The sequence below is a fragment of the Sus scrofa genome, chromosome 3, assembly GCF_054392235.1.
Source record: "Sus scrofa isolate SSC_HxYL_T2T_F1_AM1 chromosome 3, Sscrofa_HxYL_maternal_Yorkshire_Landrace_v2.0, whole genome shotgun sequence".
Taxonomy (NCBI): domain Eukaryota; kingdom Metazoa; phylum Chordata; class Mammalia; order Artiodactyla; family Suidae; genus Sus; species Sus scrofa.
The window spans coordinates 47,632,484-47,763,826 of NC_139385.1; the positions used below are offsets into that span (position 1 = coordinate 47,632,484).

The 131,343-nt window shown below is 59.3% G+C and overlaps 6 protein-coding genes and 2 long non-coding RNA genes across 36 annotated transcripts; 3 read left to right on the forward strand and 5 right to left on the reverse strand.

The window, feature by feature from the left end:
* Nucleotides 1-206: 206 nt before the first annotated feature.
* On the reverse strand, nucleotides 207-73,497 carry RAB11FIP3 (RAB11 family interacting protein 3). Of its 9 annotated transcripts, none has more exons than XM_085018198.1 (15): nucleotides 72,440-73,497; nucleotides 33,337-33,430; nucleotides 25,631-25,728; nucleotides 20,760-20,923; nucleotides 18,307-18,456; nucleotides 16,476-16,610; nucleotides 13,517-13,552; nucleotides 8,661-8,754; nucleotides 7,683-7,786; nucleotides 5,180-5,320; nucleotides 2,797-2,878; nucleotides 2,146-2,283; nucleotides 1,867-2,022; nucleotides 1,630-1,770; nucleotides 207-1,524 (listed from the first exon to the last, which is right to left on the reverse strand). In XM_085018198.1, exons 1-15 carry the CDS (start codon nucleotides 73,049-73,051, stop codon nucleotides 1,411-1,413), a joined length of 2,259 nt encoding a protein of 752 aa, XP_084874324.1. In that variant the 5' UTR covers nucleotides 73,052-73,497; the 3' UTR covers nucleotides 207-1,410. The 9 variants fall into 9 exon arrangements, with proteins under 9 accessions (XP_084874324.1, XP_084874323.1, XP_084874326.1 ...); XM_085018197.1 differs by having other exon boundaries at nucleotides 16,476-16,628; XM_085018199.1 differs by having other exon boundaries at nucleotides 1,269-1,524; nucleotides 1,867-1,998; nucleotides 16,476-16,628.
* Nucleotides 5,668-9,397, forward strand: LOC146404617 (uncharacterized). The gene is made up of 3 exons (XR_014841124.1): nucleotides 5,668-7,443; nucleotides 7,969-8,069; nucleotides 9,262-9,397. It is a non-coding gene; the product is annotated as an uncharacterized LOC146404617 (long non-coding RNA).
* On the reverse strand, nucleotides 42,910-48,867 carry LOC110259955 (uncharacterized). The gene is made up of 2 exons (XM_021086922.2): nucleotides 48,688-48,867; nucleotides 42,910-48,319 (listed from the first exon to the last, which is right to left on the reverse strand). Exon 2 carries the CDS (start codon nucleotides 46,234-46,236, stop codon nucleotides 45,133-45,135), a length of 1,104 nt encoding a protein of 367 aa, XP_020942581.1. The 5' UTR covers nucleotides 46,237-48,319; nucleotides 48,688-48,867; the 3' UTR covers nucleotides 42,910-45,132.
* Nucleotides 66,841-69,844, reverse strand: LOC146404618 (uncharacterized). Its single transcript, XR_014841125.1, has 2 exons — nucleotides 68,929-69,844; nucleotides 66,841-68,724 (listed from the first exon to the last, which is right to left on the reverse strand). It is a non-coding gene; the product is annotated as an uncharacterized LOC146404618 (long non-coding RNA).
* A 6,090-nt stretch (nucleotides 73,498-79,587) lies between the features above and the next one.
* On the reverse strand, nucleotides 79,588-92,530 carry DECR2 (2,4-dienoyl-CoA reductase 2). Of its 4 annotated transcripts, none has more exons than XM_003124697.5 (9): nucleotides 92,363-92,530; nucleotides 88,257-88,325; nucleotides 87,016-87,067; nucleotides 86,013-86,148; nucleotides 85,227-85,351; nucleotides 85,065-85,158; nucleotides 84,770-84,874; nucleotides 84,189-84,379; nucleotides 79,588-80,101 (listed from the first exon to the last, which is right to left on the reverse strand). In XM_003124697.5, exons 1-8 carry the CDS (start codon nucleotides 92,524-92,526, stop codon nucleotides 84,189-84,191), a joined length of 936 nt encoding a protein of 311 aa, XP_003124745.1. In that variant the 5' UTR covers nucleotides 92,527-92,530; the 3' UTR covers nucleotides 79,588-80,101. The 4 variants fall into 4 exon arrangements, with proteins under 4 accessions (XP_003124745.1, XP_003354699.1, XP_084874346.1 ...); XM_003354651.5 differs by having other exon boundaries at nucleotides 84,189-84,406; XM_085018220.1 differs by lacking the exon at nucleotides 92,363-92,530 and adding an exon at nucleotides 88,463-88,679 and having other exon boundaries at nucleotides 84,189-84,406.
* Nucleotides 92,531-94,707: 2,177 nt separating this feature from the next.
* Nucleotides 94,708-98,896, reverse strand: NME4 (NME/NM23 nucleoside diphosphate kinase 4). 3 transcript variants are annotated; one of them, XM_021085597.2, is made up of 6 exons: nucleotides 98,446-98,896; nucleotides 96,626-98,149; nucleotides 96,394-96,527; nucleotides 95,953-96,054; nucleotides 95,744-95,856; nucleotides 94,708-95,034 (listed from the first exon to the last, which is right to left on the reverse strand). In XM_021085597.2, exons 2-6 carry the CDS (start codon nucleotides 96,804-96,806, stop codon nucleotides 94,911-94,913), a joined length of 654 nt encoding a protein of 217 aa, XP_020941256.1. In that variant the 5' UTR covers nucleotides 96,807-98,149; nucleotides 98,446-98,896; the 3' UTR covers nucleotides 94,708-94,910.
* Nucleotides 98,897-100,316: 1,420 nt separating this feature from the next.
* On the forward strand, nucleotides 100,317-118,977 carry PGAP6 (post-GPI attachment to proteins 6). 14 transcript variants are annotated; one of them, XR_014841129.1, is made up of 16 exons: nucleotides 100,317-101,076; nucleotides 106,083-106,232; nucleotides 107,383-107,805; nucleotides 112,111-112,288; nucleotides 112,372-112,564; nucleotides 112,675-112,802; nucleotides 112,994-113,262; nucleotides 113,344-113,663; nucleotides 114,198-114,288; nucleotides 114,361-114,484; nucleotides 114,831-114,967; nucleotides 115,773-115,951; nucleotides 116,027-116,173; nucleotides 116,448-116,888; nucleotides 117,104-117,220; nucleotides 117,517-118,977. XR_014841129.1 is itself a non-coding variant. In XM_085018219.1 (14 exons), exons 1-14 carry the CDS (start codon nucleotides 108,551-108,553, stop codon nucleotides 117,811-117,813), a joined length of 2,424 nt encoding a protein of 807 aa, XP_084874345.1. In that variant the 5' UTR covers nucleotides 108,417-108,550; the 3' UTR covers nucleotides 117,814-118,977. The 14 variants fall into 14 exon arrangements, 12 of the variants coding, with proteins under 12 accessions (XP_084874338.1, XP_084874340.1, XP_084874343.1 ...); XR_014841128.1 differs by lacking the exons at nucleotides 100,317-101,076; nucleotides 106,083-106,232; nucleotides 107,383-107,805 and adding an exon at nucleotides 108,417-108,689; XM_085018219.1 differs by lacking the exons at nucleotides 100,317-101,076; nucleotides 106,083-106,232; nucleotides 107,383-107,805; nucleotides 116,448-116,888 and adding exons at nucleotides 108,417-108,689; nucleotides 108,941-109,045.
* A 240-nt stretch (nucleotides 118,978-119,217) lies between these two features.
* Nucleotides 119,218-122,061, forward strand: MRPL28 (mitochondrial ribosomal protein L28). 3 transcript variants are annotated; one of them, XM_085018221.1, is made up of 6 exons: nucleotides 119,218-119,245; nucleotides 119,366-119,663; nucleotides 120,253-120,405; nucleotides 120,654-120,788; nucleotides 120,875-120,961; nucleotides 121,695-122,061. In XM_085018221.1, the coding sequence occupies exons 2-6, from the start codon at nucleotides 119,376-119,378 to the stop codon at nucleotides 121,800-121,802; spliced, it is 771 nt and encodes a 256-aa protein (XP_084874347.1). In that variant the 5' UTR covers nucleotides 119,218-119,245; nucleotides 119,366-119,375; the 3' UTR covers nucleotides 121,803-122,061. The 3 variants fall into 3 exon arrangements, with proteins under 3 accessions (XP_084874347.1, XP_005655184.1, XP_003124744.1); XM_005655127.4 differs by having other exon boundaries at nucleotides 119,218-119,663; nucleotides 121,644-122,061; XM_003124696.5 differs by having other exon boundaries at nucleotides 119,218-119,663.
* Nucleotides 122,062-131,343: the final 9,282 nt, after the last annotated feature.

Sequence of the window (131,343 nt, forward strand, 5' to 3'; positions counted from 1 at the left end):
CTGCCCCTCAGCCCCCACGGGTGTAGCACCCCCTTCCATCTGTGCTGCGGCCCTGGCCTCGCTCGCACGTCATCCAGCCCATGACCGCCCTGCCTGGAAGTCTTTCTCAAGGGGGTGAAGACAAGGCTGGGGAACGAGTCAGTGCCTGGCGTTTGGGTGACGGTCTCAGGGCAGCTCGCGCTCACAGACAGACCCGGGGGCGGGGCGGGAGGCAGAATCCCAGTGTTTATTATGGTACATATATATACTTCATGTGTACACACAGATAGTTTTCTCTCTCGGAAGTATTAAAAAATTGATCAACCTTCAATCTATAAAAAATACCTACTCTACATGATAGAAAAATCTCTCCTCCAAGTTTACACTGATATACAGCCAGGCCTTCCCCCCACATGTGCAACACGTGGCTGCATCTTAAATCCTAGGGCAGAAGGTGGGCCACGCAGAGGGGGGAGGGGCACAAGGCCACGCACACGCTCACACGCGGGTGCATGCACACAGCCGTGACCCACCTGGCAGCACCGGGCGGCTACTGGCCAGTGCTCGGCCCAGGGCCAGGCCCTGCAGCCCGCGGGGAGACGCGGCTGCTCCTGGCGGTGCAGGCGCCGGGCAGAGGCCTCCTGGACGGAACGCTCGTCCCAGGGAGGCCTTGATCTGAGCACCTGGAGAGCCCGCCCGGACCCGCCTCCTGCCAGGTGCACCTCGGGGAGGCGCCACCTCACCTCCTAAAGACGTCACACTCCCCAAGGAAACGTGGTTCCAGCAGCCTGCACCTGCGGGGCGGCAGAGACCCGCACAGGGAGGGAGGGCACGCCCTGGCGGCAGCACCTGCCACAGCCCTGCCTGCACCCCCCAGGGTCAGAGGGGCAGCTGCTGCCACCGCCGCCAGGCGGACTCTGGAGTCACGGGAGAGTTGGCGCCCCAGGGTCACTACGGCAGGTCCGGCGGTGGGCACAGCCCGTGGCCTGGGGGGCACGGGGCCCGAAGCTGGACCAGGGGGTCCCTTCTGGCTGGGTGGTAGCCTGAGGAGCCCAAGGAGCTGGGAGGGGCCTGCAGCTCAGACCTGGCCTGCACTGGCCTTGCCCACTTGTCTTCCCAACCCCACCTCGGGCGCCAGGGTCCCGGGGCCTCGACGCCGTCTGGGGCAGCGGAGGCCTGGATGGCACCGTCAGGGTGCCTGGTGGGGTGCAGGGAGCAGCACCCTGGTGGGGACCCGTTTCCTTCCGTTCTGCCCTGACCGGCGGGAAGCGGCGGCAGTCATAGAGGGGCTTTCCCCAACTCCGGGCACACAGAGGCGGCGGGGCGGGAGGTCAGAGCCGCCGGGGGCCCCCTCCGCGCCGCCCAGGGGCGTGCCGGGGCCGCCGGGGGCCCTGCGTCCGGGCCCGGGGGCGCGCGGGGGCCGTGCTGCCTCTACTTGACCTCCAGGATGGACGGGTTGGTCTCCATGATGGCCACGATGATCCTGTCGATGTAGTCCTGCAGGCGGAAGTTGATCTCCTCCTGCTTCTGGATGGCCTCCATGAGCTGGGGAGGGCAAGGGCTCGGTGCCGGGGCCGGGCACCGCCGGGCACGCAGATCGGAAGCCCGAGGGGCCAAGCCGAGGGCAGGGGGGGGTGGCGGGGGAGATACCTCGTCGCGGGAGACGGAGCTGATCTCTGCGGCCAGGGACTCGGAGAAGGCCGTGGAGAAGAGGTTCTTGGCGCCCTGGATGCTCAGGTTGATGATCTGCCCGTTGAGCTCGTCGTTCTGCTCCTTCAGGCTGCGGTTGTCCTGGGGGACATGGTGGTGTCACCCCGGGGGCCGCGGCAGAACCTCCCCGTGCCCCACGCCAGCCCCGGAAGCGGCAGCACGTGCCCAGCGCCGCACCTGCTTCAGCCGTCGGACCTCCTGCTCCAGCTCGCTCTCCCGCGTGCGGCTGTTGTACTCCTGCAGGCCTGCGCTGCTGCTGCGGCCCCTCCTCTGCTCCGCCTCCAGCTTGAAGAGCTGCAGGTGCTCCAGCTGCTTGCGCAGGTCCTCGATCAGCTGGGGCAGGGGGGTGGCCCAGCCTTGGCTTCAGGACCTCTGGGTGGGTCTGCGCGCCAACCCCAGAGGAGCGGCCCCTCCACCCGGGAGTTGGCCCACGTGTGCCTGGGGCGCCGCCCTCACCTCCTGGGTTGCCTCCTTGTCCCTCTGGAACTGGTGCCTCTCGTGGCTCAGCCTGTCACCTAGCTTCCTCCTGTTCTCCTGCTCATCACTGAGCCGCAGCGATAGCTCCTCGATCTCATCAAGCAACTTCTGCTTCTCCTGCAAAAATGAAACAGCAGCCGTGGAGCTGCTGCCTGTGTGGTTCACAGGTCGCCTGCACTGTCTGAGCCTGGGCGCCACATCGAGGCCTCCTATCGTGGCTGAAACACAGACCCCAACCTGCACACGTGGCGGATGAGCCGGGGGGCCCAGGGACAGTCTCTGGGGAGCGGGGGCTGACTGGCGGCCACTAGGTGAGGGCTGGCGCCCAAGTGTTCCCAGGGTGCTGGGCTGCCCAGGGGACAGTGGGTGAGGAGGGGACGATGGGCCCCCGGGGTCCCGCTGGGCAATTCTTCAAGGACATGATGCCTGGATGCGAACGAGGGGTTAAGCTAAGTGTCACTCTCCGGGACCGAGGATCCTGAGAAACCAGATGTCTCCCAGCAAAGGGACAGCCAGGCCCTGACTATCCCTGCTCTCCACACCCGGCCCGCAGCACAGCTCCGCGCCTGCAGCCGCACCCCTGCAGAGCCCTGCTTTGGAGCACTTGTCTGGGCACAGCCAGCACCTCACCTCCTCTAGGCGCTCGATGCTGGCCTTCAGGCAGGGCGTGCAGGACCTCAGCTCGCTGTTCTCTTCGTCCAGCTGCTGCAGCCTGAAGCACAAGAACTCGGAATGATCCCCCAGCCGCCACATGTACCCACCAAGGGCCCTGGGCTGAGGCGTCTCATGAGCCAGGCTGGCACGCACATCCACCTCAGGCGTGGGGAGCTTAGGTTTACAGAAAAGCTGCACAGGTGAGTCCCTGTGGACCTGCGCCCCGCCTGGCTTCTCGGAGTGTCTGCTCAGCCCCGTGGGGTCCACGCCCAGATTGGACACAGCCGTCAGCAAACCACAGACATACCCGAGCCTTCCCACCGAGCGCCCCCTTCCAGGCCAGGGTCCCCACACTGCACCAGCCGTCAGGGCTCCTTGGCCCCCGCTGGTCTGCAGCAGTCTCTGGACGTGCCTGGTTCTTCACGGCCTTGACGGTTTGAGCAGGTGCAGTCATGTGGTTGGTAGAATGGCCCTCACCCTGAGCGTGTCTGGTCGCTGGACAGGTTGTGGGTTTGGGGAGACTCCCACAGAGGAGAGGGGCCCTGCTCCTTGTGGCTCTCCGTCCTCTGGGAGCCAAGTGGGGTCCAGTCCGCGCTCCAGGGCCCGGGGGTGGGGTGGGGGCATCCCCGTGTTGTCTGGACAGGCGTCCCGTGTTGGATTATGTGCTGGGGGTGGTCCAGCGGTGTCATCGGCGTGTTACTCGGTGTCCCGGTGCTGACCACCGTGGGCCCTGGGTGCCATCATCTGTGTGTGTGCTTTTTTAAAAATTATTTTTTCCTTTTTTAGGGCCACACTGCAGCATATGGAGGTTCCCGGGCTAAGGGTCAAATCAGAGCTGCAGCTGCCAGCCTACACCACAGCTGTAGCCACCACCAGTTCCAAGCCTAGTCTGCAACCTACACACAGCTCAGGGCAACCCCATATCCCTAACCCACTGAGCGGAGCCGGGGATTGAACCTGTATCCTTATTGCTATCAGTCAGGTTTGTTTCCACGGAGCCACAACGGGAACTCCCGTGTGTGTGCTGTGGCACCACCAGATCCTCCAGCCACAGACCTGGCCCTTCTCCAAGGAGCTTGGTTCCCTCTGTAGCCCCATGTCCTTAGCATCCTGCTGCCCTGCCACATACAAGGTGCTGCCAAGGCCATGCCAGGAGGTGCTGGCCCTCCAGGGCCCGAGCAGCCGCCCAAAGACCCCAGGAAGCCGGAGGAGGCCGAGAGGCCCAGGCGCACAGAGCCGCTGCCCGGGGGGCACAGGAAGCAGGCTGCGCAGGCGCTGGTGAGGGTGGACGTGGGCGGCGGGCGCACGCTGAATGAGACCGTCCCCCAGAGTCGCTGCCTGGTTGCTCTTGAATGGCCGTCCAGGTCGGGTGGTGGCGCCACGGGATCTGCCCGCTGGGAGGCCTCCTGGTCCAAGGAGACCCCAGCACAGCCCTGCTTCCATTTCCCAGTTTTAAACACGTGTTGAAATATATTTTCTGGGAGTTCCCGTCCTGGTGCAGTGGTTAACGCATCCGACTAGGAACCATGAGGTTGCGGATTCGATCCCTGCCCTTGCTCAGTGGGTTATGGATCCGGCATTGCCCTGAGCTGTGGCGTAGGTCACAGACATGGCTCGGACCCCGTGTTGCTATGGCTCTGGTGTAGGCCGGCGGCTACAGCTTCGATTGGACCCCTAGCCTGGGAATGTCCGTATGCTGCGGGAGCAGCCTGAGAAGTGGCAAAAATGACAAAAGACAAAAACAAATATATATATATATTTTTTCCAGAGCTGAAGACACACACACCCTGAAGGGCCCGGAGCCACTGCTGACCAGCGTGTAAATCTCCCAAGTGCCGATGTCTAAGGGCAGTGCTGGCTCAACCGCAGCAACCCCGGGTGCCGCCCCGGCCGGACTCCCCACCCAGCAGCGGAGTCTGGGACCCCGGGGGCGAGCCTGAATTGTGGAGGTTTAGGTTCCCTCCTCTGACCCCCAGCCTGGCTCCTGGCTCACGTCTGGGCCTCCGTGAGTCCGTGGGGGCCGCCCCACCTCTCTCTGTCTCCCCGTGTCCTCAGCTGTCCAGGGCCTGTGCCTTCAGGGGAGCGCATGGCCAACGTCCTCGAGTCGCCTGAGCGAGAGACCATGACGTGGGCCTGGACCACGCGACGTGCCCGGGAGAAAGAGGGGAGGGAGCGACGTGCGCGCTGGGTCTGTCCTCGCTCTCGGAGGGTGTGTGCCCTTCAGTCGAGGGGCCCGCTCTTCCTCCCAGTGTCCCACGGGTCTGAGATCACCGTGCCTGGGCACCGTGCCTCTCTGGCTGGAGGGCGGTGCAGGGCGAGCCCGGCTGGTTCTGCCCATGCCCCCCCACCCTCTGCCCACCTGGCCTGCAGGTTCTCGATCTCGATGGTCTTCTCTCGCTCCATCTTGCACAGCAGCTCCTTCTGCCTGCGCGTCTCCTCCAGAACCATCTCGCAGGCTCGCAGCTCCTGCTCCTTGAGCTGCTCCTCCAGGGCGTTGGCTCTGTGAGGCAGAGGAGAGGGCGGGACCAGCCTGAGACGCTGCGCCCAGACCAGGAGAGCGGCCGCCCCTAGGAGGGCCCACAGCTCTGGTCCCCGCAGTTCACAGCCCGGGCACCCACCCCTCAGCAGCCTGAGGGTGCCCGGGCTTCAGAGCAGGCACTGTCCTGACGGCAGGGACGGCCCCGTCCCTCTAGGGGTGGGGGATCCGCCCACCCAGGTCAGCCGCGGCAGATGCGAAGGCAGGTTTAGCAAGAACCCAGGGCCAGAGGAATCTTCACGCAGGGTCCAGACCCCCAGGCCCACCTGCAGGAGCCAGACTGCCCGTCCTGCAAAGCAGGGCTCTAGGCCCTGCCCGTGCACGGTGCCCCCGAGCTGCCTCTGCACAAGGGGCTTCTCACCTGCTTTCTGGGGCCTCACGCCGGAGAGTGAACACTTGGCTAAAGACCACCAGACGGCGCACAAAAGCTCTTAGCACAAAATGGACAAAGCAAACAGATGACAACAACCTGACGGAAACAGGCATCACACGGGAAACCGCCTGCAATGAACCCTCAGGGACCCGAGGAGCCACAGCCGGGAAACAGGAGCAGGCATCACAGAAAGAACGGCTGACTCGGCAGTTGAAACCATGACAAAAACAGTTTAAATAGAGGAGCTGAATGAGAAAACCAAGGCTAACACACAGAAAAAGAGAAAAACGAGGGAGCTCCCGCTGTGGCTCAGCGGCAACAAACGCGACTGGCGTCCGTGAGGATGTGGCTTCAGTCCCTGGCCGTGTTGGGTGAGTTAAGGATCTCAAGCTGCGGTGTTGGTGGCAGATGCAGCTTGGATCTGGCGTGGCTGTGGCTCTGGTGTAGGATGGCAGCTGCAGCTCTGATTCGCCCCCTCGCCTGGGAACCTCCAGGTGCTGCAGGTGCAGCCCTAAAGACCAAAAAAAGAAAGAGAAATGAGAACGTTGGAATAAAGAAAACGAGAGAGAAGGTGCAAAAAGACTATTATCTGATTAACACACGTTCAGACAGACAAGGAAACGGAAGAAACAGTATAGAGGTAATTCTGGGAATCCTGAAGCTGAGGGGTACACTTCCAGACCTAAAGGCTGGCACCCAGCGGCCCAGCAGGGAAGTGACACGCCACCCTCAGCGTCCATGAAGCGAACGAGACCTCACAGAGCAACAGAGCAGCGTGAGCAGCGGTGCCAGGCCCCTGGTCACGTCAGGCGGTGGGGGCGGGCGCGCAGAACAAAAGCCAGCTTCAGACGCTGTGGGCTGAAGGGACCTGGCGCCCACACAGCCTGCCCAGCGGCGAGCAGGCTAGCAAGTGCGGGGCCTGGAGAACAAGAAGCCAGACATGGAGGTGCGCCTGTCATCCCCAGGACAGCGGGAAGAGGAGGCGGGCGGGCGCGGCGGCACAGAAGCCTTCCGGGCAACTTGGGTGAAGCCAGAGGGGCCGGCGGGGGAGCCGCGGGCCGGGTGCGGCGCGGCCTGTGGACTTTCCACCGCTGACGTGGGCGGCCGATAAACGCCCGGCAGATTAGGCGAGGCTCAGCGGTCAGCTGCGCAAGGGAGGCTGGGGGCCCGGCCCGACCTCCCTGGACCCTGGACAAGGACGGGGAGGGAGGAGCCGACCCGCCTCGTCCTTGGCGCAGCTCTGGAGTTGCAGCTGCCTGCCAGCAGGGCCCCCTCCACCCCGGCTCTGGCTCAGGTCCGCGGGGGCACTGCAGAGCGGACAGCTGCCAAGCCCCGGATTCCACCGCGCAGGAGACCCTGCTCTGCCCCATTGGCGTGCAAGCGACCCCCCACAGCCCGGTTCTCAGCCTCCTGATGCTGCAGCTCGGGATGCGAGAGCCAGTCTTGCTACAGCCGTCTGGTGTGGAACCAGACCTTGTCCAGGCCGCCTAGCTGGCAGACCACACACTGTGCTTCCAGCCTGGGGCCTCCATGGCCTTGCCCAACCGGGGCTGTGTCCCCAAGCCCTGGTGGCACGGGGGCCCGGCCCCTGGTCCTCTGCAGGAGAACTGCGGCAAACGGGTGTGCGGGCCCCAGCCTCCAACACCGAACACCACACGGACGCCCTGGAAAGCCCGCAAAATGGGATGGCAGCGCCCTCCCCTTGGGCCTCCAGGTACGGCTATTTCCCGCGCGGCCGGCCGGGAGCTCCAGGGACTGGCCGCCGCTTGCCCCTCTGTGTCAGGACAGGCGCCCAGCGGCGGGGCCCCCGTCTGCAGCCCCGACCAGCAGCCCGCGCTCTGCTCCGGGGGGTCCTCCCCTGCTCCTTCCCCTGGACGGGCCCCGGGTGGGAGCCTGGCATTGGGTGGTGACTCTCCACGGGCCCGAGGTTCTTCCGCTGGCGCTGGCGTTCACCTGTGCACGAGCTGGAGGTTCTCCTGCCGCAGCCGGCTGTGCTGCTCCCCGTTGGCAGCCGTGTCCTTTTCCAGCTCCGACACCCGCTTCTCCAGGAAGATGACCTCGGGAGGGAGACAGGAAGGGGGCGGGAGAGTCGTCACTCCACACCCGCTCTCCTGGAGCACGCTGCTCTCGGCCCTGAGAGGCAGGCGTCGCTGGGGGCCTGAGGTCCTGGGCCACCACTCTGCCAGACCCAGCCCAGGGGCTAGGACTCGAGTGACAAAAAGGCCCTGTGTCTCCTCAGCGAGGTCACTAGCTGGGAGCCAGACACACACGATGGGGTGGAAGGTGTCGCAGCCGGCGCAAGGAGCCAGGGGAGGCTCTGCAGAGTGGCAGATGCTGAAGGTGCCGTACAGAGGATGGGGGAGGACATGGCGGGGGAGGACATGGGGAGGTGAGAGGAGGAGGAGGAGGGGAGGGGGAGGGGAGGGGAGGAGGGGGGAGGAGGAGGGGGAGGAGGGGGGGAGGAGGAGGGGGGAAGGAGGTGAGGGGGAGGAGGAGGTGAGAGAGGAGGGGGAGGAGGAGGTGAGAGAGGGGGAGGAGGTGAGAGGAGGGAGGAGGTGAGAGGAGGGGAGGAGGGGGAGGGGAGGGGAGGAGGGGGAGGGGGGAGGAGGGGAGGGGTCTGCAGCCACCCTGCCCTGCACTTTCCTGAAGCTGGTCCTGGAGGCTGAGGGCCGCCCTGCCTCCCTGCGGACCCGAGCGCCCCCAGGGCCTGGTGCACCCCAGACTGGCCCACCAGCTCCCAAGGTGCCCAGCCCCAGCGTGCCCTGACCATGGACGACCCCTGGGCCACATCCCCGAGGAGAGCTGCGGAAACCAGCGGCCCTGAAGGCGCCATGCTGCCCCCCCAGGGACGCCCCCCACTGAGCTCCGAGCTCCGAGCCGTCCGCACACAACCCTGCACACAGCTCTCCGTGGCCACCAGCCAGGGCCTACCTTGTCAGCGATGTCCTCGTCCATGCCCTCCACGGGGTCCGGGTGAGGGTCCTGCAGGGCCTCCATGGTCAGGGCCCCGGACTGGTGCAGGTGCCTGGGAAGAAAAGCCAGTCCCGAGCAGATGAGGTCCTTCAGCAGAACAAGGAGCACCGAGAACGGGGGCGACCGAACGGCCAGGTCCGGGAACATGAGCGCCAGGCAGGTCAGAAAACCAGAAGCCAGCAGCGGGCGGGCTGGCGACGGGGCTGGATGGAGCCCAGTCCCGAGAGCTGGGCGAGGAAGCTGCCGTCTGTGGGGCCCGACAGGCCCGGCCTCCTGCCCTGCCAGCTGCCAGGCGAGGGTACTTTGTACTCAGGTCATAAAGTGGGACTCAGTCCCCGGAGACACGAAACAATGTCATCTTCCCCGAGCCCAGTGGAGCACTGGTTCAGGGTCACCTCTTCCCGACACAATGTCATCTTCCCCGAGCCCCGTGGAGCACTGGTTCAGGGTCACCTCTTCCCGACACAATGTCATCTTCCCCGAGCCCCGTGGAGCACTGGTTCAGGGTCACCCCTTCCCGACACACTGTCGCCCATGCGCCCTGCCATCTGACTTTCAGGCACCGCTCCCGTGGCAGCGACACCAGGACAGGCTCGGAGTGCCGAGGGCTGAGCACGGGCTCCGCGGCAGCAGAACCAGCAGACACGGTCTCCAGTCCCACACAGCCCTGGGCACTGTGTCCCAGGCCACCGGGAACCGCTGGCCCTCGGCAGGTATTCCGCAGACAGCGGTATGACTCTGACGCACAGGGACACCTCAGGGCGGTGGCACCTTCCCTGAGGAAGCCACGCACCCTCACTCTGGTGCGGAATGGGGATCCACAGGCTGTCGCGAGCAGTCAGCCTTGCTAAGGGGGTGGCAGAGGTGACGGGGATGGCGTGGGCACAGCTAGTTGTAGAAGTCCCCATAGGGGACCAGAGGGGATGCTGGGAGATCACCGTAGGTTAATAATTGCTCAAGAAAGCCACTGGAACGATGGAGGTGCGAGAACTGCCTCCTGCCGTCGGGTGGGGACAGGGTGAGGCCTGCGCTCAGATTCGGACCCAGGACAGGAGTTCGAGGATTTGAGTACACATCTTACCAGATGCCAGGAGGCGCTACGACTCCCAGAAAGGAAGAGGCGGGCTTTTCCGCCCCCACCCCCTAGACAACAGAACTGTCGCCACTGGGTCCTCGGCGCAGGGCTTCCGGGCATGTCCTCTTGCATCTCTCACAATCAGTCTCCCCCCCCCCCCTTTTTTTTTTTTGCTTCTTAGAGCCGAACCCGCAGCATATGTAAGTTCCCTAGGGGTCCAACTGGAGCTACAGCTGCCGGGCTACACCGCAGCCACAGCAACACGGGACCCTTGACCCACTGAGCGAGGCCAGGGAGCAAAACCTGCAACCTCATGGTTCCTAGTGGGAGTCTTTCCACTGCGCCATGACGGGAGCGCCAAGAAATCTGCTTCTTGCCTGTCACTTTGTCTCTCACTGACTTCCTTCCGTGAGGCACAAAGAACCTGAACCTCAGAGAGTCCAGACATCAGGGGAGTGATTTTAATTGAAAACGTGGGTTCACGTCCCAATCTGTACCCTGATTAGGTTCTGGCCATCAGTGCTGTCAGTTTCCGAAGCAGCAGTCAATAAAAAGCTAATATCTTCGCCACGCTACGAAGTGCACTTCTCTGAGGACTGACTGAGCTCGTACAGTCCTTTAATTTGTTCCCAGAAATGTTCAAAGGGGACCAAAAAGAAGGGCATCTTTCGTTCCGGGGGCCACCGGCCCCGCTGTGCTGGGTGGGTCACATCACGACGTTTCCGAGGGTTTCACGGGACACCCCGCGGGGCACTGGCCCCGAAGGGCAGGAGCAGGACGGGGCCACCGTGCTCTCATCTAACTGCTCCTCTTCAACACCCATGACCTTGACCCAAACATGAGCTCCTGATGCCACTCCTGGGGCAGGAAGCTGCCCGCCCCAGACCTGGAGACCACCCTGAGGAGGGGCCAGGGCCTGGGGGCTGACGTCCAACCTAGACCTCCTACCAGGGCTGAGGGGGCTTCCTAAGGGCCGAATCCAGGGGCGGGAACCACAGCTGGCTACCAGGGTTCGGCCAAGCTTCCTCGAGATTGCTCACCGAAACCAGAGCCACTCAGGAGCCCTGTCAGGAGAAGGGGGGCAGAATGCCAGATCCACCCTAAAGGGGGGCAGGGCAGGTCTGGCAGGTGGACACGGCAGCCTAAATGTCCCCTGACCCCAGCCGCCGTCACCCTGTGGCGTCTCCAGGCATGCCGATCCCAGGGCCATCTGCATTCAGGGAAGGTACACAGTCTGGTCAGAGGCCGGGGCTGATGGCTCCCACAGCCACAACCACGCCAGCCTGGCCACACGCAACGACTGAACTGTCAGGAGTGAAATTACAGCAGAAATAAAGAAAAGATTTCCCGGGAGTGTCCGTCGTGGCGCAGCGGAAGTGAATCTGACTGGCATCCATGAGGACGCAGGTTCGATCCCAGGCCTCACTCAGTGGGTTAAGGATTCGGTGTTGCCGTGAGCTGTGGTGTAGGTCGCAGACGCGACTCAGATCCTGAGTTGCTGTGGCTCTGGTGGAGGCTGGCGGCTACAGCTCCGATTCGACCCTTAGCCTGGGAACCTCCCCATGCCATGGGTATGGCCCTAAAAAGACAAAAAAAGTGGAAGAAATTTCCTCAGAAGTTCTAAGGGCAAGCTGCAGCTGAGTAAAACTGCACCCACGTGTGAGTGTGTGTATCGACCCCAGACCACGCCCGCCGGTAAACTCCACACACCTGAAGCTTGGGCTTTTCGATACCAGACCGTGTCTGGGAAGGAAAATCAAATTCTCAGAGCAGCTGAGGCAGCCAGGGCCCCATGGGTCCCAGGTCCCTCCCTGTCCCCTCCATGTCCCTGAGGCCAGCTGGGAGGGTAAGACTCTATGGGGCTTTCCCTTCCTGAGTCTCAGCAGCTGTAGTCTGTTTGGGAAGAAAACGGAGTGAAAAGAAAAGTCATGCTGAAGCTACAATCAGTGCAGTTTGGGGAGTTCCCACCCGGGTGCAACGGACTATGAACCCGACTGAAGGAGTTCCCGCTGTGGCTCAGTGGGTTAAGAGCCGGATTTCATGTTGTAAGGATTCAATTTCGATCCTGCACTGAGGGAGGCGTTCCTACAAGCTGCAGCGGAAGTCACATATGCGTCTCAGATTCGGCGTGGCTGTGGTGTAGGCCGGCAGCCGCAGCTCCGATTCGACCCCTAGCCTGGGCGCCTCCATATGCTGCAGGTGTAGCCTTAAAAGGCAAAAAAATAGATTAAAAAAAATTAAAAATCCAGTGCTGCCTCAGATGCAGCTCGGGCTCTCAGTCCCTGGCCTGGGCACTGACACAGGCCGCAGGTGCAGCATAGAGAAAGCCTGTGCCCTGGATCCTGCCCCGATCCCCGGGCCCGGGTGATGGAGGCAGCAAGGGGGGAGCGGACCTGTGGATGCCCTTCTGCTCCGTGACCCTAAGCCCTTAAACCGAGAGGAAACGAAAAACAAGGGGTTACACCCCAGGGACAAAGGACAGCAGGGGGGAGGCGTGGGCAGAGGAGCATAGGCGCCCCACGTGCGCGGGCCCAGCGTGCAGCAGCCAGGCTGGACTCCCAGAGGCCCAGGCCACCTGGGCTGCCTGAGGGGGGAGGGCACTAGCTGGAGGCGGGGCCGGGAGGGGCCTGAGCAGAGCCCCCGGAGCAGGGCAGGGCCCGGAGGCCAAGGTCAGTCCAGGTGAGGCGGGAGATGCCGGAGCTGAGGGCAGAAGCCTTCGGGCTGGAAGCACACCTTCCTTCCACCCAGCTCAGCAAAACTCGCAAGAGGCTCGCAAGACTCGGCACAAGATGTCTGAGCCACAGGGATGAAGCATCCAGACGGGAAAAAAGTCCCAAAGACAAGCCAGAAAGCTCCAGACCGTCCTGCAGGAGCGCCGGGGGTCAGAGAGAGTGAGCACTGCCCTCAGAGCCGCTCGAGGGAGCCCATCCTCCGTCCAGATCCCTCGGCAAGCCAGCCCGAGAGGACCCGCGAGCTCTCAGAGGTGCTCTCCTGCGCGAGCTCTGAGGTGAGAAGCTACGAGACGCACTGGACGGAAAACAGAGTGAAAGAAGGAAGAAGGGGCCCAGGGAGTGAGAGGATCCCACACCTGGACAGAGACCAGGACTGGCGTCACGGAGACGCGGGCCCAGGCGCGCAGCCTGCGGAGCGTGGGGCCGGGATCCAGGGGCGGAAGCCGGAGCAGGGCCCAGCAGGGAAGAGGAGGCAGGGAGAAACACAAAGCTAATGACTGACTCCAGGAGAAGCCACGGCCGTCTCAGAAAGGGAATCCAGCAACACAGCGCACGGCTCCCGGGGAAGAAAGCCCGGGGAAAGAGTCCCTGGAGCCGGGCTGGGAGGGGAGAGCACAGGTGCTGTCCCTGTCACCACGGGAGGCTAGCAGGCGGTGAACCCCCCAAACCGAAAAGTGCAGACGTGGTCACAAACGCGTGGCCTTCAGACACTCGGAGTTGAGCCTACCTCCTGCAGCCCTTGGGGAACCAGCGCGCAGGAAGGGCCCAGCCCCGGGTGGGGGGGCGGACCTATACCTCCCATCAGCAGCTTCATCTGCAGGAGGCAGGTCCAAAGCTTTCAACAGACTCCCAGCCACCAGCCCGGATGCACTGTCTACACCCCGGCTTCTCAGGGTCTTTCCAATCCCAAACCAGGAGAAGGTTCTCTCCAAAGTTTTTCAAGCGATACCTTGGAAACGGTGCTTCCCACACGCGTGCGTGGGGCACAGGGGCTGCGAGTCTCCTACCTGGCCACCTTCCTGCTGGAGAGCCGCCTCGTCGGACTGCAAAATCAAAACAAACAGGAAAGGGGTGTCAGGGAGCAGGCAGGGAAGAACGGGAGGGAACAGGAAGCTAGGGCTCATGCGACACTGGGCGGGGGCGCGTCCACAGGCATGCAGCGCCATCCCGGCTCCAAGCACAGACAGGCTCGCTCAGCAAACACCCGGGGACACAGGAAAAGTCTCAGGCTCGTCAAGGCCTCAGCAAGTCCCAGAGAAATTTCAGGGGGAGTCACAACCAGACCTCAGATCGGAGGCTGGCTTCTGAGCCCCCCCCCCTCCACCGCCGGAACCTGGCCGTCAGAGGCTCCCCACCAAGGGGGAGGGGGCCCGTCTGTATTGGGAAAGCTGTGTCAGCACTTTCGACGTGGGCGCTGCCACGGCCGCGCTGAAACCCCACCTGGTCGGGGACCGGGCAGCTCCTGAGGCCGTTTCGGGACGGAGCCGAGACAGTGACGCCGGCCTGCCCGACGTGGTCCTCGCCAGCGGCCCAAAGGGCCAAACTGACCTGAGCCCCCGTTTCTCAAGCCCGAACCTTCGTTTTCAAATGTGCCTGCTGAACCACGAGCCTCAGGCTCTGAGAAGACACAGGCCGTCTCTCCCAGAACAGCGGTCACCGTCCCGGACTCTAAGAGCCAGGCCACTGCCCCGGCTCGGTTCCCGAGACGCCCTAGGCCGGGAAGGAGACCCGCCCGGGACTGGACAGGCGCTGTAACTGCGGATGGGCTCGCAGCCCTGCAGGCATCCGTCCCCCAGCCCTGGGGCCCTTGGGCTGGGTGCCGCTGTCAGTGGGAGGCTGCGGGGAAGGACATGCCTCCGGGTTCCCTGCGGCCTGGGCCACACCGGGGTTTTGACGGAGGCACGTGCCTCCCACTCGCAGGCCCCCGCGGGAACGTGTGGCACTTCTGCAGCGCAGGGGTTCGGCTGAGACCCCTCCTGGTGAACAGCCGTCCCGGCAGCCGGGGGTGCACGTCCAGCAAGTTCCACGCGTCTACCATGAGGCCGGGTTGGGGGTGTGGGGGGCTCTCTCCCTCAGGTCTCCCGAGCTCTTACCAGCCGACACTGCGACGCTCCAGCCCCCCCACAGCAGTCAGCCCCTCTTTCTGTTCAACACCCCTGTTCACGGCAGGGCCCCCTCCTGACTAGACCCCGCCCGACACCGTCCATTTAAACACAAGGTGAACTTCGTCCCGAGTCTCTCTGAAGGGACGGGACAGAACTGCTGTCCAGTCACCAGCTACCTCGCGGGCTGGCAGCACACACGCCTCTGGGTAGAGCAGCCATCTTAACGTCTACAAAACGTAGGTTTTACAGAGGCTCCCAGGACCGTGGAGACCATGGTATATGCTCTGACTGAGGGTCACGGGTAGAAACGACACCGGACGCCAGAGCTTCCGGGTGGGTTGGGACTAATCTGCCTCTTGCCATCGAAAAACCACGACCAAACACACTGATCGTGAGGCAACTCCCCGGAAACCAACGGGATTCAGATCTCCTTCCGAGGGTGTGCACGGAGACATCCCGACAGACATCGTGTCCGATTCCAGTGAGGGTTGGGTTGGGACTCGGACCCCTGGGAGCACCTCTCTTGGGGAACAGGTGGCCGGACCTGGACGAGGGACCCCTTGGACTTGCTCCTTGGCCTCTGGGTCTGCCCTCTGCCCCATGTAGCTTCGCGGAGGGACCGTGCCCGTCCCGGGGCCGGGCCTCCTGTGGTCAGGAGGCTGCAGAGCAGGAGGGCCGGGCCCGCTGCGGACGCTCACGCACATCGCTGGCAGGCCGCCCCTGTGGGAGACAAGTGACTCTCCAGCCGGGCTGGCAGCCTCCCCCAGCAGCGGGCGCTGGGGAGCATCAGAGGTGAAGAGAGGCCAGCAGATGTCGGCATCCTCAGGTCTCCCAGGAAGGCACCCCTCAGAGGGCGTTTTGGTTCCTGACCAGTGCTGCTGAGACCCCCGGGCTCCCCTCGGGAGCAGCCCAGTGGCCGCAAAGGCCGGGGCCCGCCCCAACCCTCACCCGATGAGGGACCCCAGCCTGCGCTCTGGACGGCGCACAAAGGTAGACGAGGGATCAATGGTACACCGGCTCAACTGGCACTGGGGGAGGCCAGTGGGCACAACTAGCCGATGCTCATGAGGCTACCAGGGAGGCTGGGCGGTCATGGCCGAGGCCCCAAGGGGTAGACAGCAGGCCTGGGAGGAAAGAGACCCCCGAAGCTGTCAGGATGGGTTGCCGTCCACACCACCCCTGCCAGCCCAAGACCCCTTCCCTCAGGAAGTCACCAGGAGCCTGCAGCACAGACCCGCAGGGCCCGCCCCTTCCTGCCGCATGAGAGCGCTGGGGTCCCCCCCCTTCGCCAGGCTGGCGCTGCCGGACACCTGGCACAAGGGGCCCCTCCCCGGACCCCCAACAAGCTAACAACACGCTGGATGAGCCATCCACACGTGCAGAGCGTTTCCTGTCAGTGGGGCCTGAAGGACCAGCTCCCCGGGGAACCCTGACCTGGGCTTGGAGGCTGGGGGCAGAGAAGGAGCCGGAGCCAGAGGGGACACACAGGCAGCAGCGGACGCGGCCAGGCAGCCTACCAGACTGCTCAGGGGGCTCGCTGGGGGCACGCGCCCAGGTAACGGGCGATCCTGACAGCTGCTAACCCATCTGTGCTGAGACCCAGGCTCACTGTAGATCTTCCAAGGCCGTCCCCTGGGACTCTCCATCTCCCAGTGGAGCAGGCGCGTCTTTCTCTCTAAGAGCAGACCTTCCCCAGGCGGGCGGGCGGGTGAGGCATGCACACTGGCATGCACGCGGGCATGCACACGCAGGGCCGGGCAGCGCATGCGGGCAGGGGCCGGCCGCACTCGCCTAGGCCGCTGGGGCGACCGGCGGAGCCGCCTCTGCCCTGGCCCAAGAGCACCAGGCTCTGCTGAGTTACCTATTCTTTTCAAGATCGTTCAGGCGGGCGGAGAGGTCCTCCAGGCGGTTGATTTGTCTGTGGCACTGGCTACAGTAAAACTCAAAAGCCTCATCAGTGAGGATGCCGTGCAGCTTGGCAGCAAGTGGGTCGGCGCTGGAGAGACAGAGGGGCCTGTTCAGGGGGAGTGGACCGTGGGCTGCGGGGCCCTGCCCTCAGCACTGGCTCCGCCGCGGGGGGCGCCCTCCTGGCAGGTGTTCAGAGGAACGGGCACGGCCCAGCGGCCCCGCTGTCCAACAGGAGCGGCTGTGACAAGGGGGTGACCCCCCTCCACGGCGTCTCTCCGTCAGGAACGCGCCCCTGGGGGCACACCGCCTGGCGCCAGGGGGCTTTTGCTTCCCGTCCTGTGGTCACACCAGTAACCCTCCAACAACCACCAGAAGCAACAACTACTGGGGGCGGTTCCCGTTAACATGCAAGACTCTAACTGCCGCCCTGCAACCTCATCTCCAGGGGCCTCCAGGCCGGCGGCGACGGCAGCCCGTCCGGGGCCTCCGACCCCGCGTCTGGACGCCTACGTCAAGAAAAGCCACCGGCAAGCCGGCTCCAGAGGCCGAGCGCGCCCTTTGGAAACACAGTTCGGCTTCCACCAAGCGGGGCCGTCCCGATGGCGCGTGTGTCAAGGAGCTACCAGCAAAGGCAGGAGGGCCGCCTGGCAGGTGACACCCTCAGAGGCCGGTCGGAGGGCACACATGTTTAAGTGCAAAGGCCTACGGTCGAGGGCACGGGGTACGTACGACACGGGGCACAGGGGGCAGCTGATGCCGCACAAGCTCAGCCAAGCTGCATGGCAACAGCGTCCTGGCGAGAAGACAACGCGCCCAACTTAACCACAGACACCATGTCGCTAAAACATGCCAGCCGTCATCTGCGCCTTCGGGAGCGGTAATCTTTTTGCAACAGTAAAATCAAAGATCCCTGGTCACACATGCAATGAACATGACCGCAGCAAAACACTGAGAAATTTCGAGCATTACCAAAATTACGACAGAAACATGGAGCAAACAAAGGCTGTTGAAAAGAAAAATGACGCAGGCTGGGGCTCCCGTCATGGAGCAGCGGAAACGAATCTGACTAGCATCCACCAGCAAGCGGGTTCGATCCCTGGCCTCGCCCAGTGGGTTCGGGATTCCGTGTTGCCGTGAGTATAGGCTGCAGATGCAGCTCGGATCTGGTGTTGCTGTGACTGTGGCTGCGGTGGAGGCCGGCAGCGGTAACTCCGATTCAACCCTCAGCCTGGGAACCTCCGGATGCCTCAGGTGCGGCCCTAAAAAGACAAAAGCAAAAAAAGAAGAGAAGAGAAAACGACACAGGGTCTCCACAAAGGGAAGCACGGCACGAATGAGGTCTGCCTGCAGAGGAGGCTGGTGCTGCTGAGTAGGAGGCAAATGCTCACAGCCCCTACCCCACCCCCCCACCCCACATCCCACACACACCCCCAGTCCACACATACCCCCCACCCTACATATACACCACACACCCCACATCCCACACACCCCACACACCCCACATCCCCCCCACACACACACGCATGCACGCAGCCGCACCACCAGCCACAAGGTGATGCACAAGCAGGCCCCTAAAGCTGGGCTCCCCAGCGTGGGCTGAGGCCTCGTATGCGCGGGGTGGCTGGGGACAGGGACAAGAGGGCCCAGAGCCAGCCTTCATCCCAAGAGAGGCCCTGACGCTCTGACGGGCTTGGTCAGGTCCTGGCACAGTGAACACGTGCCGGGCTCGGTCACCGCTCTGCGAGCCAGGGGGCCTTTCCCGAACGCCGCCGCGAGCGCTGTACCTGGAGGGGAGGAAGGCGGGGTCTCTGCAGCCGAGCTCCCCGTTGCACAGGGTCTCCGGGGACAGTTCCGCCTCACTGCCCTCGCCATAGTCCTCAAAGTGCTCCTCGCCCCCGATGACTGCGAGGACCGACTGGCTGTGCAGGTAGGACCTGCAAAGACAAACAAGGGACGGCGGCCGACTCAGGCCTTGGCGCCACCCACGCCTCTCAGCAGAAACGCGCTGCGGCCGAGGACCACACGTATCCGTTCATGTCCCGGCGGTCACGCTCAACAGGGAAACGCGCCGGGGAAGGTGATGTTTTAATTACTGTTACTTTTAATAGGATCCTTCTTCACATCATGATCAGCCTTAAGACCTGGTGTTTGGGAGTTGCCATTGTGCCGCGGTGGAAAAGAAGCCTCCTAGGAACCATGAGCTTGCAGGTTCGAACCCTGGCCTGGCTCAGTGGGTTAAGGATCCGGTGCTGCCATGAGCTGTGGTGTAGGTCACAGACACGGCTCGGATCCCGCATGGCCGTGATTGTGGTGTAGGCCGGCAGCTACAGCTCCGATTAGACCTCCAGCCTGGGAACCTCCATATGCCAAGGATGTGGCCATAAAAAAAAATTAAATAAAAACATAAAAACATCCGGTGTTTGGAATTCCCGTGGCGGCTCAGCGGAAACGAGTCTGACTAGCATCCATGAGGATGCAGGTTCCAGCCCTGGCCTACCCTCGCTCAGTGGGTTAAGGATCTGGTGAGCCGTGGTGTAGGTTACAGATGCATCTCGGATCTCATGGCTGTGGCTGTGGTGGAGGCCGGCAACTGTAGCTCCAATTTGACCCCTAGCCTGGGAACCTCCATATGCTGTGGGTGCAGCCCTAAAAAGACCAAAAAAGAAAGAAAAAAAAGATCTGGTGTTTGCTGCCCCTCAGCACCATCTCCCGCCACCCCGCTGCCCCGCGAGGGCTCTGTGGGGACACACGGGACAACTGGCCGTAGAGGCACCCCGGGGCTCTCTGCAAGGAGCTGCTGTCGTCACACACCCGCTGGCCGTAAGGCTGTGCCGTGACGTCAAGGTCAGAAGAGCCGACTCCAACCAGGGTAGGGGACCGGTCCGCAGGTCCCTCCAGACCCGCCCTCTGAGGGCAGGCGCTGCCGCTCCAGCTCTTGAGCGCACGCGGGCTTGGGGCCGGGAGGGGCCATCTTCAGGGCCCTTCAGGGCGTCTCAGACACGCAGGGCGAGCTCCCGCGTCACAGCCAGGGTGCACAGGCGTGCTGCCAACGCAGTACCGCCATGGAGAGACCAGCCAGCGCCAGCCCTCATCTTCACCTGCAGTCGGCAGGTGGTCGCCTTCCGGGCGAGGTTGCCTTCTTAGTTCCTCAGGTGAGCTATGCGTGGACCTGCTCCATCCATGCCGACGGGAAGAGGAAGCCCCGCCAGAGCAGCGAGGAGGCGGCCTCCTTGCGCCCAGGGCGTCTTGTGTCAGGATGGAAGACACAGGACATTTCCCACAAGGGCGCCAACGTGACTTCCACAAACTCCGAGGGCGAGTCCTGCTTACACAGCACAGCGGCCCAGAGCCTAGAAACTTCCAGAGTCAAACGAAGGCCTCATCATGGTTTCCCAGATTTGGCATTTCTTCAACTTTGATCACCTGACTCAAATTAAATTTTTTTCTTTCTTTCTTTGTTTTGTTTTTTAGGGCTGCACCCGTGGCATATGGAGGTTCCCAAGCTAGGGGTCCAATCGGCGCGACAGCTACCGGCCTACACCACAGCCACAGCAAGTCAGGATCCGAGCCACATCTGAGACCTACACCACAGCTCACGGCAACGCCTGATCCTTAACCCACTGGGCGAGGCCAGGGATTGAACCTGCAACCTCATGGTTCCTCATCGGATTTGTTTCCGCTGTGCCATGACGGAAAGTCCTCAAATTAAATTCATTACCTTAAAAAAACTGACAAAAAGGCCAAGGTGAAGGCAGCCTTCCCCGACCTGCGACAGGCCTGTGCCCCCCAAGTTCCTGGGAGGCTCTCATCCAGACCTGGCAGAGCCCAAGGGCCAAAATAAAGGCCCGTTCCCCCTTCCCACCAGCACGCACCCCGACTGCAGCGCGCAAAGGCAGGCCCGCAGAGAGCGAGCCGGGGAGCCCCAGGCCATCAGCATGTTACCTCCCCCGTTCACCCACAGAGCCGGCCCCTGCCCAACACAAATCCCAGTGGCGCTTTTCTCCGAGGACCAACCATCGGAACCTAAACGCCCTGGGGCAATGCAAAAGCCAAAGGCGCCATCTCAGCCTGGAGAGGGAGGCTGGACGATGCCCGCTGGCAACAGAGGAGACCGGCCTCAGAAGGGCCGTGTGGGCTGTGCTGCCCAGGGAGGCCGAGGACACACGGGTGGCGGGGACGGCCACCCTCCCTCCCCCAGGGACCGCCCGCCGTGGGGGCCGCGCACGCGGGGACAGACCTGCCCGGGAGCAGCAGCAGGGCGCCGTTGCCGGGCTCCTCCGTGGCGCCGTGGCCAGGCTCCTCCGTGGCTCCCAGGGCGCCTGTGTCCTCGTCCGTGAAGGTCTCACACTCGCTGTAGGTGCTCTCGGAGCCCATGTACGCGCTGTCGGTCACCTCGGTGGCCTAGGGCAGAGCGCGAGAGTCAGCCCGGCTTCCGGGAAAGGGCCGCGTGCGAGGAGAGCTCTCGTGCGGGCCGCGTCCCTCTTGCGCTTCGAACGGAGTCGTCAGCTTACAGAACTCGGCCATGCTCTTCAACATGAAAACAGGCTCAGGGCCAAGAGCAGGGAAAAAGGCACTGGAGCGACTCTGCAAGTCGCTCTATAAACACGCGCAACCAAGCCCCTGACAGCTCCCGGCACTCGCGGGAGAACCGACAGCCAAGGGGTGAACTTTCGACGGTTCATCCCTTCCAAAGTGAAAAGTCGGGAGTTCCTATTATGGCGCAGCAGAAATGAGCCCGGCTAGTACCCATGAGGAAGCGGGTTCGGTCCCCGGCCTCGCTCAGTGGGTTTAGGATCCAGCGCTGCCTTGAGCTGTGGTGTAGCTCACAGACGCGGCTCAGATCCCGCGTTGCTGTGGCTGCGGCGGAGGCTGGCAGCTGCACCTCCGATGCAACCCCTAGCCTGGGACCCTCCACATGCTGCGGGGGCGGCCCCAAAAAGCCACATGAATAAACAAAAGTGGCCGCTGACTTTCTACCATTACGAACATGCAGACCACTGTTTCAAAGTCCGACTGCGGGGCGTAACCTCAAAATCCTCGTTCATCAATTACGGGACCAATCGAGTGTGTGTGCTGGTTAAACGGCGGCTTTCCCACGGGACACATCTGTTTCCACTTGTGGACCCAGCGGCGCGCACGCAGCCGGGTGTCCGGGAGCCAGGAGGGCCTGACGGGCTGCCCAGATGAACTTAAACCTGGAGCAACCCTGGAACACACACAGTCTTGGCTTTAATGAGAGCAAGAGCACCGGCTAGAACAGGAGCCCACAGTCCATGCTTGAGAGAACCTGAGGTTAACGATTTGCTCCCAAGTTAGACTTCGGAACAGCGGCTGCAGACGTCGTGTCCTTCATCCCCTGGTTCTGGCAGCGGGGCCAGGGGGGCGGTGTGCTCAGATGTGCGGCAGCAAAGGGCCTCAGCTGACCCAGGCCCTCGCCCCCGACGGAGACCCAGGGGCCCGTGCGATGGAGACCGAGGGCCCACTCGGTCTGCCACCGACCAGCCCAGCCGTGTGGCGCCAGGCTGGGATCTCGAGCACGCTGAGTTGTGTCACCTCGCTCATGAAACGGGGCTGCAATGGCGATCGCACAAGGTCACAGCCTCTCGGGATTCAGAGGTCACAACGGCAGGTGGGGGAACAGAAACGGAAAGGCGGGGTTCGCGGGTCACTGGTGGTGAAACCCCAGCCAGCTGCTTGCCAGGCAGAACGTCCCGGGGATCGGACCCAGGGACCCATGTGGGCGTTCCACGGCCCTGCTGGTTTCCCAGGAAAGCCCACTGCTGCCTGGGACCTGAGGCGACTAAGCCATTCACAAAGAGCACTCACTTCAAAATCCGAAACCAGGACATCCTGCTTCCTCATCAGAATGGGACAGGCGCCGGGCTCCGCCTGCAGGCAGGGGCGCGGCCGAGCCAGGCCAGCACTGCTGTGGAGGGGCTGAACCCATGGGGGGGCATGCAATCCACAGCCTGCTGCTGTCACCCGAGGGGCCATCACACTCCGTGGGCACAGGCAGAGCCCCCAGACTGCTGACGATGACGACAACAGAGACCAGTACCTCTAAAGGCACAAGGCTCCCCATCGCCGGAGGGCTGCACAGAGCCCTCCCAGCCCACCCCCGACCCAGACGCAGGCGCCGCCTACACACCTGACTTGGATGGAGACCCTCTGAGGTTTCCTGTGGGGGACAGACCTTGACTCTCGAGACAGCCGACCAGCCAGCACTTCGGACAGACACTCCCTGGCCAGTGCGGGACCCGGGCCCGCAAGCAGCTCAGCACGCACAGAGCGGAGCAGGTAGGCACGGCTGCAGCCTGACCCTGCCCTGGGGCTTGCCCAGAACAGCTCAGGACAGAAGCAACTCTCCAAGGACGCGGGATGACGTGGTGGACGCTGCAAACCCGGCTGCACTCCCTCTCATCTGGGCCACTCACCCACCCTGCAAGCAGAGGGCCAACGCCCCCACCTTAGGCCCCGTTCCTGAAGTGAGCCGGTCCCCCTGGGGACCCAGAGCGGCCCGGGGGCTCCGTGGGGACCCAGGGCCGAGCTGAGGGAGGTCCCAGGGGCTGGGAGGGCAGGGACGGCGCATTTCAGACACTGCCCACCTGCTCCAGCCTTTGTTGGTCCAGGCTGCCCTGAGAAAGCGTCAGCAGGCCAGGTAGTTTCCCACAGCAGGAGGGTGAACACCCACCTTCACAGAGGGCGCATGCCCCATCGAACAGGCACGGGGGGTTCTGACCCTCCCAGCACTTCACTTGTGCCCACCAGACAGAGCCTCGCTCTGCCCAGGCCGCTGCCTATGCCACCAACTCAACATGACCACAAGTTACACGTGAGGCTGAACCCACATGGACATTGAAGTGCACTGAGAACATGCGGCTGTGCCTCCTTCACCGGTCAGCCAACAGGCAGACAAGGAAGCTCCCACTCACGGGCATCAGTGAGGACCTCAGGCGCGCCCAAGCACGCCCAGCACCTCCGCGGGGAACCACTGCCGGGCACAGCCTTCTCTTACCCTCAGACGTCAGCCGGGCCCAGGCCTGGCTCCGCACACCAGCTCCGGGAAGGGCCTGCTCGTGGAGGCGGCCTTCCCATGGGGTCAGGGCGCTGGGGACTCTGGCGGCTTCCAGCAGCCACCTACTTGCCCGCGGTGCTCCTCTGAGAGTACATCACGGCCCGGGGGCCGCTGGGGCCGCTGGGGCCGCTGAGTCCGCTGAGCCCGCTCGCAGGGCACGCTCCATTACACCTGCGGCCAGCCGGCCAGCGAGGGGTCCAAAGTTCAGGACGTGCAGGGAATTTTTAACCATAGTCAGATCTCAAAACAGAGAAGCTTTTGTTCTTCAATCTCTAACCTTTCAGATAAGAGTCTGCACAAAAGCCCTGTCTCCCTGTCGTCTTGCCCGGCTCGGTGGGAGGAAGAGGGAGAGCGGACAAGCAGAGCCGGGACAACTCTTAGCGCCCCGTTGGCGTGGCCTCTGCGACTTTCCCATGGCCCCGCAGAGGCCCTGGCACGCACTGGTCCCCACGGGCAGCGGGGCCTTTGCCATGCCAGCCTCCACCGCGAGTGCGCAGGGCCGCACTCAAGTGGGCTCGGGATGGGGGTGGGGGTCGCCGGCACAGAGAAAGGGAGGGGCCAAAGGGCAGGCGGTGCCTGCGCCTGCCACGCCCAGGCTTCTGGAGCCAGGCCAGCGTCAAGGGTCTCACCCGTTCGGGTCACACATGCCACACCTTTCACTACCCTGGCGAATGGGACTCCCGGAGACCCTGCCCGGCTCGTCCAGGTCCTTGAATAGGTTCCCAGGAGGCTGGAGACAGACCCCGAGCCTGGATGCGGCTGTTCGCCTTGGAGACCTGCTGGGGACCCCCACCCGGAATGTGGAGGCTCAGGCTGGGCCGCGAGAAACAATGGCCCTCAGGAAACTGCCTGCGTAGATGAACCGCCCTCCGTCCGGGGACCCCCGACCCTCCCCTGGCCGTCCCCCCTTCTTAGTCGCCCCGCCGGGAACCCCATCCAGCCGCAGTTTCCCGCCACAGGTCCTTTGGGAGGCTCCTTGCAGTCAGGGCTGGCGCCCGGGACCTCTGCCCGGCCCCCTCCGAGGCCTTAATAAATCTCCTGCTTTCCCTACTGGGCAAACCTAGTCCCGGTAGCTCGGGGCTCTGGCCTGGCACCAGGCCCCTGCAGCCCGCCCGCGTCTTCTCGCCACCTTCTCTGCAGTGTCAGCTCCCTTTCTCTTCGAGGGTCCCGGTCGTTGGGTTCAGGGCCCAGTCTACCCAGCACGATGGCCTCTTAAAAGCCTTAAACTGATCCACAAAGATTCCTCCGCGGACAAGGCCACGGTCACGAGCTGCAGTGGACATATCTTTTGGGGGCTACTATTCGACCCACAACACCCATAAAGTGAGTGCTGGTGTGTCGGCGGGCCTGACGGCAGGGTCAGCTGCTGGCCAACCACAGGAACGATGCACCGAACAAGAGAAGCGGACTCTCCCCTGACTTGGTGGCCTCTTGGGAAGTCCAAGTTGTGTCAATCCCTAGCGTCCCCAGGCCACACTGCCCCACAGTCTGGGGGTCTGGCATGGGGCCTCGCGTCCTCCCCGTGGCCCTCGCCCGGCCACGCTGTGCCTCACAGCCAACACTCGTCCCAGCTGGGCCCCAGGACTGGCCCCAGGGTCACATACAACACTGACAGCTGCTGGATGGGGTGGGCCCGGGTCCAGCTGGTCTCTGGGGACAAAGCAGTGAGGGGTGAAGGCGCCCAGGGGGCCTGTGCTGGCGGGAGGTGAACCTGCGTCCTCTGAGGGTGACCACCACCCGGGCAGCTTCTCGGAGCAGGGGCAGGACAGCGAGGGGAGCCGTGGAGCCCTGGGCAGCAGCACCCAGAGGGCCTCTCCGGACGGGGCCACACAGGCCCTCCCGCGCGCGCCCCTCTCCCCAGCAGCACGCAGGGCAGACGGCCAAGCCCAGCGCCCGACCGCTGTCTCAGGGAGCCCAGCCCGCCCTTCCCGCGTCCCTACAGAGACAGCGCTGGGGACCAGGACAAGCAGGACGGTGCGCGCAGGAGGACGAGGGGCGCCGCCGACCCTCAGCTCTCCCGGAAAACCACTTGCCTCAAAGGTCACGAAGTCGTCGAACTCCTCAGGGCAGGCCGGCGACTCCTCCTCGGGAGCGGGCGGGACACCGTAGAGCTGGCCCTGGCCGTCGGGATCTGCGGAGAGAAGGTGCTCAGCGGCTGGGCAGGGGGCGCCGGCCGGGTTGGGCGCCCAGGGGAAGGGGGCACGCAGCGCCCCGGTCCTGGCAACAGGCAGCTCTATTTCCTCCTGTGACTCAGCTGCACCTTCTAAGACCAGCGCTCTATTTTACAGTCGCGACTTTTGAGGCAAAGCTACCCTTTCGCGCTGAATCGTGCTGACAGCAGAGACCCCACTTCTCGGATGCACCCCACAGCAGTGGGTCTCTCGCAGGCCAAGGCTCCGGCTTCTGTGGCCTCCTGGTGGCGGGAGGGCACGGCCCGCACCCCAGAGCATGCAAGGCCCCTGCGCTCCCTAAAGCTGTCTCCCCACCTTCAGGTCATGAGGAACGTTTACTGGGCTTGGGCCCGGCTCCTGCCCGGGCTCTAAACCCCAGGATCCCGAGAGAAGGGCCGAGAGGAGCATCTGTCATTCCCACCAAGCCCCTTCGACCTCGCCTGGGGCCACGCCATTGAGGAGCGTCTCGGGGGATGGGGCCGGCTGCCAGGGGAAGGGTCAGTCCCTCTCCTGACCTCTGGCCTCTAGGGAGAGGGAGGGGCTGGAAATGCAGCTAACCTCCCAGGGCCGGGATGGAGTCAGCCGCGCCCCAGACGAGGGGGTTGCGGGAGCTTCCCGGTGGGGATCAGGTCCACATCCCAGAAGGGTGGCACCTCCCGAACTCCACGGGGACAGAAGCCCCTCCGGGCCACACCCTGCCCCGCACAAGTCTTCATCTGGCTGTGCATGTGTCACCTCCATGACGCCCTCCGTAATGCCTCGAACGCGCCCCTGGTCCTAGGACCATCCCACCAATCATCCAACTGGGGGGGAGGCCCTCGGCTTCAGCCAGGCCCCCAGCGGTGAGGGGACCTGCACCTGCAGGGGCTGCCTAACTCTGGGCAGCTGGTGCCGGAAGGAGTTCGACTGCAGGCGCCCAGGTGGTGCCCACCAAGCAGGGAGAACGGCTGGGGGCCCCAGGCCGCGGGAGGCGGCAGAGCAGGGAGCACCACACGGACCTCCGAGTCAGCACGGAACACGTCACCCCTCCTTCCCGTGTGGTCTGAACAGCACAGTCACGCAGTCGGACAGGCTGGAGACGTCTGAGGGCCGTGGGGACCAGCAAGGCTCCCAGGAAAAGGACTTGGGAAAGTCAGCGGCGGCATCCTTGGCCAGAGGGCTTCTGGCCCAGCCCGCAGAGGGGGACAGACGTGGCCAGATCCTCACCACAGAGCAGCAGCAGGGCACATGGCTCGCGTCCACTTTCTGAAGAGCCCTCTCCATTCGCTCTTATTTTTTTAGGGTGGCAGATGTGGTATATGGAGGCTCCCAGGCTAGCAGTGGGATCAGAGCCATAGCTGCTGGCCTACACCACGGCCACAGCAACACGGGATCCGAGCCACATCTGAGACCTACGCCACAGCTCACGGCAACGCCGCATCCTTAACCCATTGAGCGAGGCCAGGGATCGAACCCGCATCCTCATGGATGCTAGTGGGGCTCGTTAACCCTGAGCCATGATGGGAACTCTAAGCACAAATTTTTAATAGCTGTTTATCATGTTCTCCCCGAGCTGGGGGCTGGGACGAGCCAGAGCAGTGGCCCTTAGGGGACCACCTCACCTCCGCCTTCTCCTGTCCCTGCAATCAGGCCTCCTGTTCTGACAGTGCAATTTTCCCTGAGCTTCCCTCACCAGGGCGTCAACAAGCCGAGTCAGTGCTCTGCGCTCCGGGATGCAGAATGGACGTCCCGAAGAGACAGGCTGTCTGCAGCCACCAGGTGGGTGCTGCAGAAGACCTGAGGTCAGCATCACCTGAAATGCAGCCGGGGCATCCTGTTCCCGTTCTTCCAGAGACTATGAAATCACGGCTTCAATGTCATCTGTGACTTGCTTTTATTCTAATTTTATTTTCATACTCCTTCCCTAACAAAAGATAAATGTCAAATTACCAAAAAAAAAAAAAAAACATACAAGTTACCAATAATAAAAAAAAAAATGCTGGAGTTCCCATCATGGCACACTGAAAACAAATCCAACTAGGAACCATGAGGTTGCAGGTTCCATCCCTGGCCTCGCTGAGTAGGTAAAGGATCGGGTGTTGCTGAGCTGTGGCGTAGGTCGCAGATGCGGCTCGGATCCTGCGTTGCTGTGGCTGTGGAGCAGGCTGGCAGCTGTAGCTCCAATTAGACCCCTAGCCAGGGAACTTCCCTATGTTGCTAGTGCAGCCGTAAAAAGCAAAAGAAAAAAAAAAGAAAAAGAAAAAGAAATGCAGAGCCCTCAGCACTGAGCCGGCCCGGTAGTCCGTCCAAGGATTGGGGAGGGGCACTCCGACCAGCACGGCCTCCCCTCAGTGCCCTGGCAACTGTGGTCACCTGGAGGCCCAGTCCCCACACCCACTAGCCGGGCCAGTGCTGAGCTGAGAGGCTGTCTTCCTGAAGCCCCCAGTGTGCAGCCTGCCTCCTTGGGTGCCCCGCAGAGCCTCAGGGAGGCCTCTATGCCGACTGGCTTCACCACTTGCACCTAGAAAGTCAGCTCCCAAGGGCGCTAGGTCCCCAGAGCTTGAAGCGGTCCTCTCAGTGGGGCCAACGGCGCTCAGAGGGCCAGCCAGCCTGATTCAAGCTTTCATCACCACAGCCTTCCAGCCGCCTGCCCACCCGAGGACCCCACCCATCTGCTGGCCGGGCCAGACCAGGCCCCCTTCACCAGCCCTGCCCATGGCCCTCATCCACACGCTCCAGGGGGTCTGCTCTGCTGCTGAACTGGGTAGGGGCACCACGGCAGCACACTGAGGACCAAGCCTCAGCTGCGGGGACCCTGAGACTCCAGAGTGTTGCTGTAAGTGAAAAAGCACAGCCCCACTTCCTGGAGCACCCACGCAACTCCAGGTCAGACTGCGAAGTTTCTAGTTTTTTTTGTTTTGTTTTGTTTTTGGGGCTGCACCCACGGTATATGGAGGTTCCATCTACGGGTGGAATCGGAGCTACAGGTGCCGGCCTACACCACAGCCACAGAAACGCTGGATCTGAGCTGTGTCTGTGACCTACACCAGAGCTCACGGCAACGCCGGATCCTTAACCCACTGAGCAAGGCCAGGGATCAAACCCGCAACCTCATGGTTCCTAGTCGGATGCGTTTCCACGGCACCACGATGGGAACTCCGGGAAGTTTTTATTTTTGATTAAACCAAAGTGGACATGTTACCAAAAAGAACGCAACAAGAATGAGACTGTGGGGTGTGTGGGCCCTGGAGGCAGCATGTCCACCAGGCTATCCTGACCTGGAGGCCCTGAGGCAGAAGGACGCACAGCTGTGGAGCCACCGCAGGGTGGACTGGCCGGGGGGAGGGTCGGGAGAGCCCCCCCCACCCTCCAGGGAGGACAAAGGGCACGGCAGGTGCAGCGGGAAGGGCCCGGCCAAGGCAGGAGGGCTGAGGGCTCCGCACAGTGGACAGTGAACGCAGGAGCGACCGGACGACGGGGAGACAGCCCGTCCTCAGACAACCGCTTCCTCTCACCAGGTGGGCAAACATCCACAGCCTAAACTCCAGACCCGTGCCAGCCACAGGGACGGGAGCCACAGGGACGGGAGCCGCCACCATGCTGCTCGATAGAGGAGGGCCGGGCTCGGCCTCTGGTCACGAGTTTTCCAGGAGCGTGTTCTGACTCCCGGGGCCCAGGACTGGGATCTCCCAGGTCACGACTCCTCAGGAATTCCCACAAGCAAGCTCACTCCACCTCCTACTATGTCTGAGCCTCTCAGAGCAGACTGCCCATGGCCTGGGCCAGAAGCCTGCACTTGGCTGAGAGGGGGGCCTCAGAGCACACAGGCGACCCTGGCCGCGGCTCTTGCCCGCCCTGTCCTGGGCTCTTTCCTGCCCACACCCAGGGGCCCAGCTGCTACGCTGCCCCGGCCTGACCCTTCAGAGGGAGCCCAGCCTCCACCCTGGCTGGGAGGTGTGGCAGACCACCGAGCTCCTACGGCCCCTTGGCTTTAGGCGCAGGGACCTGCCGAGGCACCAGCCTCTGCAGGAGAACCCCTGCAGGCCAGCCGGTGCCCTGTGCTCAGCTGGAGGCTCCGCGGCCCCCACAACAAACCCAGGGAGGCACAAGTCCACATCTCACCCAGAGGCTGGGAAGAGAACTGGCTGAGGGTGGCAGGTGCAGTGCCTGCCTTGCAGCCCCCCAGTTTCTAGGGAGTTCCCACTGAGACAGGTGGGGAAGGGCCGGGACTCAGGGTTAGGGAACCAAGAGGGGGCGCAGATGCCGGGGTGCGATAAAGACTGGCTCAAACCAGCTGAAACCAAGGTGGCTGTGAGAGCAGTCTGGCCACTGACCTTGAGCTTGTTATGCCCTCAGTGTAACCCTAAGCATCAGCCCCCTTCTGCCAAGGACCCCGCGCCCTGGAGCGGGCTGGCCCTGCTATGGAGCGTGTGCCTAGTCTGCCTGCTTTCCCTCCGCCCTGACTCACCCACGAGCTCATTCCTGTGCCCAGAACCCAGCCTTGGCGGCCCATCCAGAGAATTCCTGCAGGGCCAGGACCCAGAGCTCGCTCCCTGTAGCACCTGAGCTCCTGAATTCTAGAATTTCCTACCGATGTCACAGGCCAGAGCCCAAGGACTCAGTGCCCTTCCCTTCCCCCAGTCTTCACAGTGGTTTAGTTCTGGTCTCTGGTTACACAAAGATTCAGTTGGTTTATTTTATGTTTATTTTTCTGTCTTTTTGCGTTTTCTAGGGTGGCACTTGCGGCATATGGAGGTTCCCAGACTAGGGGTCGAATCGGAACTGTAGCCCCAGCCTACACCACAGCCACAGCAACGCGGGATCTGAACCGCGTCTTCGACCCACACCACAGCTCACGGCAACGCCGGATCCTTAACCCACTGAGCAAGGCCAGGGATCGAACCCGCGACTTCATGGTTCCTGGTCGGATTCATTAACCACTGCACCCCGACGGGAACTCCTCAGTTGGTTTAATGACGAGAACCATGTTCACGACGGGCCAAGCAGTAATCCAGATGCACGTCTGCCTCTGGCTCCACAGCCTGGGCTGGTTTTTGCTGGGACAAGCGACTGCTTTCACCCGCGCCCCCAGACCCACCCCGCCCCCAGCTGTCAGGTAGCGCGGCGAAGGCTTCTCCGACCCTCCACGAAGAGCGAAGGAAAGAGAGCTGCCCGGGCGAGGACCACCCAGCAAGCAGATGGGCTCAGAGTTTAAGCCCTGTGCACACGCGGGACCCACGAGCCCCCACCTGCTCATCTGCACGCACAGCTGGCACACACGTAAAACCGGCCACAGGGCTGGCCTCAAACCAACTCAATGCACGTCCCGGAGTTTCTTGTTCTCCAACTCACACAGTCAGGTTTGCAATTAATGACAAGACATTAAAATACTCTTAGAGGAGTTCCCGCTGTGGTGCAACGGGATCAGCAGCGTCTCTGCAGCACCAGGACGCAGGTTCCATCCCGGCCTGGCACAGTGGGTTAAGGATGCGGCATTGACGCAGCTCTGGTTTAGGTGGAAACTGTGGCTCAGATCTGATCCCTGGCCCAGGAACTCCAAATGCTGCGAGGTGGCCAAAAAAGGAAGAAAAAAAAAAAACAACTTAGAAATTAAGTTTTAAACAACTGATGACTCAGAGAAGAAATCACACTGGATTGTTAAAAATAAGAAAAAAGCCTGCATCTAGAGTTTCCTGAGGGTTAACCAGAGAAGTCAGCCCAGTGCCCTGGGCGCTGCGGCTGTGGCCCAGGTGACCTGAGGAGAAGCGGACCTCATGGCGGCCTGGCACAAGCACCTGCTCTGGGGCAGGTAGCACACAGCACTAGGAAGCCGCCAAAAGGCCCCCAAAGTTGACAAAAAGCAGAAATTTGCATGAAGCCACCACAAAAATCTGTGTGCAACAACTGTGGTCGGTTTTTTCTTTTTTGCTTTTTTGGGCTGCACCCGAGGCATATGGAGGTTCCCAGGCTAGAGGTCAAACCAGACCTATAGCCGCCAGCCTACTCCACAGCCACAGCAACACAGGACCCAAGCCCCGTCTGCTACCTACACTGCAGCTCACGGCAATGCGGTGTCTGCAGACTGTGGACCCAACACTCGGGCTTAACCCACCGGGCGAGGCCAGGGATCGAATCTGCGTCCTCAGGGATGCTCGTCAGATTCGTTACCTGCTGAGCCACGACGGGAATGCCCACTCTGAGTCCTCACTGTGCACCTAAAACCCCCCTCCCGACATCACTACCCCCCACTGGTCACACAGACAGAGGGTAAAGCATCACGACAGGCAGGTGTGAAGCCCCCATGCGACCAGTCATCCTAGACACAGGCCCCAAGGCCATGGAAACCCATCCTAAAACCTGGGCCCCAGGGACACTTAGAAGGCTTGTCCATCACAGCCTCAAACTGTCCCCACCCGCCTGTCATCTGGGGGTGGGTGACCAACTGCGCAGGCACGCGTGCACACACGGCTCCTCAAGGGAGGGTCTCCTGACGCAGAAGCGGGGCTGAGCCACACGCCACAGGCAGGGAGCCCGACCCAGGCCCCCCGGCTGATGGTCTTCCTGATGCCAAGTCCATGGGCGGGAGCGCGTGCTGTGGTGACAGGAGCCAGCCGCGGAGGTGCCAGCAGGAGGGATGAGATGGCCGGACGGGTGGGAGGAACTGTCTGCAGGGACAGTGATCCTCGGGGCGGAGGGGGTCACTAGGTAGAGGAATGTCGGCACGCGGGGCTCCTGTTGGGGCACGTTTCCGCAGCGCCAGGACACAGGTTCGATCCCTGGCCTGGTGCAGTGGGTTAAGGACACTGCATTGCTGCAGCTGCGGCGTAGGCCACAACTATGGGCTCCGATCTAATCCCTGGCCTAGGACTCCATTTGCCAGGGGTTGGCCAAAAAAGGAAAAAGAAAGAAAGAAAAGACTGCAAACAGTGCTTGCTTCAGCAGCACGTACACGCAACAGAAAAGTCCACAAACAAACTCTCGAGTCCAGGTAATGACTGCGGTACAGGGCACTTAGGGGATGTGTACAGCGGTACAACAATTTAAAACGCGTCCCGTCAAAAAAAGAAGAGGCATTGGCGTTTCCACCGTGGCAAAGCGGGTTGAGGATCCAGGAGTGCTGAAGCTGTGGGGTCACCAACACAGCTGGGATTGGACCCCAGGCCCAGGCATTTCCACAGGCTGCAGGTACGGCCAAAAAAAAAAAAATTGACTGCTGGACAGCTGGGTGGGTGGACATGCGACAACAAATGCAGGAAGGTGCTGTCTGCAGACCATGGACCCAACATACGTGCGTGGGTTGACCGTGTACGTCTGGCCACTTCCGCAGGTTGGAAAGTTTTCAGGAAAAGATTTCTGGGGAAAGGGGCACGTTTCTCACATTAGGAGTAAACAGCTGCGTCCGCCAGTGCTGGAGGCACAGAGACAAAAGAGGCGTGAGGGCCTCCCGAAGCCAGGGTCCTCCGGTCCTCCGGGGGCTCCCGGAGACAGGAGCTGTGCAGCTCAGCCCAGGGCGCCTGAGGCCTAAGGGGCCCACTAAGGGGTGGCCGAGGGACAGGGCATGGGGCGGGGGGCCCAGAAGGGCAACTGACCTCCATTCCTGATCGCCATGACCCCTCGGGAGAAGTCTTCGAAGCTAATCACGCCAAGCCCACTGGGATCCAAGCAGCTCGTTAGCTCCGTCACCTGCAATTGCCAAGTGAGAGTGTTATCCGAGCCGCCACTCAGGGCTGGGGTGGGGTCCCTGCACACACGGTCTCATCACATTCCGAGAAGCAGCCGACTTAAAGAGGCTGGTGCCAAAAGGAAGGGTCCTCGATGCCACTGACAGCTCCAGCCAGGGCACAGGTGGCATTCTGGGAAACGCCGCCAACAGCACCTGGGACCATGAATTATGAATAAGACCCTGCTCTCAGGCCAAAAGCCATGCTTCTTAGGTTTCATTCGAGCCAGAACCAGGCTCTGTGCACACAGCACAGACCCCCATCCACCACGACAGGCCCTCCAACAGTGCAGAGGCCTTAGTGAAAATGACTTCAACAACTAGACCCAAACATCAAAAATAATAAAATGCGAGAAAAGTCGCAATGATGCCCCAAAGAATGAAACTCTCCAAAGAGAAGTTCACATTTCTAAGTATAAACTGGATTTCATCAAAATTTAAAACTTTTGCTCGTCCCAAGACACCATTCGTATACCTGAAAGACAAGGCACAGTCTGGGAGAAAATACTACAATCCAGCTAGGACACAAGCACAACTCATTTCATTTTATTTAAAAAAAATTTTTTTGTCTTTTTGCCTTTTCTAGGGCCACTCCTGTGGCATATGGAGGTTCCCAGGCTAGGGGTCAAATCGGAGCCGTAGCCACCGGCCTACGCCAGAGCCACAGCCACGCGGGATCCGAGCCGCATCTGCCACCCACACCACAGCTCACGGCAACGCCGGATCGTTAACCCACTGAGCAAGGCCAGGGATCGAACCCACAACCTCATGGTTCCTAGTCGGATTCATTAACCACTGGGCCACGACGGGAACTCCACAATCCATTTTAGTGAGCAACAGATTTTAACAGACATTTCATCATCAGATAGGATACATAAATGGCTGGTGAGGAGTTCCCTGGTGCCCTAGCAGGTCATGGATCCGACGTTGCCGCTGCTGTGGCTTGGGACACTGCTGTGGCACAAGTCTGACCCCTGACCAGGGAACCTCCACATGCCATGGGCTCGGCCAAAATAAAAAAGCCTGATGAGCCTAAGACGGTTAGGATGCTGGGTCCTGGGGGAAATGCAAATTCAACCGACGATGAGATCTGACTCCTAAGACTGGCTTCCATAAAAACAAGTGACAGTAACGAGGGTGACACGGCAGTGGCGACACTTGGGACGGCCCACACCCCTGGCAAGGATGGAAAATGGTCTGGCAGAGGTGGAAAACCAAAGCCTACCCCCCCGCACAGAAACGCCGCTCTTCGGAATCCTCAATACGTGTTCAAACAAGAGCCTGCGCGCCCCTGCCGGTGTTCACAGCAAGGGGCGTCAATGGCAAGGGCCCAAGCGCGAAGGCAATTGGCAGGCCCCCCAGACGAGGCCCAAGCGCAAAGGCAACCCGCAGGCCCCCCAGAGGCGGAGGAGCACACGACGCCGAGGGGAGCACAACGCCGGCGGCCCAAACAACCGCCCAGCAGCCAGCCAGCAAAGGAGGGAGGCCCTGACACAGACACAGGGCCTGAGGAAGCCAGACTATGCACTCCCCTGAGCTGTGGTGCAGGTGGCAGAGGCGGCACGGCTCCGGCGTAGCTGTGGCTGTGGCACAGGCCGGCAGCTGCAGCTCTGGCTCGACCCCTGGGGCCCGGGAGCTTACATTCGCTGCAGGTGTGGCCCTAAAAAGAAAAAGAGAGAGGCTCGTGGGCCTTACCAACCCACTGCCACGCTGGAACTTTTGGATTCGGATTCAAACAAAAAACGTCTTAAGCATATTCCTAAGATAATTTCAAGGTATTGAATACTGATTGACTATCTGATGATATTACGTAAAGGCTGCTAATTTTTGTAGGTGTGACAATGCTATTTTAGTGATTTTTCCAGGTGCACTGCTTTTCTTTCTTTTTTTTTTTTTTTTTTGTCTTTTTAGGGCTGTACCCACGGCATATGGAAGTTCCCAAGCTAGGAGTCAAACCTGAGCTACAGCTGCTGGCCCTTAATCCACGGAGCGAGGCCAGGGATCGAACCCACATCCTCGTGGATGCTAGTGGAGGTCGTTACCGCTGAGCCCCCAGGGCAACTCCTGCACTGCTCTTCTGATACGTATTTACTGAAATATTCAGAGATGCCACAAACCCCTGGGGAGAAGGCGCAGGAACTACGCGCAGGGAGCCAGCGGACGAGGCGCAAGGCGGGAGAGGCCGAGGCAGGCGTGGGGCACGAGGGAGGCATCACACAGCTCTCTCCGGTCCTGTGCAGGCCTCAGCTTTCCGTAACGGAAACAAGAGAAAGGGACAGAAGAGCACAGGGAAGCAGGCAAGACGGGGAACAAAGGAGGAGGCAGTCGGCAGGGAGCGCGGACCCTGGGCCACCAGCAGAGGCTTGAGGGCGGTGGGGCTGGGTGCTTGGGGAGGGGGCGCCCTTGGAGGGGGCGTACCGGTGGGGCGTCCAAAGGTGGAGAATCAGCAGTCAAAGGCCCGGATATGAGGCCAAGCCGTTGGTCCCCACCATCCACACACAGCCCCGCTCAGCTGCTCCCCAGTTTGTAAGCCGCGTGCCCTGGGCCCAGCTCGGGCTGGCATGACCTGATAGTTTCAGATTCTGCAGCCTGATGCGGCAACTCCCCGCCCTGTCGCCACAGGGTACAGGATGGCAGCCACCATCCCCCCACCCCAGGGCCTGAGTGTTCGTGAGACCGGCCCGGAGGTCTCCTCAGTCGGAGCTCCCCTCCCTCCTTATCTCACAAAAGCCTTCATCCAAAGCACACGCTGTCTAGGGACCTGCCCAGGGACACCAAGTCTTGCTGGGGACCTGAAATCCGGGGCAGCCAATCTGTCCTTCAGATTCCTAAGAATTTCAACAATGAAACTACCCATGGGACACAATGTACTCCCTCTGAAACATTAACCCGTGCTTTTGAAATAAATCTGTAACTATTTACCACGGTGGAATATGAGCAAGGATGAATCAAAGCTTTTTTTTTTTTTTTTTTTGGCCACGCCCAGGCCTGGGATCAAAACTGTGCCACAGCAGTGACACCACCAAATCCTTCATCTGCTAAGCCACCAGGGAACTCCCAAAGCAGGCTTTTTTTTTTGAGTCCACGTTATTTGCATAATTTGGAGAATAAGTCAACATGCCTGGAGCTGGTGATTGCGGATGCTTTTCGTATCCCTCAAGCCCAACCACTCCGTTCCCACGCCCGCAGGAAAGACAGGCCTGGAGATGAGGAGCTTTCCCTTGAATGCAAGACCCAGCAAGCCCGGACACCCACCCAAACCCGCCAGCACCCACCTGGCAAACGGACACAGCCACAGAAACACTCCAGGATGGGAGCTCCCGCTGCGGCTCAGCGGTAACGAACCTGACTAGTGTCCATGAGGACGAGGGTTCCATCCCTGGCCTCGCTCAGAGGGTTAAGGATCTGGCACTGCCAAGAGCTGCGGCGTAGATCACGGATGCAGCTTGGATCTGGTGTTGCTGTGGCTGTGGCCTAGGCCAGCGGCTACAGCTCTGATTGGACCCCTAGCCTGGGAACCCTAAAAAGACAAAAACCAAACAAGAAAACGCTCCAGGAGAGAATCCCACACTGCAGTCGGCTGCAGGCGGACAGACTGGCTTAGACTGGCTCCTGCATGGAGACTCCAACCTGAAGAGTTTAGTAGCAAATTATATTGTTCCTGCTGCAAATGTGGAGAAATACCCTGCAAGAGAAGAAACCAGAACAACTGCTCTAACCACAACTAACTCCAACTACGGACCCAGTGTGAACAAAACCTCTCAGAAAGCACAGCAACCCAGGGTTTGTTTCGTTTTGTTTTGTTTCTTCAAAGGCTGTATCTGCAGCGTATGGAGGTTTCCAGGCTACGGTCTGAATAGAGCTGCAGCCACTGGCCTACACCACAGCCACAGCAACGCCAGATCCAAGCCAGGTCTGCGACCAACACCACAGCTCACGACAATGCCAGATCCTCAGCTCACGGATCGAAGCCAGGGGGCGAACCTGCGTCCTCATGGATGCGAGTCAAGTTCGCAACCCACTGAGCCAGGACGGGACCTCTCAAGACTGCGGTCCTTAAACTACAACATTTTCAAAACTGCGTGTCCTACTGAAGCCAGGGTGACCCTGCCCAGAACTTCACCCTAAAACCTACAGAACACTCCGGCCAACAGAAGCAGAGCCCTGCCAAGGGCACAGGGAAACTTTACCGAGACAGGCGCCCAGGAAACAGGGTTCGACAGGCCTGGGTTTCCTGCCAGCATCATTGGCCACTGCATGAGGCCCATGTCTCTGTGAATGTCTAAAAGCGAACAGCCCGGCCAGGCCTCGTGCACAGCTGTCTGGAAGGTGCAGCAACAGGGATCCTCCTCTCCCAGGCGGGGACAGGCGTGGAGCAGGAGAGTTATGCGGGCAGGTGTAGGTGTCTCAGGCAGAGAGCCCAGAGGGGGACACCTAGGGAACTATCGGAGACCACCGTACGTTAATAACTGCTCAAGAAAACCATCCCCCCAAAAAAAGACAAAGAAAGAAAAAAAAGAAGGCAATCCATCTGACGATTTCCCGTCACGGCGCAGAGGAAACGAATCCAACTGGCATCCAGGAAGACACAGGTTTGATCCCTGGCCTCGCGCCGTGGGTTAAGGGTCTGGCATTGCCGTGACCTCTGGTGTAGGTTACAGATGCGGCTCAGACCTTGCATTGCTGTGGCTGTGTAGGCCGGCAACTACAGCTCCAATTCAACCCCTGGCCTGGGAGTCTCCATATGTCACAGGCGCAGCCCTTAAAAGACAAGAAGGAAGGAAGGAAGCAAGCAAGCCATCAGAAAGAAGCAGCTTGTTTAACTAAAGCCTCAGGTCATTGAGTGAAAAAATAAAAATGAGGCCGGCATTCGAGTTCAGACCAAGAGCTGATTCGAATGAGCCACCCTGACAGTCCGAGTTGACCTCAGAGGGTCAAATACTCTCTTACCAGATACCGAGGAGGAGCTGCTACTCCAAGAACGAGGAAGAGACGGCCTCTTTCTCCCCTGTGCCCGCCGACCCCTTGGACGATAAAACTGTAGCCACCGGATCCTGCCATCTCCTCCCCGCCCACATCTCTCACAAGCATCCTACCTTAATTAAATCTATTTCTTTGGTCTCTCACTGATTTCCCTCTGTGCTGAAGCACAAAGAACCTAAACCTCAGTAAGTCCAGACACCAAGCGAGTGACTCTAATTTTAAAAACGTGGGTTTGGGAGTTCCTGTCGTGGCGCAGTGGTTAACGCATCCGACTAGGAACCATGAGGTTGCAGGTTCGGTCCCTGCCCTCGCTCAGTGGGTTAACGATCCGGCGTTGCCGTGAGCTGTGGTGTAGGTTGCAGACGCGGCTCGGATCCCGCGTGGCTGTGGCTCTGGCGTAGGCCGGCAGCTGCAGCTCCGATTCAACCCCTAGCCTGGGACCCTCCATATGCCGTGGGAATGGCCCAAGAAAATTGCAAAAAAAGACAAAAAAATAAAAATAAAAAAACGTGGGCTTGGAGTTCCCATCGTGGCACAGCCAAAACGAATCCTACTAGGAACCATGAGGTTGCAGGTTCAACCCCTGGCCTTGTTCAGTGGGTTAAGGATCTGGTGTTGGCCCTGAGCTATGGTGTGGGTCACAGACGCGGCTCAGATCAGGCATTGCTGTGGCTGTCGTGGAGGCCGGCAGTTACAGCTCAGATTCAACCCTTAGCCTGGGAACTTCTATATGCTATGGGTGTGGCCCTAAAAAGACAAAAATAAAAAATAAGTAAATAAAAACAACAAAACATGGGTCCAAGTCCCAGTCTGGGTTTATGCTGTTGGAGTCCTAAGTGCTGACAGTTTCGATGATGGGCCATGAGGCACAGTGATAAGGCAAGAAGACGTCAGGAGTTAGGAGTGGCCCCAGGCGGGCTGGGGGACACTGACGTCGCTTGGTTTCTGGCCTGCGGATCAACTCAGCTTCATCAGCTCCAGGTCAAAACTCTCATTGTCTCTACTCCCCTTCTTTTTTGTTGTTGTTTTTTTCGGGTTTTTTTTGTCCTTTTTTGCCATTTTCTTGGGCCGCTCCCACAGCAGACGGAGGTTCCCAGGCTAGGGGTCGAATCAGAGCTGCAGCCGCCGGCCTACGCCAGAGCCACAGCAACACAGGATCCGAGCTGCGTCTGCAACCTACACCACAGTTCATGGCAACACTGGATCCTTAACCCACTGAGCGAGGCCAGGGATCGAACCCGCAACCTCATGGTTCCTAGTCGGATTCGTTAACCACGAGCCACAATTGGAGCTGCTCTACTCCTCTTTTTTTTTTTTTTTTTGGTCTTTTTTTTTTTGCTATTTCTTTGGGCCGCTCCCACAGCATATAGAGGTTCCCAGGCCAGGGGTCGAATGGGAACTGTAGCCCCCAGACTACACCAGAACCAGAGCAACTTGGGATCCGAGCCGCGTCTGCGGCCTACACCACAGCTCACAGCAATGCCGGATCTTTAACCCACTGAGCGAGGGCAGGGACCAAACCCACAACCTCATGGTTCCTAGACGGATGCGTTAACCACTGGGCCACGACGGGAGCTGCTCTACTCCTCTTCTTGACTCAGGTTTTCACCTCCATTCCTGTTCCTTCCTACTCTATTCCTTTCTTCTGTCAACCCCAGAACACCCACGTGACCACCGAGACGGGCTTTTTACCGCCCCAACCCTTATTCCCAGCTTGTGGCCAGAAACTCCCACCCAATCGTGGACCCTGTGGGGACACTTTTCCGTCACCGACGGCTCAGGCGCTAATACCTGGTTGAGGGACTATCTTGGAAGGGGCAACATCCACGCCTTCTGCATTCCATTGGCCAAAGATGTTCCTTGTTGCCTTAGCATGGACAGACCCAGATACAAAAGAACCACGACAACGGACTTGGACCCGGCTCCCAGCCCACAGATCTTTGGCACGGCCCTGGCACAGACCTGAGAGAATGAAAGTTAGCAGGTGGAGTTACCCTGCAGTGTGCAGACCATCCACTGATCGCAGGTTTTTCAAAGAAGGCATCAGAAGAGAATACTGTGAAGACCCTGACTCATGGGGAAAGGGTTCCCCAAAGGTGAGATGTCACCCACGGACCAGGAAACCACAGGAATCAAGGGACACAAAGGGGCCCTAGGGGACCCACTGACCCCAATGGCACACCTGGTCCCCAAGGCTTACAAGGTCCCCCCTGGCGAACCTGGTGAGCCTTAAGCCTCAGGTCCCATGGGTGCCTGTGTCCCCCTGGCCCCCCTGGCAAGAACAGAGATAACGGTGAAGCTGGAGAGCCTGGTTGTCCTGGTAAGCGTGGGCCTCTTCGACCTCAGGGTGCCCAGGGATTGCCCAGAACAGCTGGCTTCCCTGGAAAGGAACACAGAGGTTTCAGTGCTTTGGATGGTGCCCAGGGAGATGCTCGTGCTCCCGCTGGTCCCAAGGGAAAGCCTGGTGTCCCTGGTGAAAACGGACCCCCTGGCCCTGCTGGTGCTCATGGAAATGACGGTGCTGCTGCTCCCAAGGTTCTACTGGTGAGGCTGGTCTGCCTGTGCCAAGGGTCTGACGGGAAGCTCTGGCCCCCCTGGTCAAGAAGGTCGCCCCAGACCCCAGGCCCTCCTGGTGCCTGTGGTCAGGCCAGTGTGCTAGGTTTCCCTGGGCCTAAAGATGCTGCTGCAGAGCCTGCCAAGGCTGGAGAGTGCAATGCTCATGGACCCCTGGCACTGTTGGTCCTGATGACAAAGACGGAGAAGCTGGAACTCAGGAGACCCCGGACCTGCTGGACCCAGTGGTGAGAGGCGAAAAAGGCCCCGCTGGCTCCCCGGATGCCGGCATCTCCCGAGCCCTGCTGGTCCTCCCGGTGAAACCGGCTAACCCCACGAACGGGGGTTCCTGGAGACCCTGAGGCCCCCAGCCCCCTGGAGCAAGAGGCAAGAGAGGTTTCCCCTGTGAGTGTCATGTGCAAGGTCCCCCCAGTCCTGCTGCTCCAACCCACAAGTGGTGACATGGTGAGCCTGCCCTCTTGACCCCCAACTCCCGCCCCGGCCCTGCTGACTTCGCTGGCTCCCCTAGTGCTGATGGCCAACCTGGCACTAAAGGCGAACCTGGCAATGCTGGTGCCAAAGACGACGCTGGTCCCCCTGGCCCTGCTGGCCCCACTGGACCCCCTGGCCCCACTGGTAACGCCACTCCCGGACCCAAAGGTGCTCATGGCCCCACTGATCCTCTCTGTGCTACCGGTTTCACCATATGCTGTTTAACCTCTACAGTGGCTGGAAAATAATGTTAACCAAAGTGACACTGGCTTACAGCCCTCCCGGCAGAAGGGACTGTGAGCCAGTGTCTCACGCCTTCCCTAGACGGGCCAGTAGGCGCCAGGCGGGAGTAGGACAGTTACACACGTGCCAGTAAGGGACCACAGACAGAGAGGGAGACGCAGGGAACTGGGGGAGATCACTCTAAGGTAATAATTGCCCAAGAAAGCCATCAGGAGTTCCTGTCGTGGCTCAGCAGTAACAAACCCAACTAGCATCCATGAGAATGCGGGTTCGAGCCCTGGCCTCGCTCAGTGGGTTAAGGATCCCGTGTGGCTGTGGCTGTGGCTGTGGCTGCCAGCTGCAGCTCCAATTCTCCCCCTAGCCTGGGAACTTCTATATGCTGTGGGTGCAGCCCTAAAAAGCAGGGGGAGAACGAGTCATATTCCTTGGGGTGGGAGGGGGGCAGACAAGTCACAGCAGCCGGTGACAATAAGCAAAATGCTCTTGGGGTCTCTTTAAGCAATACATAAACTTCGCACCAGACGAGCAGGTGGGCAGGAGGACAGAGAGAGAAGCAACCCTCAGGAACCCGGCCGCAAATCATTCTGAACAGCCCGCAGTTTGCCGGCGTCGTGGCACCTGCACTTCTCTCCAAGAGGAGCTACGAAATGCCTCTCAGCTGTCCTCGACATTAAAATAAGAAAAACCCAATATTTAATTTTCATGCTTTTTAGAAGCAGTGGGAAACAAACCTTTCAGCATTATGTTTGTCTTTTTTTTGCTGTTTTTATCTTTTGTCTTTTGAGGGCCCCCCCCTCCCCGTGGCATGTGGAGGTTCCCAGGCTAGGAGTCCGATCGGAGCTGCAGCTGCCAGCCTACACCACAGCTACAGCAATGCCGGATCCGAGCTGTGTTTGGGACCTACACCACAGCTCACGGCAATGTCAGACCCTTAACCCACTGAGTGAGGCCAGGGATCGAACCTGTAATCTCATGGTTACCAGTCAGGTTCGTTAACCGCTGAGCCATGACCTGAACTCCTGTTAGTCTTTTTTCTCTTTTTTGGGGGGCGGGGGGGGGCAGGCCTGAAGATGCAGAAGTTCCCAAGCCAGGGATCAAACCCATGCCACAGCAATGACAATTCAGGATCCTTAACCCACTGAGCCACACTGGAACTCCCAAATGAGTCTTCTTTTTCTTTCTTTCATGGCCACACTCACAGCATATGAAAGTTCCCAGGCCAGGGACTACGTCTGAGCCACAGCTATGACCTAGACTTTAGCTGTGGCAACCCTGGCTCCTTTAACCCACCACAATGGGCCAGGGATCGAACCCAAGCCTCCACAGCAACTCGAGCCGCTGCAGTTGGATTCTTAATTTTTATAAAACTTCTTATAGGAATCCTTTCAACCACACAGAAAATTTAAGAATGTCAGATATAGGAGTTCCCATCACAGCTCAGTGGAAATGAATCTGACTAGTACCCATGAGGACACAGGTTTGATCCCTGGCTTTGCTCAGTGGGTGAAGGATCCAGGGTTGCCATGAGCTGTGGTGTAGGTTGCAGACGTGGCTCAGATCTTTCATTGCTGTGACTGTGGCATAGCCTGGTGGCTCCAGCTCTGATTCGACCCCTAGCCTGGGAACCTCCATTCCCAGATGCAGATGCAGCCCTAAGAAGACCAAAAAAAAAAGAATGTCAGATATAATGACTCTTCCAAAGTCTAACCACCACAAGCAGATTAGGAATCTACAGAATTTAAAGATCCAGGGTCACCAGTGTTGCGGCTTGGGTTGCTGCCATGGTGCAGGTTCGATCTTTAGGGTGGGGATGTCTGCCTGTCACAGGTGCCGTGAAAGAGGGAGGGAGGGAGGGAGGGAGAGGAAGCAAGCAAGACACAACAATGGATGGTTCAAGACGCCTGTGAAGCGGTGGTGTCTGGGCATGTGAGTGTCCAGAGCACAGGCCTGGGGACAAAAGGGTCCTACAGGTGGTCCCATTTCCTTGACCAGCAGGAAAACCTCACACCAGGGACCCGGAGACCTGGGGTCTTGGACAGACAGTACCAGAAACAGAGTTTCAGCCGCTGTACCTCTCCTTCGCGCCACCACCAGGGTTTCTCAGGGGCTGTGGGGGGCCATTTATGCTTAAAGACCCTGTTCAGAGATTTCTCTAGAGGAGGAGAAACATCTCCTGCAAATAACTGGCCAGCAGTGCGGACCCAAGATGAAGACTGACCGTCTCCCTAAACACCTGGCCCACTGTGCAGTCACTGGGTCCCGCTGGGAAAAAGGAAGCGGTCACTTCCGGGCCGCTTGAAAGACATGGCATGTTCACCTCTAAAGGTAACTCGCTAAGACAGGTGGGCTACGTAATATAAAATGTGTTCGTCTGGAGCTCGGGTTTTCTGCCTCAAGTTCAAGAACAGCGCCCTAGATCACCTGTGACGGGGAACTGACTAACCACCCCTGGCTCGAGGGGGAGGACTTCAAACCCTCTACAAGATGCACAAGGTCAAGTTTCCTGTCCCCAAGAGGTGTGTGTCACAGTCAGGATGCCACTTTTTTTCGGAAGTTGGTGCTTCAGTGTCACCAGCTGTGTCCTTTGTGGACGGAAGCGCCTACTTCGCGCCCAGCTGTAGCCGGGGCCTGGCTGGCTCCTCCTGCCGCCCTCTGGGACAGGCCAGGGGTGGCCGCCAGCTCCAGGAGCTGCTGTCTCCCTCCGTCCGTCATCCCTGGGACTTCAGCAGCTCATTGATTCTGTGTGAAGATCTTCTCTGGGGGGCAGGGGGTGGGAGGGAGGCCACGGTCTGGGGCAGTGTCGCCTCCAGCTGCTTCAGGGGACATGGCACTTCCGACCATGTCGTTTCTGTTAACAGCTTGTGCACATCCTATGCACATGCTGCACAATTCAACAACTTAAAGGGCACGATTCAGTGGGTTTTGGCATATTCACAGAGCTGTCTCCACGTTATTTGTGTATTTATTGGTCTTTCTAGGGCTGTACCCGCGGCGTATGGAGGTTCCCAGGCTTGGGGTCAAATCAGAGCTGTAGCCACCGGCCTACGCCAGAGCCACAGCAACACGGGACCCGAGACGCGTCTGCGACCCACACCACAGCTCACGGCAATGCCGGATCCTTACCCCACTGGGCGAGGCCAGGGATCGAACCTGCAACCTCATGGATACAGGTTGCGTTCATTACTGCTGAGCCACAAGAGAGACCACCCCCGCCTCCTGCCTGTTACTTTAAAGACAAACATCTTAAAACGCCCGTGAGAACACTCGGGCAAAGCGGCAGCGGGCACCTTCAAGCCATATGCGGAAGCGCTGAAGAAATCAAACAACTCAGAGCAGTAACAGGGCCCAGGCCCGCGTCGGAGTAAAGACAAAGCTCGAAGGCCTGCGTCTCGGGTCAGTTGTCCCAGAGCCGGGAGCAAGCCCGGAAGGGACGCCTGGGCCCGCGGGCCCCTCGGGGGCTGCGCCAGTGTCCCCTCCGGGGCCCTTCTCTGGATCGAGGCCTCAGGCTCTGCTCCCCGCCAGGCGGGGGCCTGACCCTCAACCGCCTCTCTGCACACTCCTCACAGACACCCCTCGACCCAGCGCAGGCCCCAGGGACAAGCACCGGAGGGAAAGGCCACCACACAGGTATCCAGCATAGGTCACGGTGCCAAGCCTGGAGCCAGACAGCGGCGCATCTGCCCAGAAGCCCTCTGGCTGCTCTTCGGCCTTCGACGGTTTGGGCGGCCGGGGGGTCCCTGCCTCCACATCTCCCGAACATGCTCCTGGCGCTCTTGCCTGGCTTGTCAGATGGACCGTGACGTCCCGGGCTCTTGGGGTGCAAGGCGGCATTCTCCTTGCCCCAGGCGCAGTCTGGCCCGGCCTTGTGCGGCCTGCACGTCAGGGACCTCGCATTTTCCGCGGGAGACCTCACACCATTTCTTCCTTTACCCGGCGGTTCCACAGCCTTCACGACACCCTCCTGCCCGCGGCACCAGCCGCTGGTGCCCTCTGCCCCTGGGGCAGGCTGCACGCTGCGCGGCCCGAGCTTCCTCGGCGGCAGGGCTGCACTCCTGCTCCCGTGGGCAGGAGCCCGTGTGTAGCTGCCGCTGGGAGGCCGCCCGGCCGCTGCTGTGGGTGCTGCGGCGTCTGCCACCCACCCATCCTGATGCTCTATGGGGGGCCCGCTTCCGTCTCCGGCAGGTATCGAGCAGCCTCTCCGCACTGGCAGAATCCACCGAACCTGCCAGGGGTGCTTCCCCTCAGGAAGAGCCCTTTCACCCGGAGACCGTCCCCGAGTCCACACGTGCCCTCGGAGCCGCGCGATGCACCGCGCCCTGCCCTCGCTTCCGCCAGCTGGGCCGGCACCGCGCCTCGGCCGGCAGGCACTGCCCTTATCTGGCATGGCCTGGGCTCTCTGCCTTTCAGACGCCTTCTGGGATGCAGTCTGGACGTGAGCTTCATTTTTAAAGAAGTGCTTGCATCTCATTTTTAATTTGCTTTCTGGTTCTCTGAACATGATGCCTTCCTTTTTCTGACACCACCAAGTTCTGTTTTCCACGTTCTCTTCTGCTCTCGGCACTGGCTCTGCTTCCTTCCAGGGCCTTCTGCCTTTGCCTTTCTTGTTTTGGTCTCTGCTTTCCTCCCGGAGGCTTGCACGAAGTCTCTGAGCTCCCTAACCGTCCCTCACACTTAAAAGGTGGTCATTACAAAGCGGAGGAAAAGCTAGGTCTTCCTGGTGGGCTTGTCGACTGGGAGCTTCACTGCAGGTGCCCCGGGCAGAGACAGCTCCTGGGCTGTTGGGTGCCCCAGGAACGGACGCCCTGGGGCCGGGTCCTGAGGGGCGTGGGCGACGGGAGAGCCGTGAGGGGCAAGCGGGATGAACACGGCTCGTGCTAACAGCAGCAGGCAGCTGGCCGCGAAGACGGAAGCTGCTGTGCTACAAGAAGGCCACGCAGGCGACCACGGGGTGGTCCCTAGGAGCCGAGGACGCTGCCTGCCAACCTCCAGCAGGAAAACAGGGATGTCAGGAGTTCCCGCTGTGGCACAAGGGGACCAGCAGCGTCTCAGGAGACCTGGGATGCAGGTTTGATCCCCAGCTTAGCACAGTGGGTTAAGGATCCAGCCTTGCTGTAAGGTTACAACTAGGGCTGGGATCTAATCCCTGGCCTGGGAACTCTATATGCCACAAGGTGGCCAGAAAAGCAAAAAGATAACAGGGCTGTCAGCCCCACAAGTGTAAGGAACTAAATTCTGTCAACTACCTGAATCAAGGTGGTGGAGGCCCCAGGGCCCCTGGTGGGAAGGCAGCCTGAAGAGATGCTGAGATGCTGAGCAGGAGGGGTGGGGCACGGTGCCCCTGGCAGAGGGCACAGCTGGTGCAAGAAGCCTGCGGAGGCCAGCCTGCGGCACACAGAGAGCCTGCAGGAGGCTGGTGCCCTGGGAGAGCTCTGAGCACAGGAGCACAGGGGGCCCTTAGCAGAGCTGTGCGGCTGCCTGTGACAAGGGGCTGCAGGGTGGGGCAGCGACCGGTGCGCCCACATTCCAAGCAGAGCAACAGAGAAGGCCTGACAATGGGGGGCCCCAGACGTCTCCTGACGACAGAGCCAGCAGGGGTTCCCGTGGGTCCGATGGAGGAGGGAGAAAGTGGCTCTGGCCTGGGGCACTGGCAGGGTGGGCTGGCAGTTGCCTGAGGCGGGGACCCTGCAGGTGGCACTCAGAGCTTCAGCCATGAGTCGGAGACGTGCAGCTGACATCTGAGCTCAAGCCAAGGGCTGGGGTAACGGTGAGTGTCATTAGCATGGCATCAAGGCCACACTCGGCGAGAGCTGAGAGTGAGACGGTGTGTGTGGGGGGGACACCAGCCCTGGGCCTCCAACCAGTCAGGACCAGGACCAGGACCAGGACCAGAGAGATGAGACCCAACAAGCCAGCTGTGCTCAGCGCTGCCTCAGGTTCCCTGGTAAAAGAGACTCAGGAGCCAGACGCAGCAGCGCAGGCGATGGAGAAGCAGGGTCGCTTCGCTGAGGCTCTGCCCTGTGAAAGGCCGGGCAGCGCGGTCCGGCCGCCTTCGGCTGGGACGAGACAGGATGTAAAAGTGACCGCCTCGACCAGGGCTGGGGCTTCATGCGGCATCTGTTTCCAAACCAGCGACAGAAGCTGGGCCGCAGCGGTGACAGCACGGAGCCCTAACCTTGAGGCTGCCGGGCAACTCCCTCGTCTCACGCGTTCCTACCACTCAGGGCACGAAGCCGGGCCCACGGCTGTGTGACCATCCCCGTCACCGCCAGAGCCCCTTCATCTCCCAGCCGAGCACCCGCGGGGCCCTGCCTCCCCCGGCCCCCTGTCTCCCGTCTGTCCCTTGAGGTGACGCTCTGGGGCCCTCGGGGAAGTGGAACCGAACGCGACCGTCTTCTGCGTGTCACCGCTCACTCGCTGAGTGTCCTCCGGGTTCCCCCACGAGGGTCCCCACGGTGGAACGCGGTCCCGCACGCGCACACCATGTTCAGGGCGCCCCGCAGGCTGGCCGTGCACCTGCAGTTGCCTCCATCCCTCGACAGGGCTACCACGGACAAGGGTTTGCAAGCGCCTCGTGTACGATTCTAAGGGAAAAAGGGCACAAGCCAGGTGACACAACACACAACACCCAGAAGCCTGGCTGAATACGGCCAGGCGACTTCTCAAGACCGTCCACACACACTGCGGTCAAGGATTCTCCCCACCTCCTGCCCTAACCCCTCACAGCGCCTGAGCGGCTCCACCGACCTCCTGGGCCGGAGCTGGCTGCTTTCCCTTCTCGGATCAAGGAAGCCCCCCCACCCCCGGCCCCACATGAGCTTCCTGCTGCTGCAGACTCAGCAGTGTTCCGAGAGCTGTGGAGGTCAGGGTCCAGAACAAGTCTTCGGGCCAAAAGCAGGGAGTGGGCAGGGCTGGAACCTTCCGGAGGCTCCGGGGAGAGTCTGTTCCCTACCTTCCGGCTGCCAGCGCTCGCCATGGGGGCTGCACCCCAGCGCTGCTTCCCCCGACACACCGCCAGCTCCTCTTCTGCAGTCAGGTCTCCTCTGCGTCCCCCTCCTAAGGACCTTTGGGGCCGTGGTTCCGAGTCACACTCATTTCCGCTGCACCACGACGGGAACTCCTCTGGCCACTTCTTTCCTCGAAGAAATCTGGCTTATGTGAATGCTGCCTTGGCCCTTGATTCTCACCCTCTGTGGACGGGCGCTGCCCCGGTCCATCCTGCTCACTGCTGCACCCCAGGGTGCGAATGTGCCTGCCCCACAGGAGGGGCCCAGGCTAACTCAGGGAACCGCGGCCAGCAGCTGGGAGCAGCAGCAGGAGGCTGGGTGTAACCCCTGAGGCCACAGTAAACCAGGCGTAGAATACCTGCTTGTCCGGGAGCCCACAGCTGCTCAGAGAGTGTTTCCACATCCCCTTTTAAGGCGACAGACCCCTACCCCCACTGAGGAACCCAACACCCGCCTGGTCCCCATGCTCTGCCTCAAGGAAAGGCCTCTCTCTCCTTGGAAGAGGAACCCAAGACCAACCTTGCAGGGACAGCCTGCCCACGAGAGACGACAGGGGAGTTCCCGTCGTGGCTCAGTGGTTAACAAAGCCAACGAGCATCCGTGAGGACTTGGACTGGATCCCTGGCCTCGCTCACAGGGTTAAGGATCCCCTGTTGCCGTGAGCTACGGTGTAGCTCAGCGCAGATGTGGCTCGGATCCGAGCTGCTGCGGCTGCGGCGCAGACCAGCGGTTACAACTCTGATTCAACCCTTAGCCTGGGAACCTCCACCTGCCATGGGTGCGGCCCTAAAAAGACAAAAATAAGTAAATAAATAAATAAATGAGTCAATCAAGACGCAACTACAAAGACACGGCCGGGCTGAAAGAAAGCGAGTGGACAAAGACTCGCGTGCAGCAACTTGTGCGAGACAGGGAGTGCCTCTAGTCCTGCTCGAGAAGGTGGACTTCCAGACGAAAGGCGACGCCTGCAGCAGAGTGACCGCTAACGTGGAAGGGTCAGTTCCCCGAGGAGAAGTGAACACACGTGCCTCTGTCAAAGGCGCCCCAGGGAGCCCGGGGGGCCCAGGGTCAGCAGTGGGTGCTTCTGTCCTTCTCGCTGCCGCCGCCCGGGTTCCACCCCTGCTCTGGGGACTGAGATCCCACCTTCTGACAACCCACTCGCACAGCTGATGGAACGGACTGGGTGCAAATAACGCGGCACCAACACAGACCCTCGGCCAATGCCATCAGCCACGGAGGACCAGCTGACTCTTTAGGGCACCACCTCCGCCTGCCTCAGAACAGAGGCTCTGCTCCGGGCCTGGTCTGCTCCCGGAGGCAGATCACACGTTGGGCCAGGAACACTTCTCCGCGAATGTAAAGGAATCGCAGGCGTTCCTGCTGGGGCAGCGGCAGAAATGACCCGACCAGTATCCATGAGGAGGCGGGTTCCAGCCCTGGCCTCGCTCAGCGGGTCGGGAATCCGGCGTTGCTGTGAGCTGCGGTGTAGCTGTAGGTCGCAGATGTGGCTCCGATCTGGCTTTGCTGTGGCTGTGGTGTAGGCCAGCAGCTAGTCTGGAAACTTCCATATGCCGCGGGTGTGGCCCTTGAAAGCGCACACACACACACACACACACACACACACACACACACACACACACACAAAGAAAGACGCCAACCACCAAAGCCCAGGGGGTGGCCCCAGGGCCGAGGTAGCACGGAGGGCCTACATGGGGCCTGGCCCTTCACAAGTCATCCCCAGAAACAAGCTCTGGGTTACAACAAGGACACGGCACGGCCCTCGCCTGGTTCCCTAGGAAGGACCACAAGCAGGGGAAGAGCTAGGCAGGCACGCACACATCAGGGCACGGCCCCAGATTCACACACGCTCCCTTCTCTAGATGAGAAGACAGCGCCACGTGCTGTTTCAAACGACAGAGAAAACCCCACGTTGGGGCGCCGGCCGCGCCCAGCCCGCACAGACACACTCCAGGGCCCGGGACCCATGCTGCTTCCCTCTGCGCCCTCATTCCAGCGGGTGGGTCAAGGCGCAAGTTCACAAGCAACACGGACGCCTCTGTGACTTCAGCTGGGATCGTTCTGCCTAAAGGAAGCTTCGAGAGGTAAGAGCCAGCCGTGCCCCGAGAACAGCCGGGGCGGGGACCGACCACACACGGTGTGCTCCGGAGGGCACGCAGGCCCGCCCGCCCAGGGGAGCAGGACCCAGGGCCACGGTGGGGAGACGTGGGCCAGAGGCCAGGAGATGAAGCAGGACAAGAAGCAGGGCCGGCCCCACACCCCCCACCCTGCCCGGGCCTCGGCACTCGTGCCCTGCACCCGGCTCAGAAGCACAAGGCAGAGTCCGCAAGCACCCAGCCGGGAAGAAGCGGCCAGTCCCGAGGAGGCCCCAGGTCTCCTGGCGGAAGCTCCCCCCACAGGAATCCCAGTGCAGGAGCCAAAGTCCCCCAGACTCGGTCCTCGGGTTCAGCCACCTGACTAGGGATAAGGCCCTTCGGAGCCTACGTCGTCTGTGGGTGGCTTTTGGTTGCTGCGCTTCGAGATTTGTTTAAACCTAAAAGGGGCAGTTCCAGGACCTGGACGGTGGCCCAGGACCAGTCGTGACAGGAGCAAGCAATCCCAGCAGCTCTGAGACGCTAGCAGTAAACCCTGGAGGCAGACGGAGTTAACTGTGCAACTGACCTCTCGTCTGTGATGGTTACACGTGTTTTTAAATTACCAGGAGATCCTTCAACAATGGGCAAAAAACTTCTTGTGTGTGTTTTTAGGGCCACACCCGCGGCATATGGAGGGTCCCAGGCTCGGGGTCCAATTGGAGCTACAGCTGCCGGCCTCCACCACAGCAACACCAGATCTGACCCGCGTCTGTGACCTACACCACAGCTCACAGCAACGCCGGATCCTTAACCCACGGAGCAAGGCCAGGGATAGAACCTGCAACCTCATGGTTCCTGGTCAGATTCATTTCCACTGCGCCACGACGGGAACCCTGGGAAAAAAATTCTAAGTCAGCACACAGTGCAAACTCTCCAGGCTCGCACCCTCTCCACCACCATCCTGTTTCTCTGCGCTTCCCTCTTCGGCACCTTGCTCTTTAAAAACAGAATGCCAGGAGTTCCCACCATGGCTCAGTGGAAACGAACCTAACTAGTATCCACAGGGATATGGGTTTCAACCATGACCCTGCTCAGTGGGTTAAGGATCCAGCACTGCCTCAGGCTGTGGTATGAATCACAGATGTGGCTCGGATCCCGCACTGCTGCAGCTGTGGTGTAGGCCGGCAGCTACAGCTCCGACTGGACCCCTATCCTGGGATCCTCCACATGCCGCGGGTGAAGCCCTAACAAGAAATAAATATATACATAGATAAATAAACGCCTAGAAGGTTAAAATGACCCACAATGCTAGTTGGGACTGTGTTCTGTAAATGTGCATTAACATTATATTTTTTTTTGCATCGTAGGGCCACACCACAGCCACAGTAACGCCAGATCCTTAACCCGCCGAGCAAGGCCAGGGATGGAACCCACCACCTCATGGTTCCTAGTGGGATTCGTTTCCGCTGCACCACGACAGGCACTCCTGTAAATGTACATTATCCTGTTACTGCTTTAAAGGCAATACCAACCTGAGAGCAGGCTCCTAACTCGCACATTACAAATGCTAAACGCCCTCCTACTAGAAAGTTCTCAGTCTGAAAGCGAGAGCCAAATGTTCTTCCAAATGCTGTTAAGCCTCACCAACCAGTACTTCTTGCAAAATGCATCATAAGGCAGACTCCTGGAAGTGGGTGCTTAAAAATAAATTCACCAAGAGGAAAACGTACGGCTTTTCTCTCCTCACCAGCCAGAGTGAATCACGTTGATAAGGATGGACTTCTCTCATAAAAGGGCTTTTTGTTTCCTGCAGCAAAAAAGTCGGCCTTGGTTTTCCTGGATTTTAGTAAAGTAACCAGCCCACCCAGAGCTGGACTGGAATCCAACCGGAAACAAGGGAAGAAGAAGAAGGGGAGGAGGAGGAAGGGAGAGGGGAGGGCCTGCCTGCCTCCCAGTCCCACAGTCACCTCGGAAGATGTCCAGCTGTCCCCTCAGTGCCCCAACAGCCACCTGATGAAGCCCCTGACCCCTGGGGCACTCACCAGCACTGCCTCAAGCCCCGCCGCCCCTAACACTGACGAGGCCCAGCTCCGTGCCTTCACGCAGCTCAGGGGACAGGCCACTTCCGCTCGCCTTCCCCTGCCGGGCCCACCACAGAAGCAAGCACGCCTGGACGAGCCGAGCGGAGCTGAGCAGGGCGCGCCGGCACCTGGACACAGCCCAGCACAGCCTCTGCTCCAGTGCAGACACCAGCAGCCTTCACGAGACCCGCCCGGGCTCCAGAATGAACGGGCACAAAGTGCCTGAACTCGAAGCCCCTGCACCCACAGCACACCACCCGCTGGTTTCCCCAAGTGCGCCTCACACTGACTCGACCTGGGCGAGGCCGAGGGGCAGTCCCGGGAGGGAACAACCTCCCTCCTGGTTTGTGATGACACCCGTAAGGGAAGCCTGTGCTCGGGCCCAGGCAATGACTGGTCAGCCTGACCACAAAACATGCGTATTTACCGACGACCTGAAGAGGTGACAAGGGGGAGCTCCCGCCATGGCGCAGCAGAAACCAACACTACTAGGTACCACGGGGACGCGGGTTCCATCCCTGGCCTCCCTCAGTGGGTTAAGGATCTGGGGTTGCCGTGAGCTGTGGTGTAGGTCGCAGACTCGGCTTGGCTCCTGTGTGGCTGCGGCTGTGGTGCAGGCCATCAGCTGCAGCTTCAATTCAACCTCTAGCCTGGGAACTTCCATGTGCCTCAGATGCCGCCCTAAAAAGCAAAAAATAAGAAAATAATATAGTAGTGGCGAGGGGCCCGCTGACACACCCACCTAGCAAGGCCCCAGTCACCACGTCAGGCGGAAGGCAGCCGGGCGAGGGGTCTGACAGCTCCAGGTCCCCATGGGCCTCTCTCAGCAGCAGTCTCTGGCCTTCTCGCCTGATCTCAGAGCACAGTCCCCACTCACGACGCGACCCTCCCAGACTCCCTGAGACACCCACCAACGGGAAGATTAACTCCATCTCCAAAACCAGCGGCGGCAGCTCCCTTGTGGCTCAGCAGGATAAGGAGCCAACACGGTCAGGTCTCCGCGGTGGCACAGGTTCAGTCCCTGGACCAGGAACTTCCACACGCTGCAGCTGTGGCAAAACCAAACCAAAGCAAACCAGCATCCGTAGGGAACCGCCTCCTCGACAGGCGGCGATTCTGGACGGGGCCGAAAGAAGAAACCCACCCCCCAAGGGACGCGCTGCTCTCGGTGGTTCTGGCACACAGCCCGGCCTTCTCTGGGCAGGACCGGCCGGCAGGACTGCCGGGTGGATGGCAACTCCAGGCGCCTCTGCCATCTGCGTCCCCAACGGCCCACGGCATCCGCGCCATGGAGGGACACGGGGGCGCGAGGCCCGCAAGGAGGACACGCAGCAGCTCTCGGCCAGAGGCCGGCAAGGACGACCCTTCCTCCTCCAAGGGCTCCGTCCCCGGCACGGCGGCCCCGGGCAGCGCGGCCTGCGGCTTCCCGGCTCCCGGCTGCAGGGTGGCAGGGATGGAGCGAGGCGCCGGGAGCAGGACGCCTCCCGGGAAAGGGAGGCCTGTCCAGAGGCACAGCCGAGGGCTCTCTGCCCGCTCCCTTTGGATCCCACAGAAAAGCTCTGAGGGGCTCAGAAAGCCGGAGAAAACGCTGCCTGTCTTGGCTCTGAGCCCTGAGACAGTAACAAACCTCAGGTCAGGCTGGGGAGTCAGGCACCTTCTGAGTGAGAAGCCACTGCTGTGGCTGTGGGTCCAGCGGTTTCACTCCCAGGAGAGAAACTGGGAAACATAAACACCTACCAACGGGGCACAGCAACACACTGGAATGTTCCACGGTCTGTGTCTGTGGCTCTGTCAAAATACGGAAACTATCACACACATGAAAACGCAGGTGTCTGTGGCTCTGTCAAAATACGGAAACTATCACACACATGAAAACGCAGGTGAGAAAGGCTAAGCGAAAGCATTTGTAGGCCCAGGTTTGTGTCTGTGGCTCTGTCAAAATACGGAAACTATCACACACATGAAAACGCAGGTGAGAAAGGCTAAGCGAAAGCATTTGTAGGCCCAGGTTTCCCGCAGACAAGCTCCCCTGCGGTGCAGCAAATGACGGACCTGGCATTGCCACTTAAGTGGTTTGGGTCACCGCTGTGGCACAGGTTCAGTCCCTGACCCAGGAACTTCCACATGCCGGGTACGTGGCCAAAAAAATAAACAAACAAAATTTTAAAATAAAATCTAAAAAAGGAGTTCCCGTCGTGGTGCAATGGAAACGAATTGGGCTAGCAACCGTGAAGTTGCAGGTTCAATCCCTGGCCTCGCTCAGTGGGTTAAAGATCTGGCGTTGCCGTAGCTGTGGTGTAGGCCAGCAGCTGTAGCTCCAATTAGACCGCTGGCCTGGGAGCCTCCACGTGCTACAGATGCGGCCCTAAAAAGACCAAAAAGACAATAAAAATAAAAGCAAAATTTAAATTTAAATTTAAAATACAAAGCCATTCAGGAGAGACTGGAAAGGGGCAGCAGAGCCTCCGCCCAGCCCTGCTCCAGCCTGGAGACACTGACAAGCCCTGCCCTGCCTGTGGCACAGAGAGAGGAGCACGTAGGCGACACCCAGGTGGGAAGCAGAGGGGAGAGGGCGCCTCCCTCCCTCCCCACTGGAGCCCTGGGAGGACGCAGCCCCAGAGGAGAGCCGAAGATCCGGAAGCAGCACAGGACCTACAAGCAGGAACTCAGAGCAGAGGACACAGGATCACAAGGGCACAGAGCAGGTGCCGACAGACGACACGGCAAAGCATGGAAGTGCACTGGGTGCCAGGCTCTGATGGGAAACCTCGGCCCGGGGAGGCCAACTCAGGAAGCACAGCCACAGGCGCTCCCCCAGGCAGGAGGGTGAGAGCAGAACCATGAGATCCCAGCAGACGAGCTGGAAACGACGGCCGACAGGTGTGCAGAAAACTACACACAGGAACACACAACGCGTCACTAACGCCAGGAAAAGCGAAAGGCCATACTAGAAAGAACTGGAACCACAGCACGTGAGATGGGTCCACCAGGAAAAATGTCCACAGTCAGAACAAGAAAAACACAGAATGGCTGCTCAGCCAAGGCGGGGCCAACAGTGCAGAGAAAGGCAGAGGCGGGAGGGATACAAGTGGTTACAGCGCCCCCAACAGGACGTCAACAGACCCGGCTGGCCCTGGGAAAACCTTTCCACAAGACCCAACAGCCAGGAGCCTGCGAGCAGAGGCAGGCGGTAAGGACAGGGCAGATCCTTGTGTCACAGACATGCAGTCACTTCGGCCCCTTGTTTTTGTGCCACACCATGGCCTGTGGAAGTTCCCGGGCCAGGGATCCAATCTGAGCTGCAGCGACGCTGGATCCTTAACCCACTGCACTGGGCTGGGGATCGAACCAGCAAGGCCGCAGAGAAAAGCCAGATTATTCACGCACTGCTCCACGGCAGGAACTGCCCCCACCAGACTTTTTAAACCACACACACGCTAAATGAAAGTAAGCTGAAACAGAAAACTAAAACAAGTAGAAAAAACATGAAGTAAGCTGAGGTGAGAGGGTAGCAGGGGTGAGCAGGGAAGAATGGGCCAAGGCACGTGGACATCTTGGTCGGAGCCCTGGCTTCTCGTCAGGGCTGCTCGAGGGGGCAGGACACAGAGAGGGCAGGGGGCAGCCCTGAGGGCTCCTGAGGGCCAGCAGAGAGGGCCCCAAGCAAACACCTATCAAGTTAAGGTCGGGACAATACAACAGGGAGGAAAGGAGAGACATTAAAATATGATGGGGGGGGGGGTTCCCGCTGTGGCCCAGCAGAAACGAATCCAGCTAGTTGCGGGTTCGATCCCTGGCCTCGCTCAATGGGTTAAGGACCCAGCATTGCCATGAGCTGTGGTGTAGGTCGCAGACGTGGCTCAGATCTGATGGAGCTGTGGTGTGGTCCAGCAGCTGTAGCTCTGATTCAGCCCCTGGCCTGGGAACCTCCATATGCCAGGGCAAAAAAAAAAAAAGATAAAAGGGTGGTCTTGAAAGAGATGCAAACATTCTCAAAACTCTCTGGACAGTGGCTCTCCAAACAGCATCCCAGGACCAGGAGCAGCAGCACTGCCAGGAAGTAATGCCCAAGAACCTATCGGGCCCACAAAGGCCACATACGTCAGACACTCTGGGGTGGGCCCAGCAGCCAGTTTTGACAGGGTCTCCAGGGGAGTTTTTGTTTTTTTCTTTTGGCCGCCCCGTGGCATATGGAGCTCCTGGGCCAAGGATCAGAGCCAAGCCGCAGCTGCAGCAACGCCAGATCCTTCCTCCGCTGTGCCAGGCCAGGGATCAGCCCTGTGTCCCAGAGCTCCCAAGATGCTGCCGATCCTGTTGCACCACAGCGGGAACTCCACCAGGTGATTCTGATGCATGTAAGCAGGTGAGACCAGGCCACAACTGACCACTCTGGAGTGGAAGACAGCTGTTCTCAACCCATGGTCCAGGGACCCAGGAAGACCCTACTGTCTGAGGAAGGGGGGGGTCTGCAAGATTAAAACCAGTTTCATAACCTTCTAAGGTGGCCTCTGTTTTCTTCCATACGCTCTCTCACGAACGTTCAGCGGACTTGTCCAGAGGCTACGTGGCACAACAGATCGCTTGCAGAAGCAGATAAAAAAGGAACCAGCTCTCTTCAATCAAGCCAGACATTTAAGAATCTTGGCAAAATGTAAAATAACACCCCCTCCTTTTTTTTTTTTTTTTTTTTTTTTTGCTTTTTAGGGCCAAACTCACAGCATATGGAGGTTCCCAGGCTAGGGGTCTAATCGGAGCTTATAGCTGCCGGGCTCCACCACAGCCACAGCAATGCCAGACCTGAGCCGCCTCTGAGATCCACACCACAACTCACGGCAACGCCAGATCTTTGACCCACTGAGCGAGGCCAGGGATCAAACCCGCAACCTCATGGTTCCTCGTCAGATTCATTTCCACTGCGCGGGATGGGAACTCCTCCTCACTCTTTTAGAAAGTTGTCATTTTTCAAAAAAAACAGTCATTAACGATAACATGTAATGGATTTTTTTTAACAAATTAATAAAATATTTTGGATTTTTTTTTTTTTTTTTTTTTTTTTTGGTCTTTTTGCTATTTCTTGGGCCGCTCCCACGGCATATGGAGATTCCCAGGCTAGGGGTGGAATCGGAGCTGTAGCCACCGGCCTGCACCACAGCCACAGCCACGCAGGATCTGAGCAGCGTCTTCGACCCATAGCACAGCTCATGGCAACGTCGGATCCTTAACCCACTGAGCAAGGGCAGGGACCGAAACCGCAACTTCATTGTTCCTAGTCGGATTCGTTTCCACTGCGCCACAACGGGAACTACTCCTCACTTTTTTAGAAAGTTGTCATTTTTCAAAAAAAACAGTCATTAACAGTAACATGTAATGGATTTTTTTAATGAATTAATAAAATATTTTGGATTTTTTTAGTTTTAACTTTTTTTTTTTTTTTTTTTTTTTTTTTGGTGTTCCCAGGCCAGTGAACAGCAGTGACAGGGCCAGACGCCCAACTACTGGGCCCCCAGGGAACTCCTAGCTTCACACTCTAACACAGCAGAGACCAATGGAAACAACCCACATAAACAAAAGCCCTTTGGGAGCTCCCATCGTGGCTCAGTGGTTAACGAATCCGACTAGGAACTATGAGGTTGCGGGTTCGATCCCTGCCCTTGCTCAGTGGGTTAAGGATCCGGCGTTGCCGTGAGCTGCGGTGTAGGTCACAGACGTGGCTAGGATCTGGCGTTGCTGTGGCTCTGGCGTAGGCTGGTGGCTACGGCTCCGATTCAACCCCTAGCCTGGGAACCTCCATATGCTGCGGGAGTGGCCCAAGACATGGCAAAAAGACAAAAGAAAAAACAAAAAAACAAAAGCCCTTTGGATTCAGTAGCACCGAGCAATGCAAGGGTCTGAGACAGACAGCCGACAGACGGGCAGTCTAAGGCCTCCCCACCCTGTACCCACAAGGAATCTCGCGACCGCCACCGCTTCACCATCGCGCAGAGCTCGCTGTATCGCGAGCACTGAGAACAGCCCAATGCCACAAGCCCATCCTGCCCACAAGGAAACGAGGCTCCGGACCCTGCGTTTGAGGCTGGCACACACACCCAGCGCCGCATCCCGCACTGCCACGCCCAATCGCCTCCAGGGTCAAACGAGGCACGACGCACCAGCCTCCTGAGGTGACCCCGAATCTAGCGACGCAGGTGCCTCGGCCTTGCTAAGCCCCCTCCACGCCTTCGCTCCAACTCGGACTCATCTGCCTGAACGGTGTCACTGGAGAGGCGGGGGGTGGGGGGAAAGGGCTCGGGTTTCCTGGGAGCGAACCCGCAGGTTGAGCCAGATGCTTACATGCCTCGGGGAGCGGGACCCTTTGAGAAAGGAGAACCCGGTCTCACCACGCAGCTCCTCCTCGTTGTGGAACTTCACATGCCGCAGGGGCGACACTAAAAAGGAAAAAAACGAAGAGGGAGAAAAGGCTCCTGCGCTGTATTTCTCCTTCGCACTTGGAACTGCATCGAGCCCACGGTAAGGGTCACACAACCCAGGAAACCTCCGGGGCGCCCTCCCCGGTTGCATCCAGGCCCAACGCCCTCCCGTGAGCGTCGAGTCTCCACACACGCGGGCTTCTGGACAGAGCAACCGAAGATAAACCACAAGGAGCTCCCACCGCGGCTCAGGGGTGAACAGGCCCGACTAGCATCCTCGAGGACACAGGTTCAATCCCTGGACTGGCTCAGTGGGTTAAGGATCTGGCCTTGCCATGAGCTGTGGCATCGGTCACAGATGAGGCTCGAATCCCAAGTTGCCGTGGCTGTGGTGTAGACCCCTAACCTAGGACCTCCATATGCCTCGGGCACAGCTCTAAAAAGACAAAAGACAAAAAAAAAAAAAAAAAAAAAAAAAGGAAAAAGGAAAGAAAGTAAAACCAAGTTCCCTTGCAGTGCAGGGGGTTAAGTATCCGGCACTGTCCCTGCAGCAGCCCAGGTCGCTGCTGTGGCACAGGTTCAAACCCTGACCAGGGAACTTCCGAGTGCCGCAGCTGTGACCAAAACAAAAAAAAAAAAAAAAAAGGAAACCAGACATCATGACACCTCCCCAGGTCCTTCCAGCATCCATTTCCTGGGAATAGGGACCGTCATTCCACACGATGTCAGCTGCATCACGAGGCCCAAGAAACAACATCGTTATTACCAAGAGTTCCAGCCATAGTCCCATCTTCTCAATTATCTCTCTAACGGCTTTTGCAGGTCTGGTGGTTTTCTGCTTGCTTCTTTGTTTTTTTAAATCCAGGATCTAGTCAAGGGCCAGGCATCCGCGGTTATAGTTCTTCAGTCTCCTCCATCTGGGTTCTTGCCTTTTTTTTTTTTTTTTTTTTTTTTTTTGGCATCTTAGGGCCACACCCATAGCATATGGAAGTTCCCAGACTAGGGGTCGAATCAGAGCTACAGCTGCCGGCCTACACCACAGCTCACAGCAACGCCAGATCCTTAACCCACTGAGTGAGGCCAGGGATCGAACCTGCGTCCTCATGGATCCCAGCCGGGCTCGTTAACTGCTGAGCTACGACGGGAACTCCTCCTGCCCTTTTTACAACAATGACATCTAGAGAGTCCGGGCAGCTGTGGTGTAGATGCCCGACTGTCTGGGTCTCATTGCTTGACTGAGGTCCAGCATTTGTAGCAAGAACGTGTTCCCTCCCGCTAGTCCATCCAGGGTCCCATATCCGTCCATCACTGCAGAGTCAGCCTTCACGCTTCCTAACCAGTCGTCAGGGGAAAGACGCCCTGGACAGTGAGTGTCCTGTAGACCCCGGCCCACCACCACCCCCCCCCGCTGACCTCTGCCTGAATCAAAGTTAGCTTGGTGGGTGCAAAGCACTGTCTGAATGTCTCAGTCTTTCTGCTCTAACCAGCATTTTTCTAGAAGCAGCCCTATGTACCGCGTTGCAGAAGCACTGTGACTGATTTGTCACTCACCGCGAGCCATGGACTTTTGAAGTCCAGCACACCCATTATCATCATTCTTCTTTGTGCTCAAAATGCCCCAGATGTGCCCAGCAGGAACCCACTCAAACGGCTCTTTTTGTGACATGTCCTCATCAATTTTTGAGCACTTCCTTGCTTTCTGGTACAAGATCATTCAGGCTTGTACTGAATTTTCCCTTCCCAGAACCTGGAATAGGGCATTTCTCCAAGGATCCCTGATTCCTGTAGTGGGAAATGGTAGCTGACAACCAGGGCCTGGGGACTAGGTGTGCTCCTTACTATCGGGGTGCCATCACCCCAACAGAGCTGCGCCTGAGGCATACGGAGGTTCCTAGGTTAGGGGTCTACACCACAGCCACGGCAACTTGGCATTTGAGCCTCATCTGTGACCGACACCACAGCTCATGGCAAGGCCAGATCCTTAACCCACCGAGCCAGTCCAGGGGGTGTCCTCGAGGATGCTAGTCAGGTTCGTTAACCAGACCCTCTCAGAAGGCAGAGCCAGGGACGCCCTTCAATCACGTACTCGCACCGACACCTCCAATTTAAGCCCTCGGAAGAGGGTCCTTCTTCCCTCTTCCACACATGTCAGCTCCCGACTCCCAGAGCAACCTGGCTCTACCTCCAGTGTGTGTTCATCTGAACCTCGAACACAGCAGAGCCCTTCAGGGACCCCGCCGCAACCACGCACCTTTGCAGCACGTTTCTCTGCAGTTCCTTCATCCTGCTGAGCATGGCCCCGCCACAGAACAGAGGACTGCGTGTCTGCGACCACTCCGGCCTATGTGCTTATGCTATTAATTCCACACGCTTTCTATTTGAAATCACTAGCAGTCTTGGCTCGATCCTTGTTGGATTTCGGAATATGCAGAGTGTTTGGGGGGTCGAAAGGTCACAACTCCCTAAGAGGCACCACCACCGGATCCCTGCCCTGCTCCCCTACTTGGGGAAGTTACTATTTCAGGCTCTAGGCTCTCCTTCCTATGTGCCCTTTTGCAAAGGGAGGCAAATTCGTATACGTTCTTTAAAAAAATGTTTTTACTCAAGTGCAGTTGATGGACAATGACTCTTATTTCCTCCTCGGTCTTAGTTTGCATCCTTTCTTTGTTTCTCTGCGTTCAGACCCTGCCCAGAGCCCAGGACGGGAGACCTCTGACGGGCTGAGGACTCGACCGGAGGAGAGGCCAGGAGGAGAGGAGACGAGCCCGGTCAGGGTCTCGGGGTCTGGTTTACTCCTGTCTGTCCTTCCTCCTCCAAACTGAAGCCCGTCACTCACGGGTCTGGGCCTCAGACCCCTTCTTCGTTTTTAATGGGAATAAATTAGCATTTTTAGGCGCACAGCTCTGGGGCAGGAGGCAACGTCACACAGCGGGACAGCCGCCACCAGCATCCATCCCCGGGAGGCCTTCACCTTCCTCCACGGAAACGCAACCACATCGGGCGAATCCCCCCTGCCCGCCTCCCCCGGCCGCCTCCCTCTACCTCTGTCTCCAGAGTCTACTCCCGGAGCCTCCGCTAGGAAGCATGAGCCTTTCCTCTTTGTCTTCGTCCCTGGCAAGCAGCAGCTCAGAGGGGGATCGGAGTTCCCAGGGCCAGGGTCGGACCCAGGCCCAAGGGTGAAAGCGCTGAGCCCCGACCAACCACCCGCCTGGGAACACCCCACCCCGGGCTTTCTCTCCGTGTGTCAGGCATCTTCGCTGGCACCTTCTTCTTCACTTAAGACGTCTTAGAAACAGCTACCAGCTCACGGGCATCTTCCTCTTTTACTTTTGCAGTTGCACAGGTCGCTGCTGCGGGCATGCGTCTCGGCTCACTCATCCCACAGGGACACAGAGGCTGCTTCCATTTCTGCACCGCAGATAACACGGCAATAAACAACCCGGGGCAGCTGAGGTTGTGCAGGTGTGGAGGGACAGCCACAGGGGCAGCAACTGGAAGAAGGACCTCGAAGTTAAGGGCGAAGGCGACAGACCCTGACGAATTCTCTCCGTGAGGAGGGCACCGCCCTGCACACTCGCAGCAGCATATGAGGGTGCCCGTGTCCCCAGAGCCTCACCGGAAGAGTGTGTTCAAACCCGCAGACGTCTGCCAACAAAACGAGTGAGACGCACTGCCTCGCCGACCAGTCATCTCAGTGAGGCTGAGCACCTCTGCACATCTTTAAGGGCCATTCGTAGTCTCTCCCGTGGAATGTCTTCCTGACTTTTGCCCATTTCTCTAGCAGCTTGCAGTCTCTTTTTCCCTTTGACGCTGAGTTTTTATATCAGCCTTTTATCTGCAATTCACCTGTTTTGGTTTTTTTCTTTACAGGGCTGTACCTTCGGCATCCGGGCGTTCCCAGGCTGGGGCTTGAGTCGGAGCTGCAGAGGCTGGCCACGGCCACAGCGAGGCCAGATCTGAGCCACATCTTGTGACAACACTGGATCCTCCACCCACGGAGCGAGGCCAGGGATAGAACCTGCATATGCTCACAGACACCATGCTGGGTTCCTAACCAGGTGAGCCGAGACGAGAACTCCCGAATCCATATTTAAGCTAATTTACTAGTCTCAAAAACCTCGGAAAACTGGAGTTCCCATCAGCCGTCATTTTGTTGTGGCTCAGAGGAAACGAATCTGAGTCGTATCCATGACTCAGATCTTGTTCGGTGGTTTAAGGATCCGGCGTTGCCGTGAGCTGTGGTGTAGGTCATAGATGCGGCTCAGATCCGGCATCGCTGAGGCCGTGGCACACGCCAGCAAGCTGCAGTTCCAGTTTGACCCCTAGCCTGGGAACCTCCACATGCCGAGAGTGTGGCCCGAAAAAGAAAAAAAGAAAAAAAAACACAAAAACCTCTGAAAATGACAATGTAATCAGTGAAATTCTTTCCACCAGGAAGTTTTTCGTCGCGTATGTTAGATGCTGATGAAAGTGCAGCGCCGGTCTGGACGCCGACCTTCAGGAATTATAGGCGTTTTCTCATATGCATTTCCCCAAATATCGAAAACCTAACAATACACCTTTAATAAGCATTTGAACATGCTAATCCAATGTGCTACAGAGTTTTTAAATTTACCAGAAAATCGGAGTTTCCGTAGATGTACTGCGTGTACTGATCTTAAAGTTTAACTAAGTCAAACATGTAAATAGTTTATCTTCAGGGTCTATTTACACTATCCACTTCTGAAGATAATTACTAGATTATTTTTTGTACTGTTTGAATTTATGATACTTGTACAGGGACCACTTTTCAAAATAATTTAAATCAGGAACAAAACAGAAAATCTGGCCAATACCACTTAAAACCAAATCTTTTTTTTTTTTTTTTGTCTCTTCAGCTATTTCTTGGGCCGCTCCCGCGGCATATGGAGGTTCCCAGGCTAGGGGTCAAATCGGAGCTGCAGCCACCGGCCTACGCCAGAGCCACAGCAACGCGGGATCCGAGCCGCATCTGCAACCGACACCACAGCGCACGGCAACGCCGGATCCTTAACCCACTGAGCAAGGGCAGGGACCGAACCCTCAACCTCATGGTTCCTAGTCGGATTAGTTAACCACTGCGCCACGACAGGAACTCCCCAAAACCACCTCTATTAAAACCCACTCCTACATCTCCCAACACACAACTAAAAACAATATTTTTATGGTTTTTAAAATCTTTTTGTTATGGAAATTTCTCAACACATACAAAAGTAGAGGGAATGATACAACAAAGCCCCATGTAGCCACGCCTCAGTTTCCACAATTACAGCACAGGGCCACTCCGGATTTTTTTTTTTTTAGGGCCGCACCTGTGGCATATGAAGGTTCCCAGGCTAGGGGGTGAATTGGAGCTACAGCTGTAGGTCTATACCACAGCTACTGCAACCCCAGGTCTGAGCTGCATCTGTGTCCTACACCAAAGCTCATGGCAAGGCCAGATCCTTAGACCACTGAGCAAGGCCAGGGATTGAACCCCTATCCTCATGGACACTAGTCAGAGTCTTAATCTGCTGAGCCACAGCAGGAACTCCAACGCAAGGCCAATCTTTAAAAATAATTTTTAATATCTCCTTCAAAACTGTCTTCACATGGGTCATTCCTACAGATAAAATCTTGGCTGGCGTACAAGCAGCTTACAGCCGACTAACCCACTTCCACCAGGAGTGATAACCCAAGCCACTCTGAAGGCGCTGCAACTGTCATGAAAGCCCTTTTACAAGCCATGTACCAGTCTTCAGTGTATGCCTAGCCCTTTGTCTGACAGTTCAATTATCATTAAGGTTTAGATCCTCCTTCTAGAATTTGGGGGCCACACCACGGCAGGTGGAAGTTCCAGGGTCAGGGATCGAACCCGAGCCACAGCCGCAGCAACTCAGATCCCTAAGCCACTGCACCGAGGATTCAACCAGTGCCACCAGAGACAAGCCAGATCATTAACCCACTGCGCCGTGGCAGGAACGCCCCTCCTTCCAGATTTCAATGCAACAGGTGTCTGAAAAGAAAGCGACACAGAGCTTGGTGCCCTTACCACCGCGTCTGTGTAGTCCCCCTGGCATTCAACCCTCCTTGCATGTCAGCCCTACCCTGGAATAAGCCCTCAGGACTCTGAGGCTTCCTGGGAACAAACCTCAGGCCTGCATTAAAGTACAGGTGGCCCTCTGTATCTGCACGCTCCACATCCACAGATGCCACCGACTGAGGGTCAAAACATGGGGGGGAGGGTCCCAGAAAGTTCCGAAAAGCAACACTTGAATTGCCTGTGCCATCAACTATTGACATAGCACTTAAACTGTACCTCCAACCATTTATGGAGCGTTTACATTACATTAAACATGTTAAATAAAATAGGGATGATTTGAAGCACATGGGATGGGAGTTCCCACCATGGCTCAGGAGAAATGAATCTGACTAGCATCCATGAGGATGTGGGCTCGATCCCTGGCTCTGCCCAGTGGGTTAGGGATCTGGCGTGGTGGTGAGCTGTGGTGTAGGTTGCAGACGTGGCTGGGAACTCACATTGCTGTGGCGGTGGTGAAGGCCAGCAGCCATAGCTCCGATTTGACCCCTAGCCTGGGAATCTCCACATGCCGCGGGTGCGGCCCTTGAAACACAAAAAGAATAAATAAATAAAAATAAAGCATAGGGGCTGGAGGTCCCATCGTGGCTGAGCAGGTTACAAACCTGAGTCGTACCCATGAGGATGTGGGTTCGATCCCTGGCCTCACTCAGGGGGTTAAGGATCCGGCGTCGCTATGAGCTCCAGCGTAGGTCACAGATGTGACTCCCATCCGGTGTCACATCCGGTGTCACCATGGCAGTGGCGTCGGCCTGCAGCTACGGCTCAGATTCCACCCCAGCCCGGGAAATTTCATATGCCGCAAGTGCAGCCATATAAGGGGGAAAAAAAAGCAGTTTCAAAACAACAGACATGGGAGTTCCTGCTGTGATGCAGGGGGTTAGTAACCTGGCATTTTCTCTGTGGGGGCCAGGTTCAGCTCCTGGCCCCGAAACATCCATATGCCATAGGTGTCGCCAAAAAACCACATAAACAAACAAGACATGGAATTACACCATTTTTGGACCATGAGACATTATTACACATATTTCCATTTACATACGAAGTACTTAAGCCGTTATCGCCGGATGGTGGGATTATAGGTGCCTCTTGGTTTTTTGTTTTGCTTATTGGTATCATTAGTTTCTTTCTTTTGGCAGAGCCCATGGCATGCATATGTTCCCAGGCCAGGGATCAAACCTGTGCCACAACAGTGACTATGCCAGGTCCCTAACTGCTGGGCCACCAGGGAACTCCTGGCTTCATCTTTTAAACAATAGACGCCTATAACAATAATCTGGTTTCTCCGCGATATGATCTCAATTATGTACCTCTATACACTATTGTGTGTGTGTGTGTGTGCGCGAGTGTGTACAAAAAGTTTAGAAGGGAATGCACTAAAATGCTAATGCGGTTTTTGTCAGGACAGTGGTTTAACTGGTCATTTTCTTCTGTTTTATGTTGTACTCTACTCTGTATTTTCCAGTTTTCAAAAATAATAAGCATGCATTACTTTCATAATATGAAGAAAGTACTTTTTGGCCTCACCCACACATACAGAAGTTACCAGGCCAGGGGTGGAATCCACACCACAGCAGTGACCATGCTAAGTCCTTAACTGCCAGAAACTCCAGAGGAAAGTTGTTTTGTTTTGTTTTTCTTTTTTGGTTGCCCCTCCACATATGGGTTCCCAGGCCAGGGATCAGATCTGAGCTGTAGCTTCAAACCTAAGCCACAGCTGCAGCAATGCCAGATCCTTAACCCACTGTGTTGGGCCAGGGATCGAACCTGCGTCCCGGTGCTCCCAAGATGCCGCCAATGCTGTTGAACAACAGTGGGAACTCCAGAAGTATTTTTTAAGACGCCAACCAAACTGCCTGTGATGCAAGCCCGGGAAGGAACATTATCTGCCTGTGAGCAATTCCCCCGACACAGATCCAGACACACACATCCTACCAGCTCCCACGTGCACCTGCTCAGGCACACACACGCATTCCCTCTTTCACACGCACACACACACACACAAATCCTGGGCCAGGACAGAAACTGCAAAGGGCACTGAAGGAAAGGGGGCAGCCAAGCGCCTCTGAGGAGTTCCCAGTGCCCCCAGCAGAGGAATGAAAAGCGGGAGACCGTCTGGGCACCGCACGGCCTCACACAAGTCCCACGGCGGACAGACACGACCCACAAGGTTGCTGAAGGGCAGTCACTGCTCTGACATGCAGGGTTCTCCGCAAAGGACCGGGGATGTTACAATGGAAATGCCTGAGAGAGTGTTACCATGACATGTGACAATAACCTTTAAAATTACAATGAACTCCCTTGGAAAATAACACCCAAAGAAACCAATCCTTTCGCACGATCACTCTTGTGATTTATTTACAGCTTCTGCTCTATGAAAAGTTGGTGCAGACTACAGAAACACCAGTCCTCTCAGGAGGCAGGGGTCGAGTCCATGAGCAAACTTCAAAGCAAGTCGAGGACTTAAAGACAACCCATTCCAGAAGGTCCCTGGTGTCTACCGGTGATGAAATGGAGCTTTCGCCAGCGCAGCCCAGTTCCCCCTGGCTTGGGAACTGAGACCCCACATCAAGCTGCACACCACCCACCAAAAAAGGAAAAAAAAAAAGGATAACCTATCCCCGCCTCACAGCCAACGAGTGCCTGGACACATCCAACTGCACACTCCTGTTCAAGAAAATACGACTAGAAAGCTCCACCGTCGCCCCCTTTCTCCTTTCAGTGTCTGCCAACTCTGTTACACTAAACCACACCTGCTCTGTCTCCAGAAGAGGCAACGGGAGCCAGACACCCCACGACGCTGCTGAAGAAAGACGGACCCCACAGCCATCTGGATCACGAATGGCAACTGCCCGGGTTAAAGATCCAGGCCATCCATTTTAAGACGTTAAAACACTTCCTTCGTAAACAGATGACACAAAAGACACTGAAAACGTGCCGGTCATCAGGGCACTCCGGCTGTTTCCATCAAGACAGGAGCATGCCCAGGCTACCACTTTCATGCACTCGGAAGTTTGAAATCTCAAGGTGGAAAGTGCAAAAACTTACGGTTCTGATTGCTGTTGTGCAGCTTAGCCAAACTGTTCCTAGGGCTTAAAAGAAATCATGGTCGTTCCCGTCGTGGCGCAGTGGTTAATGAATCCGACTGGGAACCATGAGGTTGCGGGTTCGGTCCCTGCCCTTGCTCAGTGGGTTAACGATCCGGCGTTGCCGTGAGCTGTGGTGTAAGTTGCAGGCGCGGCTTGGATCCCAAGTTGCTGTGGCTCTGGCGTAGGCCGGTGGCTGCAGCTCCGATGTGACCCCTAGCCTGGGAACCTCCATATGCCGCGGGAGCGGCCCAAGAAATAGCTGAAGAGACAAAAAAAAAAAAAAAAAAAGAAACCATGAATGTTTAAAAGCAAATTCTTATCTTTGGAGATACACACTGAAATATTTATGGGCAAAATGATATGGCAGGTACGTGCTTCAAAAGCAATCTGGCGGGTGAGCAGTGAGATGCTGTGTACTGCACTGGGAACTGTATCTAGTCACTGATGACGGAGCAGGATAAGGTGAGAAAAAGAAGGTACACATGGACGTGTGACCGGGTCATTTTGCCGTACAGCAGAAAACTGACAGAGCACTGTAAGCAAACTATAGTGGAAAAATAAAAATCATTTAAAAAAAAAAAAAAGCAACCTGGGGATGAGGGGTAGGACGTTACAAATGAACCAAGACTGTGCACGCTGAGTGATGACTTGGGGGCGGGTAGCAGACTCCTCTCTACTCTCATATATGGGCAAAACATTTTTTTTTAATTGAAAATATTTATGATGAGGTGGAATTCCTCATTTTTCTCTAAACTACTTCACTATCCAAAAATATTTCTTCTCAGAGAGCCCTGGTGGTGCAGTGGGTTAAGGATCCAGCACTGTCACTGCTGTGGCTCGGGTCCCTGGGTTAAAGATCCGGCATGGCGATGGCTGGGGTGAGGCCTCAACTACAGCTCCGATTCCACCTAGCCTGGGAAGCTCCATATGCCACGGGGTGGCCCTAAAAAGACCAAAAGAGAAAAAAAATCTTCTCTTTGCTCCTCTATAATGTATTCTGACCCCGGACTCGAAAGAGCAAGACGGAGTCATAACAAAGACTATCAGAGCTCACCCAGACACACAAACCAGCCTTCCAATAACCCTGCTAATTATCTGCTCCAAACAAAAGCGCTCCTCCACCGTCCCAGGAAGCCTGTCCAAGCCCAGGGCTCAGGACTTCCCGATGTGGCGCAACATGACTGGCAGCATTTCTGGAGTGCTAGGACACAGGTTCGATCCCAGGCCCAGCACAGTGGGTTAAGGATCTGGCATTACCGCAACTGCAGCTGGGATCGGATCCCTGGCCAGGAACTCCATATGCCGAGGGGCAGCCAAAAACGGAAAAAAAGCACCACCCCCGCCACCCCCGCCCCCACCCCCACCACGTGCGGTACTCAGATCATGCCCCACATGCTTCTTCCTGAGCAGTCTGGGAGAGCAGAGAGGAGGGCAGTGCCCGCCCGGCCTCCCTTGCTTGCCCACCCCCCAAATCCTTAGTCATCCCAGCCTCACCCCCAAACCGAAAATGCCACCAGGAGCTACCAGAACAAAGAATGTTGACTCATTTCTACTTTGTATTTACAAAAGCCTCAGCCCCAAATGGCAACCCAAAGGTTTTCCCACCGGGACCAATACCAATGTGAACATTGCAACAAGAGGTGGCTGGTTCTCAAGTGAGCAGGACCGTGTGGGAGTGAAGGCGATGCATCTTCGTGGTAAGGCTTAGGGCCACCCAACCTAAGAAGCTGGAGAGCCACCTAAACATTCGGAGCCAGAGGACTGTCCAGCACTGACGGTCTGGAAGGTCTTGGAAAGTTACTTCACCTCTCCGGCCTCCAGACTCTTCCCTGTAAAGTGGGATGATTCCCGTCTGCCTACAACCAGCTCAGAGAAAGGGGGATGATCCAGTGAAAATAGAAACAAACAGGTAGAGCCTCCATCAGAGGCAGAGCACGGCAGGGAAGAACAGATGTGTCTCTCCCTTAACATCCTTGACTGGTGGAACGAGGAAGGGTGTGTTTGGGGCGAAGACACAGGGCACTACCACCACCCCAGTAGAAAACAACCGAGGACCCCCAAGCGCCCCCGGCCCAGGGGCAAGGAGGAAAGGCATCAAAACACTGGACCAGGGAGTTCCCAGGGTCGTGGCGCAGCGGAATGCATCCGACTAGGAACCACGAGGTTGCCGGTTCGATCCCTGGCCTCACTCAGCGGGTGAAGGATCCGGCATTGCCGTGAGCCGTGGTGTAGGTCGCAGACGCGGCTCGGAGCCCGTGTTGCTGTGGCTGTGGTGGAGGCCAGTGGCTACAGCTCCGATTCGACCCCTAGCCTGGGAACCTCCAGGCAGGTGCAGCCCTAAAAGGACAAAAAAACAAAAAACAAACAAAAGCACCTGGAGCAGCCATCTCGGTCCAAGCTAAGCACACAGGATATTATCAGTTGTGTATCTCTCCGTCCGTCAGACTAAGAGATGGGAAACCCAATCTCAAGCAAGATCTTCCAACCCAGAGCTAAAGCAGGGCGTCCCACAGACCCAACGCCGACATGCAGGCCCACTGCCACATGCACATCTTCCCAGGCCGGGACCTCAACAAGGAACCTGAGCTCAGGCAAGCCGGTTCTGCACCCAACAGCTCAATGGACACTGTCAACACTCACGGGCACCCGGATCCCTTGTACAGGCTCTTAACGTGATGACGGATGCTCTGAAAAGCAGGGTGTCAATGATGCCTCTTAAAGACCTCTGGGCTTAAACATGTATCCACGCTTGAACAGCCACTTTACGAATGTCCGCAAGTGTGAGAAGTCAGCAACACACAAAAACTAGCAGATCAGCATTTTAGGAATTTCCTATTCCTAAGTCAAAAATTTACAAGTAGGAGTTCCTGTCGTGGCTCAGTGGAAACAAATCTGACTAGCATCCATGAGGACACAGGTTCGATCCCTGGCCTTGCTCAGTGGGTTAAGGATCCGGCGTTGCTGCGAGCCGCGGTGTAGGTTGCACATGTGGCTCGGATCTGATGTGGCTGTGGCTGGCAGCTGCAGCTCTGATGTGACCCCTAACCTGGGAACCTCCATATGCTGCCGGTGTGGCCCTAAAAAAAATAATAATAATAAAGGCAAAAATAAAAAAAATTACAAGTGAACGTCGGTAATCAATTTGCATGTATTTGGGTTAATACCAGAACACACACAGCCCTGCTGCTGTCTCCACCTAAACTTTCCTAAGCGCTGGGAGGGAGGGACTGGAGGGTGAGGGCCACCTCCTCCTAGCGCAGCCACAGCCCCGGGGGGCTGGGCAGGACCCCCTGCCCCACTGCACTGTGCCTTCCCAACACCTGCCCCACAGGCGAGGAGGTGGCCCTGAGGCAGTTCTGCTCAGGCTTCCTCAAGTCTGCATGCACCATGGTGCTCCGAGGCTCATTCCCCTCCCTCTGGGCTTCCTCTCTTTCCCTTCTGCACAGAAGGAACAGCAGTGAAATTTTTTGGCATTCGGCGTCTCCCAAACAACGAGTCTATGGAGAACATATGCCAACCACACACAGTAAAGTAACTGCGCTCAAAATAGACGTCTGGAACATGATCCCTAAGCGTCCAGGTGCCCCGTGGCAGACCCAAGGAGCGAATTACTTCAGCCCGACCAGACCTGGGCCCTCCGCTGGGGGAACGGCGGGCACGTCTGCGGAGGGCACTTCCATCGGGCAGCCTGGGGGCATGTCCCCAGGCCAGGCGCTCCCCTCGACTTAGGAAAATATCCAGCTTGTGTGGCCTGAGACGTCAGGGAAGACACTAAATCCCGGAATTAGAACCTCTCTCAAGGGGAAAGAGGCGCTTCGGCGAAATTCGACCAGAGGTGAGGGCAGAAGTCAAGCACGAGAGGACGCGGACCCCGGCCTTAAGTGCCCTCCGCGACCCCCGCGCACGGAGCCCGGCTCCCACGCTGCGAGTTACCTGCTCTGCCCCGTAGACGGTGGCGAACTGGACGAAGTCCGCGATGCGGACGAAGCCGTCTCCATCCCCGTCCAGGGCTTCGAACACGGCTCGGAGCCGGGGGGCGTCCTCCGGACACCCCGCGGGCTCGCTCGTTAAGGGGCGGGTCTGGCTGAAGTCCGAGGGCCGGTCCGGGTCCCCGGGACCCAGCTCCAGCGCCGGCTCGCCGACCTCGGGCGAGGGGAAGGGGGGGAAGAAGTCGACCTCGCCCCGCAGGTGGTGGCTGCGGCTGAAATCCTGCGCGCGGGCTGTCGCGCTGTGCGGGCAGCTTGGGGGGCCGTCACCCTCCGGCTCAGCGGTCCAGGAATAAAGCGGGCCTAGTTCCGACAGCGGCGGGTCGGGGTCGGGGTCGGGGTCGGGATCGGAGTCGGGGTCCGGGTCTGGGGCCCGGCCAAGGCGCTGAGGCCTCCGCTCCGGCCCCGGGCCCCGTCCGGCCTCCGGGCCGGCTTCGGGGTCTTGCGGGCCGAGCCCCAGGTGGAGGGCGGGAGCGGAGGGCGCGCCGGGCCCGCCGGGGTCTGGGTCGGGGCCCGGGCCGCCCGAGGGGGAGGCCGGCCGGCCCGGCTCCATCTTCATGGGCGCGCCCCCGGCCGCGGCGCAGGCCCGCGAGGCCAGTGGAACGGCGGGCGGCGCGGGCGGCAGACAAAGGCGCTCAGGGCGCGGCGGCGGGCGCGGGCATCCCCGCGGCGACGCGGGCGGGCGCGCGCGGGGCGCCCGGGCTGCTCGGGCTGGCGCTCGGGCCCTGCTCCGCCCTCGCCCATCTTCGCGCCGCGCCTCAGCTGTCCTCGGCCCTGCGGCGCGGCGGGCGCGGGCCCATGGCGGCGGCGGCGGCGGCGGCGGGTGGCACAAGGAAGCCGAGGGTGAGGACGAGGAGGGGAGGCTAAGGAGCGGGTCGCCGAGGAGGGGGATCTGGAGAATCAGGACCCTAAACAGGAGGACGGCGCGCAGGAGGACGCTGAGGGGAACACGGTTGAGGAGGACGAGGAGGTGTCCGCGGTACCCGAGCTCACGCCGCCGCCCTCGCCCCGCCCTCTGTCGGCCTGACGTCATCACGTCGCGCCGCCATCTGGCTCCGCCCCTCGCCGGGCTGCTATAAAGGCAGGCAGCCGCGCTGCGAAGCTGTGGGGCTGTATGTGGGTCTCCCTTCCTCTGCGGCACCGGGAGGCTGGGTGTAAAGGGGGCGAATGCGCTGGAAGGCAGCAACCCCGGGCGTGACGTCATGCACCCCCACACGCAACGCGGATGACTGCGTCTTGCCTGCATAAAGAGCTCCCTCAAATTGATAAGCAACGGATGCGATCCAACCGGGCGAGCGAAGTGCGCGTGACATCCTCCTCCCGCAACCGTGGCTCGCAGTCCCGGCCTGAGTGTGGAAGGGCCCTGAACATGCGGTCCCTCACTTGTGACCCAAGGAACGGGTGGCCCAACGCAGAGGCCTTTTTTAAAAATCTCGGACAGGAGTTCCCGTCGTGGCGCAGTGGTTAACGCATCCGACTAGAAACCATGAGGTTGCGGGTTCGGTCCCTGCCCTCGATCAGCGGGTTAAGGATCCGGTGTCAAGGTTGCAGACGCGGCTCGGATCCCGCGTTGCTGTGGCTGTGGCGTAGGCCGGCGGCTACAGCTCCGATTCGACCCCTAGTCTGGGAACCTCCATATGCTGCAGCTCCAATTAGACCCCTAGTCTGGGAACCTCCATATGCCACGGGTGCAACTGTAAAAAGAGAAAAAAAATTCACAGAATTGTATCACCAGAGAATGAATTTCACTGCGTGTAAATTATACCTTAGTAAAAAAATAATTTTTTAAAAAAATTATCCCTGTGTTTTCTTTTTCTTGTTTTCCTTATGTCCTCTGCCTTCCTCATGTCTTTAGAAAACACTAGCCCCCTAGGCCTTCCCCGAGTTCCAAAGAGTAAATTTAATTAGAAAAGTGAAAAAAAAATGTAGAAAGAAAGGAAAAGAGTCAAGCAGCAGACAGACAGAACAGTCAAGGAGCCTTAGTTAGCTCCTCCTCAAGGGGGCTATAGATCACTTTTTTTTTTTAGGGCCACACCTACAAACCCACGTCCTCATGGACAGTAGTCGGGTTCAATACCCCTAAGCCACAAGGGGAACTCCGATAGATCATCTTCCGAGCTGTTTTTTTGGGTTTTTTTTTTTTTTTGTCCTTTTGCCTTTTCTACAGCCTTACCCTGAATCATATGGAGGTTCTCGGGCTAGGGGTCTAATTGGAGCTGCAGGCCAAGCCTACACCAGAACCACAGCAACTCAGGATGCAACCCACACCACAGCTCACAGCAACGCCGGATCCTTAACCCACTGAGCAAGGCCAGGGATCGAACCCGAAACCTCGTGGATTCTTCGTCGGATTCGTTAACCACTGAGCCATGACAGGAACTCCCTTCAGACCTGTTTTGCAGAGGCTGAAACCCCACCAGGTGAAGAAGTTAAGTATATGGAGCCCACCAGCTCCTAGTCCCCAGACCAGCTGGAACGGAAGCCTGAGGATGCTGACTTGATTTCATCACCACCAGTCAATCATCAGAATATCCTCGAGCTGATCACGTGCCCCCTCCCTCACCCTGCCTTTAAAAGCCTTTTCCTGGAGTTCCCGTCGTGGCGCAGTGGTTAACGAATCCGACTAGGAACCATGAGGTTGCGGGTTCGGTCCCTGCCCTTGCTCAGTGGGTTAACGATCCGGCATTGCCGTGAGCTGTGGTGTCGGTTGCAGACGCGGCTCGGATCCCAAGTTGCTGTGGCTCTGGCGTAGGCCGGTGGCTACAGCTCCGATTCAACCCCTAGCCTGGGAACCTCCATATGCCGCAGGGGCGGCCCAAGAAATAGCAAAAAAAAGAAGACAAAAAAAAAAAAGCCTTTTCCTGAAAGCCTTTGGGAGGCTTGGGTCTTTGAGCCCCAGCCACCTGGACTCCTGGCTTGGCGCCTGCAGTAAACACTGCCCTTTCCTTCCTCACGACCTGGAGTCAGTCAAGTGGATTTGCTGCAGGCGTGCGGGCAGACCCAGGATTGGTTGGGTGACATCGCACTGGGGGGAGTTAGGGCTTCAACATATCAATTTGAGGGGACGTGACTCAGCCCATAGCAACTGGAAAGAGATATTTGAAACAGATGTAGCTGATAATGCATGTATTTCCACAATACACAAGAATTCTCCAAAGAACAGTGAAAGCACATCATGCGGTAGAAAAATGAGCAATAAACATGAATAAGCAGTTCCACAGGCAGAGACTCAATTGGCCAATAAACACGTTAAAAAGATGCTTAAGCCCACTGGTAGCCAAGGGAATGACCAAGGCTCGCATTGGACATCAAGTGGTAAAAATTTAAGCCAATACCACCAAGCATTCACAGGAATGATTCACCTGGAGGGCCGTGTCCCCCTCATTCTTACTGGGCACTTCTTTGTTGTCGTTTTTAGGGCCACATCTGCAGCATACGGAGGTTCCCTGGCTAGGGGTCTAATCGGAGCTACAGCTGCCGGCCTACACCGCAGCCACAGCCACGCAGGATCTGAGGCGTGTCTGCGACCTACACCACAGCTCATGGTAGTGCCGGATCCTGAACCCACTGAGCTAGGCCAGGGATCGAACCTGCATCCTCGTGGACCCTCGTCAGGTCCATTAACTGCTGAGCCACAACAGGAACTCCATTACCCGGCATTTCTGCTTCTCCACCATCAAATCCACTCGGAGGCAGGAAAGGGATGTTGGAGGCGGCATTGGTTTTCCTAGTTCCATGAAGAGGCTGCTGCGTGGGACATTATGAGCAGACTCAGCGGATGAACCGACATGGTGCCCATTTGCGTGGGCTGATGGCGACAAGCTGCGTGGCAAAGCGAGCTCCGGAACGGAGACCGTGTAATGCCGTCTTAGCAAAGTTTACAAACACTGCATCAGAGTTCCCCAGTGGAACAGCGGGTCAAGGATCCGGCCTTGTCACTGCTGGTCTGGCACGGGTTCGATCCCCAGCCCGGGAGCGTCTGCATGCCGCTGGCAGAGCCAAATGAATAAATAAACGAACCATCGATACAGGTATGGTTTTTAAACATCTTCATTTGCAGTAAAAAATACGAAAACAAGAGTGGGAAGGGGGAGGAGGCGACAGAGGAGGAAAGTGGTGAAAGGGAGCAGGACCTGAGCATTTACTTCCTTAAAAGACAGATGGACTGGGGACAGACAGGACAAAATACCTACACCTGGTAAACCTGGCTGGTGAGAACGTGGGTACGGTTCTTCAGAAAGTTTAAGAATTTCGGGAGTTCCCATCATGGCGCAGTGGTTAACGAATCCGACTAAGAACCACGAGGTTGCGGGTTCGGTCAGTGCCCTTGCTCAGTGGGTTAAGGATCCGGCATTGCCGTGACCTGTTGTGTAGGTTGCAGACACAGTTCAGATCCTGAGTTGCTGTGGCTCTGGTGTAGGCTGGCCGCTACAGCTCTGACTCGACCCCTAGCCTGGGAACCTCCACATGCTGTGAGTGCAGCTCTAAAAAGCAACAACAAATTCATAATTTTCATAATTAAACACTTTGAATTTAATTTTTCAATTTTATGGCCACAGATGGAAGTGCCGGGGCCATGGATTGAATCCAAGCCACAGCTACAGCAATGCTAGATCCTTAACCCACCTTGCTGGGCCAGGGATCAAACCTGTGTCCCACGGCTCCAGAGACGCTGTTGATCCCATTGGGTCACAGCAGGAACTCCTGCAGTTGGAGTCTTAATCCACTGTGCCATGGCAGGAACTCCTCAATGCCTTCTAAATTTAATGAGTAAATCCTCTACCCAGGAGTTCCCATCGTGGAGCAGCAGAAACAAATCCAACTAGGAACCACGTTTCTGGTTCGAACCCTGGCCTCGCTCAATGGGTTAAGGATCTGACATTGCTGTGAGCTGTGGCATAGGTTGCAAATTTGGTTCAGATCCTGTGTTGCTGTGGCTGTGGTGTAGGCTGGCAGCTGCAGCTCCAATCTGACCCTTAGCCTGGGAACCTTCATACACGGTGGGTAGGGCCCTAAAAAGCAAAATTAATTAATTAATTAATTAATTAAATCCTCTACCCAGAGTCACAAAGATATCCAGTCTACTGATGGTTTTTCCTTTCACAAGTATGTCTTCGAGCCATTTGGAGAGGGTTGGTTGGTTGGTTTCTGTCTTTTTGTCTTTTTGAGGGCTGACTCCGCAGCACATGGAGGTTCCCGGCTAGGGGTCCACTCAGAGCTGTAGCTGCCAGCCTGCGCCACAGCCACAGCAGCGCCAGGTCTTTAACCCACTGAGCGAGGCCAGGGGTCGAACCCACGTCCTCACGGACGTTTGTTAGATTCGCTTCCGCTGAGCCAGGATGAGAACTCCTGGCGGTTTTTTACTGTGATCTGAAATAGGCACCTGACTTCGCCTCTCACTTAACAAGCCCGTTTCCCAAACTCTCGTGTCCTTCCCGCCCATTTTTGTGAGCTCCCCTCTACCAGCCATTTGAACACGGAGTCGTTTGTGCCCAGGTAGGGTGAGGCTGGGAGCCCAGCCCAGAGGGGTGGGGAGCAGGTTCTGGGTGTCTAAAGAAGCCACATCGAGGAGTTCCCATCATGGCGCAGTGGTTGACGAATCCGACTAGGAACCACGAGGTTGCGGGTTCGATCCCTGACCTTGCTCAGTGGGTTAACGATCCAGTGTTGCCGTGAGCTGTGGTGTGGGTCGCAGACACTGCTCGGATCCTGTGTTGCTATGGCTCTGGCGTAGGCTGGCGGCTACAGCTCAGATTAGACCCCTAGCCTGGGAACCTCCATATGTTGCAGGAGCGGCCCAGAAATGGCAAAAAGAAAAAAAAAGAAGCCACGTCGGGGTTCCCGCTGTAGTGCGACAGTTCAGCTGCATCCTGGGAGCGCTGGGACACAGCTTTGATCCCTGGCCTGCACAGCAGGTTAAGGATTCAGCATTGTTGCAACTTTGGTGTAGGTGGCAACTGCGGCTCAGAGCTGATCTCTGGCCCAGGAGCTCCACAGGCCATGGAACAGCCAAAAAACAGGAAAAATGAAAAAGAAAGAAGCCCACTTCCCAAGGGGGACAGTTTCAGACGCACCCGTGGCAGGCCTTTCCTCACTGAGCACGAAGGGCCCTGCTGGGGGCTGGACATCTGTGCTGGGAGCAAAACTTCTGCCCAGAGCTCAAGGTCAAGGGGGAGCCATTCAGGGTCAAGGGGGAGTCTCATGCAGGGCACTTCAGGGAAGCTGGCCAGTGGTGGTCTCAGTGGCCCTCAGAGGTCAGAGGTGAGGGGCAGAGCACTATCCCGGAGGAAGGATCCTTCCGCAGGCCTGTGACAGCCAGGGTAAGGGGCCAGCGGGGCCGCCAGACAGCCTGCCACTGGGCACCCCAGGAGAGGGCTCTGAACCTGGCAGTGGGTCCAGATCCTCTGCCTCCTGTCCCATCTTTCAGCCCGGGGAGCCTCTACACCCTCACAGAATAGGCAGCCGTGCCCCCCAGGCCTGAGGTGCCATCCTGTCTGGGGCAGCAGCTCTTCCACAGTCACGAGGGGCAGGTGGGAGACAGGCGAGGGACAGGTGAGGGGTTACCAAGCAGCGAGAGCAAATGTTTTGCAGGCAATGGGTTTGCTTGTTTCTTGGCTGCACTTTCAGCTTACAGAATTTCCAAGGATTAAACCCACACCACAGCAGTGGGCCAAGTTGCCGCAGGGACAATGCCAGATCCTTGACCCAGTGCGCCACAAAGGAACTCCCCCTGATTGTGGTGGTGGTCACGGGTGCAGACAGGCCCAGGCTCACCAGCGTATGTACCATACTCCGTGCAGCCAACTGAATGTCCCTCATACCTCAGTCAAGCTATGAAAACCACTACCAGCCGAATCGTTTTAGTTGAGGAATAAACAGTTTAGTTTATCTAGCGTTAGATAAGCATTTTGGGTGGGGTCAGCACACCCAGAGCAGGGTCACGTTTAGGTCTGGACCCCAGGCACCCTCCCCGGGGCCGCCTGTAGCCATCCACAGGCCACACTCATGTTTACCGATACTTCGTCGGGGGAAGGGCCTTTTTATCACCTTCAAATTTGAGAAAGTACATTTCTTGGAGTAAAAATAGACCGTGCATTTGTAAGGCACAATTTAATACCTCCTGACTCAGCCGGGTTCGCATGATTTTCTTATTTTAACACTTCCTTCTGCAGTGGCTGCACCTGCTCCCTCCTGGTAGCAAAGGCATCTCCAGTTCCAGTCGCCATGGAGCCCACGGGCCGCCCCCACCATGCCTCCCCAGCAGCCACATCCACGGCTCGCACCCAGGCCGGGTGCTGAGGACCAGGCGGGGGGGGGCGGGGTTCCTGAGCGGATTCGGAACTTCCTTTCCGAAAGGAACCTCGCAGGTCACAGGTTCCCGAGGTGAAGCTCTCACATCACCTCCCACTGGGTAAAAGTGTCCAGATTACGTCCGGGGGCGGAGGAGCTGGCGGTTAATTCCACTTCTTCCCGGCCAACATTCCTTCTTCCTCCTCCAGCAGATGCCAGGCGGGTATCGTGTGGGGTCAAGATGCTCTCAGGTCTGGATGTGATGGGTGTCCCCCAGATACTCCAAAATTTGGAAATAGAGCCATTCTTTGTAAACCAGCTATAATGGAAAAAAAAATAAAAGTCATTATATAAAAAAATTAAAATAAATAAAAAGCCATTCTCCAAGAGGTCAGCTAGTAAGCCCTGCAATGACTGTGTGTGTCACCTAGGAAAGAACACACGACCAGTTAACTCAACAACGGAAGAGTCATGGACGAGTTCCTGCGGCGGCTCCCCGGAAACAAAGCTGAGGATGCGGGGTCGATCCCTGGCCTTGCTCCATGGGTTCACAATCTGGTGTTGTCACGAGATGTGGTGTAAGTCACAGGTGTGGCTCGGACCCCACGCTCGTCGTTGTGGCTGTGGTGGAGGCCGGCAGCCTCAGCTCCAATTTGAACCCTAGCCTGGGAACCTCCATATGCCATGAGTGTGGCCCTAAAAAGCAAAAGAGAGAGAGAGAGAGAGAGAGAGACCTCTCTCTGCTGACAAAGTAAAAGAGGCCTAACCCCCCGGGACCTGAACCTGAACCCGAGCCCAGCAATGTCCTGGCTGGGGGCTGTTTCTTTGACGCGCCGGTCAGAACCAACAAGGAAAAGCCAGGTCCAAAGAGGGGTCCGGTCCCCACGAGGCCTCAGGGACAGAAGAGCCGAGTCGGGCAGCGTTCCGGCCCTGGGGTGTGAGCAGGCAGCCTCGGCCAAAACTGCCAAGGCCCTTGGGCTTCAGCAGCAAGGGGACCTGAGGTGCACAGTGACCGCCAGATCCCACACTGGCCTCCAGTTAGCTGGCTTGGTGGGATGCCAGCTCACACACGTATCCTAGAGGCCCCGGGAGCTACCAGGTTCCTGTGCTGCAATCAAGTCCCGGCCAGAGTTCACTCAGAGCCAGAGCCTGACCCCAGGGCAGGATCATGCTTCTGCGCCAGGAGCTGGGGCCTGAGTCCGACGGGAGAGCTGTCCTCCCAGGGAGCTACAACCTGGAGGCAGAGAGCAGGTGGCAGCGAGGGAGGGCAGCTTCACGGGGCGGGTGGAGGAAGAGCCTCCCAAGTGCAGCTTTGGCCCCAAGCTCCAGGGCACCTCCTTGGAGCCTGAGAAGGAGCCAGGCTCTCCTCCCACAGCCCCTGTTGCAGCACACAGCAGAGACAGCCTGTTACCTGAGGGGGAGGCCCGAGGGGCCTCGCCCAGCCCTCTGCCCAGCCTGACCCCAAGGTCCACGGTGCTCCCTCAAGAGGGCGCAGGCCCCAGGGCAGAGTCAGGGATGAGCAGCCCAGGCTGGGGGCTCTGACCACCCCAAGGAAGGCGTGTTCTGGCCCAGAGGAAGGGGGTTCTGCCTTGCCGAGTGCTTGGGGACCATCACCTCTCCGATTCCCAGCAGGCCTGCGTTGGGGCTGGGAGGAAATGCGGGCAGGCCAGGATGTCTGCATGAAGTCACCCTCAGCATCCCTGGCCGGCTCCACAGTGCCTGGAGCCACCAGAGACCCATGTGGGGCCGGTGCCAGCTCAGAGACCCAGAACAACGCAGCAGGACTGCCAGGCCTTTCCGCGGTGGTGGCAGATAAAGCTAGTCCATGCCCGCCAGGCTGTACCAAGTTACCATGGCAACAGCAAGAGTGGGCAAAGGAACCCCCAGATTGTTTGCCTAAAGCAATTTTAAGGTCCACTGCCTCAGGGTGACGCTTTGGGACACTCTCGGCAACACGCAGGGGTCAGTCATGTGTTTGGTCAGCAGATACAAGCGGCATGAGCAGGTTCTGGAAGGCCCACCTCCGAGGTGGGTGCCCTCTGCTCCAGCTGTGCTGGGTGTTGTTTTTGCTGGGTTTTTTTTTGGCTGCACTTGTGGCATACAGAAATTCCCAGGCCAGGAGTTCCTGTTGTGGCACAGTGGAAACGAATCCGACTAGGAACCGTGAGGCTGCCGTTTCGATGCCTGGTCTTGCTCAGCGGGTTAAGGATCCAGTGTTGCCGTGAGCTGTGGTGCAGGTCACAAGCGTGGCTCAGCTCGGATCTGGCGTGGCTGTGGCTGTGGTGTAGGCTGGAAGCTGTAGCTCCGATTTGATTCCTAGCCTGGGAACCTCCATATGCAGCAGGTGTGGCCCTAAAAAGAAAAAAAGCAAAAGAAATTCCCAGGCCAGGGATCAAACCCAGGCTACAGCTGCAACCCGTCCGACAGCAGAGACAATGCCGGATCCTTAACCCACTGCGTTTTGCCAGTTGTACCTACCGTTCTAAAAAGCAGTGAAGCACCCTCACTTCATGGAAGGGCTCCCCAAGCTGGCAAGGCCGGGAGCTCAGCCTCCACAGCTGAGGCTTCAGAATCCTAACCACGGTTCACATGATTTCCTGGGCCTCCTCGCCAGCTCGCCATGGAGGCCACCAGCCTCAGCAGCCAGCAAGGGACACCCGCCAGGTATGCCCGTGGCCCGTGAGGCAGCCTCGAGCAGTAAAGGGTATTTCTGGGTGTGTCTCCGAGGCCAGCATCTGTTTCAGAAGACTGAAGATCTGGAGTTCCCGTCGTGGTGCAGTGGTTAACAAATCCGACTAGGAACCATAAGGTTGCGGGTTCGGTCCCTGCCCTTGCTCAGTGGGTTGACGATCCAGCGTTGCCGTGAGCTGTGGTGTAGGTTGCAGACGCGGCTCGGATCCCACGTTGCTGTGGCTCTGGCATAGGCCAGTGGCTCCAGCTCCGATTCGACCTCTAGCCTGGGAACCTCCATATGCCGCGGGAGTGGCCCAAAGAAATAGCAAAAAGACAAAAAAAAAAAAAAAAAAAAAAAAAAGACTGAAGATCTGCCCTCACCAGTGTGGATGGAAGAGGGGGAGGTTCCCTGACTCTCAGCTGAAGCTGGACTGTCCACCTTTGGCCCTTGGCCGTCGGAGGCCCCGGCTCTCGGGCCTCTGCTGTCTGGGGCTCTGGTTACAGACGGCGCATCCTGGGACTTCTCAGCCCACAGTCACACAAGCCAGTCCCGAGAAAAAGGGTCACATGCATCTCTTTACACCCTCCCAATCCACGGCTCGGGAGAACCCGGAGGAGCAGGCTCTCACGGAACCTGCCCTCGAGCGAAGCCACGGTGGAGCCCCAGGCCTTTTTTCTCTTTTTTGGCCACTCGGGTCGGGTTGGGCACTCAGGCTGGGCGGGGCGCAGGTCCCCGGAGCCCTGCTCCCCTATAGAGACGCGAGCAGACACAGGGTGTGGCGAGCAGGATGCTGCGGTTCCCCGGCAGAGCCGATAGGGCAGCAGGTAGCCAGGCTTGTGCACCTCCCGGGGGGTGGGGAGTGGGGCATCGGCCCCGTCTGCCCTCTCACACCTGCCCACGATGAGCGTTCCAGCTCCAGCCACTGGATCGCCAGCCCAGGGTCCACACCCTCCCACTGGCTGCCCGGCTGCCACTGGCACTGATGTGTCTGCAGGCAACCCAACCCCAGAGGGCCAGAGGAGAGGGCCTCTCAGCGTCACCTGAGCCTACAAGCAAGCCCAGCTCCGAGAGGCCGGGGGTCATCGGGGAGCCCGCTCCACCTGCAGCTGCACAACGTGATTGCCCGCTGTGAGCTGCTAGGGTGTCCCCCCACCACACCAACCCCTGGACCCTGGGAGGGGACAGGAGCCAGCCAAGTCCTAGAAGGTTCCTGCTACCACCCTGTGACGGGGACCTGGAGGCGTGCGGGCCAGGCCCCATCGAGGGGGTTCATCTCCTCAGCCCTCGTCCTCAGCCCGCCTCCCGCCTCCCGCCTCCGAACCAGGGCGATCACACAGCCCTCACGGGCTGGCCTCTGCCCTCGGAGTGGCTGGGGAGGAGGAGGGCGGGGCAGGGACATTCTGCCCCTGGCCCCATGGCCCAGCAAGCCCACCAGCCTCAGAGAGGGTCACCGGGGGAGCTTCCAAAGGGAAGGAGTCTCCCGTCTGCTTCGGGCAAGCAGTCAGCCGGGCAGGGGAGGCCCCAGTCAGCCAGGCAGCACCACGCGCTGGCCCTCCAGGCACCACTCAGCTTCCCGGCAAAGACCCTCCCGGCCCTGCCCCGGTGTGGAGCAAGGACGTGCCGAGAACACATCTAGAAGCCCACGGAAGAGACGGAGGGGTAAGCCATCGGCTGAGCAGGGCCCACAGGGGTAAGGACACAGGTGACCCGGGAAGTGGGAGGGGCACATCACCTAGAGCTTCGCAGAGACGGATCCGAAGGCCGCCAGCATCTTGACGTCGTTAGGGAATGTCATCCAGGTCCCGCCATCAACCACCAGCACGGCTCCCGTCACATAGGACGCCAAGGGGCTGGCCAGGAAGAGGGCGCTGTGGGCCACCTCTGTCTTGTTGCCCAGCCTCTGCTGGGGGCCGGCCAAGGTCTCTGTATGCAAGCCAGCATTCAGGCCGCCTGGGAGGGAGGGACGCTCAGCTCCTGCAAGCCCCAGGAGCCCGGGGCCCTCCCTGTCCCCTCCCAGCTTTCCTTGAACCCGGGGATGCTGGGGCAGTGCTACCATCATCCTGGTGGAGCAGGAACAGGCCAGATACAGACCCTCACCCGGCAAGGCCCTGAATTTCAACGGGGCCCCACCTGGTGTCTGGCTCACACAACAAGGCCAGCAGCCCTTGGCCTTGAGTTTGAGGGAGCAGCTGCCCAAGTCCAGCTGAGCATCAGTCCACCACGGGGGGTGTGCTAGCCGTCCCCCGGCCGAGGATGGACTCTGGGCCTGCACCGACCCCAGCCCCATCCCAGCCAGGTCGGAGAGGAGCTCACCCAGCCGCCGGAAACCCTCTGTGCCACTGATGGGGCCCAGGGCGAGGCTGTTGACACGGATGTTCTGGGGGGCCCACTCCACAGCCAGGTGCCGCGTCATGGCATCTGCACAGGAGGAGACGGGTGTGAGGCGGCAACTCTGCCATCGGGGTGGCCCAGGTGCGGGGAGGGGCTCAGGGCCCGGCCTCTGCACTGCCCGCTGCGGGGCTCGGCTTCACGTGAACAGGGCAGGCCTCCAGGGACGGGCAGGAGCGGGGCCCGAACCCAGGCGGGCAGACCAGGGGAGTGCTCGTACCCACGGCCGCCTTGGCAGAGCCTGCATGCACTTGGAGCACCTGCCCCCGGGTACCAAGGGTCGCGGTGATGTTCACAATCACCCCACCGTGGTCCTGCAACACACGAGGAGAGCAGTGAGGGGGTGGCCAGAAGCAGGGGTGCCTAGCCATAGGCCACTCACCCGGAAGAACTTCTCGTAGAGCACGCGGCACATGTTGAAGGTGCCCAAGGTGTCGGTGTCCAGCACGGCCTTGAAGGCGTTGGGGGACAAGGCGCTGGCGGGGCACAGGAAGTTCCCAGCTGCACCTGCGGGTGAGAGGCAACAGCAGTGGCACTGGACCCCCAGGCGGCTGAGGCAGCTGGACCCTCAGGGTGGTCCGACAGGGAAGGAGACCTGAGCATCTGGAGAAATTCTGGAACGAGAGACTGGACGGGGGCTATGGTATGGGTTGGACGGTGTCACTCAAACAGGCAGGGCATGGAGTTCCCGCCATGGCGGAGCTGAAACGCATCCGACTAGTCACCGTGAGGTTGCGGGTTTGATCCCCGGACTCGCTCAGTGGGTTAAGGGATCCGGTGTTGCCATGAGCTGTGGGGAAGGTCGCAGATGTGGCTCGGATCCTGCATTGCTGTGGCTGTGGTGCAGGCCGGCAGCTGTAGCTCCGATTAGAGCCCTAGCCTGGAAACCTCCGTATGCCACGGGTGTGGCCCTAAAAAGCAAAAAACAACAAAAAAAAGCTTTTCATTATTTTTTTACCCTCCTTTTTCTTTAAGGGGGAATTTCAGGACACCAGAGTGGTCCCGTCTGTGGTTCAGCCTAGTTCAGGACCTATGTGCTCGGGTTAGGCGTACGGATCCAGAAGGAACCGAGGCGGCCCGGGGCAGGGCCTGCAGGCAGGGCAGTTCTGGGGCCTCCAAACAGGGCACCTGGCCTCGCTGGCCGACCGGAGGCCTGGCGGTGACTCACAGTTTACGAGGATGTCGACCTTTCCCAACCCCTGCAGGGCCTGCTCCACGGCTGCCACGATTGTCGCGGGCACTCGGACATCCAGCGATAACGGAAGGCACGTCTGGCCAGTGGCAGCAGCCAGCTTTCTAGCAGCCTAGAGCCAGACAGGGAGAGAGGGGTGGGCGGCAGCCTGGGGAACCTTGGCCTGGAGGACAAGCCCCTGCAGAATCCGAGCAGGAGTATGATAAGCCCAGTTCCCCACAAAAGGGGGCTCTGAGGCCGAAACCTCTGAGGCACAGTCACAGGTGGCCACCTCCCAGGGCCACAACCCCTGGTGGAAGCTTCCCAAACATCCTGCATGCTCTCCCCTCTCGTCACCCTCCAGGGCATGGGTCACCGGTCACTGTCAACGGCAGTGCCAGCAGACGTCCAGTCCCTGCCCAGAGACCGGCCGTGGCAGTGGGGAGGCTCCCCTCACGACCCTGGCGAGCCCAGAGGTCTCTCTTGGGGCCTCAGTAGCACCCAGCTTAAGGCCACGCACAGGACCCGATAATTAGCTTCTTTGAAAAGACAAGAGGGGAGTTCCCATTGTGGCGCAGGGGAAACGAATCCGACTAGGAACCACGACGTTGCAGGTTTGATCCGGGGCCTCACTCAGTGGGTTAAGGATCCAGTGTTGCCGTGAGCTGTGGTGTGGGTCACAGACGCGGCTCAGATCTGGCATTGCTGTGGCTCTAGCGTATGCCAGCAGCTGAAGCTCTGATGAGGCCCCTAGCCTGGGAACCTCCATATGCCACGGGTGCGGCCCTCAAAAGCCAAAAAAAAAGAGAAAAAAAAAGACAAGAGGGGAGTTCCCTGGTGGCCTAGCATGCTGCGGGTGTCCCCAGAGGCCACGTCCACTGAAGCTGTCTGAAAGAGGAGCAGGTATCGGCATAAACACCCTCTGCACCCAGGACCCTCCAGGCCCAGGTTCCCAGCCCCCAAAGCCACCCCAGACACAGGGGGGGGGGGGGTCCCTCACCGTCGACACTCTCGGGAGACTTCTGCTGGCGATGACCGTGTGGCAGCCGTGCCTGCAAAGCCAGAGGGCAGGCGTGAGGGCAGCAAGGTGGGAGGAGGCTGGACTCTAAGCAAAGCCCCCCACCCACCCAGGGTCTCTGGGGCAAATACACCAGCCGAGGGCCGAAGGCACAGTGGGCAGAGGATGTGGGGGTGAGCAACCGTGGTGGGACCTCGGGTGGGCAGCCACCATGTCTCTCGGGCAGACACGGACGTGGTCCTGCCGCAAACACCATGTGAACCGCCGTGCACTCAGACAGAGGGCCCAGGCTCTGCACGAGGCCCGCTGGGTGGCTGTCCCTGCGGCTGCACTGAGGGACACCGAGCCCACTCTGAGGCCGGGGCAGCTCTCCTGCCTCCCCTCCTGACAAACTCAGTGGTAGAAGCAGCCACCACCTGCTGAGCCAGTCCCACCGAGACCTCCCAACACTCCCAGCACAGCCGGCCACGCTCTGCTCAGGGAAGCAGCGAAGCTTTCAGCTCCGGAAAAAGGTTCACCCGGAGTGGAAGAATCCCCAAGTCTGGTCCAGGCAGACCACAGCTCTGAAAAGCAGGGCCCTGGAGGAAAGCCGCTTCAGCCCCCCACCCCAACCTAACGCTGGACCCCTCCTAGGTGGGGGTGACCAATTGTGACCTGGGCCTGAGGTCACAGGACTTGTGTCCCATGCTCTGCCAAGCACTAGGGTCCGACTCGGCCCACCCTGACCTGGATGGTCCTGCAGTCTCGTTACCTTAACTTCTTGAACCTTTGCCTAAGTGGGGCTGCCGGAGTTCCCGTCGTGGCGCAGTGGAAACGAATCCGACTAGGAACCACGAGGTTGCCGGGTCGATCCCTGGCCTTGCTCAGTGGGTTAAGGATCCAGCATTGCCGTGAGCTGTGCCGTAGGCCACAGATGTGGCTCGGACCCCACGTTGCTGTGGCTGTGGTATAGGCCGGCAGCTGTAGCTCCGATCAGACCCCTAGCCTGAGAACCTCCATATGCCACAGGGGCAGCCCTAAAAAGCAAAAAAAAATATGGGGCCGCTGAGGCCAGAGCCAAAAGTCTAGACTAACCTCAAGGAGATGCTGGAGCCCTCCCATATGCTCCCTGAAGGCCCTCGGCCTGGAGGGGTCCCAGCGCCCACCGGCACATCGCCCGGATCCCAGGGGCTCCGTGCAAGCAGGGGTGGGGAGGAGCCCGGGGCCCAGGGCGCGGTGCCTACCGCATGAAGAGCTCAGCAATCCGGAACCCGATTCCAGAGCCACCGCCCGTGATGAAAGCCACCTTGTCCCTGAGAGAAAACAGAGGTTCTTTAAAGAGGCCCCTGTTTGACTGGGGGTCGGGGGAGGTGCTCTTGGCCGGTGACCCCCAGCCCTGGGCACATCTATCAGACCCAAGAAACGCTGCTTGTTGAATGAAAGGCTGCACCTGTAGCATGTGGTCTTCCTGGCCAGGGATGGACGCCAGCTGCAGTTTCAACCGACTGCTAGTCACAGTGGGAATTCCCGAAGTCAGTCTTTTTTTTTTTTTTAATTTCTTTTGTCTTCTTGCCTTTCCTAGGGCCACTCCCGCAGCATATGGAGGTTCCCAGACGAGGGATCTAATCAGAGCTGGAGATGCCAGCCTACACCACAGCCACAGCAACGCGGGATCCGAGCTGCGTCTGCAACCTACACCACAGCTCACAGCAACACCAGATCCTTAACCCACTGAGCAAGGCCAGGGATCGAACCCGCAACCTCATAGTTCCTACTCAGATTCGTTAACCACTGAGCCACGACAGGAACTCCAGATTTTTTTATTTAAATTTTTTAAAATGATTTTTATTTTTTCCATCATAGCTGGTTTACAGATTTTTTTTTTTAATCTTTTTCTTTTTAAGGCCACACCACCTGCAGCACATGGAGGTTCCCAGGCTAGGGGTCGAGTCAGAGCTGTAGCCGCCAGCCTACACCAGAGCCACAGCAACATGGGATCCAAGCCGCGTCTTCAACCTACACCACAGCTCACGGCAACACCGGATCCTTAACCCACTGATCGAGGCCAGGGATCGAACCCTAATCGATAAGTTACTGCTGATCCACAACAGGAACTCCTTATTTTAAAAATTGCTATTATGTATTTTTCTTTTTTTGGCCACCCTGTGGCATGTGGAGTTCCCGGGCCAAGGATCAGATGCAAGGCACATTTTCAACCTATGCTGAAGCTGCAGAAATGCTGGATCCTTTCACCCAGGTTGCCAGGCTGGGGATCAAACTTGTGTCCCAGCGCTGCAGAGAAGCTGCCAATCCCAGTGAGCCACAGCAGAAACTCCTTTTTTTTGTTTTTTTGGGGGGTGTACATCTGATGCATGTAGAAGTTCCCTGGTCAGGACTTGAACCTGAACCACAGCAGGGACCCGGGCTGATGCAGTGACAGTGCTGGATCCTTCACCCGCTGCACTACAGGAGAACTCAAAAACACTGCTTTTTAAAGCCTGCATTCCTAGGCTTTCTGGATCTTTGGGGGAAATTACTTCAACCTAAAAATCTCTATTCAGAAAGTTATCAGAATTGCCTCATGGCTCAGGGATTAAGGATCCAGCATTGTCACTGCTGTGGCTCTGGTTACAGCTGTGACACAGGTTTGATCCCCGGCCTGAGAACTTCCATAGGTGTCAGGTATAGCCCAAAAGAGGTTTTCAATTAAAACCTGTTGGAGACCATGGAAACTGCTGAACGATGCAGTAAACAAACTTGGGGAGTTCCCGTCGTGGCGCAGTGGTTAACGAATCCGACTAGGAACCATGAGGTTGAGGGTTCGATCCCTGCCCTTGCTCAGTGGGTCAAGGTTCCGGCGTTGCCGTGAGCTGTGGTGTAGGTCGCAGACGCGGCTCGGATCCCGCGTGGCTGTGGCTCTGGCATAGGCTGTCAGCTACAGCTCCGATTCGACCCCTAGCCGGGGAACCTCCATATGCCGCAGGAGCGGCCCAAGAAATAGCAAAAAGACAAAAAAAAAAAAAAAAAAAAAAAAAAAAAAAAAAACTTGGCCTACGTGCAAGAGCACAGCCACTAAGAGGGCCCTTTCTCACCACCTGCCCCTGATTTTGCTCATGAACCTACATCACCTTCCCCAATAAGTCATGTGGGCTAAGCCTAGGCACCTGTGTTCTGCGGAACAGAGGGCTTCCTGGTCCCCCCCCCCCCTCTAGATGTAAAAGAGTCTTGTGTGTTTTATTATGCCGCGCCATCCCTCTTCCGGGATCTCCCGCTGCCCTGCAGCGCTGGACGTGGCAGTCCCTGGGGGAAAGTGAACCAGGCATGGCTTTCTTGACATAAGAGGAGCCATTTCTGGCCTAAGCCAGTTGGTGATCTAAGCCTGGCCACAGTGCTTGTCTTTGAATAGGTCCCAAAAGAATCCAAGAGTTGGAGTTCCCATCGTGGCTCAGTGGTTAACGAATCCGACTAGGAATCATGAGGTTGCAGGTTCGATCCCTGGCCTTGCTCAGTGGGTTAAGGATCTGGTGTTGCCGTGAGCTGCAGTGTAGATCACAGACACTGCTCGGATCCCGTGTTGCTGTGGCTGTGGCGTAGGCCGGTGGCTACAGCTCTGATTCAACCCCTCGTCTGGAAACCTCCATATGCCACGGGAGTGGCCCTAGAAAAGGCAAAAAGACAAAAAAAAAAAGAATCCAAGAGTTCCCGTGGTGGCACAGCGGAAACGAATCTTACTAGGAACGAGGTTGTGGGTTCGATCCCTGGCCTCGTTCAGTGGGTCAAGGATCTGACATTGCTGTGGGAGTGGTGTAGGTCACAGATTCGGTTGGGATCCCTTGTTGTTGTGGCTGTGGTGTAGGCCAGCAGCTATACTCTGATTAGACCCCTAGCCTGGACCCCTCCATATGCCGCAGGTGCAGCCCTAAAAAGCAAAAAAAAAAAAAAAAAAAAAAGAAATTCCAGAAACTGGGAGTTCCCGTCTTGGCACAGTGGAAACAAATCCAACCAGTATCCATGAGGACCCAGGTTCACTCCCTGGCTTTGTTCAGTGGGTTAAAGATTGGCGTTAGGAGTTCCTTTCGTGGCTCAGCTGTTAACCAAGCCAACTAGGAGCCAAGAGAATGTGGGTTGGATTCCTGGCCTCACTCAGTGGGTTAAGGATCCCACACTGCCGTGAGCTTCAGTGTAGTTGGCAGACGAGGCTCCCGATCCAGTGTTGCTGTGGCTGTGCCATAGGCAGGCAGCTGAAGGTCTGATTTAACCCCTAGCCTGGGAACTTCCATATTCCATGGGTACGGCTAAAGAAAAAAAGAATACAGAAACTGTTGTCAGATTAAGTAGCAACACCAAAGATCAAGATTAGCCTGAAGCACTCAACCACTCAGTCAATTGGAACCAAAAAGCTGATAAAGTAACCTTTTCTGGAGTTCCCGTCGTGGCACAGTGGTTAACAAATCTGACTAGGAACCATGAGGTTGCGGGTTCGGTCCCTGCCCTTGCTCAGTGGGTTAACGATCCGGCGTTGCCGTGAGCTGTGGTGTAGGTTGCAGACGCGGCTCGGATCCCTCGTTGCTGTGGCTCTGGTGTAGGCCGGTGGCTGCGGCTCCGATTGGACCCCTAGCCTGGGAATCTCCATATGCCGCGGGAGCGGCCCAAGAAATAACAGAAAAAAAAAAAAAGTAACCTTTTCTGATTCTCCTGACTTCAGTCACCTAAAGTTTGGACTCTGTCAACCAGCCAAGCGCCTTCATGAAGTAACATGTACACTTAGATTAAAATTGACCCAACTCCTTCTTTCTTTTTTCTTTTTTTTTTTTTTGTCCTTTTAGGGCCGCACCTGACGTACAAGGAAGTTTCCAGGCTAGGGTCAGATCCGAGCTGTAGCTGCCTGTCCCTGCCACAGCCACCTGGAATCCGAACGGCCTCTGTGACCTACACCACAGCTCACTGCGACGCCAGATCTTTAACCCATTGGGCAAGGCCAGGGATCAAATCTGGGTCCTCATGGATAATAGTTGGACGCTTACGGCTGGGCCAGAACAGGAACTCCAAAACTTCCCCAAGTAACAAATTCTTCCTTCTCCCCACGTTTGGTTTGGTCGCGCTGCACACTCTCAGGATTACCAGTAAATACCCACCACCGGCCAAGACAAACAGAATGTGCTGCAGATTCCAAAGACCAGAACACTAGCACCTGCATCTAACTACCGGGCACCCAGACATGTGGATAGTCTGGTTGCAAGACATGGGATCCTCACACGTCCCAGGAAAACCGCAGTACCCTGCCGCCCGCACCCCAGGCGCCCGCGGACCCCTGCCCCGCTCCCTGGGGCGCCCCTGATGCGGCCCTCACTGAAGCAAGTCCGGGCAAAACAGGTGGCGATACTCCGGCAGACAGTCGTCCTCTGCAACGTCGGGCGGTAGGTGGGTCATGGCGATCGCTGTGGCCTGGACAGCGAAGAGCGCGGACTGGGAGGATCTGGATGGCACGCTCTGCCCCCGGAGACGCGCAGACATCTGCGGGCGCACACCTCAGCGGCCCGTCCAATCAGTCTCGCCCAGCCCGATTCCAAGGAAGCCCCGCCCCGTTGCCCGCCCACCCCGCGCGCCTCCTTTAAAGGCCCCGCCCACTCCTCAGGAGCCCCGCCCCCATACCGCCTGGCACGCTCCCCCACGCCGCGACCGCACAGCCTGCTGGGATTGAAAGTCGGTCCCGGCTCCTGAGCAGGCGCAGTGCAGCCGGCCAGGTCTCAGGGCGGGGTCTGGGTGAGGCGGCGGGTGGGGGGGCTCTTATTAGACCGGGAGGACTCGGTGCCTGGGGCGGAGCCAGCTGGACGCAGAAACAGACCGTTGGTTCCTGGACTTTGGCCTCGCTGTGCTTTTAAGACACCTGATCTAAGCACGCCCCACGTTTAAAAGCTCTTTCGTCCTGGACGCGCCCCTCCTCGCATAAAAGTGACACAGGAAAAGACGGAAGGGGACTAGAGCCATGAAATCTGGAAGGCCGTTCCCTGCAGTGACTAGCCCCATAGGCAGCTCCCAACATGACCCTTTGTGGCCAGTGAAGGTCAGGGAGTTCCTGAGGTGGCAAATGGAAGCGAATTGGACTAGTAACCATGAGATTGTGGGTTCGGTGCCCGGCCTCGCGCAGTGAGTTAAGGATCTGGTGTTGCCCTGTGGTGTAGGTCGCCCATATGACTCTGATCCTGCCTTGCTGTGGCGCAGGCCCACAGCTGTAGCTCTGATTTGATCCCTAGCCTGGGAACCTCCATATGCCTCGGGTTGTGCCCTAAAAAGAAAAAAGAAAGGTCAGGACACTGGAGTTGGGAGTTCCCATCAGGGCACAGTGGGAACAAAACAAATCTGACTAGTATCCATGGGGATGTGGGTTCCATCCCTGGGCTTGCTCAGTGGGTCAGCGATCTGGCGTTGCCACAGGCTGTGGTGTAGGTCGCAGACACGGTTCGGATCCCTTGTGGCTGTGGCACAAGCCAGCAGCTGTAGATCTGATTTGACTCCTAGCCTGGGTACTTCCACATGTCGAGGGTGCATCACCCCCACAAACAAAGCAAAAACAAACAAACTTCAGGATACTGGAGTTTCCTTGCTGTGGGGCAAGGGGATTGGCCGTGTCTCTGCAACACTGGGATGCAGGTTCAATACGCAGGCAGACCCAGTGGGTTGGTGCAGTGGCTTGCAGCTGTAGCTTGGATCTGTTCTCAAGCTAGGAGCAACAAATGCCAATGAAGTTGTGAGAAGTGAACTACGGCTCTGGCCTGGCAGGTATAATGATGTGCAGTGTCACTGTGACAGGTGATCGGGGACACAGCTGGGGATGAAGTGTGAGCGACATGTGTAGTGTCACTGCAGTCACCAGGCTTTCTGCCTCAGCCCCCTGCCTTCCCCTTCCTGCTACCCCCCCATCCTGTCCATAGCTCCAGGACTCGTCTCGGGTTCCCCAGATTTCAGACAGGTCCCTGGAGCTCTGCCAATCTCATACACTCGACAGGGTCACTGATGCCCTCCTAGGGTGCCAGATGGGAAGCTTCCTTTCTACTTTCACACTGCCCACCACTTGGTCTTAACGCCTCATCTCTCCCTCAGCGACAGGAGAGGCCATAATGAGCATTCCGTACACAAAGCACAGCACATTTTGATGTCCCCACTTTGGGGGGAAAAGAGGTCATGCTACCAACATTTCAGGAGACCTCGAAGCTTGTCTGGCACTGTGGTACCAAAGGGATTTGGTCCTGAAAGTCCCGCTGTGGCTTAGCGGGTTAAGAACCTGACTGGTATCCATGGGGATGCAGGTTCCCTCAGTGGGTTAAGGTTAGGGCATTGCTGCAAGCTGCAGTGTAGGTCGAAGATGTGGCTTGGATCTGGTGTTGCTGTAGCTGTGGTGTAGGCCGGCAGCCAAGGCTCCGATTCAATGCCTAGCCTGGGAACTTCCATGTGCCACGGGTGCAGCCATAAAAAGACCAAAAAAGAAAGAGAGCCCTCTGTGGCGCCTTGGGATAATGAGCTGGCTCGTCCCTGTGGAGGCACCGGATTGCCCCCTGGCCCCACACAGTGGGTTAAGGATCTGGTGTTGATGCAGCTGTGGCACATGTCGCAGCTCCGGCTTGGATTCAACCCCTGAGCCAGGAATGTCCACAGGCCACAGGTGTGGCCAGAAAAGCAATCAAACAAACAAACGAAAAGGATTTGATGCAGTCGTGTGCTGGCTTAGGATACTGCAAGGCACATAAAGTCGGTGGTTCAACCCCTGTGGGCTGGGGTGGGCACAAGGTGGACGAGCAGGTGGTCTGGGACATTCGGGCAGAGTGTGGTGTGGGCTCAAGTTCTTGGAAGAGGTAGTTGGTCCGGAGTGGATGCCGGGGCACGGAGGGCACCCTGAGGGCTCAGGCTGGACCGGCGCTGCCGTGGTGGCCTTCGTCCGCCCAGTCCACCAGCTCACTGCTCTGGAACCACAGCTGGATCTCCCTCTGGGCCCCTTCCACAGAGTCGCTGGCGTGGATGACATTCCTGTGCCAGGCGACAAGTGGCAGAGGTAGAGCACAGGCTTCAGCGTGCACTTTGGGGGTCCCAGGGACAGTCTGCCGACCCCCTACTGTCTAGAGGAGCAAGCCGGCTGATGGTGCAGAGCAGAAAGGAAGAACAGGGTAGCTGGAAAACTGGGTTCCAGTCTGACCTCAGCTTCTTACCCAAAACCTCATCTGTCCCGTGCCCGCCTCCGAGGCCTCTGGTGAGAGTCAGGTCACAAACAGTGACAGCAGTGCACGCACGAAAGGGTTTGGGAAAAAAAACAGTACTGATCTAGGAGTTCCCGTCGTGGCTCAGCGGTTAAGGAACCCGATTCGCATCCATGAGGACGTGGGTTCAATCCCTGGCCTCGCTCGCTGGGTTCAGGATCTGGTGTTGCTCTGAGCTGTGGTGTAGGTTGCAGACATGGCTTGGATCTGGCATTGCTGTGGCTGTGGCGTAGGCCAGCGGCGACAGCTCCGATTCCACGCCTAGCCTGGGAACCTCCATATGCCCTAGGTGCCACCCTAAAAAGACAAAAAAGCAAAAAACCAACCAACCAAACAGAAAAACCAGCGCTATCCCCAAATCAAAAGTCTCTTTGGCTTTACCTTCCCCCAGCAAGCCACCCAGGGCCAGCGGATCTGCCTTCAGAGCAGGCTGCTACCCCCAGTGCCCAGTGAGCTTGGCTGAGGGGGTCAGGGCCCCTCACCTGCTGATATGGATGCTGAAGTCTCCGCGGATGGTGCCAGGGGCAGCCTCGGCCGAGTTGGTGTGTCCTATCATGGCCCTCGAGGCGCAGACCACGTTGGGACCTTCCCAGACCTGCAGAACAGAGATAAAGGAGGTCAGGAGAGGCAGGTCACCCAGGGCTGAGTCCCGGGCCACCGCCCCTTCTGCCGTCCCCCGCCCCTGCTGTACCATGGCCACCACTGGGCCGGAGCTCATGTAGCTGATGAGGGCTGGGTAGAAGGGCTTCCTCCGCAGCTCGTGGTAGTGCTCAGCAAGGAGGCTCTCTGGCACCTGGGGACGGGGTAGGGGGTGAGAGGGGCGCCTGGAGAGGCAGCCCCCCGCCCCCGGCACCGGGGTGGTGACTGTGCTCTCCCGACCACAGGCCCTTTGCAGACGACACCTCTACCTACACCGGCTGGCATGCCAGCCACGAAAGCAGAGCGCAAACACCTCCCCACCCTCCCCTTCTCCGGCCAACACCAGGCTGCCCCAGCCTGACCTTCACTCCTTCAGGGGTGTGGGCACTGCCTGAACCCCCAGCTGCAATCGTCCGGACGCAGGGCGGAGGTCCGTTAGAAGCCCCCCACCCCCGTCCCTTCAAGGACACCCACAGAATGAGAGCCCTGGTACCTGCAGCATCTTCATCCCCACCAGCTTGAAGCCCCTCCTCTCAAAGCGCTGGATCACGTCCCCGACGAGCCGCCGCTGCACCCCGTCTGGCTTCACCGCAACCAGGGTCCGCTCCCGGGTCCAGGAGGGACAACCTGTAGGAAAGGGGGTTTCAGGGCTGCCTCGGCCTCACTCTTTCATGACTCCCGAACCTGGGTTCCGCTGTCGGGACCCAGGTGCCACCTGGGCCTACCTTGGCCAGAGCAGCTCAGAAGTGTGGTCCCACAGCCAGGAGTGGCCAGCATGCTGCTGCCTCTCAGGGACAATAAACACAGCAGGTCCATGGGGACTACGACCTGTTGGAGGGGCTGCGGCCCCACCCAGACGGTGACAGAAGTTGCCCTTGATGGAGCCCATGTTCCCCGAGAGGGCATCTGACTTAGCCTGGATGCCCGGGGAGGCACAGTCCAGCTCAGCGGCCACCCTGCGGCCCACAGATGCTGCACCGTGAAGGCAGAACACGTCTCAGCCTGACCGTCACTCCTACAGGGCTGTGGGCACTGCCTGAACCCCCAGCCGCCACATCAGGAGGGCCCCGGCTCACCCTCTGGGTCTCAGGTGGAGGACTGGCAGGGAACCAGGGAGAATGACATGCACTTTCCCCAACAGGTGGGCCACAGAAGTGGGACAAAGGGACCCGGGAACTGAGGAGAAAGGTGGAGGTGGGGACACTTGGGAGAGTATCCCCCATGCCATCCTTGGCGAAGCTGCTGCTTTCAAGGCGGGACACTTCCAGAGCTTAGTCAGCACTGCCCAGCCTTCCAGCTCCCAAAACCCAACCCTGGGAGGCCCTACCAGGGAGACCCAGCATCCTTGCCCACTCCCAGCCCCAGGCCGCGACCAGCATTGGGTGCAGCAGGGTCAAGTGTGCTTGTGTGTGTGTATGTGTGTGTGTTTGTTGTGTGTGCCGCACCCCCAGCCAGATTCCCAGGCTAGGAGTCCAATCGGAGCTGTAGCTGCCGGACTACACCACAGCCACGGCAGTGCGGGGTCTGAGCTGCGTCTGTGGCCTATACCACAGCTCACAGCAACACCGGACCCTTAACCCACGGAGCGAGGCCAGGGATCAAACCCACATCCTCATGGATGCTAGTCGGGTTTGTTAATCGCTGAGCCATGACGGGAACTCCTGACTTTTTCTTTTTTTTTTTGGCCATGCCCATGACATTCACAAGTTCCCAAGCCAGGGATAGAACCCGTCCCACAGCTGTAATCAGAGCCACAGCAGTGACACCACCAGTGGAACCTTAACCTGCTGAGCCACCAGAGAACCCCTCAAGTGTGCTTTTGAGAGGAGTCCAGACGCTGGTTGTGGGGCTCCGTCCTGAAAAGAGGGAAGAGAGAAGTGGAGGAGAAATGAGAAGTAGGTGCAGGAGGGCGAGTGTTGTGGGGCATCCGCAGCTGCCTTTCCATCTCTGGGAGGAAAATTAACCAGTGCGCATGAGCAGGGCCTGGAGCGCAGGCAGAGGTGCCGCCTCATCCCTTCAATGATGCCAAAAGGAGTTCCCATCGCGGCCCAGCGGAAAAGAATCCGACTAGTATCCATGAGGATGCAGGTTCGAACCCTGGCCTTGCTCAGTGGGTCGGGGATCTTGCCTCGCCTTGAGCTGTGGTGTAGGTCGTGGCTCAGATGCCGAGTTGCTGTGGCGAAGGCTGGCAGCTGTAGCTCCCGTTCGCCTGGGAACTTCCATATGCTGCTGCTGCTGCTGCTGCGGCCCTAAATAAATAAATAAATAAAAAAGCAATGAAGCCAGCGGAGGAAGCCTCGTCTTACCCGGTCCCCCAAAGCCCAGTGCCTAGAGGCCGGCTGTCTCGCCTGGCCTGCTACCAGCGGGCTCCTGCCTCTCCCGCGGGTGGCAGTTCCCTCTTGCCAGCATTTGGAATGGCAGGACATCTGCCGCTCAGGGAGCATCTGAGGGCCGGCAGCCAGGGCGAGAAGACCTGGCAGGTACCCGCAGGGCACTCAGCAGGGATGCACCAGCCAGGAAAATGCCCCAGGATTGGAGTGTTCACCTGCTGCCAACGACGCCCTCAGGAGCTCCCGGTCACCACTCAGTGCGGCCACCATGCGTCTGGCTTCCTCCTGCTCTGGAGGGGGCGCCCCTGCCCGGAGCCTGGCAGAGGAGGGGAGGGGGCACCGCGGTGGGGGACGCTGGCGGAGAGCGAGCGGTGGTAGCGTGCGGGTGGTGCGGTGCGCGCAGGGCCCCAGCCCCGCTGGAACACGAGGGTCGCGCGGGCGCGCAGCTCCAGCCTGCCAGCTCAAGCCTCTCAGCCCCGGGGCCTCGCATGAGCCAGCAAAGGTCTGCTCCCCCTTCCCCGGCAGACTCACCCGAGTTGGGGCGCGCACACAAGCGGGGGCCCCCGGCCAGCCCGCCGCACAGCAGCCTCCGCAGCGTGGGGTGCCCCGAGAGGCCAGGCATGACTCCCTGCCCGTGGGCGCAGGCTGAGCGTGGGAGGATAGGCCCGGGGAGGGGGGAGCGAGGGAGCGAGGGAGCGGGAGGGAGGAGGCGGGAAGGGGGGAAGGGGGGAAGGGGGAGGCGCGGGAGAAGGGAGGGAGGAGGGAGGGGAGGGGAGGGAGCTGGGAAGGGAGGGGAGGGAGGAGCTGGGAGGGAGAGGAGGAGGGAGGGGGAAGGGGGGAGGGAGGGGGGAACAGGGAGGGAGGGGGACCGAGAAAGAGGAAGAAAAGGGAGAGGGAAAGGGGAGAAGCAGAGGGAGGGATGGGGAGGCGAGATGGAGGGGGGAGAGAGGGGAAGGGGAGGGAGAGGTGGGGTGGAGGGGGCAGCACGGAGAGCTTCAGTCCCGCATGTGCCTACGCCCACCCAGGCCCACAGGACTCTGCTTCACTGGGGAAGTGTTGAAAGTCCATCTCTGTTAGAGTCAGAAGAAGAAAAGGAAAAGCGATGAGCCCAGGGTGGATGATTCTGCCGGGATACCAAGGCGGTCTTCAGCATCCTTTGCATCATTCAAGTTCTCCTGCACCTGTCTCAGGCTGAGCCCCTGTCCTGGCTGCAGGGCCAGCTTTCCGGGCAGCCTCCTCCCGCCTGAGTCTCCCTCAGAAGCTACACCCCATCTGGGGAGGGCAGACCTGGCAAAGTCGGGCGGGACATCCCTGCCTTTGGACAAGGAAATGCTGCCTCCGTTGTCCACTGGCCTCTGCTGTGAGAGCTGCATTCCTGTGACTGGAGCAGTTCCTGCTGAAACCTCTTGCAGAGCTTGTGACTTTATTAGGGGGCTCAGACAGAGTCTTGCCGCTACTGCTAGGGTGGAGTTCCTGGCATGCTGCTGTTTGAAATGCGAGATCTTGTGTAATGAGTCCTATCAAGTGCATGTATACTTCTTTATGCTGTTGTAGATGGAATTGTTTCCTTAATTTCATTTTCAGGGTTCGTTTTTGTGTTGTCTTTTTAGGGCTGCACCCATGGCCTACGGAGGTTCCCAGGCTAGGGGTCTAATTGGAGCTACAGCTGCCTGCCTATACCACAGCCACAGCAACGCCAGATCCGAGCCACATCTGAGACCTACACCACAGCTCATGGCCATGCCAGATCCTTAACCCGCTGAGCAAGACTAGGGATCGAACTCACGTCCTCATGGATGCTAGTCGGGTTCATCAACCGCTGAGCCAAAACAGGATCTTGCATTTTCAGGTGTGAATTGCAAGTATACAAAAACACAATGGAGGAGTTCCTGTAATGGCTCCAGTGGTTAACGAATCTGACTAGGAACCACGAGGTTGCAGGGTTGATCCCTGGCCTCCCTCCGTGGGTTAAGGATCCGGCGTTGCCATGCGCTGTGGTGTAGTCGCAGATGCGGCTCGGATCTGGTGTTGCTGTGGCTGTGGCATAGGCCGGCACCTACAGCTCCGATTCGACCCCTAGCCTGGGAACCTCCATATGCCGCAGGAGTGGCCCATGAAAATGGCAAAAAGACCAAAAGTGAAAAAATAAAAACACAATGGAGTTTTGTATCTTGCAACTTAACTGAACTCATTTATTAGTTCTAATAGCTTCTTAGTGGATTCTTCAGGATTTCGCACATACAAGGCTTATGTCAGGAGTTCTCCTGTGCACAGCAGGTTAAGGATCCGGCATTGTCACTGCTGCGGCGGGTCGATCCCTCGCCCAGGAACTTCCAGTGCTAGTGAGAATCTCACTAACAGCATGGGATTGATTCTCAAGAAAGCTAAAAGAACCTGCTGATCAGGAGGAAATATTTGCAGATCACATATCTGATGAGGATCTAGAATGAGGAATTTACAAAGAACTCTTGCAAGTTAACAACAGAAAACCCCTCAATCTGCAGCTCATGCAACCCTCGCCTGAGCACGGACCGTACGCAGTGACAAAGAGAAGAGAGCAGAATTGCTGGGAAGTCGCCTTGAGGATGGGTGACCAGATTCACTGGTTTGCTTCCCCCTTTCTCCTGCCTGCTGCCCGCCCGCCGAGCTTCCTCTCTCATCCCTGGGGTGTCACTCCAGGAGAAGCCAGCTGCCCTGTGGACAGGAGCCCACGACTCCGGCCAACAGCCAGCGGGGCCCTGACGCTGGCCACTGCCACGGACACGAGATTAAGAGCCGATTCTACCCCAGTCCAGCTTCGATGTCGCCGAAGCCTTAGCTGACACTTTGGCCTGAGCAAGGATGAGGTGGGTGGGAAATGAGGGGCTTTCTGGAACATTCCTGCTTGGTGAGACCCTGCCCTGCAGGGTGGGAGAAGGGGATGAGCCACGGGCTCTCAGGCTGTGTCTAACCTTGCACCTCTTTGGGTAAACCAGGAAGTTGCTGGCACGTGTGACAGGAAGTAGGTGTCCAGGCTGCCCCTTCTGTGTCACCTACAAGCCAGCAGCCAGGAGAGCCTTAGGCTGATTTGCGCTGATTTCTAGATACCTAATTATTATTATGGATTTCCAATTCATTTCCATTTTGGCCAGAGAACATATTCGGTATCACTCAAATTACTTTAATTAATTAATTTATTTTTGCTTTTAACGGCTGCATCTGTGGCATATGGAGGTTCCCAGGCAAGGCGTCAAATTGGAGCTCCAGGAGTTCCCGTCGTGGCGCAGTGGTTAACGAATCCGACTGGGAACCATCAGATTGCGGGTTCGGTCCCTGCCCTTGCTCAGTGGGTTAAGGATCCGGCATTGCCGTGAGCTGTGGTGTAGGTTGCAGACGCGGCTTGGATCCCGCGTTGCTGTGGCTCTGGCGTAGGCCGGTGGCTGCAGCTCCGATTGGACCCCTAGCCTGGGAACCTCCATATGCCGCGGGAGCGGCCCAAGACATAGCAAAAAGAAAAAAAAAAAAAAAAAAAAAATTGGAGCTCCACAGCTCATGGCAACCCAGTGAGCGAGGCCAGGGATCGAACCCGAGTCCTCATGGATCCTAGTCAGATTTGTTTTCACTGAGTCCTGAGCGTAGCTCCTCTTTATTTATTTATTTGGCCACATCGGCAGCACAAGGCAGTTCCTGGGGCAGGGATCACGCCCACACCACAGCTGCAACTCTCGCCACAGCATTGCCAAGGCCGGGTCCGTACCCTGCTGAACCACCAGGTGCTGAACCACCCAGTCTAGCACTTTCTGCCTTTTCCCTGGCATCGATGGCCCCAATATTTGGTGTCACTGTTGACGTGGTTGGATGTAAGGCTCTTCTTTTGCTATTTGCTCTCCGTCTCCCCCTTTGATGTTTCTTCTTTTCCTCCCTTCCCGACCTCTTTTGGATTACACGCATGTTGTCAAATGCCATTTATTTACTGGCTTTTGAGCGACACCTATGCTTTTCTGCTTATCGGTTCCCGTGGGGATTATAATTACATCCTTAACCTTTCACGGGCTACTCAGAGTCAATACCCTGCCACTTTTGCGAGATGCACAAATGCTGTCACAGCAACGCCAGACCCAAGCTGCATCCGTGACCAACACCGCAGCTCATGGCAACGCTGGATCCCTGACCCACTGAGCGAGGCCAGGGATTGAATCTACACCCTGAAGGACACCAGTCAGACTTGTTTCCCCTGCACCACAACAGCAACTCCCAGTATCAGCTCCATTGTTTCTGAGAAGGCATAAGTTGTTCAAATAGTTCTTCTTGTGAATGTCATTTTTCTCTGGCCACTTTTAATATTTTCTCTTTAGCAGTTCCCGTTGTGGCTCAGTGGTAATGAATCTGGCTAGCATCCATGAGGATGTGGTTCCATCCCTGGCCTCCGTGAGTGAGTTAAGGACCTGGCATTACCATGAGCTGTGGTGTAGGTCGCAAATGCGGCTAGGATCCCACATTGCTGTGGCTGTGATGTAGGCCAGCGGCTGTAGCTCTGATTCAGCCCCTAACCCGGGAACTTCCATATGCCATGGATGCAGCCCTAAAAAGACAAAAAAATAAAAACGATGTTTTCACTTTTTTCCTTTTTTTTTTAAATTTTAGGGCCATACCAGCAGCATATAGAGGTTCCCTGGCTGGGGGTCCAGTCAGCGCTGTCGCTGTTGGCCTACACCACAGCCGCAGCAACGCCGGATCCGAGCAGTGTCTGTGATCTACACCACAACTTCCAGCAACACCAGATCTTCAACCCACTGAGCGAGGCCAAGGATCGAACTTGCATCCTCACAGATGCTAGTCAGATTCATTTCCACTGAGCCACGACGGGAACTCCTATTTTCTCTTTAAGTTTGATTTTCAGTAGTTGATTCTAACGTGTCTGGGTGTGATTTTCTTCATACGATTCTTCTTAGGGTTCATCGACCTGCTTGACTGTGTAAATTAATGTCTTTCACCAAATTCCCTTTTTTTCTCTAGGCCTCTTTTCAGCCCTGCTCAGCACACAGCAGGGGGGCCAGGGCAGAGACTTCTAAGAGCTGGGCTCCCAGGTAGACTTGCCCCCACCTGCCAGCTGGGAGGAGCCCTTGCGCCTGAGCCCGGCTCCCGGCAACCATCCTCTGCCACGTCCCCTTGAGAGGGGCCAGGAGTTTGCCTTGGTCACCACCCTCCTTTGTAGCTGGACCTTGTCCCAGGCTCACTGTAGGCCAGGAGCCTGCCGCACCTGTGCCCTCTACCTTCTGGTTTGTGAATGCTGGACCCCGAGGACAGGAAGCATTCCCCCAGATAAAACGGGGATAGGAGTTCCCCTCGTGGCTCAGTGGTTAATGCATCTCACTAGGAATCATGAGGCTGTGGGTTCGCTCCCTGGCCTCGCTCCGTGGGTTTAGGATCCATCGTTGCCGCGAGCTGTGGTGTAGGTCACAGAATGTGGCTCGGATCCTGTGTTGCTGTGGCTGTGGTGTAGGCCAGAGGCTACAGCTCTGCTTAGACCCCTAGCCTGAGAACCTCCATATGCCACGGGTGTGGCCCTAAAAACCAAAAAAAAAAAAAAAAAAAAAAAAAAAAAAAAATTAAATAAAGAAAAAGAACTTCCGTCTGGGTAAAATAAAGATTCAGAAACTCTCTGTTCCCAAAACTCCTGGGGAAAGGATGCCTCTGGGGCCTGAATGTCTAGGCCCCTGGTATGGTTTATGCCGACAAGGTAAAGAGGACGCGGACTGTGCTCCCTCCCCAGACCGCATGGCGGAGACCCAGCTCCTTCCTTGAGGGTGTTCTTCCCGCCTGGAGCCCTCACAGGGCCTGGCACACTGTCAGGGAGGGGGGAGAGCAGCGGGGGTCCGAGGGCCTCAGCACTTCCCACTGTCCAGGGCTGAGCACTGGCCTTCTGCTGGGAGGGAGGCCCAGGGGGATGAAGCTGGCTGGCGCTGGGCGGCGGTGGGGGGGGGGAAGGGTGGCAGCCTGGCTGAGAGGTGCTCACCTCCTGGATGAAGCCAGACGGGCAGGTTCGGGAACGGAGACGGGGCGGAGTGGTGGCAGGGGACAGACAGTGCCTTCCTCTGGCGGCTCCAGGTGGGGCCAGAGACCTCGGAAGCACCCCCCCCCCGAAAACCCACAGGCGCCAGACTCCCCTCTGATTATTTGGATAAACGTGAATTACAGTTTCGTCTTTGCTTTTGTGAAACGTTGACTTTTTTTTTTCTGCTTTTTAGGGCTGCCCTGGCAGCATATGGAGGTTCCCAGGCTCGGGGTGGAATCGGAGCTACAGCTGCTGGCCTAAACCACAGCCACAGCCACACAGAATCCTAACCGCGTCTGGGGCCTATACCACAACTCACGGCAACGCCAGATCCTTAACCCATGGAGCGAGGCCGGAGATCGAACCTGCAACCTCATGACTCCTAGTCAGATTCGTTAACAACTGCGCCACGACGGGAACTCCTAAACTTTGACATTTTAATCCAAATCAAACATGCTCATGCTTACTGTGCCAGGCACGGACTGTCAGTCCCTCCGGGTGAGTGGGCAGCCATCCACGGCCACTCGCTCCACATTCGCAGAGCCGGAGGGTGCTCCAGTTTGGAAATGGATGTGTCCCGAAACCCGATCGGTGTGATTCTAGGAAGCCAGAGGGGTGCCGGTGTTTCACTACAGGTGTGTTACTACACCTGCGTGAAAATGCGTTGGAAGCACAGACCCTTCTCTGTTCACTGTCCCCCTTGTAGGTTGCCACAATTAAAGACAGCGCTGCAGCCAACACCTCTGTCCACCTGTCCTTGGGGCTTTGCTTCTATTATCGTCTTTGACTGTGCCTGCAGCAGGCAGAGGTTCTGGGGCCAGGAACTGAACCTGCGCCAGAGCAGTGACCCACAGTATGGATGCTGCTGAGCCGCCAGGAGCTCTTCTGTGACATTTTAATGTTGCCACAGTAACCTGCAAAGGTGGGACAGCCCATCGTCAGGGCAGCAAAGCTGGAGCTGCCTGTTGCCAGCATCCTGAGAGGCCTTGTTCTCCCTCCTGTTGGGACAGTTTGACCCCTAGTGGGCACTTGGATCTTTCCTCCTCCTCTTCTCTAAATTGCAGGGATATTTGTGTCTACTTTGCTTTGGGGTTATCTTTTTGTTTGTTTGTTTTTTGCTCTTTCGGGCCGCAGTAGAGGCATAGAGAGGTTCTGAAGCTGGGGGTCAAATCGAACTACAGCTGCCGGCCTACCCCACAGCCACAGCAATGCAGGATCCGAGCCATGTCTGTGACCTACACCACAGCTCAAGGCAATTCGGGATCCTTAACCCACTGAACGAGGCCAGGGATCGAACGTGCAACCTCATGGTTCCTAGTCAGATGCATTTCCACTGCCCCACAACGGGAACTCCGGTGCTATCTTTTTTTCACCGTGTAAATTTCCCTCTATGTCTGGGAACATTCACCTCTCACCACAGGCATAGCACACGCTTTCTGCCACTTGTCTTTTGACTTAACTGGTGACCTCTATCCTTGATCCTGTCACAACTTCTTTTTTTAGGGCCGCACCCATGGCACATGCAAGTTCCCAGGCTAGGAGTCTAGTCGGAGCTACAGCTGCCGGCCTACAGACAGCCACAAGCAACGTGGGATCACGAATCCACCAAGTGAAGCCAGGGATCGAACCCTCATCCTCATGGATCCTAGTCAGGTTCGAGAATGGCTGAGTTTTTAGAACCACATAACCTTGTAAACAATGCAGTCAAATTAGTAACTTTTTCTTCATGTTCCCAGGGTTCCTGTCTTGTGCAGAAATTCTTTCCTATGCTTATGTTCTCGCTTCCTTTCAATATTTTTATCACTTTATCCTTGGCAGTTGCTGACTTGATCCAGTTGGAATGCATCCGTGTCCTGTGAGGTCGCATACAGAATTCACAAGCCTCTCTGCACAGGGCCTCCTGCTGCAGCGGGCTGGCCCTTCCCACCAGCCCTTCCCACCGTTTCCATCGCTGACTGAGGCCCAGAGGTGGGTCTTTTCCTTTATTAACCCTCTGTTACTTAGCAGAGGTCTCCAGACTCTCGTCCACCCGCTGGGCACGGATGCCTCGCCTCCAGCCTGCTGGGGAATTAGCACAGGAGCCTCACACTGCGGGGCCCTTCGGGGAGAGCAGGGCTGGTGGGGGACCCCAGAGCCCAGCCTGGGGCGGGGATGGGTCTCGGATGGACCAGTCCGTGAGGCCCCGTGCTAACCACAGCTGCTGTCCCCAGCAGGATCTGGGTCAGGACAGTGCAGTAAAAATCGCAGCTCAGCAAAATCCAGCATCGGTCTCTGTCCCTTTAAATTGAGAACCGGGAAGCCCCCTGCAGCCAGGGGCAGGGAGAAGGGCCCCGCCCAGACTCCAGAGGAAAGGTCTCTTTCACAGCTTCACACCTGGGCCTTCCTCCCCCACCCCCAGCCTTCGGCGGTCTTGGGTTCACAGGTCAGCTTCGCTCCCCCGCCCCGCCGGAGCTGCTCGCCTCCGCCTGCTGCTCAAAGCGAAACATCTTTTTTCCCTGCAAAAACGGAAGCTTTCTGAACACATTACTCCACCCTTCCCTTTTTTGGGCTAATAGTGCCCCTTGGGGAGTTTCTGTCGTGGCGCAGTGGTTAACGAATCCGACTAGGAACCATGAGGTTGCGGGTTCGATCCCTGGCCTCGCTCAGTGGGTTAACGATCCGGCGTTGCCGTGAGCTGTGGTGTAGGTTGCAGACGCAGCTCGGATCCCGCGTTGCTGTGGCTCTGGCGTAGGCCGGTGGCTACAGCTCCGATTGGACCCCTAGCCTGGGAACCTCCATGTACCGTGGGAGCAGCCCAAGAAATGACAAAAAGACCAAAAAAATTTAAAAAAATAAAAAAAAAATAAAAGTGCCCCTTGGGAGGCCCTGACCAGCTCATTCCCAGTCGTCCTCTCACAGCCCTGGGCGTCCGGGTTTATCATGTCCCAGCCTTTGAACCTCCACCTGTGGACGGTGATTCGAATGCCCCCGCCCTGAGCGCCAGCGTGCAAGCGCTCCCGGCGTGCAAGCGCTCCCGGCGGAACAAATGCACAGCAGGAGATGGAGTGAGGCTCCACCCAGCCCAGCCCGCCACCCAATCCCACCCTTTCCTCAGGCTCAAACTTTTTCATCTCTGCAGAGGTGTTCGGCGCAAGAAAAAAGCCCTCTCCGGGCTTCCTTGTTTGCATTTCTCTAAGGAAGGAGCCGTTCGTTTGCATATCCTTCTCAGTGTTCTCTGGGCACTTCCTGTGGGAGAGTTGGGATTTCTTACTTGTTTGTGGGAACTCTATATTACAATCGCATTTAGATTGGCCCTTTGGGATGTGAGTGGCACGGTCGTCCTCCCGTGGCTGGCTTGCTTTTTGACTTGATGGGAGTTTTGCTCTGCAGGAAACTTTGATTTTCAGGCCTTGCGTCCCGTGTCCAGCGTCACATTTAGAAAAGCCTTCACTTCCCCCAGACTGTGCAAGAGTTTCCTTGGAGGCCCCATCGTTTCCTTTCCACGCTGAACTCCCTCATCTGTTGGAATCTACGCTGCTGCCGCCGCCGTCAAGGCTGAGGAGTGAGTCCCGTCCAACGAGAATCGCCACCGTGGTAGCGTGCGAAAGATGTATAAACCGGAGTCTTTTTCCTCTTTCCGTGACAGTGCGGTTTTCACGCACGTTTGGAGCGCGTTTGCGGTGTGACGCGCTGGGAGGCGGGAGGGAGCGCAGGCTGGCTGGACTTCGCGCGGCGCCCTGCCCACGGCTCAGTGACCCGCAGGCTCTCTCGTCCCGGGGTCAACCCAGCGCATCCAGGAAGGATGTGGGCGCTCGGCCGCCGCCTCCAATCTCCTGCGCGTCCCAGTTCGCGCCCCACTAACAGGCCCCTCTGAGCCGAGACCCCCGCGGCCGCCTGCGTCCCGCGCCATCCTCCGCCCCCAAGGGTCCCGCCACCCTTCGTCTGCTCCCGCCCCGCCTCCCCCACCTGCGATCGGTCTCGGGTCCGCGTTCGCCCTCGGCCCGCGACCTCGCTCCCACCCATCTTCTTCGCGCGCCCTCCCGGTCCCAGCACGGCCCCCGGCCCCCCGGCCTTCCGACCGTGGTCTCCGCGCCCTCCCCGCGCCCCTCTCCGGCCCGGCTCCCGGCGGGGCGGGGCCTCGCAGGCGGAAGTGCCCGGGGCGCCGGCGGCTGGGACCAGCCCGGACGATGGGAGCCCGGGGCAGAGGCGGCGGCGGCGGCCGCAGGGGCGGCGGTGGCTGCCCAGGCGGCGGCGGGGGTGCGCGGCCGGGGACGCGGGCCCGGTAGCGCGGGGCCGAGCGCGGAGCCATGGGCCGGGCTGGGACCCGGGCCGGGCGCGCGGCGGCGGTGGCGGCGGCGGCGGCGCTGGCGGTGGCCGGGCCGCTGCTTCTGCTGCTACTGCTCGCTCGGCCCCCGCTTGCCGCCGCCGGCGACAGCTCGAAAAGCGGTGAGCGAGCGCGGACCCGCGGGCGCCGTCCCCGGGTCGCGGGCAGAGGGGCGCGTGGAGGTGGGGGTGGGGCGGCCGGGGGGCGGGGTCTGCATTGTGACTCACCTGGGGGCTCCTGTGCACTCAGCTGGCACGGGTGTTGGGCCCAGGTCCTCTTGCCGGGTTGGGGGCGCTGGGCAGCCCCTAGTGGGGCTCGGCGTGTGAGAGCGGTCGGGTGGAAAGCACGCTCGCGCCCCCTGATCTGTCTCGAGGGCTGGGTTCGGCCTCACGGGCACCTTGGAGCCAGCCAGCCCTCCCTTCCTCCTCCTGCCAACGCGTTCAGGTCGGGCGCGACCGTCGCGCCCTGGGAGGCGGAGGTGGAGCGGCTGAGGGGTCCCTTCTGGGAGTGTGAGAGCTGAGAGCCAAGCGCCTAGGAAGAAAGGCGGGCAGTGGGATTCCGCGGTCTCCCGCTGGTGGGGAGAGGGACAGAGGCCGGAGAAAGTTGTTTAGACCCTGGAGAAGCAGCCCAGGAGGGTGTCATGGCCCCACCCCTCCCGAAGCGACCCCCAACCACTTTGCACAGCTGGCCTTGCCTGTGGGAGGCTGGGCTTCCCGGATCCGCGGCCCCGGGTGGGCCCCAGTGGCTCTGAGAAATGGGCACCTCTGCGTTGCTTGGGAACTTTCACTCCCTTTCACGGAGGCCCGAGGAGGTGGCTAGACCAGGAGGCGCCACCGCTGGGCTTCCGCAGGACACCTGAGGATGCTGAGGAAACCCCCTGACTCCTGTGGCCTTGGACTCGATGAGGCCACGTGGCCCGGGCTGGCGGGGCTGGGAGGGCCCAGATGCCCTCGCTGGGCAGTAGGCAGCTTATCTACCACAGCCTGGGGCTGGCGCCCAGCCATCCCCCTTCTCCGAAATCTTGCTCCTCCAGGCTCCTGTTTCTTTGAGGGCTCTGCCTCTGGGTTCTGAGCTTGGCACCACTTGAAATGAAAGGCAGTTGCCCCAAGATCGGGCCCTGATGAACTCGTTCCATTGGGTAGCTCCACCCTTAATTTCTCCTTTTCCAGGGTGAGGGCTAGGTGAGCGGTCACTGGTGGGGAGTTTACAGAGATGGAAAACCTGGGGCAGCCCCTCAGCTCCCAGGCCTGCTGAAGACGCAGGCAGCTCTGTGATCCCGGCTTCTGGGGTCTGTGGGTGGGCAGGGTCTCTGCACCGGGTGCCTGTCCTGGTTTGGAGGGTGTGGGACAGGGTGTCCTCCCTAGGGTTCCCAGGACAGGTTCAGGGACCTTCTCCTCCCCCAACCCTGTGTCCTTGGAGGGGGCCATGGACAGAGCAGGTGTGTGTGGTGTGGCCGGTGCTCCCTGATATCAGGAATGTGACTTCCACATCTGGCTCAGCATGCATTAGGGGTGCTGATGGCCTGGTACATTCACCGAGATAAGTCTTGGGGCAGGGAGGTGGAGCTGCAGACCTGGGGGTGGGGTACCGGAGGGGCTCTGGCCCTGGGAGTGGGGGGCCATTGAGTCCTAGAGTGACCTCTCTTATCTCTTGTGCACCTGCTGAGACTTCACAGCTACCAGCTGGGTGGCAGGTACCCAGGGCTGGTGGGGGCCCAGAAGGCCCGGCCCCCTCTCGGATCAGGGGTGGCACACTGCAGCGTGACTTCCCTCGCACAGCCCCATCTCTAAGCTGTGTGCCCGGTAGGCTGGCTATTTCTCCAAGGCTCTGTGACCATGGACTGTGTGGGTGCAGCCGCCTCAGAGGAAGTTTGTTCAGTGGCTCCTAGTCTTCCCGGCCTGGCAGCCAGTAGACACCTGCAGAGCCTGGAGTGTGTCCTGTGTGGCACCTAGCCCTGCCCAGCCCCTACTGGGCTCCTCAAAGCTCAGACGGGCTTTGCAGCTGGGCTGCTGTCTTTTCTCAAGGAGGTTCCACGGGAAGGTCAGGAAGCTGGCAGGAAAGCCAGCGGCTCGCCTGGTTCCCTCACCTACTCACCCCGCCCACCTAAAGGGACCCTGGGCTTGCTGCTCGGAGCAGATGGAGGCCACACCCTGCTGTGTCCACAGTCCATTGTTCAGGAAGCACAAGTGCATCCATTAGCCATGGACGGAGGGGCACCCAGAGGGAGGTGCTGACTGCTGCCACTGCTAACTCTCGAGGAAGCTGGGACCCAGAGAGAGGAGGGGACAGCCATGGTCACACTGAGCTCAAGGCCGTGTTTTCTGCCAAGTAGCCCTGGCGCCTCGTGGCTGGACCCCAGGCCTGGTCGGCCGCCCCCAAGACACAGAGAGCCCACAGGGCACCTGTTCTGTGGGAGGCCCAGAGGGAGGGTCTGGGTAGGCGCCAGGTTGGCACTGTCACCCACTCAAGGGGCAGGTACCTATGCTATGGGCCCTGGATATGTGCTCCAGTTGTGCCAGTTAATGGACACTCCCAGGAGGGCCCTGATCAGCCTCGGAGCTGAGTCCTGGAAGGCCTTCAGAGTCGGCTGTCAAAGGCTGGCTTGACCAAGTACCAAGTGGGCTGCAAGGGCAAACGTTTGGAGTGTGGGGGTAGCGGAGCCAGGGAGCCACAGAGGTGGGGCCCGAGAGCTGCTGCCAGGACTTGGGGCACAGAGGGGCAGGGGCTGGGTGTGGGCAGTTTGTCTGCTGTGGGTCCTGGTCTCGTCCCTGTGCCACCCCGCAGGGGCACGTGCCCCCAGGAGCACAGGGCCAGCCGTCCCGCCTGGGTCCTCCCCACAGGGTCTCCGCCCTCCTTTTCCCTGGGTGAGAAGGGACTCTGTCCCAAATCGGCCTGGCCTGAGCCGGCAGCCAGCCTCTAGACCCACCCAGCCGACTCAGCCAGGACCAAGGATCCTGGAGCTGGGGAGCCCTGGGGGGTGGGGGCAGTGCCTGGAGCTCAGGGCAGATGTGAGGACAGGTGGGGGCCCACCCCACCCTGACCCCTTCCTGTGCCTTCAGCCTCCATTTTTCAGCCCTGGGTGCCAGGGTGGCAGTGTGAGGGACCCTCTGAGTGGGCTTGCCTGCTTCTCAGGCTGGAGACAGTGGGCTGACAGGTGTTGGAGGCTCTAGGGCTGGTTGATAAGGGGTGCCTGGAGGTGCGATGTGGCCATCTGGGAAAGCTGGCAGAGAAATGGCCATGGGGACTGAGCCTATGAGCCGGAGATCCCTGGCAGGGCTGGAGAAGGATGGCGAGGGCGGTCACAGGTGCCTGGACATGAGCAGGAAGCTGATACATGAGGCCTGGGCCCTCGCTAGGGCCTGGAGGAGACAGTGGCCTTTCCGAGCTCAGGGTTGGCATGCCGGGCATCCCAAGGCCCCGGGTCTTCTCTCACCCTTTCTCTCCAGGGCCGTGCCAGGCAGAAGGGCCTCTGCCTTTCTCCGTCTGCTCCTCAGAAGGGGGGGTGGTGGCCTGGGCCCTGGCTGACAGCGCCTTCTCCTGCAGACACCAGGCTGGTGCTGGAGCAGTTTTCACAGTCCCCACAGAAGCTGGCGTTCTACAGCTGGTACGGCAGCGCCAGGCTCTTCCACTTCCGCGTGCCCCCGGACACGGTGCTGCTGCGCTGGCTGCTCCAGGTGTCCCGGGGCAGCGGCCCGACCTGCACTAACATGGAGATCACCGTGTAGGTGCCCGCCCGCCTGCCCGCTGCCTGCCCGAGGTGCCCGCGGCGCACGCCTGAGTCCGCCCCGCTCTCCCCACCTCCAGGTACTTCCGCTACGGCGCCCCTCCGGTCATCAACCCACTGGGCACCAGCTTTCCCGACGGCACCTCTGTGAAGCCTTCCTTCCTGCTCAAGATGCTGCACAGCAATGCCTCCGTGAACATCTCCCACCCAGCGCCTGGGGACTGGTTTGTGGCCGCCCACCTGCCCCCGTCATCCCACAAGATTGAGGTGAAGGTAAGGGGGCTCCCGGCAGGGCCGAGGGGCGGGACCCCGGTGCACGGACGGACTCTGTTCTGGGTGCGGCTGCCCCGCCCCGCCCCCACCTGCACCTGCTCTCCCCCCAGGGCTTCATTCCCACCTGTGCCTACGTCTTCCAGCCTGACATGCTGCTCGTGCGGGTGGTGGAGGTCTCCGTCCTGGAGCCCGACGTGCCCCTCGCCCAGACCCTCCTCTCCCACCCCAGCTACCTCAAGTGAGTGCGGGCCCTGGGGGAGGCCGGGCCTCCAGCTCTGGGGCAGTGCGGGCGAGAAGTTGGAGGGTGGGGTTTCTGGGTCCCGCCAAGAGGCGGGGGCCGCACACCTTCAATGGTTACCGCGAGTGCGAACACTGCGGGGGCGGTTGGCACTGCGGAGCCCGACTGGGGCTGTATCCGTTCGGCTGCAGAGTCTTCGTCCCTGAGTACACCCAGGAGCTGCTGCTGGAGCTTCAGGGCTGTGCGGCCAACGGGAGCCTGGGCTGCCCTGTGCACCTCACCGTGGGCTCGGCCACCCTGCCTGGCAACTTCCAGAAGGTGCTCACCTGCAGCAACAGCACCCAGGCCTGTCGCCTGCTGCTTTCTTCACCGCCCTGGGACCGGTGGCTGCAAGTGACAGCCAAGAGCCTGGCAGGGCCCCACGTGTCTGTGGCTTTCCATGCTGTAGCTGCCCTAACAGGTGGGCCACGTGGGGAGGCGGCTCTGCCCCCTGCCCTGCATCCCAGGCCTTTCTCCAGCTGAGCCCTGTGTCTCCTGACAGCCTGCAGGCCATGGAGTTTGAATTTCCAGCACCTTCTGCAGAGCAGCTTGAACCAGAGCAGCAGCGCCCTCTCCGGTCGGTTGCCCCCCAGCCCCGGCAGCCAAGATCTGGGCAGGACCCAGGGGGCAGGTGGCGGCCCCTTCTGCCTCAGGAACTACCCGGTCCTGCGGGAGGACATGGACGTGGTGTCTGCGCGCTTCCAGCTCCTGGACCGGGTCTCGGTGCCGGTGTGGTCAGATGTGCCCTCACTGGTGCGGCTGCATCTCAATACAGGCATGGACAGCGGGGGCTCACTCACCATCTCCGTGCAGCTCAACAAGGTACCTTTCCTTTTTGTCTTTTTAGGGCTGCACCCGAGGCGCATGGAGGTTCCCAGGCTGGGGGTCCAATCGGAGCTGCAGCTGCTGGCCTGCACCAGAGCCACAGCCCCGCCAGATCTGAGCTGCATCTGCGACCTACACCACAGCTCATGGCAATGCCAGATCCCCGGCCCACTAGTATCCTCATGGATACCAGTCGGATCCATTTCCACTGCACCACAGTGGGAACTCCCTTTGTCTGCCAGCGCCTCGAGGCCCTGTTCAGATTTCGGCCTGGGGCCCAGCCCAGCCCACTGGGAGCGATGCCACTCCAGCCTTTCTGCGCCGACTTTGGCACAGAGACAGGGTCAGGGTGGCCTTTTGGGCAGCAAAGCGACCCCAGACTAGCCTCCGTCTGAGGAACGGGAGGCCCGCCCAGGGCTGCGCCTGAGCCAGTGGGGCCGCAGGTGGGGTCAAAGGCTGGGTGTCCCAGGACTGGAGGGGCCGCGGGAGCCGCAGAGGCCAGAGCCTGATGCGGCCTGGCCTCCCTTCCAGACCGAGATTGCCAACCGCACCTCGGTGGGGGTCTGCGTGACTGCCGCCTCGCCCTTCCTCGGCTTCAACACTTCGCTCAACTGCAGCACAGGTAAGGCAGGTGCGTTGGGGCCGGGGAGCTGGTGGACCCTCCCACCAGCCCTGACCGCCCCCTCCCCTGCAGCCTTCTTCCAGGGCTACCCCTTGTCTCTGAGTGCCTCGTCTCGCAAGGCCAACCTCATCGTGCCCTACCCAGAGACAGACAACTGGTATCTCTCCCTGCAGCTCATGTGCCCTGAGAGTCCTGAGTAAGTCCGCTTGGGGGCAGGCAGCCAAGGGGTTGCCCTCAGGACCCTGGACGGGGCTGTCCGCATTATCCTAGTTTGGGAGTGACTCAATTCCGGGTGAGCCATGCGGGCCAGATGCCTCCACATCTGGCCATCCCTGCCAGGCAGCTCTGGGAGCCGGGACACTGCCCCCCAGACTGGTCCTTGAGCTGGCCATCTTGGCCTCCCAGAGCCCCTGGCTGCCCCCAGGGCTCATACGTCCAGGTTCTGGGCTCATATGTCCAGGACCCTGGTGGGAACGGTGCTGGGGACTGGCCCGCAGGCGGCGGGCATGGCAGCCAGCCTTCCCGTGGCCCCTTCCTCGCAGGGAGTGTGAGCAGGCCTCGGTCCTTGTGGAGACCAGCTTCTACTTGGTGCCCTGTCTGGACGACTGCGGACCCTACGGCCAGTGCCTCCTGCTGCGCAGACACGGCTACCTTTATGCGGGCTGCAGCTGCAAAGCAGGTGAGGTCCAGTCCTGGTGTCTCCCCGTACTCATGCCTTCCTCTGGGAGCCCAGCCCACCTCTGCCAGGGTTCGGAAGCACCCCCGAAGAACAGGGGCAAAGGCCGCCTTCCACATGGGTACCGAGCTCCCACATGGGTACCAAGAGGTGCCCCCAGAGATGGTACTACCTTCCGACCTTGGCCTCCCCTGCTCACGCTTGCCCTTACCTGCCCTCACCTGCCCTCACCTGCCCACACCTGCCCTCACCTGCCCTCACCTGCTCACAACTGCCCTCACCTGCCCACACCTGCCCTCACCTGCCCTCATCTCCTCACACCTGCCCTCACCTGCTCACACCTGCCCTCACCTGCTCACACCTGCCCTTACCTGCCTACACCTGCCCTCACCTGCTCACACCTGCCCTCATCTCCTCACACCTGCCCTTACTTGCCTACACCTGTCCTTACCTGCCTATACCTGCCCTTCCCTGCCCACACCTGCCCTTCCCTGCCCATACCTGTCTCTTACCTGCCCACATTGGCCTACACCCACCATCATGTGCCCCACACCTGTTCCGCCTCTGTTTCACAGCTGCCCCTACTAGCCCCACACCTGTCCCATTCCTGCCTGCACCTGCTCAGGCCTGCCCACACCTGGCCTCACCTGCCCATACCCGTGCCTCCTTTTCTCTGCCCACACTGGCCTCCACCACCCACACCAATGCGCACCTGTTCCAGCCTGCTCTGGGGTGAGGAAGGGGCTTCTCTGCAGGGCCCTGGGCGAGGGGTGGAGCCTCAGCCCTGCAGCGTCACCTTGGCCCACAGGCTGGCGCGGGTGGAGCTGCACAGACAACAGCACAGCACAGACCTTGGCCCAGCAGAGGGTGGCCGCCCTCTTGCTCACGCTCAGCAACCTCATGTTCCTGGCTCCCATTGCCGTCTCCGTGCACCGCTCCCTCCTGGTGGAGGCCGCTGTCTACACCTACACCATGTTCTTCTCCACGGTAGCCCTGCCCTGCTCCCCGGGGTGGGTGGGCTTGGGGGGAGGGCTGCCTGCCACTCATCGCCCTGCCCTGCAGTTCTACCATGCTTGCGACCAGCCAGGGGATGCCGTGCTGTGTATCCTCAACTATGACACGCTGCAGTACTGTGACTTCCTGGGCTCTGGGGTGTCCGTCTGGGTCACCGTGCTCTGCATGGCGAGACTGAAGGCAGCCCCGAAATACGTAAGTGGCCTCCTGACCTTCTGGCTCTGGGGGAGCGGCGGCCCCCTGTGCACAGCATGTGGAGGGGGAGACTGAAAGGGGGTTCAGCTGCTGCCCTGAGAAGCCTCTGGTTTTGACCAGTCCTTATGGGTGGAGGCTGCCTCTGGGAACCGTGCTGGCTGCCTGGAGGATGCCAGGAAGGGAAAGGTGAGACAGGCAAGGCCCATTCACAGAGGAGGCCTGGGGAGTTCCCTGGTGGTCTAGTGGTTAGGATTCGATGCTTTCACCGTTGCAGCCCAGCTTTAATCCTCGTCTGGGGACCGAGATCCTGCGTTAAGCCACTGCACACTGCAGTCAAAACAAAAAACCCTCTTCGGAGTTCCCGTTGTGGCTCAGTGGTAATGAACCCAGCTAGTATCCGTGAGGATGTGGGTTCGATCCCTGGCCTCACTCAGTGGGTTGAAAGACCCAGCATTGCCGTGAGCTATGGTATAGGTCATAGACACAGCTCGGATCCAGTGATCCCTGGCCTGGGAACTTCCACATGCTGCGGATGCCACCCTAAAAAGCAAAAAAGAAAAGAAAGAAGGCCTGGCCTCCAGCCCTGGGCCTGCCTCCCTGAGAAGCCCCCAGCTGTGCCGTCGGAGTCCCTGAGGCCGAGGACCCTTTGGGGGCATTTCCGCTGTAGCTGGGCCAGCCTGATGGAAACGCGTGTCCTGGTGCCCTGCCTGCCAAGGTCGTGCCTCAGACAGAAATTCGCCTGTGGACAGCCTTGGGGGATGGATGGATCCCAGCCATGCGGGGGCTTGGGGAGGGGCAGACTTCGCCTGCTCTGCCAGCTGGGCACGGGGGCAGTGGGATGGCGGCAGGGCCACTCCACCTGCTCCCGCTGAGCCGTGTGCCGTCCGCCTGGCTCCCACAACCTTGCGGCCTTCCCTTTGTGTCACCCAGGTTCTGTTTCTCCTGGGCACCCTGGTCTTCGCCATGTCCTTGCAGCTGGACCGCAGGGCCGCCTGGAACATGCTGGGGCCGTGCCTCTTTGCCATCGTGGTTATGGTCACCATGTGGGTAAGTGGCTGGGGCAGGGCTGTGGTGCCGCCCAGACGCCGTGCCCTGGCAATCGGGATACATGATCCATAGAGGAGGACAGGGCCTGGTCCTGCCTTCGGGCCATGGTCCGGGTCCTGGGCCCGAACCCTCTGCATCTGCGGAGGGCCCCCTGTGGTTTCATGCCTGAGGCCTGGGGACCCTCAGGTCTTTGTGCGCTTGAACCCCCACCAAGCAGCCCACGCTCCCAGACCTGGGCGAGCCCTTGGCAGCCCTGGTTGCAGCCCCTGCGCCGACACGCAAGTGCTTTCCTCCAGGTGTACCGCTGCGGGCGCCGACGCCGCTGCTACCCGCCCTCCTGGCAGCGCTGGGTCTTCTACCTCCTGCCTGGCATCGCCATGGCCTCTGTGGCCATTGCCATCTACACCGCCATGATGACCAGCGACAACTATTACTACACCCACAGCATCTGGCACATGCTGCTGGCTGGCAGCGCTGCGTTCCTGCTGCCACCAAGGGACCAACACACCGAGCCCTGGGCCTGCTCCCAGAAGCTCACCTGCCACTATGATATCTGCAGGAACCGCCAGGAAGAGCTGTACACAGTGACATGACGTGGCCCGCTTGGGGACACCTGCGGCTTTGATGATTTCTCCGGCCAGGGGCAGGACCAGGGGAGAGGTACCCTGTCCAGATGGATTTCCAGCCGAATAAAATTGCACTGCTGTGCTCTCACTTCCTCCTCCTCCGGAGGCAAGGCCACACCCCCAGCTCCCTTATGCCTACTGGCTGCCAGCTACCCGGTCCCTCTGCAGGGCCCAGCGGGTGTCTGCAGTGGCTCCTGAGGCCTGGCCCTGGCTGCCTGGAGACCACAGGTACCAAGTGGGGAAGCCCCTGTGGTCTGCTGGCCTGGAGATGGTTGGAGGGAAACGTAGAGTAAGATGGCTGTGTCGCCCTGTTCCTGTGTGAGGCTGTGCTCTGGCACTTAGGCTGGTAGCTGTGCCGCCGCGTGGCTCCTTGACCCCTTGTGCCCCAGCAGGATGCCCCCTGCTGATGCATTTGCCACGGGAAGGGGCGATCGTGCCAAGGGAGCTGATGGCACTGGGTGGCCTAAGGGCTAGCTGCCACGAGGGCATGGGGAAGGCTGGCTTCTGGCTGGCTGGCCACCCCTACCCCTTCACGTTGGCTCCAAAACTGGGAGGCCTTCGTGGAGAGGAGGCTCCAAGATGCTCTGGGAGTGCTGGGCTCCCAGGGCACACCTTGTCCCAACTCTACCCCACTGCCCTCTGGGTTCCTGGGCCCTTGTCTAGTGAGCATCTCCTTGAGAAGAGAAGGGGACGGCGGCCACCCTGACCTCGCTCAAACACGTGTCTGCAGAGGGGGCTCCTGGGGACCTGGCCTAACCTCTCTCGTGGTGAAAGCAGGGTAAGGGCTGCTGACCACCCCAGGAGGCCCTCCCTAAGGTAGGCTGCGGGGGGCCACTGTCAGTGTGAGGGTGCTGAGCCCAGGGTGGGTGGGGGCCCGCAGCCCTCTCACCTCTGGACCTGGCATCTTGCCTTCCGAGTCCCATCCAGGATATGGCCTCCCGGGAGGCTTCCCACACCCGCAGTTACCCAGCACTTGGCCACCGTAGCATTCTCCAGGCTTGTAATGGGGAAATATTTATATAAGGTATTTCGGGGGGGGATTTTTTCAGACATTGAAGACATTTTTCTGTAGCTCTGATTTCACTGTGATTGATGAATTTAATATTCTACACTGATGTTTCAAGGTAAAAAGAGTCTTTGCATTGCTTTCTGCGCTCGTTCTGGGAGGAGGGAAGGTGGCCAAGCCTCTGGAAACGGGCCCATTCTTGCCGGCCCCACACTTGCCGACGATCCCTGGGGCTGCCACCATCTCTGCAGGAAGTTTTCCACGGTCCCTAAGGACCAAAGAGGGGGCGGGACGAGCTGGGTAGACGGACTGGCTTGCAGCCAATCAGCGGCGGTTGGAGAGCAGGGTGCCGCGGCACGACTTCCGTTTCCGGCGAGGCCCTGGGCTCCGGAGGCTGGCGCGGCTGATCCTGGCTTGCAGTGGGAGTCACGCGGCTTTGCGCGCGGGGCCGGGGTGAGGGTGTTGTCCCACGTCCGGCCGCCGCGCGTGACCGCGGTCCCTGCCTCCCGCCAGCCTCGCCGCGATGCCCTTGCACAAGGTCCCTGTCGGCCTGTGGAAGCAGCTCCGGCTGTGGGAGGGCATCTATTCCCGCCTGCCCCGGCACTACCTGCGCTCCCTGGAGGAGGCGCGGACGCCCACTCCCGTGCACTACAGGCCTCACGGGGCCAAGTTCAAGATCAACCCCAAGAACTGGCAGCGGGAGCGCGTGGAGGACGTGCCCATTCCGGTTCACTACCCCCCGGAGTCCCAGCTGGGGCTGTGGGGCGGCGAGGGCTGGGTGCTGGGTCACAGATACGTCAACAACGACAAGGTGAGCGAGCAGGACGGGCTGGCGCGGTACCTCCCGGGCCTTGCCGCCCGGCTCCGGCTGGGGTCTGGAGGTACCTGGAGAGGAAGGGGACTCTGCTCGGGAGGAGGGCTTACGGCCCGGCGGACACAGCTCCTTTCAGGATGGGGAGGAGGCCTGAGTCTTGAGAGGGGGTGGGGGGCGAGGCCTAAGGAGACCTGTCGGCTTCACCCTCACCCCCACCTATCCTGACACCGGCAAGGCTGGCACTGCCCTGCCCCCTTTAGAATGGTCGAGAGACTAACCCGGGGGGCAGATCACCCCAGTCCGCCCCTGATGCCCCCAGTGCCTTGCTGCCTCTGATGGGGAACCTGGAGGAGCTGCCGAGCCCTCGGGGTGGGGATTTGTGTCTTTGATGTCTCCTTGGCCTTTGGGCCCTTAGGCTCTGGTTTGGACCGTGAAACCCCGTGGACCCTGCAGTTACGGTTGTGTGTGACCCTGCCACCTCGGCAGGGTCGGGGGAGAAGCGGACCTCTGGGCAGCCAGGCCCCCGAGTGGAGGCTGACAGGTGCAGCTCCCCGGCCCGATGTCACCAAGCCTCTTGCTCCCTCAGCTCTCCAAGAGAGTGAGGAAGGTGTGGAAGCCGCAGCTGTTCCAGCGCGAGCTCTACAGTGAGATCCTGGACAAGCGGTTCACCGTGACCGTGACCATGCGCACCCTGGACCTCATCGACCAGGCCTGCGGCTTCGACTTCTACATCCTCAAGGCAAGGACAGCGGGGTCCCCACTGAGATGTCATCGGCACCCTGTCCCCCCGACCCCCACAGCCCCAGTGGGAGTCCGTCGCTGCGGCAGCCGCCCCGCTTCACCTCCTCTGCTCTCAGACCTTTCTCTGTTCTGGCCCCCGGGTGCTGGGCTGGCCTGGGTGCTGCCAGCAGCTGGCGTGGAGGCTGAAGGGGGCGGGGGGCGGGACCCTGCCTGAAGCACCGGGTCCCATGTGGAGCCTCCTGCCAGACCCCCAAGGAGGACCTGTGCTCCAAGTTCGGGATGGACCTGAAGCGGGGGATGCTGCTGCGGCTTGCCCGACAGGACCCCCAGCTGCACCCGGACGACCCCGCCAGGAGGGCGGCCATCTACGACAGGTACAAGGTAAGGAGTAAGCCTGTACCTCCTGCCTCTCACGGGCCCCTGGCCGGCTGCCCCGGCCTCATCGACCCTGGTCTCTGCCCGCCCAGGCGTTCGTCATCCCCGAGGCAGAGGCCGAGTGGGTTGGCCTGACGTTGGACGAGGCCGTGGAGAAGCAGAGGCTCCTGGAGGAGAAGGTGTGTGTGTGGGAGCACGAGCTGCCGAGTGCCAGCCCCGGGGGGAGGGCGGGGGGGAGAGGGAACGTGAATGGGGCCCCAGGCAGGCTCCGTGCCGCCTGCACCCTCCAGTCCGGTCCTGGCACCCTCCTGCCCCCTCTGCCAGCCTCAGGGACAGACAGACAGACAAGACCTGGATGCTTGGCCCCACTGGTTTACATGGCTGCCTGGCACTCCCCAGGGTCTGCCGGGTACCGAGTGCAGGCTTTTTCTGGCTTGTCCCCTGGAAGAGTCTGGTGTGCGTGGGAGCTGCCAGGACAGGGAGCCCACAGCAGCTGCTACCCCCTTCCCCCTGCCCAGTTTATCTGCAACCACTGGGCCCCAAGGCAGGGAAGCCGGGGGTAGGCGCCTGATCCCTGCTCCCCCAAGGGAGGGCGGCCCCTCTCTCTCTGACTGGGGGTCGGGGGGTGGCACGTAGCCTTCCCTGACTCAGCTGCCAAGCCTGAGGGGCCTGGACCTCTCGGTGTCCTGGGGTTATGCCCAGACAGGCCTGGGTAATGGGTGGAGCCTCACATGCCCTCCCAGGCTGCTCACCTCCCATGACCTGAAGCCGGACAGAGGCGGGGGTCCGGTGCGGCTCTGGCTCCAGATCCCCAAAACAGCAACCCTGCACCGAGGGTGCATTGTCGCCTTCATCCCACAGCTGGAGTCCCTCCTCCTCCGAGCGTCTCACTGGGACCCCGTCTCCCCGCAGGACCCCATTCCTCTGTTCAAGATCTTCGTGGAGGAGCTGCTCGGGCAGCTTCAGCAGCAGGCCCTCTCTGAGCCGGCTGTGGTGCAGACGAGAGCCAGCAGGAAGTAGCGGGTCGTAACCTGGGCCTCGGCCAAGCTCAGCACCCCGGCCCCCGCTGGCAACACGGACAGAGCCCAGGGTGCTGGTGACGGCTGCCTGTGGCCTTGGGCCAACCCGCGTGTGCGTACTGGCCCTGCAGCTCCCAGCGGGGGTGGTCCTTCCCCAAGAGGCCTCTTGTTCCAGGATCCCCAGGGGCCTGGGGCCATCTTGCTATCTCTGTGGTCCCCTCCCTCGGGGGCAGCGTGAGTAAAGTCTGAGTTGGGCTGAGCGTGTGCTCCTTTGCTTGGATGATCGGGGCTCGCCCTGTGCCCCAAAGACCTGGGACGCAGCTGAGGTGGGTGCTGGTCCCCGGGTGTGCAAGCTCCTGGGGCTGCTCTCGTCCAGGAGAAGCCCGCGTCCGAGGCGTCTTGCCATCGTCCAGGAGGTGCTCGGCCCTCCTTGCACGTCCCTTCCTGTCCGGACAGAGCAGAGGCAGCTGCGTGGCTGGGTCTGGCCGTGGCTGATGCTACCCGTGCCAGCATCTCTCTGAGAGGCCAGGGACCCTGGGGCAGTGCTGCTGGCGGCATTGTCTTGCAGAGAAGGCCTTGTCTGGAACCCCTGTCCACACCACCCTGTCACAGTCCTAAAGGAGAGAGAGGCCACATCACAGCCTTTGGGGCTTACCCCCTGGGCGCCCCCTCTTTTGCTGACCAGACTTGAACTGGGGGGGGAATGCGGCTGCCAGTGGGAGGTTGGGCCAGGCACCTGAGGCCTCTCTTGCTCTGAGACTTGGGGTCTTTGCTGACCCTTATCTGCAAGTCCTGAGCATTGAGACCCATTTGGGTCTCTGGGAGGGCAAGTGGGTTCCCCTCAGCTGGGCCAGGCACGTGACTGGGGCACCAGGCTGCCCTGAGTGGTGCTTGGGAAGGGATGCCCACGGGGCTGTGGTTCTGGAGGGGAGGCCAGAGGGGGCGTGCCACTGATCGGTGGGTGCAGCTGCAGAAGGGCCCTGGGAGCCCGTGGATTGTTAGGGGGTTCAGAATCCAGCCACAGTGGCTCAGGTTGCTGCAGAGGTGTGGGTTCCATCCCCCGCCCATTGTGGTGGGTTAAAGGGTCTGGCGTTGCCGCAGCTGCAGCTGGGATTCAGCCCTTGGCCTGGGAACTTTGATAGGCTGGGGGTGTGGGCTTAACATTAAAAAAAAAAAAAAAAGAGTTTTACCAAAAACTCACTGTGTCCAGCTCACTCCTGGCCAGGATCTGGGGGCCGGCAGGACCTAGCCACTTGTCCAAACCATGGGCCCCTGCTCCAGCCACTTTGCTGCTCGGGGCAGGCTGGCCTCCCCAGCCTCCACGGCATGGTTCACACGTTCAGCCCTGACCTGAACCAGGTCCCTTTTCTACGCCCTCGCCTGGGGCCCTGAGGGACCTGGGCCTACACAGAGCTTGTGGCCCGAGCAGCATGGGGTGGAGGGTGGCACCCACCTCCCTGTCACCACGGGTGGGCCCGCTTGGCCCTGCTAACCCCAGCCTGGGGTTATGCCCAGACAGGCCTGGGTAATGGGTGGAGCCTCACATGCCCTCAGCAGGCTGCTCACCTCCCATGACCTGAAGCTGGACAGAAGCGGGGGTCCGGTGCGGCTCTGGCTCCAGATCCCCAAAACAGCAACCCTGCACCGAGGGTGCATTGTCGCCTTCATCCCATCCTCCCGCGGGTCCTTGATGCAGGAAGGGTTCAGAGGCCCTCGCTGTTACCACAGACTCCCTCCCCAGCCCAAATAAAATAACCATCCCCGCTGGTACGTCCAGGCAGGGGGTGGGGAGGGGACTCAGGCTGTCCCACCCTCCAGACCCTGGTCAGGCCGTGCCCCTGAGCTGCCTTCATCTCTGTCCCTGCTGGCCGCCCCTCTGCTGGTCTGGCACTGAGAGCCTACAGTGCCCCCTTGTGAGGCCCTGGGGACCCTGGAGGGTGTACTGATCAAGATCAAACCTGTAGAAGCTGGCACTGCCCTGTGCTGGCCCGTAGCTGCAGAAGGGCTGGGCACCTGTCTCTGCACAAGCTGGGCCCCCTTCCCCTCATGTGTTTCCATGAGATCGGAGCTCAGTCCTTCGGCCTCCGTGTGGGTTGCCACGCTGGGCTGTGGGCGGGGGAGGGCACTCGGGACCAGCAGCAGAGGCCCCAAGCAACACTGTGGGGTCAGCCGTATGGTGTCCGCAGGCTTTTGTGTCCACTGTCTCATTCCAGCATCCCTGAATCCCAGGACGGGTGAAAGGACTGACCCTGTCAAGGGATGGAACAGCTTAGGACGAGAGAACTGAGGCGCAGTCCGGGGGCTCTGTGCTTGACCCCTTACTGTCAGGGCCTCACCTGAGTCCTGCTGTTAGGTGCCCTGGCTCCAGGGTGCTAGGAGCACAGGGAGCTGCTGTGGGGCCCATACCAACCCGCAGGAGCATCAGCCCCAGGCAGGCTGGTGCCCTCCCAGCTCAGCCCAAGCCCCCAAATGGGGCTCCAGCCCTGCCCCTTTCGCTCCTGCAGCCAACCCAGGCATGCGTCCCCAAGTACGATTTGTCCTGGCACGGCAGCTGTCTGTACCTGATGTCCAGCATGGCAGGGGAGGCTCTGAGCCCAGTGTGAGGAAGTCTGAGATGTCCCGGGTGTGGCCAAGCGGCTTCTGTGTCCTGGGGTGCAGTCTGGCTGACCCTGTACCTGTCCCCTCACATACGTGACCTCTGTGGACTCCTGTTCCAGGACTCCCGACGCCTGGGCCCTCTGGCTTTGGCAGTGGCCTCAGCAGCTGTGGGGCCTCCAGGGCCTGCCTCTGCCCTGGCCTCTTCTGGGGCTGGAGGCTCACACCTGCTCTGCCAAGCCTCCGGTTTCTTTACTCCATCGTCTGCTCTGCAGATGTGCGCTGGGCTTCTGGGGCTCAGGTGGCCTTTGTGGGGTTGCTGATTCCAAGAGCGCTTGGACAGGCCAGGGGCTGTCACAGAGACAGGGCAGAAGTGGCTCCAGAATGCTCCCCGCCCTGCGGCCCCTGGCACAGCCAGTCCTCTGGGTGGTGCCGCACCACCCTTGCTGAAAAGCGTGGCTTGGGACGTCCGGGAGGGCCTTGCTGACCCTGGGATAGGCCCTGGGTAGAGCAGGGGCAAAGTTCTGGGGTTGGACAGTGTCCCAGAGTCCTGTTGAGTGGGGACACATGGTCCGTGGGGCAGCAGGGCCATGCTGGGGCCTCTGAAGATTCTCAAGAGGGGCTGTGTCTGTGTGTCCGACAGGCTAAGGAGTGGGCTGAGAGGCTGCCAGGCAGAGGGAAAGCCAGCAGGTCGTTTGTGGGCTGAGGTGCAGAGGTTATGGGTCTGCCCCCCGGAGGTGGGGGTGTTCCTCCTGCTCTTGCTCTTCTCTCTGCCCTGGCCTTCAGCCCCTGGGGCAAGCCTGACCTGAAGTCCTCCTCTCAGTAAGGGTTGCCAGGAGACTGTTTCCGTCTCTGCCAGGGCCTCAGGAAAGGCATGGGGTAGCCGAGGGCATGTCCCAAGAGAGGCAGGGACACCTCACGCTGGACATGCACGAGACCCTCACACACACACACACACACACACTCAACAGCTGGTGCAGAGCAGCCACCGTCTAGCCACGTCTGACCTGACCCTCTGAGGGGACCCTGGCATGGGCCCACCAGCGGCGCCGCCTGCTCCCTCCGCAGTCAGGAGTGGCTCGGGGGTGGCGGTGTCTAAAGGGGCTGGTTGCCATGGCTACCATAGGGTTCCGAGGCCGTCATCTGGTCCCTGCCTCAGCCAATCGGCGGTGGGAGCCCGAGCTGCAGCCTCGAGTCACGCTTCTTCCTCCCAGCCACACAGTGGCCAAGCGCAGGGACCTGCTTCCTGGAGTGGCTCAAAGTGCTCGGACGGCGGCCGGGCGCATCATGGCAGATCGCGGGACGCTGGGGTGCGAGCGGGCGCCCGGAGCCAGGCAGGTGAGGTAAGCCGGGCGGTGCACGGACGGACGGACGGACTGACGGGCGGGCGGACAGGTGGACGTGCTCCTGCTGCCCATTGTTCTTGTGGCTGAGGCCCTGCCCTCAGCCTGCCCGGGGCCTCTGCACCCTCACCCGGGGTCCCTCTCCCCGGACGTCCCAAGGAAGGGTCATGGGAAGAGACAAAGGAAGCAGCACGAGGCAGGATGAATCCCACCGCTCCGGGGTCCGAAAATCACCCTCGTGGGTCTTTCAGTCAGATTCCACATCAAGAAGGCATCAAAGACCCCCAACTGGCTGCACCCCCCGCCCCCGGCCACCCTCCCAGAGCCAGGCAACAGGCGTGTCGGGGCTGTGTGCTGTCCTAGGCGTTTTTTCGAGAAGGGGAAAAAAAAAAACAGCAGAAAAAAAGGACAGAAATGTCCACCTGTAATGGGGAGCGGTCAGCCCAAGATGGATCAGAAGCGCCAAATCCCATTACTCGGGACTTCAGAGGACAGGCCCCGAAAGGCAGCTGCGATTGAGAGCTCGTAAATGGAGTGTCCTTCAGAGATCAAAGAGGGACACGCTCGTGTGTGCGTGTGCGCGCGGGCACGCGTGTGTGCAGGAACGCGCGTTGAGGGCGACGGCAGCGGGGCCGTGCGCCACAGCGTGGTGGAGCTTGGCGTGTCACCTGCCGGCCACGGCCACCCTCCATGTTGCCAGTGTCCTTGCTGCTGGCTGTGATGTGTGGACGTGCCTGGGGGGCCAGGCTGGTGCCCGCCACCCACACCTGGCCTTGGGCCACAGGCCCTCTGGAAGGCAGTCCTGGCTGGGCCTTGTCCCCGGCCTGGGCCTCCGTCTTCCGGAGTCTGGTCTTGTCCCCCCAGGTTTGGCCCCGACCGGCCTGGCGGGAGCCGAGAGTACTCGCTCCCTGCGGCAGAGCCGGGTGTGAGGAGGGCGGAGGCGGCCTGGAGTCACCCCGACCCGTCCTGCCGCCCGTGGAGGCCGAGCGCTCCCAGATGGCCTGGCGAGCGCCTCTCGGAGGTTCAAAGCCTCCGTCGCCGCGATTGTTAGGTTATTAGGTAAACTCTGAGAAGCAAATCTTTTAATCCACTGTGGCTAATCCAGTGCACTTTTGTTTGCCACGGCAGATTCTGCGGCAACAAAGGGGCCGGAGGGACCGGCATACATAATCACATCCTTATGACCGGGCCGCCGCGGCCTCAGGGCTCCCAGCAGCCAAGAGAGACTTGGAGGGACAGCAAAGCAGAGGGCGGGCTGGGGGTGAGGGCTCACCTGGGGCAGCACCTCCCTGCCCCCAGGCCCCCGGGCTGTCAGCTCGAGGGGTGGCCCTGGTCCTTGGGACCTCACGCGCAGGCTTGGAGAGGCTGAACGCGCTGGGTCGGGAGGAAGGAGACGCGGTCACCAGCGGAGGGCGTGGGCGCTTAGGGTACCCGGGAGGCCTTCGGGGCCCGGGTGGCCTGGAGAGGGAATAGCCAGGACAGAGGTGGACGCCCGCATCAGAGTCAGTGCAGCGGGAGGGCGGGTGTCCCCCCAAGATCAGAGGGGGAGCAGCCTGAGGCCACCGGGGAAGATGGGACTTTACCTGCTGCTCCCTCAGGAGCCCAGCCCCTCCGGCAGACACCATGGCTGATGGGGAAATGGCACTGGGCTGGGGGCCTGCAGGGCCCTTCCTCTGTGACACGTCTGAAACATCTGACCTGGACCACGGCCAGCCTGGGCACCGTCCTGCGGGCTGGGCCCATTCACGGAGGGTCGCACATAGACCTCTGAGGCCGGCAGGTTCAGGCCAGGACCCTCACCTTGCCAAGGAGGAGACTCCGGTTCAGGCAGGCGCTCAAGTGTCCGGGGAGGCAGGAGCTGGGTGCATGATCCCAAGGCCCCCAAGCCGGGGGTGCTGGGTTGGGGGTGGGGAGGCTGCTTGCCCCTCTTCTTCCCAGGTCCCCGTGGCTGGCTGGCGCCATCTTGGACATCCCCGAGCCTGCTTGACCGTCTCCAACTCCTAGACACACCCCTGGGGTCAGAATCCTCCAGAAAGGCGGTGCAGAAAGGTGTCCCTGCTATGCCCCTCAGCCCGGAGTGACAGGACCCCAGCAGGACATGGGGTGAAACCCACAGTGGGCGTGTGTGGAGGGCACCCTGGGAGGGAGTGTGCCAGCCTTGGGCTTGACCCTTGACTCCTGGGGGCCAGCAGGGATGTGAGGGTGGTGTCAGGGCTGCCGGGTGAGCGGTCTGTGCGGGAACCATGGGACCCACCTGGCATCAGCTCGGTGGGCCTGGGGTGCTGGGCTCTAGGTGAGCAGGAACAAGCGGGTGACCACGGTGGCTGTTTTTGCGAGGGCTGCCACAGCCCAGCCATGGCTGAATGCTTCGCTGTGCATTTCTCTGGGCGGGACCCCCTTGTCTGGAGAAGCCAGGGCAGGAGGTGTCTCCTAGGAGCAGGGCACCCAGGACTGGACAACAGAGACCAACAGGGTCAGAGCATGTGTCACCACTGAGCTAACCTTGGAACCAGGCGTCCAAGGCAAGCCCTGCTCCTGTCCCCCCATCTTCCCTGCTCGGCACTGGGAGCAGGTCATTCCTGCGGCATCTGTCTGCGGTCGCTTCGGTTGCAGGTTGGCGTGAGAACTCCAGAGAGCAAGAGGGATGCAGAAGGCCAGCCTGGAGGACACGTCTGTCCCACAGGGGTGAAGGGAGAGAAGCCAGAGGCAGGCGGAAAGAGGCGTCCTGGGGGCCCAGGGAGGGCTCAGCCTGGAGTGGCCCCAGAGCCAGCAGCCCAGGAAGCTCAAGGCAGCACCTTCTTGCTGGCCCTGGGGCTGCCTCTGGGCGCCCATGGCAGTCACACCCTGCCTGACACTGCCCAGCGGGTCAGCTCTGTCCTGGGGCCCAGTGTCCTCACCATGCTGCCTGTCTCCCCCTGACGGATTCATTCATAGTGACAGCTGATGGAAAAATGGTCCCTGCTATAGAGCTTCCTAGCTTTTCTAAAATCAGAGCGGGAAGATCCTTGTAGGCCTTTCCCGATGCATGAGGAGACTGGAGCCCGCCCTAGTCGCCCTCCAGCAATAACTGGTACTCATGCCCTGGGGTAACTCCTGCCTTTATTCGCACATTCTCTTGGTCCACCTGCGCAGCTCCGAGGTTCTCCACATGGCGGGATGTCTCCACATCCTTGTTGAGCTCAGGAAGGGGACACACCTGGCTCTCCCTGGTGAGCTTAGAACTGATGGAGAAAGGACACTCGGGGACAAGAGATGGCATCCACAGGGCTGGGTTTTCCACCAGGAAGGTGCCTGACCGCTGAGGCTGGGCTGTGTCTCAGAAGGGAAGTCCAGTTGCCCTCGTCACCACTGGATGAGCTGAGCCCTCCCTCCCACTCCGGGCCCTCACCTGCCCGCTCACTGCCCATTCCCGCCTGTGACCCGGCAGAGGGGCAGGAAACACAGAGCCCAGAAGGGGCTCAGCCGAGGCTTGGGACTCCCCGGAGGTCAGTGCGGATCTGCTCGTCGGTATCTCACCTCGCCATGCAGTTGCACACGCGGCGCCATGCCAGGCGCCCCTCAGCAGCCTCTGCCTGCTCCTTGGGTGGCCTTTTTTTTGTTGTTCTTTTTGTCTTTTTAGGGCTGCACCGCGGTATATGGAGGTTCCCAGGCTAGGTGTCCAATTGGAACTGTGGCTGCCAGGCTACGCCAGAGCCACAGCAATGCGGGATCCAAGCCTCGTCTGTGACCTACCTGACAGCTCATGGCGACGCCGGATCCTTAACCTGCTGAGCGAGGCCAGGGGGTCACACCTGCATCCTCCCGGATGCTAGTCGGGTTCCTTAACTGCTGAGCCACAACTGGAACTCCCCAGGGTGGTCTTGAGCATGACTCCTTACCAGTGGTCTCCCTGGCCAAGTGGGCAAACATGTGGAAGGATCGGGGGTCCTGGTATCGCAAATATACCTTTCGTGTCCAAGTTGAAGAAAATAATTTCCTTTTTGCTCTTAAGATTTTTCTTTTTTTTTTTTTTTTGGTCTTTTTGCCATTTCTTGGGCCGCTCCCACGGCATATGGAGGTTCCCAGGCTAGGGGTCTAATTGGAGCTGTAGCTGCCAGCCTACACCAGAGTCACAGCCACGCAGGATCCGAGCCATGTCTGCAACCTACACCACAGCTCACAGCAACGCCGGATCGTTAACCCACTGAGCAAGGCCAGGGATCGAACCCGCAACCTCATGGTTCCTAATCGGATTCGTTAACCACTGTGCCACGACGGGAACTCCCTTAAGATTTTTCATTAGTTTCTGGAAAGCCTAAATAAATGCCATCTATAGTTTATCATAGCCAAGCTGCTTGCAGCTGCCTCTGGTCCCCCCAGGGAGGGTGCATTTTGGGGAGGGGTCTTTTTTCCAGGGCCATACACATGACATACGGAGGTTCTCAGGCTAGGGGGTTGAATCGGAGTTGTAGCTGCTGGCCTACACCACAGCCGCAGCAATGCTGGATCCGAGCTACATCTGTGACCTACACCACAGCTCACAGCAACACCGGATCCTTAACCCACTGAACAAGGCCAGGGATGGGACCTGCATCCTCATGGATGCAAGTCAGATGGGGTTCCACTGCACCATGACGGGAACTCCCCGAGGGTGCATCTTCCATGTCCCTCTACGGACGACAAGAGGGCTCCACCTCGGACCATGCGGTTCACAAACGAGGTGCCCACAGCTCCATATCTGCTCTCAGCTCTGGGTGGCTGATGTGGTCCCCCTGCCAGGTCTCTCCTGCTTCAGTGCCGGCCCCCAAGGTTGCCCTCCCTGCTTCCCTCTCTTCAGAGACGACCTGAGCCTCCTCCTCTATCTGCCCCGACCCCTACACTGCCCCAGGCTCCCATGTGAGCCCACAGCCACGAACCACTGCAGCGGGTTTTCTGACTCCCTCCTGTCTCCGCAGGGTGAGGGCCCCGAGGAACCGGAGGCGCGGGGGCCCTGTTCTGGTCCCAGGGCCTGGGGACACCTGCCGCCATGGGCCAGAAGGAGGATGGATGTGGACACAACCCTGGGAGTCTGGTCTGGTCACAACAGCACCTCTGCAAAACCAAGGCAAGCATTGGGGTCCCACGTCCAGGAGTGGGGTGACAGCCTGAGGACCAACGTCCAGAAGGTCCTGCTGTCTGTCTGGCCTACCCAGGACTCCCTGCACCCCACAAAGATTCTGCTGTGCCATGAAGGCCACCCACTCTGTCTCTAAGGTTCTGAGGCTGAAGAGGGTGGGGGAGGCTCTGCAAAGGCATCTCCTGTACCAGCGTCCGGAGGCCTAGGGCCACCCCAGCTGGATGTGGGTGAGAGTGACACCGGCCACCAGGACCCCAGTGGGTCCACGTGGGTTCAGCTGTTCAGCTCCTCTGATGTGCTGTCCCCACCCACAGCCCCCGCACTGCCCAGCCTGCCCCGGGCATGGTGACGGCCCCAGGAGGTGGCCTAGCCCCTGGCAGGTTAGGAATGCTTCTCTGGTGGCCCTCATTGCTCCCCTTTCCTATGAAACACAGTGCGTGAGAGGATGTGCTGAGTCCTGGGAAGCTGGATTCGGGGAGCTGGGACGCCTCTGTATTGCTCACCCAGGC

Excerpts from the sequence above, each read along its gene's own strand:
- LOC110259955 (XM_021086922.2), bottom strand. The coding sequence starts at position 46,236 with ATGTTCAGAGAACCAGAAAGCAAATTAAAAATGAGATGCAAGCACTTC.
- RAB11FIP3 (XM_085018197.1), bottom strand. The coding sequence starts at position 73,051 with ATGAAGATGGAGCCGGGCCGGCCGGCCTCCCCCTCGGGCGGCCCGGGC. Across the intron at positions 2,023-2,145 it reads ACAAGGAGGCAACCCAGGAG|CTGATCGAGGACCTGCGCAA; the intron begins GTGAGGGCGGCG and ends CCCCTGCCCCAG. Across the intron at positions 1,525-1,629 it reads GCTCCGTCTCCCGCGACGAG|CTCATGGAGGCCATCCAGAA; the intron begins GTATCTCCCCCG and ends TGCCCTCCCCAG.
- DECR2 (XM_003354651.5), bottom strand. The coding sequence starts at position 92,526 with ATGTCTGCGCGTCTCCGGGGGCAGAGCGTGCCATCCAGATCCTCCCAG. Across the intron at positions 88,326-92,362 it reads TTTTGCCCGGACTTGCTTCA|GGACAAGGTGGCTTTCATCA; the intron begins GTGAGGGCCGCA and ends GTTTTCTCTCAG. Across the intron at positions 86,149-87,015 it reads GTCTCCCGAGAGTGTCGACG|GCTGCTAGAAAGCTGGCTGC; the intron begins GTGAGGGACCCC and ends GTCTGGCTCTAG.
- NME4 (XM_021085597.2), bottom strand. The coding sequence starts at position 96,806 with ATGCCCTCTCGGGGAACATGGGCTCCATCAAGGGCAACTTCTGTCACC. Across the intron at positions 96,528-96,625 it reads TCTGAGCTGCTCTGGCCAAG|GTTGTCCCTCCTGGACCCGG; the intron begins GTAGGCCCAGGT and ends CCTTTCCTACAG. Across the intron at positions 95,035-95,743 it reads TTCAGCATCCATATCAGCAG|GAATGTCATCCACGCCAGCG; the intron begins GTGAGGGGCCCT and ends CGCCTGGCACAG.
- PGAP6 (XM_085018219.1), top strand. The coding sequence starts at position 108,551 with ATGGGCCGGGCTGGGACCCGGGCCGGGCGCGCGGCGGCGGTGGCGGCG. Across the intron at positions 116,174-117,103 it reads TGAAGGCAGCCCCGAAATAC|GTTCTGTTTCTCCTGGGCAC; the intron begins GTAAGTGGCCTC and ends TGTGTCACCCAG. Across the intron at positions 117,221-117,516 it reads TGGTTATGGTCACCATGTGG|GTGTACCGCTGCGGGCGCCG; the intron begins GTAAGTGGCTGG and ends GCTTTCCTCCAG.
- MRPL28 (XM_005655127.4), top strand. The coding sequence starts at position 119,376 with ATGCCCTTGCACAAGGTCCCTGTCGGCCTGTGGAAGCAGCTCCGGCTG. Across the intron at positions 119,664-120,252 it reads GATACGTCAACAACGACAAG|CTCTCCAAGAGAGTGAGGAA; the intron begins GTGAGCGAGCAG and ends TTGCTCCCTCAG. Across the intron at positions 120,962-121,643 it reads AGAGGCTCCTGGAGGAGAAG|CTGGAGTCCCTCCTCCTCCG; the intron begins GTGTGTGTGTGG and ends TTCATCCCACAG.